The sequence below is a fragment of the Trichosurus vulpecula genome, chromosome 1, assembly GCF_011100635.1.
Source record: "Trichosurus vulpecula isolate mTriVul1 chromosome 1, mTriVul1.pri, whole genome shotgun sequence".
Classification (NCBI taxonomy): Eukaryota; Metazoa; Chordata; class Mammalia; order Diprotodontia; family Phalangeridae; genus Trichosurus; species Trichosurus vulpecula.
In genome coordinates, this window is record NC_050573.1 from 289723638 (window position 1) to 289867816 (window position 144179).

The 144179-nt window shown below is 38.3% G+C and overlaps 2 protein-coding genes across 3 annotated transcripts; one reads left to right on the forward strand and one right to left on the reverse strand.

Moving 5' to 3' along the window:
* The first annotated feature begins 18985 nt into the window (after nucleotides 1–18985).
* On the forward strand, nucleotides 18986–72123 carry TERF1 (telomeric repeat binding factor 1). 2 transcript variants are annotated; one of them, XM_036740796.1, is made up of 10 exons: nucleotides 18986–19309; nucleotides 27145–27240; nucleotides 32148–32269; nucleotides 33759–33845; nucleotides 39570–39719; nucleotides 46898–46974; nucleotides 49254–49307; nucleotides 52540–52637; nucleotides 53402–53538; nucleotides 68873–72123. In XM_036740796.1, the coding sequence occupies exons 1-10, from the start codon at nucleotides 19126–19128 to the stop codon at nucleotides 69047–69049; spliced, it is 1182 nt and encodes a 393-aa protein (XP_036596691.1). In that variant the 5' UTR covers nucleotides 18986–19125; the 3' UTR covers nucleotides 69050–72123. The 2 variants fall into 2 exon arrangements, with proteins under 2 accessions (XP_036596691.1, XP_036596692.1); XM_036740797.1 differs by lacking the exon at nucleotides 49254–49307 and having other exon boundaries at nucleotides 68873–72112.
* A 2966-nt stretch (nucleotides 72124–75089) lies between these two features.
* On the reverse strand, nucleotides 75090–120949 carry SBSPON (somatomedin B and thrombospondin type 1 domain containing). The gene is made up of 5 exons (XM_036737177.1): nucleotides 120724–120949; nucleotides 103229–103423; nucleotides 94063–94153; nucleotides 90950–91126; nucleotides 75090–75534 (listed from the first exon to the last, which is right to left on the reverse strand). The coding sequence occupies exons 1-5, from the start codon at nucleotides 120947–120949 to the stop codon at nucleotides 75417–75419; spliced, it is 807 nt and encodes a 268-aa protein (XP_036593072.1). The 3' UTR covers nucleotides 75090–75416.
* Between the last annotated feature and the right edge of the window lie 23230 nt (nucleotides 120950–144179).

Here is a 144179-nt window from a genome sequence, read left to right on the forward strand (position 1 = left end):
GAAGAGTTACCCTATTTTAAGTAATTCATCAAATCAGGGATCTAGCTAGTACTGAAAGAAACTTCCAAAATCATCAGATCTAATCCCTTCATTTTATAAATGAAGAAATAGCCCCAGGGAGGTTAAATGACTTGACCAAGGTTACACAGGTTTTAAATGTCAGAGGAGGGATTCCAACTTAGGTCCTCTGAAGGGAGGGAGGGAATATGCATTTGTATAGTGCCTACTGTGTGCCAGGCACAATGCTAAGAACTTTTTACAAATATTACCTCACTTGATCTTCATAATAACCCTGGGAGATAGATGCTATTATTATTCCCCATTTTTCAGTTGAGGAAACAGAGGAAAGCAGAGGTCAGGTGACTTGCCAGGGTCACACAATAAATGTCTGAGGCTGAACTGAGGTATAGATCTCTATCTTGTGTTGTTGTTGTGGGGGTTTTTTTGTCCTTCTTCTCGAAGAGGACCACGACATCAGGGAAATGATGACATGACTTTGATTTGAGTGAGGGAAACCTGTGCAAGGTCACCAGCCTCACTTTCTTCTCCAGAGCCATCTGGGTCCAGTGGCCTGATATTCACCAGGATGACTGGAGATGGCCCAGGATGCATTGGGAGACCCTGGCACTTTAAGGCTAAGGTCCTTTCAGGTTCTCACTTTGAGTGAGGTAACACCCATTCAATGAATATGCCTCTTTAAGAAGTTAATCAAGGGATGGCTCCTTTAATCAAAACTCAAAAAAATATCAAACTGGGAGGGGAAGACCCTCAGGGTTCCTGGCCAAAAGAGAAACAATTACTGTTTGATATCTACTTCACCACCAGCTCTCCCAAGTGCTTTCTCTGTCACATGCAGTTTCCATATTGCTAACTTCTGGCTAAACTCCACTGTTTCTATCTACTGAAGTTGTGTAAGAGCTGTAAGCAGTCTCTAAATGTTGGCACCCTTGTTCAAAGCCCCACTTACCCTAACCTAGTTAAAAGATTTGTTCTCCTGCTTTTACCTTCCAAGCACTACTCAGACCTGGACCTCAGGAAGAATGCTTCAAGTAATTGTCCCTACTAGTTCTCAACTCCCTTCGACTCTTCTCAACTTTTGACTTCAAAAATCTCTCCAGGCTCTAACATTCTGTGACCTTGGCACTTAGTTTTAATTGATGCCTTTTGAAGGGCAGGTATGAAAGCTTCAGAGTTAGAAAAAAAGGTAGCTCCTAAGGAAGAAACAGAATGTTTGTTACAGGAAACATCCATGAATGTTGTGTCCAGGAAGGAGGGGATAAAAAACAACACACTTTTTAGACTCTAATGAAATCTGCCATTAAATGGTGACCTCTACTGGGCAGAATAAATATATCATCAAGGATGGGCCCAAAAAGTGCTCTTGATCAATTCAGGGAAATAGAAATCAATTAAACCAATGACATTTTATAAACCCCTGTCCATCCCAACTAAGCTTTTTAATTATAGTTTTCACTTTTAACCAAGTTGTTTTTATATCATATAGCATAACTGAATTTATCCTAGAAAAATAGAATTTAAAATGAGATAAAACTGGCTTCTCATAAGACTTGATGCAAACTAATTCTTTCTCTCTATCTCTCTCTCTGTCTCTGTCTCTCTGTCTGTCTCTCTGTCTCTGTCTCTCTGTTTCTCTGTCTCTCTCTCTCTCTCTTCCCTCCCTCCCCCTAATTTTGTTTTATTTGCAATGTAGACATATATTCAAATTCTTCTGCGCAAGGAAGGGTTTTGTGCCCTGGTGGCATAGACTTTGGGAAATGATACCTCATATGGACAGTATGAATTTCTCCACTGTCTCCTACCCATCCAAGAGGAAGGATCACGAGACTCAGGGGTGATAGGGGGAGGACTATGAGCAAGCAGTTGAGCATTATCAGTCCAGGTTTAGAGAGTGTCAAGTGCACTGGGGAAGTACTGAGTAATAAGTACCGAGTAGGGGAAACAGGTGTTCTAGTAAATGCCATGAATGCAGACTGAAAGTCATAAGGCAGCTAGGTGGCGCAGTGAGTAGAGCACCGGCCCTGAAGTCAGGAGGACCTGAGTTCAAATCCGACCTCAGACACTTGATACACTTACTAGCTGTGTGACCTTTGACAAGTCACTTAACCCCAATTGCCCTGCATTCCCCCCTGCAAAAAAAAAAAACAAAACCTGAAATTAGAAGTCATATTGTGCCTGGATTCCTCCATGTTTGTCACTTCTCCTATTCAAACTTCTGAGAATGGATATGGATCTGGAATGGACTAATGCTTCTAGCTGTTATAGCTCCATGAGATAAGTGAAATGCCCATGAAGATTTAACTCCACTCCCCCTTCCCCCAAAGCTGCAGTCTTCAGGCATTTCCTACATGATGTTTCTGTTTCTTTAAGTGACTTCTAATTCTTGATCTTGTTTCATATAAAACTATAACTGGTTATAACTTCTCTGATTCATAAATTTGGTAAGAAGAAAGGGACTTCATTGGAACAAGTCATCAGATAACTTGGAATATACAGAACTAAACAACTTTGTTCTAAAATAGCTATTGTCTTAACCTGGCTTGGGGTGCTCTGAGCTGTAATCACCAATACCTCTTGTGATTTTGGTCTTTTATTAATAAATCAGATATATTTTTAAATAGCAAAGATAGACAAACCATATCATTTCTGACCACTTACAACAGGATATAGAGTAGTGGTTGGTGGGGTAGGGAGAGGGAACAACCTTTATTAAGTGTCTACTGTGTGGCATTTTTGAATACTTTACAAATATCTTATTTAATAATACTGCTTACTAAGCAAGATTTGATCATCCTGCTTACTCAATCCAGGTGGTATAGAGCAAAGGTACAAAATTTCCAGCCTATGGTGGCAACCAGATTAAATTGTAATTGGTAAATGTTTAACAAAATAAATTAAAATACAATAAAACACAAATAACATTAATCTGAAGTTTTCCAAGTCAATATGAAGCTGCATCCTATTTGACTTTGACACCTCTGGTGAAGAACAGAAAGTACCTCAGTGAAATTTCTGGCTGCTGAGTTATGAGCAGAATAGAGGCATGCACCAAGTGAAGATCATGCCCCCTGAGCCACCAGGTGGGAGGAAAATTATGTGATCTGGAAAAAGTCTGACTTGCTTACATTCCTAAGGTATAAGTGCAGAAGACTGAGTGCTTCTTTCACTTTTCCTTTCCACCTGAACTCCAAACCTTGACAGATAGTGCCATCTACTGGTTATATCAGGAGTGGTTAGTGATTTTTTTTCAAAGTAAGCACTATAATATGTTGGGGTGTTTTTAAATAAAGCTATATGAAATATAATAGTCACAGATGTTCAATCATAGAGCTTAACAACATGTTAGGATTCACAATAGAATTTACTCACCTAACTTTAGTCAATAGCATCTTTAGGGGGGGTTCTTGCAGAGGGGAGGGGACAGGAAAGAGCCTGAAGCCTAGAATAAGGATACTAGACTATATTCCATCCACGAAACAGTCAAAGTGTATTAGTGGGGATGTCCACTCCTTCTATCGGGAGATAGCTCAAAGTCAAAACAAAGGCTTCATCCTATGACCTTATTGTTCCCTGTAAGTCTCCTCCATCACTCTCACCATGATCCCCACATACACCTAATTACACAGAATTACAGGATTTGAAATCAGCTCATCCCAATCTAATCTAACCAAATGAATACTCATCATAGCATGCCTCATTGTTTTCCTCTGAACCTTCTCTTCTCCATACTAAAGATTTTTAGTTCCTTCAACCTATCCTCATGTGACATGGATTCAAGGCTCACCAGCTTAGCAATTGTCCCTCTTAAACTGTAGGATTCAGACTGAATGCAATATTTGGATGAGGCTTGATGAGGGCAGAATATAGTGGAGCTATCCCTTGCTCATTCTTGAAAGCTATACCTCTCCTAATGTAGACCAGTATAGGAGGACATCATCGTCATCATCATCATCATTGCTGTTGTTTGCCTGCTGCAACAAACTGGACTTAGATTGAATTTACGGCCCACTTAAACCACCACATATTTTTCAAACTAACTACAGTCTGACTGTAGTTCCTTCTATCAAATAGTGTGACATGGTAACAATTTTCAAATACCTATTAAAGAATCTTTCCAAACAGTTACATTAAATTTCTTAAAAACATTTTGAAAATCTAAATAAATTTGCCCAGATACTTTTCCTTCCATAATACGAATGTAATTTACTTCTAAAGACTCCTTCACTCTGCATTATATATGCTTTGATATAGCTCCTTCAGGCTACCCCAACTTACTAACAAGAATAACTAAAGTTCAACATGTTCTGGGCATTCAATCCATTCAAAGCCCTGGCTCATGAGCCCCTACCAATGTTTACCTTTACTAGTGAACTGAAGGACACAATTAGCTCAAAATAAAAGCATCCGATGCAATAGCATAGGAAGAAAAATAGAGCAAAACATTTCTCCCATAAATCTGGAAATTATGTTCCCACAAATAGATATCATCAGTGGAACAGTGGTCATACAACTCACCTGTGGAAAAAAGCAGACATGTAAGGAATACACATGGCTAGGACACATTTATAAAGAGAAAATTCATTTCTCCCATGCTAACAGAACCTTGGTGTTCTCACACTGCTCTTGCCAGAACTATTCTTCACCCTACAACCACCAGGCATGTTGTCTTTGCTGATCCAATGATTCTTGCTGGCATCTATCTACAAGTGGCAATTCCACTAGGCCTTTGGTTGTGGGGTTTTTCTCTGCTTCCAGCTTCTAGCCTCATCTAAAAGAGAAGTTTCTGGCTTCATCTGGATTCCTATATGGAGTATTATCTCCTCCTTATGAAAAGAGTGTGCTCTTCCTTGTTGTTTTTCAGTAGTTTTTAAGTCATGTCTAACTCTTTACGATGCCTTTTGAGGTTTTCTTGGCAAAGATACTGAGTGGTTTGCCATTTCCTTGTCCAGCTCACTTTGCAGACAAGGAACTGAGGCAAACAGGGTTAAGTGACTTGCCTAGGGTCACACAGCTAGTAAGTGTTTGAGGCCAGATTTAAACTCGGGAAGATGAGTCTTCCTGACTTCAGGCCCAATATTCTAACCACTGCACCACCTAGTTGTCCTTCCATGGAATTTCACCTTAAAAACCTACAGGCTTTTTTCATTGCTACAGCTCTTCTAGAAAACATCTGTGTTTAAAACACTCAGCTATCATCAGACTCATGAAATTCATTTCTATGGGGGGAAAATTACCTTCCCAGCCACTCAAGGAATGATTTGTTTTTTCCTTTCAAAGTCTTGGCTAGAACAGCCTTTTCATCTCAAAATGACATTGTCAAGCTCTTTCCAACACCGAGCCAAACCATTCCCAAATACCTAGTACTTTCAGGCTTAAGTAAAGAGTATTTCCTAGTCGCTGAACCTTGCCTCTTCAACTGAGACCTTATTCTTGTTTGGGGTGGAAATTCTTTATGTCATCCAGGTTGTTTTCAGGGTCATGCTACCCTTAATCAGCATTTTCCCTAGGGCAACAGTTTTTAACCTTTTTGTGTCATGGACTGCTTTGGCAGTCTGGTGAAGCCTATGTCCCTTCTCAGAATCATGTTTTAATGTAATTGAAGGAAATGCTAAATTTCAATTAGGTTCATGAAAATAAAGGTGTATTTTTCAAAAAAAGATAAATTTTCCCATCCAAGTTCATGTATTCCCTGAAATCTTGTATAGACCCCTTAGAGACCAGTATACCTCAAGTTAAAATATTATCCACTGCCCTAGAAGCAGCTTTCCCAAAAAAAACTGCCAATAGCTCTTGGAATCTAGAGTCACAGTTTCTCAAATGCAAAACCATTCCTGTTCTCCTATGCAGAAGAGTGGGCAAGGGGAATAGGGGAAAGCACAGAAACAAAATATCATCCTGGGACCAAATTCCTAATCTTCTTCTCTTCTAGACACAGTCTTGCCTTTTTTACGTGTATGTAACCAGCAAAAATCTTTTCAAATTTTGCACCTCTTTTACTGGAAAGAGAAATATTTTTAATTAACAAGATTGAGCCTTCCCCATTATTCTAGCTTAAGGTGAATGATAGATTTGGACTATACTTCCTCAACACCTTACAACTCTCAATTTATGATCCTAAGGTGTCATCTTCACTATCTCACACCACCCATATCCAGTCTGTTGCTGAGGCCTAACAATTTCACTTTTTCAACATCTGTCCTCTGATAACTGCCCCCACCTTAGAGCAAGCCCTCATAACCTTATGCTTGGAGCACTGTAATAACTTATTGGTGGGTCTGCCTACTGCGGAAGTCTCTCCTCATTCTAATCCATCCTCCATTAACCACAGAGATTTTCTTAAAACACAGGTCCAATCGTGTCACCCCCCACTTAATAAACTCCAGTGGCTCCCTATCAGCTCCAGAATCAAGTATAAAATTCTCTGTTTGGAATTTGAAGCCCTTCATCACCTACCCCCACAGATACACACCTTTCCAGTAATCTTACACTTTATTCCCCCTCCACGTATTCTTCAATCCAGAGACACTGATCTCCTTTCTGTTCCAGGAACAAGACACTCCATCTCTTGTTCCAGGCATTTTCTCTTGTTATTCCCCATGCTTAGAATGCTCTTCCTCCTTATCTCAGTCTCATGATTTCCTTCAAATCCCAGCTAAAATCCCATCTTATACAGGAAGGCTTTTTCTACCCCTTTTAATTTTAGTGCCTTCCCTCTTTTAAGGATTTCTATTTATTCTATATGTAGTTTGTATGAATTTGTTTTTCTGGTGAACAACTCACCGCCCCCCCCAATTAGATTGTGAATTCCTTGAGGGCATTTTTTTATCCCCAGAGCTTAGCACAATACCTGGCATAGAGTAGACTTTTAATAAATGCTTGTTGGGTGACTTTCTTTTTTTCAATTCAATTTTATTTTATCTTCACTTCTGATTTTTCCCCTTCCCGCAATTCCTTCCCCACTGAGAAAGTAAGGAAAATAAGCAAATAGCAAGCAAAATAAATCCTGCATTAGCCATGTCTATGTTGTCTGCATTGATAGGAGTTTCTTCATCCGAAAGTTTCCTTTGCCACTAAAATCATAGGTCCGATTCCAATCATTATTCCATGTCATATTTACTTAGCTATGAACATGTAGCATCTCCATAGGATAATGTAAGGTCCTGTGATATGCTTTGTCTACAAGAAAAAGCCTCCTGACTCCTGGAGATAGAGTAAGACATGCAACATTTTTATATCTTCAATGTCTAGTACAGTTCCTGAAACACTGTAGGTGCCCAATAAGTGCTTGCTGAGTGACTGATGGTTGTTTATGATATGTTGTAGGGGATGATCTTGTTGAGGCATAAGTTGGAGTAGATGACCTCTGATGATCCTTCTGAATTAATTTTCATTAATTAATGTAATTTTAGATGGATGGGAACGAATGAAAAGAAGAGCTAATCGATCTTTACTACCTATCTCACTTCATACTGTTTAGCATCAAATGGTCATCTAAATGAGTGATTTTAAATCAATATCCATAATAGGAAAGGAAAATGAGAGCCCATGCATAAATCAGGTTATTTAATCAAACTAGATTTATTACAGGACATTCTGTATAGTCAGCTGAAGCCTTAGGAAGGCTGAAATAACGGATGCTGAAAGTCTTTCAGTTTGCATCTTTGGATTGCCTCCACTAGTTTCTTTCAGTGTCAAATCAGCTTCTAGGAATAAATATGGTTCTCTACCCATCTTTTTTATACACAGTGGGTCCCATCTCTGATGTGCATTAAGGATATTACCTTGACCTTTTAGTTTTCGGGGATTCTAAGGCAGTAATTTGTGGAGAAGTAAGGAGCTATCTGCTACTTCTTCTCCCACAACCAGATCTATGATTTAGTTTCTTTGAGTGTTGTGATTGTTTAAAGGAGTAGCCATAGGATTAGAATTCTCATTTCCATTATTTCTGCTCTAAGTCTTTTAACACAGAAAATTGGGGTGTTTATATAGGTCCCTAACTGCAATTCCCCCTCCCAACCTCCTTCCTCTCAGCTTGCAGACGTAAGCTTTGAGGGTACAATCTAGACGCGATAAATCTACCCAGGGACAATGGCAAGGAACAAACAGTATGGTTATTTTTTTACAAGCAGGTGACAGTCATAAACTTCCCACCATCCTTGTTTCATTCTACTATCAATCTCAAGGTAGTAAATCTGTCTTAATAACAATGACAATGACGATTGAACAAACAGTTCGGTTATCGGTGACAGGCAGGAATTAGTTGTTAGTTACCTCATCTTCACATCTGTGGCTATGGCGGATATCCCCAGTATCCTTACACCTTGTCTCCCATCATTCTTATACCTAACTAATCTTGCACATCTATATTGCACCTGGCTTTTCGGCTTCTCATCCATTCTTCCCCAAACGGAGGTTCTCTTATCTTGGGGTCAATGTACAGGGGGTGAGTATCCTGTGTCTTATCCTTATCCTCAGAGAATTTTATGGTTGCTGACTTATTCACCTCAACCCTTCTTTCTTTCAGGCCTCTCGCCATTAGGTAAATACACAGGACCTGTTCTTAACCTCGGGGGCCTACGGTCACTAGCTAAGCTTGTGGAGGGGAAAATATCTAAGTAGAGAAATGGGACTCACTATCCTGCTTATTTCTATTTATCTAATTTGTTCCCTTTTATGAGAGGTCTTCACTCGTCCCACACATGTACATTCAAATGAGTTTGTCCAGATGTGACTCACAGGGAGGCATGAGCAAAAATTTCTAGAGTCTCTCCTGCCCATTTTTCTTCAAGGGAGATTTTGATTCCTCCCAGGAGAAAAACAAGAAGTTAGGGCCAGAGACTAGCCACTCTGCTTTCCTCAGAGAAAGGAACCAGGCTAGATTTATATCAACACAGCCCTTTAAATATTGTTAGTCTGGGGGAATAATTTTTAGGTTCAAGCTGAGCTCCTACTCACTATCCCTTAATGGAGGAGCACCTCAAACTACATATCCTAAGCTTGAAAGGCTATTAGAACAAAAGATGTACCAAGTGACAAACCAATTTACCCAAGCTGATAGCAAACAGCTATCAGAGAAAATCTTCAAATAAGAGTGTGTAATATATGTACAATATGATACAATAATAAATACACAAATAAGAATGTATACCAAAGAATATACAGTGTGAAGGTACTCTCCCATTGGGAGTGAGATATCTCAGTTCAACCAAAAGAGTAAGTCCCAAATATTACTCAAATGCCCCAAATTCTCTAGTGAAGCAAACTGGGGACAGAAACATAATCAAGGTGCTAGCTCTTCCGCATGCCGGCTTCTTCCCTGAGTCTTTCTCTCTCTTCAGTACCTGAAGAATCTAGAATTGTACATCTCTCTTGAAGGCTGAAAGCTAAAAGACCAGAATCTCCCTTCTCCTGTTTCTCATCAACTATACTCCTTGTAGAGGTACAGAATATTGAGTAATCGATCTCTACCAATAAAGAGAATTCCACATAAATGGACTTTGAATTGTGAGTTACAGTGGGATGGGGGAAAAAAACAAAACTTGTGTAGTCCATAGTTCATAATGTCTTATTTCAATTTTTCACTGTCGCACAGAAGTAACCATAGGTTCTCAAAATCTATGATAGGGAATTAAAAGCTAGATGGTTTCACTGGGCAATATAAACTTTGACTTTGGTCCAAGTAACAGTCTTCTTTTTAGGATCAAAGTATTTAAGGAGAAAGAGGATCTTCATCAGTAGGCTAATTACTTGGTGATACATTCTTTAGACACACCTACCCAGGAAACAAGGAAAAATGCAAAACAGCCCTCAGTCCTGAAAGGTCTCTTTCCCCATCTGCAGTAATAAAAGTAGTTACAATAACAAAGAAGAAGCAAAATTCTATGATGAACTCATTACTCTCTCTAAACTAAATCAACATATACTTGCTGATGTGTATCTGGCCACTGGAACCAGATGGCTCTGGAGAAGAAAGCGAGGCTAGTGACTTTGCACAGCTCTCCCTCACTTAAATCCAATTCACTTGCATGTCATGGCATCACCTCATTGATGTCATGATTTTTGTCAAGAACAAAGGACAAACAACAACAACAGAAAACATCAGCACAATGGTGGGAACAGGTATGTATGTTGAGAAATACATTAGAAAATATGGGTCAGGAAAAAGAACTGAGAGGGGGCTAGTTTGGTTGTTTACATATCATGAATAATTTCTTCCAGAAGTAAATTAGTAGGCACTAGACATTGTGATCATGAAATAATGGCACAAAAAAAAGAAGAAATTGATTATGTTTTAACATGTAGGAAATGATGTTATTGATATGAGAATCATTTCTGAATTATTTGTTTCTCAGTCAGAGCACTGACTTGTTGAAGCAAAAGTCAAAATCAGTAGAAAGCTAAAAGAAAACCATAAAAATGAGAAAAAAGATAAGGTATACATTTGAAACAATTCAATCCTGCCCATTTGTTTTTAATAATATTTTTCCCAATTACATATCAAAACAATTTTTAACATTCATTTTTTAAAATTTTGAGTTCTAAATTCTCTTCTTCCCTCTCTCCTTCTTTTCCCCCCTTCCCTGAGATGGTAAACAATTTGATATAGGTTATAAATCTGTAATCATACAAAATATATTACCATATCAGTCATGTTGTGAAAGAAAACACAGACTAAAAAAAAATCACTACAAAAAGTATAAAGAAAGTGAAAAACAATGTGCTTTGACTTGCATTCAGACTCCATCAGTTCTTTCCCTGGAGGTAGATAGCATTTTTCATCATGAGTCCTTTAGAATTGTCTTAGATTATTGTATTGCTGAAAATAGCTAACTCATTCACAGTTGATAATCATACAATAGTGCTGTCACTGTGTACAATATTCTCCTGGTTCTGCTCACTTCATTTTGTATCAGTTCATTTAAGTCTTTCCAGATTTTTCTGAAATCAGCCTGCTCTTCATTTCTTATAGCACAATAGTATTCCATTACAGTAATATACCACAATTTGTTCAGCCATTCCCCAGCTGATGGACATCTCCTCAATGTCCAATTCTTTGCTGCCACAAAAAGAGCAGCTATAATTACTTTTGTACAAATATGTCCTTTTCATTTTTTAAATCTCTTTGGGATACAGACTTAGTAGTGGTATTTCTGGATCAAAAGTTATGCACAGTTTTATAGCCCTTTGCGTATAGTTCCAAATGGCTCTCCAGAATAGTTGGATCAGTTCACAACTCCACCAATGGTACAGTAGTGTTCCAGTTTTCCCACATCCCCTCCAACATTTATCATTTTCCTTTTCTATCATATTAGCCAATCTGATAGGTGTGAGGTAGTACCTCAGAGTTGTTTTAATTTGCATTTCTCTCATCAATAGTGATTTAGAGCATTTTTATATGACTATAAATAGCTTTGATTTCTTCATCTGTCAACTACCTATTCATACCCCTTGTCTATTTATCAATTGGGGAATGATGTGTATGCTTATAAATTTGACCCAGTTCTCTAAATATTTGAGAAATGAGGCCTTTATCAGAGACATTTGCTATAAGTTTCCCCCCAGCTTTCTGCTTTCCTTCTAATCTTGGTTGCGTTGGTTTTGTTTATACAAAAACATTTTAAATTTAATATAATCAAAATTATCCATTTTACATCTTGTAATGCTCTCTAGTTCTTGTTTGGTCATAAATTCTTCCCTTATCCATAGATCTGACAGGCAAACTATTTCATGCTCCCTTAATTTGCTTATGGTATCACCCTTTATATCTCAATCATGTACCCATTTTAACCTTATCTTGTTATATTATGTAAGATGTTGGTCTATACCTAGTTTCTGCCCTACTGTTTTCTAGTTTTCCCAGAAGTTTTTGTCAAATAGTGAGTTCTTGTCCCAAAATCTTAGGTTTTCAGGTTTATGAAACACTAGTTTACTATGGTCATTGAGTATTGTATATAGTATGCCTAATCTATTCCATTGATCCATCAACCTTTTTCTTAGCCAATATCACATTGCTTTGATGATTACTGCTTTGTAATACAGTTTGAGGTGTGGTACTACCTTCCTTCACATTTTTTTGCATTGATATTCTTGAATTTTCTTGATATTCTTGATCTTTTGCTCTTCCAGATGAATTTTGGTATTATTTTTCTACCTCTCTAAAATAATTTTTGGTAATTTGATTGGTACGGCATTGAATAAGTAAATTAATTTAGGTAGAATTGTTGTTTTTATTATATTGGCTCAGCCTATCCATGAGCAATTGATATTTTTCCAATTGTTTAGATCTGACTTTATTTGTGTGAAAAGTGTTTAAGCTTGACCTATTTAAGTAAGTTATTGATAAAAATGGATAATAGATGAAATCAAGGTCATAGACGTGGATTATTATCATTTGCTGCAAAGTTGAACTGATAAAAATTAAGTACTGTTAGAAACGTACTTACATTATCTAGGAATAAACAAGACTCATTGGGAAGCCAGGAACATTTTAATTATAATTTACGTTTATTCCCCCTGAATAAATGGGTACCTCCCCTGAACAGAGTACAGGAGAAAGTACAAAGGACTCAGATGGACGCCAATCCTTTAATAGACCCTCACCTCAAATCTCCTGCCAGCTCCCGCCAGGCTCTTCATTGGCCGGATACAACTCCCTGACTACCTACCTCATGCCCTTCTCAAATGGCTCGTTTAGGCATGCATACAAGCCTCTGACCTTTCACCCGACCAACCTGAGGCCTGCTTTCGGCTAAAGCTGAGGTGGGGGAGGGGGAAAGTTACACCTTCAATTCTGTGGAAACAAAACTCCTCTCCACCCCCACCCCGTTTCTTACAGTACTATAGTAAGGAAGCTCAAAGAGCATGACTACTGAGTGCCTAAGTCAGTAAGGGCTCTCTTTCAGTAAGGATGTCTTTTATCCTCAAGTGGAAATTATCCAAGATTCCTTGAAATATGGAATAATGGAAATAACCTTGTTCTATGATCCTCTCAACATTAATATCTGGTGAGGTGTTAGAACAGGTGGCCACTGTGATGGAAGAGATACAGAGCAAAATCCAAATTGAAAAGATTCACTGTTGATCATGGTTTCTGCCAGATCCTCCTATTTGTAGGTGGCATTGTGCTGGTTGCATCAATCCCCAAAGCCTTGCAGAGCCAAGGGACTATGGAAGACATTACTATCTACACAAAATAAACCAAGTGGATGAAGTATGGAAGTACAGTTTCACCATATCACTACTTGCCCCCAATTCAATAAACTCCAGTGGCTCCCTTTTACCTTCAGGATAAAACATAAAATCTTCTGCCTTCTAAAGTCCTTCATATACTGTACCCTTTCTACCTTTCCAGTCTTCTGACATCCTACTTCCTTCCACATACTCAGCAATCCAGTGACACAGGCCTCCTTCCTGATTTTAGAACGGCCCCTCCATCTCCAACTCCAGTTTTCCCTGGTTATCTTGATGAGGGCACAGTCTCTGGGAACCCCCTTGAATCTGGAATACAGTCTCTGGGAGCCCCCTTGAATCTTCCAACTAGATCTGGCCTTCCCCTAAGGCCACAAGCCTCACATTATCATTAGGCCCAAATATCCCCCTCTATTGTTACTTTAGATATGCATGCCTACAGTTACTTCCCAACCTTTGATATTCCTTCAGGAACTTCCTGCCCTTAATTCTATTCTCTTGGCTCCTGGACTCTGACCTCACCTGGTCCTCCTTAGACTTCCCCTCAAGACCCTCCCTAAACCCCTCCTCTAGTCACCCCAGACCACCCCTCAATCCCTCCTACAATCTTTGTGTATATAATCTCCATCTTGCCTCCATGAAGGTGCTCAGATTCAATCTAATTCAGTAGGTTGGATCTGGCCCGCTTGTGGAAACAGACATCACAAAGGGTGGGATTTCTTAAGACAGCCCATTATGGTGAATCCCTAATAAACTTTGTCTTTTCCCTTGTTTTTGAGAAGGCTTGAGTCGAATTCTTTCGGCAGGACCCGGCGTGTAGGTATTTTGGGGCCGCGGCGGTCACCCCTAGAAACATATGGTTCCCTACAATCATCATTTCTACCAATAACCCCTTCAATCTCACATTGCCTGAAACACTCTCTCTCCTTATCTCTGCCTTCTAGCTGACATCAGGCTTCCCTCAAATCTTTGTTACAAGTCTCATTTGAAAGAAATTTTTCCCTGCCTCCTTATACTTTGTGTCTTCCCTTTCAGACTACTCTCTACTTATCCTGAATATGAGTTTGTACATAATTGTTTACATGTCATCTCTCCTATTATCTCCTTGAGATGATAATAGTAGTAGCAGTAGTAGTAGTGATGGGGTTTAGACTGTGGGAATCCCCTTGGACCCCAAAAGAATTTGGGTGCTATTTGTTTGAGAGGGGAATCATGAGGGCACAGTCTCTGGGAACCCCCTTGAATCTGGAATGCAGTCTCTGGGTATTTTGGGGTCTCGAGCACCCCTAAAAACGTATGGTTCTCTACCACCATCATTTTTCTTTAACCTCTTCAGTAGGAGGAGGGGGAGGAGGAGCAGGAGGAGGAGGAACTATTTTGTTGTTGTTTGGTTGGTTGGTTTTGTTTTTCTTTTTGGCCTTTCTTTGTATCTCTAGCAGTTAGCAAAGTGCCTGCCACATTCTAGGTATTTAATAAATGCTAGGTGACTGATTGACTATGAAAGGACATGGTCAGCAGTTTCACAGTTATGGGTAGCCAAAGATGATATTGTTGCCTTTATAGTTGAAGGGAACAACCAAATCAATGAGTATTTGACGTGTGTAAGGTAATTTAAAAATTAGCATAGATGCCCAAAACCCTGACAGAGTTCTCCTTATTTTAAAATTACTGAGACTTTGCCAGAATCAGTTCAAGATATCTTCCCCAATAAGAAAACAATGGTCACTGGAAGGAGGTTTTAGTATCCATTAGAAATCCACATAAGAAAGCTTGATATGATTTTGAAGAAAGTAAGGGAATAGAATTGTAAAAGAAAAAAAAAAACTAACAACCAAGTAATATGCACAATATTAGAGGGTAGATCTCATTTATCTATATAGCTAAGTATAAATATGTATATGCATGTTTACTCTCTGTTCAATCCACCTTCACCTGATAGGCATTATTTTTGCTATTTCTTAAATTCTTGCAGTCTCCTTACTGTTGTGGGAACCCCCTTGAACCTCACCCTGAATCTTCCCACTTGATCTGGCCTTTCATGCTCAAATAGCCTAGCCTAGCTTAGCCTAGCCTTCCATTGTCTGGTTACCTCTGGATTGCCTTCTGGCTGTTTCCCACCCTAGATCCTGCTCAAAATATCTATATCCTAGCTTTGTTACCCTAGCCTTCTATTGTTTGTCATCTCCTCTTAGCTTTCAGCTATTTCCCACCCTGGAGCCTGACCTCACCCCAGTTCGCTCTAAACCCCTCCTCTGGTCATCCCAGACTACTCAAGACCACCCCTCAATCCCTCCCATAATCTTTCTGTATATAAGTCTCATCTTGCCTACACGAAGGCACTCAGATTCAATCTAGCTCTGCTCAGATGAATCTGGCCCACTGGCATTAGCATCACAAATGCTCAGGCTCCCTAAGTCTACTCAGTATGGTGAATCCTTAATAAACTTTGTTTTTCCTTGGTTGAGAAGGCTTGAGTCGAATTCATTCGGCAGGACCCGGCGTGTCGGTATTTTGGGGTCTCAAGCACCCCTCAACCCCAAACCTCATCATTACCAAGGCCTTATTCTCAGACTTCCTCTATCCCCCTGTATCCCACAGACTCCATTCTTGGCTCCTTCTAACTCTAAGTGAGGTGTTTTTTTTGGGGGGGGGGGGGCGGGGGAGAAGGAGGTTGGGAGAGTGTGTGTGTGTGTGTGTGTGTGTGTGTGTGTGTTTGTCTGTCTTATCTAACAGGGATCCTGGGCTTTCTGCTTTCCTTCTCTTTCTTTTCCATCACTTTCTGCTTTCTTCTCTTTCCAGTACTCCTTTAATCTGTTGTTAGAATAGAAGAATGTAATGTTAAAATTAGAATATAAGTTCTCTGAGGGCAGAGCCAGTCTTGTTTGCTTTTAAGTGTATCCTGAGAGTTTAGTACAATGATTGGGAAAGAGTTAAGTGTTTAATATCTATCTATTTACATTCACAAAGGAAGAGTACTTAATTTTTTTTGAATAACAAATATCATTATATACACCAAAGCTTGCACCTTCAATTTGTTTATATTCACAAAGAAAGCCATTTTATAAATTCTGAATAAATATTATACGCATTAGAGGAAGGTCCTTTAGCTCTCATAAACTACACTTCACGGAATAGACTGTGGGTGTCAGTCACAATTTAACTGGTCTTGACTTTTCCAACTCTGAAATTCTCTGATTCTATGATTCCAGATAGGTAGCATCTACTGTGTTAATGATCTGCAGAGATAGCCAAACCAGATTTTCAGAACGTCCAAAAATCACCCTTTCTTATATATATATATATATATTTTTTTAAAAAGCATCATTTGTTCTTCATCTGCCTTGTATCTTTTTGCCTATTTAAATCCTAACCAGATCAAGTCTTACCTCATCTTTGTGCAAACTCTTCATTGACCATCCCATACCCTTGTACCTATTATCTGATCACTTATTTGGAAACTTTGTATTGCTTTTCATTTGTTATTTATTTAATCTTTTTATGAGTTTTTTTTCTCTCTAACTAGACTGGAAACTTTTATGACAGAAATCATATCTTACATGTACTTCATTCTATCACCCACATCTTTCATAGTCTTCTACATGGTTTCAATGAATACAAAATTTTGGTAGGAATGTAATCTCTCCCTCTAGATATTCATGACACTACTCCCTCCTGGTTCTCCATCTATTTCCTTCTCACTTTCTTTTCCTAGATCATCGAGGTCAAACATACAGGTAATGAGTATCCCCCAAGACCCTCCAAGAGAAGTCCTTCTCTCTGTGTGTTATTTCACTTGGCAACCTTATCTGCTCCCGAGGATTTAATTGCCATCACTCTGCAGATGACTCTCAGATCTGCTGGCCTCTCCCTAACCTCTCACCTATCTTCTCTCCTGACTTCCCGTGTTCAACTAACCTATTGGACATCTCAAAGTGGATTACCTTAACCAAATTAAATTGAACATGTCCAAAACTGAGCTTGTTATCTTTGCACCTAAACTTTCCCCTATTACTAACTTCTCTAATATTTTAGAGGGACCCTTATCCTCCCAGTCACCCAGGCTTGCAAGTTAGATGTCATCCTCATACCTGAACTATTTCAATAGAGTTCTGATGATCTCACCACCTCAAGTATCTTTGCACTGTAGCCCATCTTCAACTCAGCTACCAAAGTGGTCTTCCTAAAATGCAGGTATCAAGTTACACTATTCAACAAATTCTAATGGCTCCCTAGTACCTCCAAAACAAAATATAAAATCCTCTGTCTAGCTTTTAAAATCCTTCATAACCTGGCCCCTTCCTACCTTATCAGTCTTCTTACACCTTACTCCCTTCCACATACTTTGCAATTCAGTGACATCTTCATCTCTCAACTTGGTGGATTTTCACTCACTCTCTCATTCCTGGAATGCTCTTCCTCCTCACCTCTGCCTCCCTGTTTACCTTTGAATTCCACCTCCTTTCTTCCTCCTTTCTCTCTATCCTCCTTTTCCTTCTTCCTTCTTCCCTTCCCTCCTCCCTCCCTTTCCTCTTTTTTCTTTTTTCCTTTCTCCTTTCATTCCATTTTTCCTTCCTCCCTTCTTTCCCTTCCCTCTTCCCTCCCTTTCTCCTTTCCTTTTTTTCTCCCTTCTCTCTTTCCTTCCTTCCTTCCTCTATTCGTAGGTATTATCCTCATACCTGAACTATTTATATAGAATTCTGATGGTCTCCCTGTCTCAAGTATCTTTCCACTGTAGCCCATCACCCAACTATATTAAAGTGGTCTTCCTAAAGTGCCATTCTCATCATGTTACACACTCCCTAGTACCTCCAAAATAAAACATAAAATCCCATGGCTCCATTCCCTCCTTCCTTCCTTCCTCCCTTCCTTCCTTCCTCCTTCACTCCTTTCCTCCTTGCTTCCTTCCTTCCTCTGTTCCCTTCTTTCCTTCCTTCCCACCCTCTCTCCTTTCTTCCTTTTCCCTTTCTTCATTTCTCCCTTTTCTTTTCTCCCTTTTGGGGGGCAGGGGGTTATCAACTCACAGGTCGAGCCTTAAAATGTGTGAACATCCACCTCGTACCAGCTCCTGGACAAAATTTCCCTGGAATCTATTTATCCCAGACTCTTACTAGCTATGTGATTCCAGTCAAGTTAATTTTTGGTACTCAATGACCTATAAAGTCCTTTTCTGCTGGAAATCCAGGATCTTTTATCTAGTGATGCCCTGGAACAAAATTCTGGCCACTTGTAAGAATGTTATTGTTTCTGTAATTGTAGCTACATTGTGGTAACTATTTGAATATAAAACGTTAACAGTGGAATAGTGATGGAGTGTTTTATTTGTACACTTTTAAAAAAATCCTGGAGCTAGGAAAGACAAAGACGAACCAGCAACCTCCCATCCAGCCAGCCCTGAAAGGTGTCTAACTGGTTCAGTCATTAGACTCCAGACCGTGGTTTTTTCTATAACCTGAGGCAAAGAAATAATAATAACAAAGCACTGTAGGCAGCAAGTATTTCTATTTTCAACACACAATTCTCGGGTTTTGTTATTGTTGTTGTTTTATTCTGGCATTATATGATCTTTTCTAGACGGTCCAAAAAACCAAGCTGATGCAGAAAAGAGATCAATTTTTCGTTTACTGCAGACAAGACAGGTCGCATGCGCCTCAGAATGACTGAAGCAACCCTCAGCCAATCAGAAACCGACTCTGATCTGCTTCCGGGTTTTGATTGGTCATGGAAGCTCTCCCTGTGGGCGGAAGATAACCATAGAAGGAGGTGGGCGGTCCTTTCTCCCGTCGACCTGTTCGCTTCCCTCAGCCTCCTTTCAAATTGCTGCGGTGAGGGACCGGGACAGAAGGGTCCCCGGGCTGCTGGAAGTTGGAAGACGAAGCCATGGCGCCCAAGTCGTCACGGTAACGGGCACGTTTTCGGACCATGAAGAGGCAGTTCGTCCCTTTCGAGGAAGAGAAGGAAGACGAGCCCGTATCCTACACCATGGATCCAGCGGCCGACTCACTGGCCTGCGGGTGGATGCTGGATTTCTTCTGCCTTAACCTCTGCCAGGCCTTCTGCGAAGACGACATCGAAGAATTCAAGCGCAACCGCAACATTGCGGAGGGTGAGAGGGAGCAGGCGCCGGGGGTGCGGCAGAGACCGGGAGGTTGCGGTGCTACGGCACCGGGGCTCTGCACAGACTTGCCTTGAGCTGGTCGCTGCGGCAAAGCTCCAGGTTCTGCCGCAGTGAGGGCGTGGCCCGGGGGGCGGGGCGGGGTGGGAGTGACTGGGATGTTGTGGCTTCTCTGAGTTTTTACCCCCTCGTTTTCCACCCTGCCCCAGTTTCCAGGGTGAGTGTGAGAGGGTAGGAGTTTGGTGGGTGGCTTTTTCCTACCTTGGGACTGCTCCCTGCCGTGTCCATAGCCCCTGCTTCCCAGAGTCTCTGTAGAGAAAGACTGCGCTGTTGTCTTTTGTCTTGGTCTAGGGCTTACGATGGTGCCTTTAAGTACCGCTAAGGGCTGAGGATGTTACCAACAGAAAAGACCCTGCTTGTCAAATCTGTGAGCATTTATTAAGCGCTGGCTATGTACCAGTGCACTGTGCTAAATCCTGCGGATATAAAGCCATCAGACAAATCCTTTCTTCTAGTAACCCAGTCTAATGGGGGAGACATTTAATTAAAAATGGACGTATATATGTGCAAGATGAAATTCATATATGTAATATAAATTGGAGGGAATTTAACAAAAGGAAGGCACTAGTATTAAGGAAATGACACCCCCCCCAAAAAAAAACAGCCCATATATAGTAGCTCACATTCTAATGAAGGAGACTAAATGCAAACAAATATGTACAAGCGTATATCTATACATGCAAGATAAGTTGCAGATAACAGAGGAAAGGCATTAAGGTAATGACACCTTACACTACCCCCCCAGATAAAAAGAGTCTTCTGGTGGCTAATGGGGGAGACAACATGCAATTAAATATGTACACGTGTGCAAGATAAACGTATATGTGTAATATAGATTAGAGGGAATTTAACAAAGAGAAGGTATTACCATTGAGATAACACTCCCCGCCAAAAAGAAATCTTCTAGTGATTCAGTCTAATGGAGAAGACGGCATGCCAACAAATAGGTACAAATTGCCTCTATGTGGAAGGCAAATGTGTGTGTGTGTGATATAAATTGGAGAGAATTTAACAAAGGAAAGTTACTAGCATTAAGGGACTGACATCCCTCCCCAAAAAAAGTCTTAGTGTTTAGAGTATGCAAACAAATATATACAAATTTACATACATACACACAGCCCAATATAAATGTGCATATATATGCAAGATAAATTGGCCCTACTTAACCAAAGGAAGGCACTAGCATTAGGGTGATAAGTGTTAGCTGTTATTGGAAATCGTGAAAGACTGAGGGGAATTTTATCTAAGAGCTATAGTAGGTAGGGTGGAGAGGCCAGTAGGAAGATGGAGATAATTCCAGGCATGGGTGTAGCATGTGAAATCTACCAAGTAGAGCAAAGGAGGATCTAGGAGAGCAATAAGGTGTAAGAAAAGTGGAAAGGCACTGAGAGACTTAAGTGACTTGCCCATAATCACCTAGCTAAAGTGAATCAGAAGAGGGACTTGACAGAAGTCTCTCCCCCACTCCAAGGCCACCCCTCTGCCAATATCTTTACATACTTGAAGTTGATTTTTTTTGACCCAAGTGTAAGATTTTGTATGTATTCGTATTAGATTTCATTTTCATGGATTTCAGTCGTCAGAGGCTATGTCAGATTTTTTAAAAATATTTTGATAATTGTGTTTTAGTATATGTGGTTTCCTTTGTAATCTTAATGCATTTTATTTTACATATTTAAGAACATTGTTTTGAGAAGGAATCTATTGTCTCTCCTAGAGGGAGTAAGCCATAAGCCAAATAAAATTAAGAACCTCCGCTCTAGCTTTTCAAAATCTTGGATCTTTTCATTTTTCTTGCAGTGTGCATCTGCAAAATTTTATTAGCAAGCATTTTCTTTATGACTTTATCCAAATCATTGCCAAAAATGTTAGATCCCTGGGGGACTTCTTACCAAATTAACTTTGGCATTTGTTAAGATTGTTGATTTAAAGCTGAGAAGGACCTGAGAGCCCATCTAGACAAACGCTCTCACTTTACACTAGAGGAAATTAAGGGCCACAGAAAGTGAACTTTTGCCCATGGTCATATAAGTATTTAGGGGTATAGAGGTAGGATTTGAACTGAATTCCTCTAAGTATAAATCCATCATGCTTTCCCCTGAACTATTGAGGCTGCTTCATTAATGACTATTTTTTGCCATTCAACCAATTTTGAATCCGTCTTTCCATCAAGAAAATTTAGGTAAATTGTACATTTCTCTGATGTGCCTGTCAAAATACCCTGTCAAAAAAGGAAATTAGGTTGGTGTGTCCTTTATGAAGTCATTTTGGTAATTACTGCTTCCTTTTCAAGATTATCACTAATGATCACATTAATGATCCATTATAGACTTTTCCAGGAATTGAAGTCAAACTAACTGGCTTGTAGTTTGTAGACTCTGAATATATGAATAGCATCTGCCCCTTCTCCACTTTATACATTGAACAAACTTTTATTATTGCTAGTCATTCTGCTAGTCACTAACTATGGCTCAACAATTGTGTCTACCAGTTCTTTTCCCAAAATGTGGTTTATCTGAGCCAGTTGACTTAAATTCATCAAAGACAACTGGGTGCTCACTTATTATCTCTGTACTTTCTTAGCCATTTTTGTTCCTTCATTTCCAGTGCAGAAGTCATTTCTTCTTGGCAGAGAAAACATACAAAATAAAAATTTGAGTAACTGCGTTCTCTCTTACATTCTCATATCCTACTCAAAGTCTACTTTCTTTGAGTCTTCTCTTAATTCCATATAGCTATAAAAAACCTTTTTATTGTCCTTAGCTTTTTGACAGCACTCAGCCCATTCTGAATTTTAAGTACTTTTGACACTCTTTTTATGAAATTGTGTCATATTCTTAAATTATCCTCTGTCATCTGCCGTTGCTTTTGTGTTAATCTCACTCCAAAGGGATCTATCTTACTGTTTTTCTTCAACTATCATGCCATTTTCTCTGATCTTTAATATGTTCTTTTGTTCTTGTGAGGACCTTCAGCACTTTTTATCCTGATGACCTAGTAATTTGGTTATTTTTCACACATATAGTAAACATTGCGTTTCAGTAGTTAAACTAATTCAGTAGAATTAGGTTAAAGTAGATGACTTCTGATAGACTTCAATATAATTACGTTTTAATTTGCTTTTGCAGTTATTTTTTTTATTAGCATAAGAAGCCCTTTCATTGTTGATTTATCTATTCCATTAAACTTTAACTTACTAAAAAAATTACTTATTCAGCTATGGGTGGCAACATGGAATTGAGGGCTGGTTTGGAAGACCAGCCTTCTATGGACAAGTCGCTTAAACTTTCTGGCTTCCAGGCAACCGTTTTCAGACTGTAATTTGTAGAATAATCTTTATTGATAAGGGATCTTCTTCATGAGGAAATTCCTTATATCAAAGAAATCAATGGTCCTAGACCAAAAGAGGAGTTAATTTGTGGCCAACCACATCTTTTTTTTTTCCTTTTCTTTTGCTACATTTAAACCACACTCTTTGCTATTCCACAACTAGATCATTAGTTATTTATGAGCATTTATATTCTGCCTTTTCCATTCTGCACACTGTTGACAAATTACTTTTCCTTAATATCAATTCAGTCCAAGCCTTTATTAGGCTCCTGTATGCAAGGCAGAGAAGCAACATGATGTAATGACTAGAAGCCTGATCTGGGAGTTGAGACCTAGATTAAAATACTGGCCCTAAGGCATACTGGCTGTGACCCTGAGGAAGCCATGTAGTCTTCTCAGTGCCCAGACAAGTCACCAAAGTGCATTCATTGGTAAGGAGGGAATTTGGGGTTTGGATGAAGTCACAAATAAGGACCCCCAAAATTGCAAGGCATAGAAAGACAAAACAAAATACAGTCCTTGTTCTTAAGAATTTTATATTTTACTGGCTTCTTTACATCTCAGAACATGTAATGGTTTTCTTTTGCACAAAGAAAGGTGTATGTACATTTTGTAGGCAATCTTTTTCCATCCTGCCTCTCAAGCTTTTAATGACAACAACAACAACTGACATTTATACAGAGTTTACTTTGTGCCAGGTAATGTGCTAAGTGCTTTAAATTATTACCTCATTTGTGCGAAGTAGGTGGCTTAGTGGATAGAGCTCTGTACCTAGAGTCAAGAAGACCTAAGTTCAAAACTGGCCCTTAGACTTTTCCTTGCTGTGTGGCCTTGGGCAGGTCACTTAACCTCTATCTGCCTCAGTTTCCTTATGTAAAATAGAGATAATAATAGCACTTACCTCCCTGTGTTGCTAAGAGGGTCAAATGAGATACTTAAGCACTTAGCACAGTATCTAGCGCAGAGTAAACAGTACAGTTTTCCCTTCCACCTCGAATCCAGGTTTTGATATGTTGCGGGTCAGCATAAGAAATTAAATAGGATTTTGGAGGAGCTTTGCTGAGGTTGCAGATGACACAGAAAAAGTTTAGAAACTCAGAAATATTTGAAATATATGTACAGTATTGTATAACATCAACATTTTATCTTTTAATACCATGATAGTTCACACTACTTCTGTGGTATGAAGGGAGGACCAAAAAGTTTTACATGGATTTTTCCATTGGTGGGGTACCACACTTCTACTATGCCCCTTGAAGTGGAAAGGATAATTGCATATAAATGTTACTTATTAGTGTTATTATAATTCTCAGAACAACTGTAGGAGGTAAGTGCCATTATTATCCCCATTTTACAGTGGAGGAAACAGAGGCAGTTAGAGATTAAGTGACTTGCCCAAGGTCTTACAGCTACTAAGTGCCTGAGGCTGGATTCAAACTCAAATCTTTCTGACTCTAGGCCTGGTGCTCTATCTACTGCACCATCTAAATCTGCTTATCGATTTTGAACATTCTTTTGAACATTCATCTTTTTCCTGCTTCTGCACCTGTTCTTTTTCTCTATTGTAATAGCCTTCCCTCCCCTTGCCAACATATGTATCCATGTCTCAACTGCATGAAAGACATTTGCCCATCTGAACTCCTGTAGAAACAACTGTATGAACCACTTATTTTGACATTTCAGTATTATGCATCACTGTTTTGTATAGAAATGGTCTCCCTTCCTGGGGCCAAATATCTGGAACATGACAAAACTCTTCCTGACATGTGTCAAATGTAACAATCACTACACACTTTAATGATTGATATGAGAACAAATGATACTACTAAAAGGATCCTAGAAAATATTCCTAAGGTTTGAGGAGCCCTAAGCAAGAAATCAAAGAACTTAGGCACACAAGAAGTTTTCATCACTGTTGCTGATTCAGAGCAGAGATGTTGGAAAAGAAAAGAGAACAGCTGGTTTAGACAAATGGTGATTAAGAACAAGATTTGGATCATCTTGAATGAAGCTTTGAGTGATCATCCAAAAATAGGATAGGCTACTAAGGCCTAGTCAAAAAAAAAATGTCCTTGGAATCTTAAAAATCTAGTTAAGGGATGAAAAGTGATGAGGGAGAATACTGCCTTACATATCTATACCAAACTAGATATTACAAAGAAGAGCTAGCACATCTAATACAGGGGGAAGAGTAGTTGTAGATATGTGATTAACAGGAGACAAAATCCAAGAAAGGAGCCAGCAATAAAACCCATAGCTGCAGTTGATAACAGAAGTGTAACAAAGCTTAGATAATAAAGTGAAATAACTTAATACAAGGAAGTGAATTTGATTTCAGTAGTAGTATACCTAAGACTTGGAGGATGGGAACCATCACTGGAATATGCTCTGAAAGGTTCAAAATATAAAACCTCCTTGTGAGAGAATCCAGAACTAGAGAAGTAGAGAGAGTGTGGGGAACGTGATGAGATGAGCATTCGGGGGTTAGGGGAGATCACTTAAAGGAGAAAAAGAAGAAATACTGTCCAAGGTTATATGAGGACTAATGTGGCTTTTGAGTAGAGAGAATGGGATAAATACAAAATCAGTTTTGGAAGTTAAAACTGGTTAGATAGGTTGGGAGGGTGAAAGATAGTGCCAGGGTTATTACGATCCTATATGACTGGAAAGACATGACCTTAACAAATAGGGCAGTTCCAAAGAAGGTTGGATTTTTTGGAAAAAGGATTGAGCTCTGTTTGGGTGACAATGCCCAAGGTAAATAGGTGATGCAGAACTATATATATATATATGTATATATACAGTTAGAAGTCATAGCATAGGGATGATAGTTAACCCAGAGGGAGCTGATGAGGCCACCAAATGAGAGTATAGAAAGGAAAGGAGGCCCAGAACAGTCTTATGATAAACCCAAATTTAGTGGCTGAACCCTCACATTGGTAAGATAAGAGATCCAAGAGAGAGCAATAGTATAAAAACCTAGAGAGGAGAGGTCAGTATTGTGAAATGCTATATAGAAGGTGGCAAGTCAGCATTTATATTAAGCACCTATCATGTGCCAGGCACTGTGCGAAGTGCCTGGATATAAAGAAAGGCATATTGTAAACAATACAGTATGTATATATACAGGATAAACTAGGGGTAGTCTGATAGTGAAGCCTCTTAAGATGGAGGATTGGGAAAGGCTTCTTGCAGAAGGTGGAATGTTAGCTGAGACTTGAAGCCAAATTTAAGCTAGAAATTGGAGATGAGGTGGGAGAGTGTTCTGGACATAGGGGATAGCCAGTGAAAATGCTCTGAATTGGACAGTCCAGGAATAGCAAGAAGCCAATAAAGATAAGGATTGAGGGAAGAGCCATTGAATTTGGCAGTTAAGTTCATTGGTAACTTTTGAGAGCAGTTTTTGTTTAATGACATGAGAGGTCAGATTGCAAAGGGTTGAGAATTAAGAGGAGAGGGAATGGAGGCAATGGGTATTGACAGCTTTTCCTAAGAGTCTGTAACAGAGGAGAGAGATAGAGTGATAGCTTCCATAGATATATGGTAGGGTCTGGAAGGGATTTTTTAGGGTGGGAGAGGTTTGGGAACCAGTATTTGGGGAGACTGAAGATTAGAGCAGGAATGATTGTGGGGGGAATCTAAAGAAGAATGTGGATCAAGGGCACTTGTAGGGGGTAATGTGGGTTGGCGAGGACTACCTCGTAATCAGACTTCAGTAAAGGAGAGAATGGAAGATGACGTCAACTGGGTCATCTAAGATGCAGAGAAGGGAAGAAGAGGAAATTCATGGGTAATGATCTTTTATTTTTTTCAGCAAATTATGCAACAAAGTTGCATAACTGAGAGTGGAGAGAAGAGTTTGAAGCCTGTGAAGCCTGGGAGGTTTGATGAGATTGAAGGTTTGGAATAGATACAGTAAAGTAGGTTAGAATCAATTAAGGAGGAGTAAAAAGACTTCCTTGCTATAGTGAAGCCCCACTGAGATTAGATAAAACCTTCTTTAGCTCTGGTGGTAGAGAAGGCTGCTGATTGTGATAGTAATTCAAGATTGGAGCTTGGCAAAAGATGAGTGGATATAGAAGAAGGGACCAAGGAATTGGAGAGTAGATAATGAAAAATTGCATACTGGTTTTATACATTCACATAAGACTATTATCAAGATTAGACTACTATTCATCAAAATAGCAGCTATCTGTGAACACAATTATAAACGTGCTTTATGAAATATATATTTGTCAAATTCTAACTGTAACTGGATTATGTTTTATAACCTCGCTCTAATTATATTATCTGTACAAGTGGATAGAAAATACTAATGATTTATGATTTTTTAAAAAATGCTTATATCTGTTTTTTAACATATGTTTTCAACGTAGTTTTTAAAATAGTGACAATGCTGGATCACTTGTTTTAATCTAATTCACTTTTTGTTTCAGCCATTATTCATGGACTATCCAGACTAACAGCACATCATCTAAGAACTATATATGTGTGTCAATTTTTAACAAGAATTGTGGAAGGAAAAACACTGGGTAAGTATTTTATCAGTCCTTTATATACATTCTTATGATGTGTCTTTTGAAAGTTATGTCAGTTGGAATAGCAACCAAATAGAAGTTGTCATCTTTTGAAAAATGACTTTGTCCATGTATACTTGACATCATTCTAGTCATTTCACAAATACCTTGCTTAGCATTTCCAGGGTATATCAAAAAATATAAGACCATAATCTGTGGTGTTTCCTCCTGATTCAAGTCCTATGACTTTCCTCTTCATAGACTGCTAGGAAACATTTATCACTGTAAACTTAATGTCTATTCAATTAATTGATAAAATTCATATTTTCCTAATATGTTCTTAATATTAGTATTTATATTACTATAGTAGTATAATTCTTCATCTTATAATTTCTGATTATTTACTATGAAAATAGAGCTTTTTAAAAAGGATTTAATTCCTTTTCATTACATAGTTCAAAATTTTCACATGTACCACAATACCTTACATAAAGGCAGCAACCATATTTATTAAAGAACATTGAGGAGGATGAAGAAGACATTCGGTGAAGAGTATGACAAGATCTAATTGCTCTAGAATGTGCCGTGTTCATGCATGTGCACACATGCACATACCACACCCTTGATATTTCGTAATTTTACTGACAAAAGGGGCATAGGAGAAAAGTTAGAAAATTACATTGGTAACTATAGTTTAGAATAAAAATGTGACCCAGTAGTGACTTGGAGCTTACTAAGAAACCTCGCATTAGTACATATTGAACATTTTTCTCAGAAAGAGAGCTGGAAGGTAGTAGATTACAAACATTGAAAATTACAAAAAATGAAATTGCCTATTAAAACACATTGTTTACTGGTATCATTTTCTATTGGTTGTCTATGGAATCAAATAATGACTGCTTAGAGTCACTCTCAAACTTTACTCAAGCACAGTATTCTTTGATTTAAGGAATCCTGGGATGCTGAACATTTAATTTGTCAACAAAACATTTTTTTTTTTACTACAGTTTCTGTTGACTTTCCCAAGCCAAGCTAGAAAAGTAGGCATCCAATTTCAGCATCCCTCTAATAAAAGTCTAGAATTTTGCTAGCAATTAAAATCTAGCTGACCTTTCTATACTTTGTAGGCTCTGTTTTGTGCATTTCTGAAAACCAGGTCTTTTACTTTTATTTGATCTTTATTACCTCTTCTAGATACCACTATTCGAAAAGATAACTGACAGTACATAGGTAACCTAATAACATCTGTCAGTTCTTTCAGTATTTGTGGATGAAATTCAACTGGGTTCTTTTCACCCTAATTATTATCTAGCCATTCAACTCCTTTTTGCCTTATTTGTTCTCTCTTTTCCAATGCAAAGGGCATTCTCTTCAGCAACTGAAACAGAAATACAATACAAATTGAACAGCTGTTCCTTCTGTATGTTGTTAGTTATCCATCTGAATAAGCAGTCTTCTTTCTTGGATCCACTTTCTCATAGCATGGCTACAAAACTCTTTATATTATCTTTAGCCTTATTAGCCATTGTGAGTACATTCTGCACTTTAGCATTCCTAGCTTTATTCTCTTACAAGAATTATCCTGTTTACCTGTTCTTTCAAAGTATGTCTATGTTTCTTTGACATATGAATTTGCTAGTGAGTTCCCTGTGTATCTACATCAATTTCTTAGTCAACCCAAATACTCAGATATCATTGATAACATTGGTTTTAGTGTTCCCTCCAGGATTACACAGAAATATTTACTTGTTCCTAGAGATTAAGATCACCACAAGACTGACTTTACAATCTGAAGGACTTCCTTACGTCTTCCTAATATTTTGAGGAGCATCCCAGGCTGTATTTCTGTCATTCTTTATCATCACCATATCTTTTCCTATAATACATTTCCCTTAGAACATTTTTGTTTTATCTTTTACTACTTTTTTAAACATATTTCCACTTTAGTCATGTTGTATGGAAGAATTAGAACCAAAGGGAAAAAACTTGAGAAAGAAGAAACAAAAAAGAGAGAGAAAAAATAGTATGCTTCTATCTTCATTGAGACTACATAGTTCTTTCCCTGGATGTGGTTAGCATTTTCCATCATGAGTCTTGGAATTGTCTTAGATCCTTGTATTGCTGAGAAGAGCTAAGTCTGTCAAAGTTGGTCATCGCACAATATTGCTGTTACTATGTACAATGTTTTCCTGGTTCTGCTCACTTCACTCAGCATCAGTTCATGTAAGTCTTTCCCAGTTTTTCTTAAGTCCTACTAATCATTTTTTATAGAACAGTAGTATTCCATTATATTCATTCACTACAACTTGTTCAGCCATTCCCCAATTGATGGGCATCCCCTCAATTTCCAATTCTTAGCCACCACAAAAGAGCTGGTATTAATATTTTTGTACATGTAGGCCCTTTTCCCATTTTTATGATCTCTTTGGGATACAAGCCAACAAGTGGTATTCCTGGGTCAAAGGGTATGCACAGTTTTATAGCCCTTTGGACATAGTTCCAGATTGCTCTCCAGAATGGCTGGATCAGTTCATAACTCCACCAACAATGCATTAGTGTTCCAATTTTCCCACATCTTCTCCAACATTTATCATTTTCCTCTTTTGTCATATTAGTCAATCTGATAGGTGTGATGTGGTACCTCAGAGTTGTTTTGATTTGCATTTCTCTCATCAGTAGTGATTTAGAGCATTTTTTCACATGACTATAGATGGCTTTAATTTCTTCATCTGAAAACTGCCTGTTCATATCCTTTGACCATTTGTCAATCAGGGAATGACTTGGATTCTTATAAATTTAACTCAATTCTCTATGTATTTTGGAAATGAGGCCCAACTGGCTGTAAAAAATTGTTTCCCAGCTTTTTGCTTCCCTTCTAATCTTGGTTCCATTGCCTTTGTGCAAAAACTTTTTAATTTAACGTAATCAGAATTATCCATTTTGCAGTTCATAATGTTCTCTATCTCTTGTTTGGTCATAAATTCTTCCATCCTCCGTAGATCTGACAGGTAAACTATTCCTTGCTCCCCTAGTTTGCTTATAATTTCACCCTTTATGTCTAAATCATGTAACCATTTTGATCTTGTCTTGGCATAGTGCAGGGCTGTCCAAAATACAGCCCACAGGCCGTTTGTGGCTTGCAGTATGATTTGTGCAACCCGCCTGCCAGCACAGAAATTTACATAAATGCTTTAGTAAATGAAGCCGAGCTACCAAAAAGCTCTCACTAAAATGGCAAATCAAAATATATTGTCTGTTGTTTCAGTAAAAACCTAAGGTTGGACAGCCCTGGTATATCGTATAAGATTTTTGTCTATGCCTAATTGCTGCCATACTATTTTCCAGTTTTCTCAATGGTATTTGCTAAATAATGAGTTCTTGTCCCAGAGGCTTGTAGTCTTTGGGTTATCAAATAGTAGATTACCATAGTCATTGACTACTGTGTCTTGTGCACCTAATTTATTCCACTGACACACCACTCTTTTTCTTAGTCGGTACCAAGTAGTTTTGTTGATTGCTGCTTTATAATACAACTTAAGTTTTGAGGTTGGCAAATAATTGCTCTTCTCTTCTGGATAGCTTCTGGGAGGCTAGCTTCTCTTTCCTCTGTGTGATATTCTTCCATTATTTAACTAGACAAGAGGTAATTTCCCTTCTTTAACTTTAGCTCCAACCCGAAAGCCATAGATCCGAAAGTGGTCTGTGGATAGATTTCAGAAGGTATATGGACTTAACTAGGAAGGAAATTAATCTTTCCTTTTGTCTTTCTCTTTTTCTTTCTTTCAAGACAATTGGAGTTAAGTCACATGGCTAGCACGTATCTGAGGTCATATTTGAACTCAGGTTCTCCTGACTCCAAGGCTAGTGCTCTGTCCACTACGCCACCTAGTTGCCCCTCTTTATTTCAATACTAACATATATATATATCCACAGTATTTATATAGCACTCTAAGATTTGCAAAGCATGTTATCTCATTTGAGTTTCATGTTGATCCTCAGTTCCATTTTTTTTTCTCCAAGGCACAGTTGGTTTCCTGTCCCTGATGACAATGTATGGTTTCCTGGAAGTATCTTCACTTTTTCTTTTAGGAAGATAACAAGCCTACTCTTGAATAACATCTAGCAGTGATTTGGCTGTGGCAGCATTATAAACATCTCATCCTCAAATACAAATCACTATTAGTATTCTACCTGTTCTCCAGAATGATTGTTATTGTTACCCTTGTTTAGGAGCTCTGGTCTTTATTTCCTAGGACACTTAAAACTTATCTTGTCTGCCACACCCTTTCTCATTAACTAAGTTCTTTTGTTTCTACCAATCTGTTTTGCTTACCAATTTAGTAATTTGTTTTACTTACTTATTCTGCATTCCTTTGCCATCTTACCTATTCCTTTTACTCTTCTTTATAGTTGTCTTTAGGTTCTCATTTAATCTTTAATCCTTTTCTTCCTTTGGATTGAACCCTTCTCCTTATATCATTCTCCTTCTAATTATCCTCAAGTTCTTCCAATTCACATTTAGAATTAACTCTGTATTTGGCTCAGATTTTTCTCTCTTCTTCCTCTCCCTTCAGTGAAGCCAGAATTACACAGTGTCAGAGGATATATAACACTACGGTATTTTTGTCAGTACAGCAAAAGATTTTTAAGACCATCCTTGGAAGTTCATTGAAATCAGTTTTAACCTAATAAACTTATTAACTTCTGGTACTGCATGAACTCATTGCTACTTAACCTAGTCTATTTCCAAAAACCTTTCATTAAGTAAAACAGGTTTCCCATTTAAAAATTTGATTTTAAAATGGAAATTGTCAAAACAAATGATTTTACCATATTGCTATATTAAAGCTAGTGACAATAAAATTGTGGTTGTTTTCTTTTTAACTTCCAAAATTACCTGTGTTCTTTTACTTTTTTTTAAGATGCACAGTTTGAAAGTGATGCACGACTTACTCCATTGGAATCAGCCTTGATGATCTGGAATAAAATTAGAAAGGAAAAAGAAACACTTCATGACCAAATCCATCATTTACTTGAAATTCAGGTCTGTATATCGTACCTAGTTCCTTGTGCTTTTTACAGGTATAGTGAAAATAGATGTGTGATTGGAATATTTTTTAAAATTGCCATGAATATAATGGAAATAAGGTAGTTAACACTTTTTGGAATTCATTTAACTTTAACTTTAGAGCTTTCTGCCAAAGGCTAGACAGTTTAAATGACTTACTCTTCCTTAAAATATATATAGTTTATTATTGGGGTCATCAATCCTGCAAAAAGGAGGAAAACCTACTAACAAGTTTGTGGTTGGGTGTAATAAATAGAAAATGTTTCATTGTCTGCAGCAAACCAAAAAAGTTATTATGCAAAGTAACAACAATTTTAGATAGAAAATATTAAAGGCTTTAAGTCCAAGATAAATCATTGTAGATACAAGTGTGAATTATAGCACATATACAAATGCTTCCCATTGCTAAAATATATAACAAAAACTAAAAAGTTTTTTTTCACTGATTTCAAGGAGTAGTGGTAACTGCCATTTGTGAATGAGTAACAGTGAAGTAAGACTTAAACTGGAAAAAGGAAACAAAGCTTCTTAAAAGCTCCCAGAGTGGCAAAGGTTCCTTTGTTTCTTTTTTTAAAATGTTTTTTGTTACTGGAAAGGTTAACCCTGCAAATAATTTTTGTATCATAAAAAATAAGGCAGTGATGGTGAGGTAGTGGCATTCTCATTACATCATTAGAGTCAGTTTTGGCCACAAAACAATGAAATTCAGCTCTATAGCTTACGTGATATTCAGAAGTGGAATTTCTGTTAATATCCTAGTTTGCCTAACAAGAATCTTTTTTTTCATGTGCCACAGTTTTCTCAAATGTTGTTATGATACAAAATGTATAAAAGTAGATTGACTTTAATATGGGGGAACAATCATGGATTTTGTTTTTACTGGTCCTGATAGGCAGAACAAGGGGAATTAAAGATATGTGAAGACAGATTTAAATTCAATTTAAGAAAAAACTTAGTAAAAAGTTTCTTGTTGGGGCAGCTAGGTGGCTCAGTGAGTAGAGCACGGGCCCTAGAGTCAGGAAGACCTGAGTTCAAATTCAGCCTCAGACACTTGACACACTTACTAGCTGCGTGACCTTGGGCAAGTCACTTAACCCCAATTGCCCTGCCTCCCTTTAACCCTCCAAAAAAAATTTCTTGTTACTAAGGGTCTTCAAAGACAAGCTGAATAACCATTTGTAATTAGATATTGTAAATTTAATAGGTTCCAATGACCATTCCAACTATAAAATTCTTCGAGCATGAGTTGAGCTGTGATTAGGCCGTTTGTTAAACAAGAATTTAACCAAAGTAAAATTTCAGGCATTCTCAAGTCAGACATTTTATCATTAAGAAAAAATTGTTTAAATTTTTTATAAAGTATTATGTAAAATATATAATTTTTCAATTGCCATCTTAGGAAAGATCTTACTACTTCCAGAAAATTAAGCAATGTGTTTGCTACTATCTTTAACATTGTTCTTAGGCTGTAGCAGTTTGCATGGAGAAAGCAAGCTATAAAGAAGCAGAAGGAGTCTTTGAAAGGATATTTGGAGACACAGAGGATGATAAGGTAACTATGTAAAATTGTTTACTGTTGAAGCACTACATACAATTGAATTTGAATTACTAGATTTCCCGGTGATCAGTGGATTTTTTTTGCTAGTGCTCTGTTATCTGGATTCTGAACTTTGGGACTGCATTGTGGTATTCAGTTTTTGTTAATTCATTACTTTCTTCTAGAATTGTTAACTTATCTTTGTACATCTGAATCTATTTATTTGGGATTAGATGCTTTGTCTAATATAGAATTTGTGTGTGGTTTTTTTGAATGATGCTGACTTTTCCTTCCTCCTTCTGCTATATTTTTCTCTAGTTTAGTATTTTTGTTTTTCAAATATTTTGTTCTAAGAATTTGAATTCTTTCAGTTTATCCATCATGTATTCAGTTTTCATTGTATTTTCTGTGTTTTTAAAATCTACATTGAAAACTCTGGTTTTGTTTCTCTTTTGTTCAGAGTACTTTGGTTTCTCTTTTTTCTAGTTATCAAACATTTCGTTTCTCACCTTCCCAACCCAAACTGAAAGTAAAACAAAAATGAAATAACAAATGCGTATAGTCAAGGAAAAGAAATTTTTACATTGACCATGTCCGAAAATGTATATTAAATAAATTCTGTATCTTGAGTCCGTCATCTCTCTATCAAAAGGTATGAGTAAGGTGCTTCATCTTCCATTCTCTGGAATCATTGTTGTTCACTACATTGACAGAATTCTTAAGTCTTTCAAAGGTTTTTGTTTTCTTTTATTATAATGTTACTATTGTAGAAATTGTTCTCTTGATTTTCCTTACTTCATTTTGCAACAGTTCATACAAGTGGTCCCAGGTTGCTTTGAAATCATTTTCATTCTTTTATCCTAGTAATGTGAATTAGATTCATGTACCATAATTTGTTCATCCACTCTGCTATTGAAGGGCAGCCCCCAGTTTCCAGTTCTTATTCATTACAAAAAGAATCTTCATTGCTTGGGGAGACCCTGAATGAGAGGTCTAAGTATTTAAATACTCTTATCTTAATTCTTGATGTTTTTACCTTGTTCTGAGTATTTTCTTATAAATTCACTTATAAGTACTCTTCCTGGTGGATAATTTTTTTTAAGAGGGTAAATATTTGCAGATAAAGTCTTTCTGACTTTATGTGAGGAGAGGATTCTGGGAAGATGGCAGAAAATTCCAAGCTCTCAAGATTTTTCCCCACAGAAGACTTAAAATATAGCACCTTAGAGGGAACAGAGTATGGATGGAGACAAAGAAGAATAGGGGCGCACAACTGAGGTCTTCCTGGCACAATTTGAGAAGATCCAAAGAAAAATCCCAGGAAGAAATTTGGTCCCACAAAGAGTAAACACCTCTAGGCTAGGTTCTGAGGCAAGCCCTTTAAACAACAAGCAGCAAGTCCTGGGGTTAGTTGGTTTGAGAGGCTGCCTTGGTCCCAGCCACAGGAACTTTTCACCCTGGCATAGTGAGAGGAGTTGGGCGTTTGAGCCCAGGAAGATTGAGGGAACCTCTGCTGATGAGAAATGCAAGGCCCAGCTGTGCTGCAAAGAGGGGTGGGGGCGAGAAGGAACCACCACAGGCCAGGTGAGCGTAGAAGCAGTGGGACAGAAAGCCGCTGGCTGTGGGCACTTATAGGAAGTTGGAGGTTTGGCTTTGGTTCCATGCTAGAGGGGAGAACTGAAGCTCTGGGGCAAGAGGCACCATTTCCCATACCCCAAGGCTAGAGGTGATTACAAAAATCAAGTTATTACCACAAAAAATGCACAGGCAAAGGAGGAAGAATCCAATCATAGAAATCTATTATGGGAATAGAGATGACCAGGGTTCATCTTCAGAGGAGGATATTAATGTAAAGAAACCCCCAAAGAGTAATGTCAAATGGTCACCTGGCCAAAAAGAATTTATAGAAGAACTTAAAAAAGACTTTAAAAATCAAATGATAGAGATGGAGGAAAAACTAAAAAAAAAAAAAATAAGAATGATCCAAGAAAAACAAGAATGAAAGGAAAGTCAACCAATTAGAAAAGGAGATCCAGAATCTTGAGGAAAATGACAACTTGAAAATTAGAATTGGGCAAAGTGAAGCCAGTGACATTATAAGAGATCAAGAAATAATTAAACAAAACATGAATAATGAAAAAAATAGAAGAGAAAGTGAAACATCTTATAAGAAAAACAACAGATTTGGAGAATAGATCAAGAAGAGAAAATATAAAAATAGTTGGACTAACTGAAAGTTCTGATCAAAAAAAGATTCTTGATACAATAATACAAGAAATGATTAAAGAAAATTGTCCTGAAGCATTAGAACAAGGGGGGAAAGTAGAAATAGAAAAGAGATCCTATGAGGAAAACTCATCGGAAAATCATAGTCAAATTCTGAAACCCCCAGCTCAAGGATAAAATATGAAAAGCATCAAGATTAAAACAATTTAAATATATGAAATTTTTACAAAATTACACAAGACGTAGTAGCAGGCATTAAGGGATCACAGGTCTTAGAACTCAATATATTGAAGAGCAAAAGACCTGGGACTCTGGCTGAAAATATCATGCCCGGAAAAGTTAAGTATTATTTTGAATTTAAAAAAATGGACATTTGATAAACTTTCAGACTTTTAAGACCTTGTAAAAAAAAATCCTCAATTTAATAGAAGATTTGACATACAAGAACCAAGAGAAACATAAGGTATATACCAAAGACTAATTATAAAGGAGTCATGAGGACAGACTGTTTACCTTTTATATATATAATGTAAAATATATGTCTAAGATTCTTATTAATAACTGGTGAGCTCATAAGAAAGATTGGGATAAACCTGATTATGATATGAATTTTAAAAAGTAAAACCATTTAGGAACAGCTAAAAAGGGTAACTTTTATACAAATGAGGTGCAAGAGGAAGAAAGGATACAGAAGAATTAGGGGAGGAGGGCTGGTAGTTCTGGTAACCTACTTTCATCGGGAATGGGTTTAAGAGGGAACAATACATACATGTTTAGAAGAGTATAAAAGTCTTCTAAATTTAGAAGAAATAAAATGGTAGGGGCATAGAGAGGGGAGAGAGGACAAGAGAGGGATCTTTAGAAGGGAGAATGAGGAAATAGGTAAAAGGGGAGTATAGAAGGGTGTTCAGATTAATGGGAATGGGAGGATATGGGAGGGATCCTTGGAGGGGGGAAGGCAAGTAATAGGAGGGCAAGGTAGCAGGTAGAAATAAAGTAGAGGAGGCAGAAGGTATAGGAAATGAGATATGTACAAACATAAAAACTAAGATCAGGAGTAGAGTATGTTTGGGAAAGTATATGTCTGTACGCATGTATATATGTGTAAGTGTATGTATATATATATGTGTATCTATATATCAAGAAACATCTAAACTATATTGTAGCCTTTTGGGAAGCCGGGAGGAGAGGGAAAAAACAAAGTTAAAAAGTGCATAGCAGAGAACAAAAGAAAACATAAGGAAGCAAAGAAAAGACAGACAGTTCTCAACACAAGGTGTGTTATTTATGATACAGCCTTTCTTGAAATGAAAATTTATTGTTACATATTTTGTATCCTCTCTTATGTTCTGCTATACACGACATGCTTTTGTTTCTTTCTTTGTATTTAAGTATCAGTATTTAAGTTTATGATATGTTTTTGTTTCTTTTTTCCATTCTGTATTTCTGGTCTGGTAAAATAAAAAACAAATCGATAAAAATTTTAAAAAGACTTTATGTGAGGTTGTGTACACAGAATGAAGAAATAATTAGAAAAGTCTTTTCTATGAAAAGAAGCACTGTGATAAGAGTGGCAAAAACACTACCTGTAAGTCCTAAGACCTGTGCCCAATTCCTGAGGCTGCCGCTTGTGAAGAAGGCTTATAATTAAATTTTTACTAAGTGCTTTGCAAAGAAAGGCAAAAACAGTTCCCTTCACTGCAAGCACTTTCCATTATGTTGGGGAAGTTGTTCTTTGTCCTTCGTTCTTGAAGAGGATCATGACAAGAAGGTGATGCTATGACTTGAGAGTGAATTTGATTACAGTGAGAGAGGGCTATTCAGAGTCACCAGCCTCACTTTCTCCTCAAGAGCCATGTCAGTTGAGCGGCAAGATACAGATCAGGATGACTAGAGATGGCCCCTATATTGGGGGAAACAGTTTCTGTAAATAGGTACAAGATATATGCAGAGTAAGGGCAGCTAGGTGGCACACTGAATAGAGTACCAGGCCTGGAGTCAGGAGGACCCATCTTGAGGTCAAATCTGGCCTCAGAAACTTACTAGCTGTGCAACCCTGGGCAAGTCATTTAACCCTGTTTGCCTCAGTTTCTTCATCTGTAAAATAAGCTGGAGAAGGAAATGGCAATCCATTCCAGTATGCTTGCCAAGAAAATCCCAAATAGGATCGCAAAGAGCCAGACACAACTGAAAAAACAAAGACACAGCAATACCCAGAGTAAAGTATCAGAGGTTTAAAGCTGGAGGGACCTTGGGAAATCATAGTCCAGCCCTTATTTTTCATATACAGAAACTTAGGCACAGAGAGGTTAAGTGATTTCCCCAGGGTCACACAACTAATAAATGTCTCTGGTGGGATTTAAACTCAGGTTTTCTTTGGGGGGTTGGGGAAGGCCAGGTCCAGTGCCCTTTCCACTACAAATGCAAAGTAGCCATAATGAGAGAATGCTTTCGAAGCTGAAGGGACCCTTGAAAGGCCTTTTTCAAAAGGTGGGATTTGAGCAGTTTTGAAAGGGGAACCAAGAGACAAAGGTGAGGAGGCAGAGCCTTCCACTAGGCATGGGGGACAAGAGAGCAAGCCTGCGTGTCTGGATCATAGAGGTCATGTAGATTAGTCATGCATAAGAAAATTGGAAAGGTTAACAAGGCAAAGTTGGTAAAGAGCCTTGGAAGAAAGGAAGGCAAAAGGAAAGGATTAATTGCCTACAATGTGCTAAACACTTTACATGTATCTCATTTGATCCTCTGAACAACCTTGGGAACTAAGTATTATTATTACCGTCATTTTACACTTGAAGAAACTTGAGGCCCACAAGTGAAGTGACTTGCCCAGGGTCACACAGCTAGTAAATGTCTAAGGCTGGATTTGAACTTAGGTCTTCTTGACTCTAGGCCTCTTATTCCATCCATTGTGCTACCTTGTTGCCTCAGTGCCAAGGGACTTTACATTTGGTCCTTTAGGTAGAACAAGCAAAGACTTCTTCGGCAAAGAAGTATGATTTAAGGTAGCCCCTAAATGGGATGTCTTCTATACACGCAGAAAATATAAGTAAAATGTCAAGGCATATTTTGGGGATACAATAGTATAATGAAATACCATAATGCAATAAGTTTGAGTATATGAGGAACATAAAATATGGGAAAGAATTTTATGAAATAAGCAGAGCAAAAAAAGTAGAACCAGAACAAAGTATATACTAATTTTGACTATATATAGGAAAAAAGAAATGGAGATGAATGGACAAAGAATCATGGTGGAAACTTAGAGAGTAGGAGATAAGTCATGTCATTTTGGGGGGGGTGAATCTTATTTATTTAAATGTAAAAAATTGCAAAGTAACTTTAAATAACTGTACTGGTATTAACGTTTATAATTCTCCTTTGAACCTGTTTTGTCCTGGAAACTTAATAAGGCTGTATAATACTTTTCACATTTGTGGCCAATAATTTTTTTTAACTTGAACTACATATACATATAAGACACTTTCTTCTCTTCTGTTATCTTTTCTTTAGCCTCTAAAAATGAAGTTGTTAATGATAATCAATAAGAAAGATCCGTACCATCCTTTTTTTCAATGCTTCACTTATAAATGCATGATAGACAGAGTCAAGATTTATGCTAACCAAGTGTTAACTGAAAAATCATCAAGCTTCCTAATGAAGGTATGTATGAAGTTTTAATGATATGCTTCAAATCATGTTTTGTTGAATTGTGTCAATAGTTAAATTAGAAGACAAAATTAAAAGCCTAATCTTTGTGAATAAATGAAAACCCAGCTTTTACATTTTGATAAATGAAAATAGCAAAGCCAAAGGTAGATACAAAAGAAAAATCTGGCAAGTGGAGCTGACTGATTTGTTTTATACTCTAGCCAGAATAAATTTCAATGCTATTTAATCTCCTTGCCTTTCAAATGACAATACAGGTATTTTCTATCCATGCCTCACAATATTTTATGTACAAGTATCATGTTAAGACTGTTATGGCTTTCAACAATATTTAAGGCACTTTAAGATGGTCTGCTGTCTTTTTGGTCACCAAAAAACCATGTATAAGGAAATGAATACTAACTTTTACAAAGCTGGAATGCATGTACAGATTCAGCATTTATAATGACATAGCTTAAGTATTGTAGTTTAATTGGTTATAGACCAAGTTGTTGAGCCGTCATTAAGTTGCAAGTTGTCTATTAATACTTAAACGCTATGGCTATATCTATTCTATATCATAGTAAGACTAGCTCCTTAAATTTTATGTTTCATATTTCTGTACTTAACAGGGTCTATGATTTCATCAGTGTGGTTATTCCTTCCATCACTATAGATTATGTCAACTAACAGTCATGGCTCCAAAAGATTTGAGTAGTAACTTATTTTATTACAAGAGATAGCAGAAAAATATGCACACTAGGTCTTCTCTTCATAGAGTACAAATGAGGCCACCAATGCAGACAAAACTTTGGGTATTTAAGGGTTACAGTGAAACTGGGTGCTTTGTATGGGAGGAAAAAGGGATAGCAGTGGGAGGGGGAGAGCAAGAGGGAGCAGGGGGAGCACCAGCCCTTCCTCCCTCCTCCTTGGGAACTGTTAGACCATGAAAACAGGCTGCTCTGCTTATCTGAAAAGGGTCCCAATTGCACAGTTTATCAGTCTGGGTTAGACTGGCTAGAACCAGGTTTATAGCTGACTCACCTTCAAGGGAGCACTAAGAGTTCTGTTAGACTTGAGAGTTGCAAATTACGTCACCTCAGGGGGATGGTGTCATTGGCCCATCCTGAACCTCCTATATAGTTCTGGAAAATAGGGCAACTCAAGAAAATGGGTTAAGGTTGTTTGCTTCAGGGCCACATTCACAATTGTAACCTATCTACGCCTTCTCATACTATGTGGTTCTTGTTCATGTTTGTCATAGATTCCTCCAGAGGATCTACCTAGCTGTAACTTCCTTTTGTCTTTTGGTTTCATTATCATTTGAATATCAATATCACATGTATGTTCTTGAAAGCATCAAAGAGTGTGCCAATTCATTGTTTATGACAAGGATCACACACTTATATTTTAAATCAATCATGCTCAGCAGCTTCTGCTTCTTTCCCCATCATACCTCTATTGTTGCTGTTAAAGAAGAGGAGATAGGAGCCAAGATGGCGGCTGGTAAGCAGGAACTAGTATGAGCTCCGTACCGCGTCCCTCCAAAAACCTATAAAAAATGGCTCTGAACCAATTCTAGAACGGCAGAACCCACAAAACAGCAGAGGGAAGCAGGGCTCCAGCCCAGGACAGCCTGGATGGTCTCTGGGTGAGGTCTATCCCACACGGAGCTGGGAGCTGGGAGCTGGGAGCTGGGAACGGAGTGGAGCAGAGTCCTGTGTGGGCAGCGTGGACCATCTAGACCAGAAGCCGGGCGGAGGGGGCCCTAGCGCCCTGAATCAGCGAGCTGCAGCAGTTACCAGACTCCTTAACCCACAAACACCAAAGACTGCGGAGAAGGTTAGTGGGAAAAGCTGCGGGAGTAGAAAGAGTTCGCGGTTCGGCTTCCAGCCCCGGGGGCATTGGAGGTGGGTCAGCTACAGCTGTTGTTACTTCCGGCTCCAGGCCCACCTGGTGGGAGGAATTAAGTGGCGGATCAGAGCAGGAGTGCATGGCCTGCTGAAGATCTAAGCCCAGTCCGCGTTGGGGGTTGGGTAAGGAGCAGTGCTGGTGTGGCAGAGCTGGCATCTCCCCCCCAAACGTGGAACATAGAACTCTCTAGTCTACAAGCAGTCATACCCCGCTGAAAAACTCAAAGGTCAAGTTAGTTGGCTGGGAATATGGCCAGGCAGCGAAAACGCACCGAGATTCAGTCTCCGACTTTGCATTCTTTCTTTGCTGACAAAGAAGACCAAAACATACAGCCTAAAGAAGACAACAAAGTCATAGAGCCTACAACCAAAGCCTCCAAGAAAAACATGAACTGGTCCCCAGGCCATAGGAAGAAGCTCAAAAAGGATTTGGAAAAGCAAGTTAGAGAAGTAGAGGAAAAATTGGGAAGAGAAATGAGAAGGATGCGAGAAAACCATGAAAAACAAGTCAATGACTTGCTAAAGGAGACCCAAAAAAATACCAAAAAATACACTGAAGAAAACAACACCTTAAAAAACAGACTAACTCAAATGGCAAAAGAGCTCCAAAAAGCCAATGAGGAGAAGAATGCCTTGAAAGGCAGAATTAGCCAAATGGAAAAGGAGGTCCAAAAGACCACTGAAGAAAATACTACTTTAAAAATTAGATTGGAGCAAGTGGAAGCTAGTGATTTTATGAGAAATCAGGATATTATAAAACAGAACCAAAGGAATGAAAAAATGGAAGATAATGTGAAATATCTCATTGGAAAAACCACTGACCTGGAAAATAGATCCAGGAGAGATAATTTAAAAATAATTGGACTACCTGAAAGCCATGATCAAAAAAAGAGCCTAGATATCATCTTTCAAGAAATTATCAAGGAGAACTGCCCTGATATTCTAGAGCCACAGGGCAAAATAGAAATTGAAAGAATCCATCTATCACCTCCTCAAGTAGATCCCAAAAAGAAATCTCCCAGGAATATTGTCGCCAAATTCCAGAGCTCCCAGATCAAGGAGAAAATACTGCGAGCAGCCAGAAAGAAACAATTTGAGCATTGTGGAAACCCAATCAGAATAACCCAAGATCTGGCAGCCTCTACGTTAAGAGATCGAAGGGCTTGGAATACGATATTCCGGAGGTCAACGGAGCTAGGATTAAAACCTAGAATCACCTACCCAGCAAAACTGAGTATCATGTTCCAAGGCAAAATATGGATTTTCAATAAAATAGAGAACTTTCAAGCTTTTTCAGTGAAAAGACCAGAGCTAAATAGAAAATTTGGCTTTCAAACACAAGAATCAAGAGAAGCATGAAAAGGTAATCAAGAAAAAGAACAAGAAAAAGAAATTGCAAGGGACTTACTAAAGGTGAACTGTTTTGTTTACATTCCTACATGGAAAGATGATGTGTATGATTCATGAGACCTCAGTATTAGGGTAGTTGAAGGGAATATGCATACATATATGTTTATGTATATATATGGGTGAATGTGTATGTATGTATATATCTATGTGTATATATATATAGAGAGAGAGAGCAGACACAGGGTGAGTTGAAGATGAAGGGAAGATATCTAAAAGAAATAAAATCAAATTAAGGGATGAGAGAGGAACATACTGAGAGAGGGAGATAAGGAGAGATAGAATGGGATGGATTATCTCCCATAAAGGTGGCAAGAGGAAGCAGTTCTGTGGGAGGAGGGGAGAGGGCAGATGAGGGGGGAAATGAGTGAACATTGCTCTCATCAGATTTGGCCTAAGGAGGGAATACCATACATGCCCAATTGGGAATCTTACCCCATAGGAAAGAAGAGGGAAGAAGATAAAAAAAAATGGGGGGGATGAGGGAGGGGAGGGCAGATGGGGGTGGAGGTAGTCAAAAACAAACACTTTCGAAAGGGGACAGGGTCAAGGGAGAAAATTCAATAAAGGGGGATGGGTTGGGAAGGAGCAAAATATAGTTAGTCTTTCACAACATGAGTATTGTGGAAGGGTTATACATAATGATACACATGTGGCCTATGTTGAATTGCTTGACTTATTGGGGAGAGTGGGTAGGAAGGGAAGAGGGGAGAGAATTTGGAACTCAAAGTTTTAAAAACAGATGTTCAAAAACAAACAAAAATGTTTTTGCATGCAACTAGAAAATAAGATACACAGGCAATTTATCTTGCCCTACAAGAAAGGAAGGGAAAAGGGGATGGGAGGGGAGTGGGGTAACAGAGGGGAGTGCTGACTGGGGAACAGGGCAACCAGAATATATGCCATCTTGGAGTGGGGGGGAGGGTAGAAATGGGGAGAAAATTTGTAATCCAAACTCTTGTGAAAATCAATGCTGAAAACTAAATATGCTAAATAAATTTTTAAAAAAATCCTAAATTAAAAAAAATAAATAAATAAAGAAGAGGAGATAGCAGAGAACTGAGAATTACATTTCATTTTCACAGAATTTGTGTGGAAGAGACCTCAGTGGTCAGGCAGTTCAATCCAAACCTGAAAAAGAACTTTTTAAGGCCCTCCAGTGTCAAAGAACCAATTACCCTGTGATAGCTCTAATTTTTTTTTGAGCTCTGAAGAATGCCGATTGTTTTTTTTTAAATGATAAATTTCCCCGTTACATGTAAAGACAGTTGTTAACATTCATTTTTAAAAACTTTGAGCTCCACATTTTCTCTCTCCTTCACTATCCTCTTCCTGAGATAGTAAGCAATTTGATATAGGTTATACTTGTTCAATCACGCAAAACATTGCCATGTTAGTCATGTTTTGAAAGAAAACATAGACCTAAAGGGGAAAAAAGCATTAAAAAATACAGAAAGTGAAAAATAGTAGGCTTTCATCTGCATTCAGACTCCATTAGTTTGTTCTCTGGAGGTGGATAGCATTTTTCATCAAGAGTCCTTTGGAATTGTCTTGGATCATTGTATTGCTAAGAATGATAGCTCTAGTTTTTAAGAAGCTTTTCCTTACCTGAAGACTATGTTTGCATCTTTGCAACTTCCACTTATTCTGCCTCATTCTGCCTTCTGGAGATATGTTGAACATTTCTGGCCTAGAACTGAACACAATTACTCAGATATGGTCTGACTGGGATAGAATCTACATATAATGTTATTATCACCTCCTTATACTAGGATTGACTCTTCCTCTTTGAATGCAGCTGGTCAAATTGACTTTCTTGATTGCCATATCACACTGTTGATTTGTATTGAGCTTCTACTCAACATAACCCCAAGATTTTTTTTCTGAAAAATTCTATCAATCCATGACTCCTTGGTCTTGTACTTGTGAAATTGACTTTTTGAACCCATTTAACACTTTACATTTATAAATACCTTTTAAATTTTTTAAATTTCATTTTTTAATTATGAGTTTTATATACACACATGCATGTATGTGCACACATACAAGAAACACACACTCATCTTTAGCATTTCTACATATAACAGAAAGGATTATATGTGAAATCATGACTCCCTCTTGTGGACAGCTTGTTTTTTTTTTTTAAGAAAAAATAAGTATGTAATAGGTTGAAAGGATCATAGTATGAGAGCTGAAAAGGACCTCAGAGGCCATCCTATCTGTTCCAAAGCCCATGTGTTACAGATGACGAACTAAAGGCCAAGGAGCTTAAGCTTCTTGTGCAAGGTCTCACAGATATTAAAAGCAATTATCGGAGGCAGAATTTGAAACCAGGTCTTCTAACTCCAGAATCAATGATCTTTCTATTGTAACCTGTTGCCTTATGTTATTTTCAAAGCTTTCCTATTGCACTGTTTTCTTCTGAACTTCTCTGTTCTGAAATACACAGTGGCTAGAGCTCTGAGTCAAGAAGACCTAAGTTCAAATTTGGCCTTAGATATTGGATCCTGGGCAAATCACTTAACCTGTGTCCTTCAACTTTCCTTATCTGTAAAATAAGGATAACAGTACCTCCCAGGGTTGTTGTCAACACAAAATGAGATATTTGTAAAGCATTTTGCAAACCTTAAAGTGCTATATGAATGCTAACTACTATTATTATTATTCTTAAATCAGTTTAGCTACCCTCTCAAAAAAGAAAAATATGGTCCTTGTAACAAGTAAGCCAAACAAAATCCATGTGTCCAAAAAACTATATTCTCATTATGCACCATGAATTTATCACCCCTCTTTCAAGTTCTGGTTATCTGTTGCATTTCTCAGAGTTCTTAAGTCTTTCAAAGTTGTTTATCTTCACATAATTTATTACTATATACGTTGTTAGCTGGATTCTGCTCACTTTAATCTGCATTAATTCAAACTTGTCTTCCTTTCTTTGTGTTAGGCCTGACTTTTCTGAAATTCAGATTTGGAGACTTCAAACATATAGCTTACCCTTAAAATCCATAGCACACCATTCTCATTACTTGAAGACTCCAGTGAAAGAGGGCAATCCGCTACCTCTTTTTTTTTTATTTCATTAAATATTCCCCAATTACATGTAAAAGCAATTTTTAGCACTTTTTTTAAAGTTTTGATTTCTGAATTCTATCTTGCCCTCCTTTCCTTCTCATTTACTCCCTAGAGATGGTAAACAATCTGATAGCGGTTATATCTATGGAATCATGTAAAACATTTCAGGATTAGTAATTTTGTGCAAAAAAATTCAAACAAAAAAAGAAATTGAAAAACAATATGCTTCGGATCAGTTCTTTCTCTGGAGGCAGATTGCATTTTTTATGATGAATATCTTGCAGTCCACTACCTCATGAGATAGACCATTTCACTTTTGGATAGTTCTGATTGTTAGAAAGTTTTTCCTCTTGCATCAAACCTAGATTACGCTCTTTGTAATGTCCATCATTTGCTTCTAGATCTGCTTGCTATGACTGACTAAGTTTCATGGCTATTCTTTTATATAGAGTTCATTACCTTTTAGACAGTCTAATGGTGGTAAACCGCTCTATTTTACAAAGGACCATAGCGAAACCTGACATAGATAGGACTCTGAATCTTCCACTCTAATCAAAGCAGCATAACTTCTTTGAAGTTTCATTTGTTTGTTAAAAATGGTTTTTATTATAAAAAAAAACAAAAAAAAATTGTTTTTATGTGATTGGGGAAAATATTTTAAAATATATGCATTTATCAAAGAAAAAAAGATATTTCATCTGTTAAAACTTAGTGAGTTAAACGTTATGACTTAAAAAATTATCTTAGATTTATTTTTAATGTTTGATTTTTTTAACATATTTCCAATTTATTTTTTTGTAGGCAGCATTAAAAGTAGTGGAAAGCAAAAAAGATGAAGAAATTTTTGTTGAAAGCTCAAGCAGTGAAACAGAAAATAGGTTTGTAAATCCATTATTTGACATACTTAACTTACAGAAATTATATTAAATTAAAAACCAGTGTTGAATTTATTTCAACCCTCCATCCACTCACCTGTTTTTCTTTCCGACCAGCAATATGTATTTGCTGCAGGATGGCTTGCTAGGGCAAGAAATCTAATCTTTGGTGAGAGATTTCACTCTGAAAAGGGAATTGGATCCTATAGTCATCTAAACCCAGGCCAACATAATACTTCCCAAAATTTAGGACACATCAGAAAGCATTCTTTTGTACTCTAAATGTTGATATGTTATCTTCCTTGCTCTTTCAGTCAGTCTTTTCCATCTTCATTTTCTCCTGTCTCCACTGAATCTTTCACTTTTGCCTACATAACTCCTCAGATATCCTCATTAAAAACAAAAGAAACCCTTTTCTTTTATCTTGCTATTCCATCAAGTTCTTATCCTATTTCTTTCCTCTCCTTCTTTGCCATGATCTTAGAAAAAATAAACTATGCATGCTGCCTTTTATTCTTTAATACTTCCTCGTTACTCTTGATATCTGACTTGCTTCACACCATTCTGCTGAAACTTTCCCAAAGGAAATAATGGCTGTGTTATATCTGTTATTATTATTATTATTATTATTACTACTACTCCTTCTCCTTGACTTCTGTAGTGTTGACTTATAGACCATTCCTTCCTTCATGATATAGTGTCTCTCCGTCTTTTGTGGTTACTTGCTATTTTCTTAGCTTCTATTTTTCCTTCTGTTCTTAAATATGTATATGTAAAATTATCTCATTGGCATGATGTTCACTCATCAATCTATAGCCACTAGGTCTTATTGACTTTTTGACTTTGAACACAGTCATTTCCTGACATGCACAGACATATACGAACATAACTTCTCTTTCTTAACAAAAAAAGTTTTTGAGCAAAATTGTCAGTCTTTATCTGATGGGGTGTATAATATTCCATGTCTGTCTGACTCCATCTCTGCTGGGTGTATTCCATGATATGTTCTCTTGGAACCATTATGATGAACCTTTCTGTAATTATGGAAGTGAAACTGATCATTATATTTTCAGAAGAATTCAATATTTTGTAGATCTTTTCATTTCCATTATTGTATTCATTATGTGTATTCCTGGATTTCACAATTCATGTAAATCTTCTTATGTTTTTGTATTTTCTCTGAATTCCTCATCCATTATTTCTTAAAGCATTATGTTATTCCATTAGTATCATGTGCTTTGATTTCTTCAACCATACCCCAATTCATAGATTCCTACTTGTCCTTTTTTTTTTCCCTACCACAAAAATTGCTGCTATAAATGTTAATATATATATGTGTATATCCTTTTTGGCTTTGATCTACTCATAGTCTTTTTTACATGTATTGCTTTTTTAACTATCAAACCATCATGCACTTACGCAATTGATTTTAACTTTGGATTTTTATATCTGTCCCTATTCAATGTTATTTTTGATCATTTTAGCCTATCGCCCTTGTGTGTTGTTGAATATCAGTTCTGTTGTGCTTGTTGGATATTCCTTCCAGCTGTGTTTTCCTCCAAATTTAATAAGCAGTGTTATCTGTGCCTTCATTAAATTCAACTCAACGGCATTTAGGGAGTACTTATTATGTGCTAGGTATTTGACAGACACTATTCCCCAGAAAGATTTCAAGCACAAAACACAGCCCTTACCATTAGTCAATCAGATAATCAAAAAGAGGTGAGTCATGAACTTTATATGAGAGATGAACTTAATTTTAAGGGGGAAAGGAAAAGCCTTACATGAAAGAGGAAGAGCATAAATGAATGAGGAGTAAAATATTAGCCATTAAGACCTGCCTGACTGGGTGACAAGGTGTATATTAAAGAGTAGTTGAAAATAATGTTGGCTAGATACAGTTAGGCCCAATTTTAAATGATTTCAAAACCTGAGAGAACAAAGAATTGGACATAAAAGGGTAGGGACTTGAATTTCAGGGAATATATAAACAAATGGTTGAATGAAAATATAACTGAGTTGTAAAAATTTCTGTCTTTCCCTGTATTTAGTTTATTCTTTTGAGGTGAGATTTGCTCATCAGTAAATCCAACTAATAAGCTATATTATAATCAGGCTTTATCGCAAATATTCTCTGTTAAGTGACACCTACTGGCATACTAAAACAGCATTCAGGAAGTTGAAATTAGTCTTTCATTAGTTAAAATAAAAATCTACTATATAGATTGGATAGTACTTGTGAAAACCTGTTGATTTCTTAATTAATTTTCTTTAAAAATTAGTGAAAAACAGAATGCAAACCTGGAATCTCCTGCGAGTTCAACATCTGTAACCAGGTAAAATAAAATTACATTTTTCTGTTGTTTAATTTTAAAATCATTGCATGAATCAACCAGGTCTTGGTCCTACATTTAAATATGGTAAGTAACCCAGATAGTATGATTTTAAATAATAATAACAACTCTTATTTATTTAGGCTTTAAGCTTCTTAAAACTGCACAATAACTATGAGGTAGGTAGTATAAATATTGTTGTCCTCCGTTTTCAGATGAATATATATAATTATATAATTAGTAAATAGCCTACTCAGTATTTGAACCCAGGCTTACTTATAGCCAATGTCTCGTACTTCGTGTCCACTATATCATATCTCCTGTCAATGAAGAGAGGAAGGACAAAACTAAAACTAAGAGAACTAATATTATTTTTAATAGGTTGTCATGATTTTCAAAAACTCATTGAATTGTGTCATCATACTTGGTTTTAGGAAGTCAGTTGATGAAATTAGTTTGGTCATATTGTCAAATGGAGTCCTGCATTGGGAAGGAAATTGAACTAGATACATTGTTAGGGTCCTTTTCACCCCTTTAGAATTGTAGATTAAGACCTTCCAGAGTAAATCTGTTCAACAATCTATTTTCTATGCTTCCATTCATTTGTTCACATATCTAGGGATAATCTCAACATCAAATAAATTCAAGTTTTTAGCATTTGCTTTGCTTTATAACTTTCTAAAAGACAAAAATTGTCTCCGAAAAAGAGAAATGAAAACTCCCTAGATATATTCAGAAAGAATTGAACAAATGGAGTATAAAATTAGACTGCCAATTCATTTACTTGGAGTTACATAAACATACACAGTGTGAACTGAAGGCTGTCTCAAGGCCTTCATCTGGTTTGAAATGTTCACCATTAGGTTTAACTGATAATGCCCCACTAGCATCACTGTTAGAATGCATTTATAAGCAAGTTTAATACTTATATTAGATGCTCTTAAGTAGAATCTGATTTTCCCATAGAAGCAATGACATAATAATAAATTGTTTCTGATATGATTTTTATAGAAATGATGACAGCCATTATATTTAATAAACTATAAATGGTATACCAAAATAGCATAAAACTTTCTGAAATTATAAATCTGTTAAACATAGTTGCACAGTAACTCGAATGTTACAATAGCTTGCTGGTGATTTCCCCACCTCATCTAACCCATTCCTGACCATCCTCCACTCAGCTGTTAAATTGATCTTCTTACAGTATAAGTCTAATCATGTCCACGTACACCCCACACCCACATTCAGTCACTTCCAGTAGCTCCCTGTTGCCTTCTGTTCCACAGTCTTGTGTAAGCTCTTCATAACCTGATCCCCTTCTACCTTTCCAGTCTTCCTAAAGTTTAATCTCCTTCTCTTCCCCTACTCCCACCAGAGATAATCTTCTAGTCCAATGACACTGGCCTCCTTGCTATTCCTTGCACAATACATTCTGCATCTTCATAGGCTGTCCCCCATACCTGGAATTCTGTCAACTCATCTCTGCCTCATTATATTCTTCAAGTCCCAGCTAAAATCCTATCTTCTATAATAATCCTTTCCTGGTCCTCCTTAATCTTAGTGCCTTTCCCTCTGAGATTATCTCCAATTTATCCCATATATAACTTGTTTGCATGTTGTCCTATATTAGCGTTGTAAGCTCTTTGAGAGCAGGGACTGGCTAATGTCTTTGTTTTCTCTAGTGGTTCAAAGAGTGCCCGGCATGTAGTAGGCACTTAATAAATGCCAATTGAATAGACACATAAGATATATCTAATATACAATTTCACAGTCTTAAGTGCTTATCTTTTTAATAATCCCTGCTTTATTTTTACTGTTACAATTAAGGAGTTGAAGAAGTGAAACAGCTTTATCAGGATTGTTGGAAGAACTTGTTGCAGTAGATTTTTACAAGTATCTCTGAGAAGATTTGGATAGCCTTAGGACCACTTAATATATTTTTCAGGATTAATTCATTAAAGCCTTTCACTGGTTTATTTTTCCTTATTACACATTTTTCCTTATTGCAGTCATAAGCATCACATCAAGTTGTTAGTCTTTCTGTCTCTTTTGTAGCAGTCTTTCAGCTTTCCTGAGCTGAAAAGAATCAACGTATTCTTTGGCATCCTTACCTGGGGCCCTGATACATTTTTTTCTTAAAAATCTGCCTCTGTAATGCATGGAACAGTAGTTATTTACACCTGAGTTTTTCATGCTTCGTTCCTTCACTATAGTGTTGCTTTGTAACATCAAGAAAGAAGCCTTAGAGCCTTTACTTGAATATTAACAAATTCAAAAGATGCTACACTAATTTAGATTGTAAATCTATATAATTCAAAGTCTTTCCATTTTAATCACACATTTTGTCCATTGCATTTTAACAATGGTTTGTAACTATTACTTGTGAAAGTTGTGACTTTTTTGTTATTATCTAAATATGACAAAACTTTTAAATGAATGGTGTCTTTCAAATTAGTCCTCTTAAAAAGCTATGTGTCTGTTCAAATTATTGTGCCACTGCTCAAAACATTTTTGGAATTTTTCTTATCTTAGAAAACAGTTTAACACCCACACCTCAGAATCAGTCACATTACTCTATAGCAGTTTGATACTTTGCTTTGATACGATACTTTTATTTCTTCCCCTATTTCCTCAGTAAATTTTGTACTGCTGCCTATGTTTCAAGACCTTCCTGAGGGGGTTGTATTGGGGTTGGCCCAAGGGAGCCTAGCAGTAAAGGGTGCTGTAGTGGAGTAAGTTCTGGCAGTAGTTCAGAGTGATGCCAGGGTCAAAAGGAAGGCTTATTTGGAGGACATCAGGAAGCAAACTAATAGAAATAAATTTTGAGCACAGAAATTACTTGTCAACAGAAGAAGACTGCCTGAATGTTACTGGGAGTAAGTCTGTATTATAGATTTCTTGAATTAGCTATTAATTTAAATATTTGAATTATCACAAATAAGTTTGTCACACTTACTAGAAAATATAAAAGTCTTAGAAGTCTCAAAGAACCTAGGTAGGAGGGGTTGGTGAGAAGGAACTGGAGGGAGGGGGACATGACAGCAACAGTGTCCCTGGTATTGGATAGATACCAAGGATCAACAGATCCAAGGTAATGCATGCTTTGAGTCAATACCTTGAAGTAGAGGGAGAGTATCAAATAAAAAAGATTTGGTAAAGCCACTAACTCCATAATTTTACCTACATCTTATGAAGGAACCTTCCATAAGATTCAACATTTTATCTTATTTAGGTCACATGAAAGTCTCTTACCTTTGTCACAAAATGTACTTGAGAACTCACAACACCAAGATTTTGATGAAACAAGAATAAAAATAAGGAGTCGAAGAAGTGAGTATTGTTTTCTAATATAATCATAGAATTTTAGAACTAAAAGAGACCTTGGAGATCATCTTATTCCAGCTTGTATATTTTATAGAAAAGGAAAATGTGGCCCAGGTTGGCAGAACCTCAATTTAAAACCCAGGTGTCCTGACACCTAGCACTGTGCTACTAAAGCCCCGTCTGAGTGTTGTTATTATGGTGTGAAAGTGACCTTGGGTTCTTCAAAGCTTTACCAGTAGAGCACAAGTTGTAGTCAGTCTTTCTGAGTGCAGTACTTTGAGTAAAAAAACATAATGATGGACTCATCTGAGGAATGACCTAAGTAAGTTTGAAGAAGCCTAAAATACCAGTAAGTTATAATTTTTTTTTTTGGCCACAGCTAAGATGTAGAGGAATTTGGATTCTCAGTATTGGTGAAGAAAATGTCTACACTGATAGATTTTACTACCCTTTGTTCAAATATTATGTCCGTTTTAAAAATGCAACAGTAGTTTCCTAAATATAATTGATTAACCCCCCAGGATGGGGAGGAGGCTGTTGGCTGGGATAATGTAATTTATGTATTTGTGAAACTTTGAAATTCTCTATCTCTTTTTGAAGCTTACATATTCCTACCTTCTTTAGGCATTCTTAAAATAATTTAATAATTAGGAAAATAATAAGTAAATTTTGTGTTTTTTGTACAATGATGAGAAAAATATAAATCTGGGGATTCATCTTTAATAATTAAATATTCATTTTTTGTTTAATAAGCGTATTTCTTCTTTTAGGTAAAAGGACCTTGCAAAGTCTTAAAAACAGTATCAAAAGCACTAAAAAACATATAATAACCACTAAAGACAGTAACAAAAACAAGGCAAACAATGAAACAAACACTTCTGAAAGACCTAGACGATGGAAAAGGAGGGTAGGTGTTTCTTAATTCAAATTAAATATTTATGGACAATGTAAATATGTAAGATTAAAAAAAATAATGCTTTCAAATATATGCATCTCAATGTATGGACCTCAAAAAACACTGAGTAAAGTACCTTTAAAGCAGTCAAAAATCATTTAAGTGCCTACAACAGGGCTGTCCAACTTTAAGTTATCTTAGGGCCACATTAGAATAAAATAATTATCTGAGGGCTGCACCCAGAATAAAAAATACAGTACACTAATAGAAAGTAGGGGAACGCACGTCATCAGTATGATAGGCGAAGGCGCGAAGCTCGAAAGCAGACACAAAACAACAAAAGGACAACACAACAGTATAAAGGTAGGTGCATACTAACTAGTTTGCATTGTACAGACAGAACGCGTCCCACAGATTGATTAAAAATTTCGTGTGATATGTTCCATCTGTAATACTGCTTAAAAACACCAAAGAAAATCTAACATCAATGAGATTATTTATTAGTGCTGGAATTAAAAAATCTAATACGCATTCCATGCAAATTATTATTTTATTTTTTTTGCTCATGAAAATTAAAACCCACAGGTGAGGCCGCCTAAAATTGTATTGCGGGCCGCATTTTGGACAGCCCTGGCCTTTAACATGAGAGGCCCTATGCTAAGCTTTGGGATGTACAAAGAAAGGCACAAGGCAATCCCTGCTCTCAGGTAGCTCGCGGTCTCATGGGGGAAACAAGATGAAAACATCTAGGTAAAAACTTGATACGTAGAGGAAGGCACTAGCATTAAGGGAGGGGTTAGGCTACAGAAGGTAGAATTTTAACTGGGACTTGAAAGAAGCCAGGGAGGGCAGGAAACAGAGGCCAGCCAGTGAAAATGAATGGAAGTTGGGAGAAACATGTGAGGAACAGCAAGGAGAGGACCACTGAGCATCACTAGATCCAAAGTACTTGGAGGTAAGTAAAGTAGAATATTTGGAAAAAATAGGAGGGGCCCAAGTTGGGAAGCACTTTGAATACTAAGCAGAGGAGTACATATTTGATCCTGGAGGTGATAGGGAGCCACTGGAATTCACAGAATGGGGGAGGTAGGGGTTAGAAGACATGATTTTTGGAAGATTGAGCATGGAATAGAATGGAGAGAGGCCTGAGTCAGACAGAGTAGCAGGTTATTGCAATAATCAGGGTGTGAGTTGAAAAAGGCCAGTACCAGGGTGGTAGCAGGGACAGAAGAGAGAAGAAAGTATATATAAGAGATGGTGGTACAAAGGTTAAATTAAGGCATTGGCAACAGATTGGATAATATGACACCTAGATTTTAAGGCCTGCCCTTGACAGTAATAGGGAAGTCATGAAGAGAGGAAAGCTGGGGTGGGGGGTGAGTTCAGTTTGAGACATGTTGGGTTTAAGAGGTCCCGATAGTCAGTTGAAAGTGCCGTTCTGAAGATTTAGAGAGAGGTTAGGGCTCTGTAAGTAGATCTGAAAAAGCATATGTTGTACTATTTGAAATACTAAAATCAAATTTGAAATAAGTTTAGCATTATTGTAATAGCCTGAGCTTTAGCATTGAATCTGTGTTGAACATCATGAAATTAATCTAGTGGATAAAGGTGGTACACAAGATTTCCATCATCAAGTTAGTGAGATGAATGAAAGGGAATAAGTACTTATATAGCACCTACAATGTGAAATAATATCTCATTTCATTCTTGCAACAATCCTAGGAGGTGACAGGTGCTATCACTATCCCCATTCTATACTTGAGGAAACTTAGGCTGACAGAGGTTAAGGGACTTACCTCCAAGGTCAAACAGTAAGTGTCTGAAAGTGTATTTCACTTCAGGCCTCCTGACTCTTATACTCATCACAGTGTCTGAGATAATTTAGGGTAGCCAGGTGGTGCAGTGGGTAGAGTGCCTGCAGGACTCATCTTCCTGAATTCAAATCTAGCCTCAGATACTTACTAGCTGTGTGACCCTGGGCAAGTCACTTAACCTTCTTTGCCTCAGTTTTCCTCATCCTCATAAAATGAGCTGGAGATGGAAATGGCAATTCACTCCAGTATCTTTTCCAAGAACACCCCAAAGGGGGTCACGAAAAGTCAGACACAACTAAACAACAACCACTACTGACTTCAGGTCCAGTACTCTTTCCACTGTGCCACCAGCTGCTTCAAATAATTGCTATCATTTTATGTTACACTTTTTAGTTTGCACAGTGCTTTACAAACTTGAGAATTTTATCCTCACAATAACCTTGGGAAGGTAGGTACTATTATTATCTCCATTTTGCAGATGGGAAACTGAGGCAGACAAAGGGTAAGTTACTTGCTGAGGGTCACATAGCTATTAAGCTGAGACTGAGGCTGAATTTGAATTCAGGGCTCCTTGACTCCAAGTGCAGCACTCAACCCACTGTACCACTTAGCCTCCTAGTTTGTTGTGTTTGGTGATTCCAAAGGGTGTGAGAAGGAACAAGCTTTCATTTGTGATTTATCCAGATTTCATATGATGAAGCAAATGTTTTCAAAGTCCTACTTCTGGAAACTTAGACCTTTAAAATTAAATCTTCACATACCTTCACACAGAGAAAGAAACCAGTTTGGCTTAATAAATCCCTAAGTTAGCACCAATAATATCAGTCAATTAAACATTTATTAAGCAACTACTATGTGCCAGCCACTGTGCTAAGTGCTGGGGATATAAAGAAAGGCAAAAGATGGCTCCTGCCCTTAAAGAACTCACAATCTAATGGGAGAAGACAACACATAAAAAAAACAGAGGGTGGAGGCAATAACAATCCATCTGTACCTTATCTTGTGCGATTATTATTGTTATCTATAATAACCCTCCACAGATCTGCAAAATGTACTGCTAGCCTTCCTTTAAGGATCTCTTCATATTTTATAGAATAATACCATTATAATAATCTGAATGCCCGTCTTAACCTTTGTTACTCACTACTTGAACAGTTTGCCTCATCCATCTTCTGATCATAAATGTCTTTGATATAATGCCTTTTAAGCTACTTTGAGAACACAAGATAGAACACGTTAATGTACTTTAGCCTGTTTATACCTACCATGTAACTTTTTGGGTCACCAGCCTTTTTTTATTCTGTGATCAGTCTATTCCATGATTCACAACCATATAGCATCACTTTTTTAAAAAGTGGACTTTTGGAGGAAAGAAGCAAGTTGAGTTCTTGAAAATGTTGAAATATTTCCCAAATGTTCAACCTGCTGCCTCACTCCTATTCAGTTGTGAGCACAAAACATTGTCTATCTGTGACAACTATCCAAGATGTGGAATATTAGTAGCCTAACTTAACAATCTCAGCAGTAATCCATAATAATATCTAATCCAATAATAATCTATAAACATTTGTTAAGCACCTGCTGTGTGCAAGGCACTGTGCTGAATCCTCAGGGCACAAATTGGAAAAAGGCACTCCCTACTGTCAAGGAGCTTACAGCCTCGGGGGGAAGACAACACACAAAAGGAAACTAAAAAGCAGGAGACAGGGGAGGGGGAGGTATTTGTCATCAGTGCCTAGTTGGAGAAGTCCCAAAATAGTTCAGCCATGTGGGAAATGAGGAAATGCTTATTAAGCTGCATGCCATAATTTGAGAGAGAAGCATTCTTCAGCCATTCAGTCTTTTGCTTATTACTATACAAATTACAAGTAGCTATGGATCTCTTTGAAGAGGTTCTGTAATTTTCTAATGCTTGGTTAGCAAAATATTTTGAACAAAAAGAAACGTCTGGAGAATTTTACCATATCCATTCCATTTGAACTTTCTACCATCTCTCTTCCCTGATAGTGGCAAACCCCATTGGTGAACATGTGTTTACCTCGTTTACATTTTTTTTTTTGCTGTTGATCAAAATATTGTTGAACAAATTGCATTTTAAGGCCTCAGTTTTGTTCTGCTGAACCATTTTTGGAGGAGTAATAAGCCAAGAAAAAAAAAAAACACAGCAGGGTCTTACATGACTGCTAAAATGTAGTCAACCAGAAAATCATTTAGGAAGGCCTGCCTAACTCTTTATTTTCATAATGGACACCCTCTTTGCATAGACCATAAGGGTTTTATAAGATTAAATAGGTATTTGGGTGAGTAAGATGTCTTAAGTCATCTTTTGGGAAGGTGGTGACTTATTAATATCATATATCAAAAGAGGGAATCCTAACCTATTTAATATCTTGAAAGTTATTGCTTTCCCATTTTTCCTTCAGTTATGGCATTCTTTTGTTGGGGGTATTGTTGAGGAAGCCTGGATTTATTTAAATACTCTTCTTTAGTCATAACTCTGTCTGTTAGTTCTGGAGGACAAGCTTGTTGACCATATGTAGTTCACATCCCATTTTCCCTAGGAAAATAGGACTTCATATTCAGGAGGACAGTATTACTCATAATTTTCCAACCTCCCTTTCCTTAATGTTTTGACTGATGAGATTTATACTCTAAAAGGAAATTCCCTTTAGCTGCCTTTATTTTATTTACTGACCAAAACATCTTTTATTCTCTTAGCCCCATCTTTTTGTCAGTAGTTTTATATCAATTAAATATCTCAAGTTACAGTTTTAGTCTTTCATCCATTTTTGATTGTGCATAGTCAACAACTTGCCATTTTTTAGGTTGAAGTTGTTATGGATGCACAGAGTATTGTCTTTTCATTTTAGTCTTCTAATTTGATATCAATATTGAACTTTTCTGTAATTAATTGATCTCACTGTACACATAGAATTTATTAAGAAATAACTAATCATTTTTTTTCATTCTGCTAAGACTTTGGCAGTTATGTTTTTGTATGCCATTCAGCATTTTCCATGTCCAGAATCTTCTGACTTTGAAAAATCACTTAGATCATTTTTATTGACCTTTTAATAGAAAGCTGGATATTTGCCAAGAATAATGTTATCATACTTCTACCAAAACTAGTGATTAGCTTCCTCTTTGCTGAAAATGTTTGGTCTCAATGCATCCTGTCTTATGCTTTTTAGTGCTACATAGAAATCCAAACTATAGAGGCCAAGGTTTTGATTATTGGCTGTTGTCTGAGAAGTTGCTTTTTCTTTTTTTTTTTTTTTTTTTTTTTTGCTTTATTCCTATCCAGCTTTATTTTTTTTTAAATGCAATTTATTTATTTAAAATATTTGGTTTTCAGCATTGATTTTCACAACATTTAGAATTACAAATTTTCTCCCCATTTCTACCCTCCCCCCCACTCCAAGATGGCTTATATTCTGGTTGCCCTGTTCCCCAGTCAGCCCTCCCCTCTATCACCCCCCTCCCCTCTCATCCCCTTTTCCCTTCCTTTCTTGTAGGGCAAGATAAATTTCTACGCCCCATTGCCTGTGTATCTTATTTTTTAGTTGCATACAAAAACTTTTTTTGTTTTTGAACATCTGATTTTAAAACTTTGAGTTCCAAATTCTCTTCCCTCTTCCCTTCCCACCCACCCTCCCTAAGAAGTTGAGCAATTCAACCTAGGCCACACATGTATTATTATGTATAACCCTTCCACAATACTCATGTTGTGAAAGGCTAACTGCATTTTGCTCCTTCCCAACCCATCCCGCTTTATTGAATTTTCTCCCTTGACCCTGTCCCCTTTCCAAAGTGTTTGTTTTGATTACCTCCACCCCCATCTGCCCTCCTCCATCATCCCCCCGCCTTTTATTTTATTTTATTTTATTTTATCTTCCTCCCTCTTCTTTCCTGTGGGGTAAGATACCCAACTGAGTATGTATGGTATTCCCCCTCAGGCCAAATCTGATGAGAGCAAGGTTCACTCATTCCCCCCTCACCTGTCCTCTCCCCTCCTCCCATAGAACTGCTTCCTCTTGCCACCTTTATGCGAGATAATCCACCCCATTCTATCTCTCCCTATCTCCCTCTCTCAGTATGTTACTCTCTCATCCCTTAATTTCATTTTATTTCTTTTAGCTATCTTCCCTTCATCTTCAACTCACCCTGTGTCTGCTCTCTCTCTTTTACATATATATATACATAAACATATATATATATACATACATACATATACACATAGATATACATACATACACATTCACTTATATATATACATAAACATATATATATACACATACATATATATATATGCATATTCCCTTCAACTACCCTAATACTGAGGTCTCATGAATCATACTCATCATCTTTCCATGTAGGAATGTAAACAAAACAGTTCAACTTTAGTAAGTCCCTTGCAATTTCTGTTTCTTGATTACCTTTTCATGCTTCCCTTGATTCTTGTGTTTGAAAGTCAAATTTTCTATTCAGTTCTGGTCTTTTCACTGAGAAAGCTTGAAAGTCCTCTATTTTATTGAAAATCCATATTTTGCCTTGGAACATGATACTCAGTTTTGCTGGGTAGGTGATTCTAGGTTTTAATCCTAGCTCCATTGACCTCCAGAATATCGTATTCCAAGCCCTTCGATCTCTTAATGTAGAAGCTGCCAGATCTTGGGTTATTCTGATTGGGTTTCCACAATACTCAAATTGTTTCTTTCTGGCTGCTTGCAGTATTTTCTCCTTGATCTGGGAGCTCTGGAATTTGGCAACAATATTCCTAGGAGATTTCTTTTTGGGATCTATTTGAGGAGGAGATCGATGGATTCTTTCAATTTCTATTTTGCCCTGTGACTGTAGAATATCAGGGCAGTTCTCCTTGATAATTTCCTGAAAGATGGTATCTAGGCTCTTTTTTTGATCATGGCTTTCAGGTAGTCCAATAATTTTTAAATTATCTCTCCTGGATCTATTTTCCAGGTCAGTGGTTTTTCCAAGGAGATATTTCACATTGTCTTCCATTTTTTCATTCCTCTGGTTCTGTTTTATAATATCCTGATTTCTCATAAAGTCACTAGCTTCCACTTGCTCCAATCTAATTTTTAAAGTAGTATTTTCTTCAGTGGTCTTTTGGACCTCCTTTTGCCATTTGGCTAATTCTGCCTTTCAAGGCATTCTTCTCCTCATTGGCTTTTTGGAGCTCTTTTGCCATTTGAGTTAGTCTGTTTTTTAAGGTGTTGTTTTCTTCAGTGTATTTTTCAGTATTTTTTTGGGTCTCCTTTAGCAAGTCATTGACTTGTTTTTCATGGTTTTCTCGCATCCTTCTTATTTCTCTTCCCAATTTTTCCTCTACTTCTCTAACTTGCTTTTCCAAATCCTTTTTGAGTTCTTCTATGGCCTGGGGCCAGTTCATGTTTTTCTTGGAGGCTTTGGTTGTAGGCTCTATGACTTTGTTGTCTTCTTTAGGCTGTATGTTTTGGTCTTCTTTGTCACCAAAGAAAGAATCCAAAGTCTGAGACTGAATCTGGGCGCGTTTTCGCTGCCTGGCCATATTCCCAACCAACTAACTTGACCCTTGAGTTTTTCAGTGGGGTATGACTGCTTGTAGACTAACGAGTTCTATGTTCTACGTTTGGGGGGGAGGTGCCAGCTCTGTCAGAGCCGCACTCCTCCTTCCCCAAGGACCCCCAGTCCAGACTGAGCTTAGATCTTCAGCAGGCTGTTGCACTCCTGCTCTGATCCGCCACTTAATTCCTCCCACCGGGTGGGCATGGAGCCGGAAGTAACAACAGCTGTAGCAGCCCCAGGGGCTGGAAGCCGAACCGCGAACTCCTTCCACTCCCGCAGCTTTTCCCACTAACCTTCTCCGCAGTCTTTGGTGTTTGTGGGTCGAGGGGTCTGGTAACTGCCGCAGCTCACATATTCAGGGCGCTAGGGCCGCCTCCGCTCCGCTTCTGGTCTGGATCGTCCACGCCGCTCAGGCTGGGCTCTGCTCCACTCCGTTCCCAGCTCCCAGCTCCCAGCTCCGTGTGGAATAGACCTCACCCAGAGACCATCCAGGCTGTCCTGGGCTGGAGCCCTGCTTCCCTCTGCTGTTCTGTGGGTTCTGCCGTTCTAGAATTGGTTCAGAGCCATTTTTATAGGTTTTTGGAGGGACTTGGGTACGGAGCTCACTCTAGTCCGTGCTTACCAGCCGCCATCTTGGCTCCGCCCCCGAAGTTGCTTTTTCTTAAGTCATATTGTCCTGCTTTCAGTCCTTCTCCAGAATCTTTGAGTTTTGTCTTCCCAGATTGTATAGTGAACTATGATTTTATTTCTCCTGGTGCCAGGGCCTTGACAGTATGTTTTAGAGAGCTTAAGAGAGCAATAATGTTTGACCTGTGACCTGCCTCAGTACTTTGGCTTTGTGAGTCAATCTGTCCCCCTTCTTCCCAACAGATCTATTAAGGCAGAGCTTTTCTAGGTACAGTTCCTATATAGAGTTTTGATACATTGATGGAAAGCTCTTAAGTAGTCATGGTTTATGGATGTGACAGTTCTTCAGATCTTCAAGGTGAGATCATCTGCTTGTCTGTGAAATGTTTCTTTATCACCTTCACTAATTCATTTACCTGAGAAAATTCTCTGACTTATTCTTCTGTTACTACATTCTGATTTCATTATTAGCAAGAATGGTAAATATAATTGTAATTTAGTTCCTTTCAGTGTATCAACTTGTTGAGTATTAGCAGTTAAATTAATGTCTTTAACCAATTTGAATATCGTGTTATTCTTAGCACCAGCTTCCTCCCTTCCATGATCCTCACTGATTAAGCCTGATACCCTGCATTGAGAAGCAATTTGTTTTCTCCCCCATGGTTCAACATGTCTAAAGAATTCATCACCCCATGAACATCCTTCTGCCGGGAACCTTCCTGTAGTCGGTCATGATAACTGTTAGTAGACTATTCTCTTGCCAGGCTTGTGCTCAAAACTTTTTTTGCCTTGTAGAAGTCAGGACTTGCTGTCTCCAAATAATCACAGCTCTGGGGTAGGTTATTATAAATTAATTTTTAGAAGATGTCTATGCATAATTACAGCATCTCTAGTAATTATCAGCATATAATTTTCTGATGCTGAAAGTAATGTTATGAATAAAATACAAAAATTTCTGATTCATTTTGATATTAGAAATCTGTAATAGTCTCTTACTGTCAAAATATTTAGATACTGAAAAAATTATGCAAAGCCTGGCCTATTGTAATATAATATTTCTCACTATTCTAGTAATATTTAGTTATATAATGCTTTTTTAAATTTCTGTTACATTTTTTTATATTGATTTATTTTTTTAGTTTTCAATATTTATTTCCACAAGATTTTGAGTTACAAATTTTCTCCCCATCTCTCCCCTCCCCCCCACACCAAGATGGCATGCATTCTGATCATCCCTTTCCCCAGTCTGCCTTCTCTTCTGTCAACCCCCTCCCATCCCTTTCCCCTTCCCCCTTATTTTCTTGTAGGGCAAGATATATTTCTATACCCCATTGCCTGTATATCTTATTTCCAATTGCGTGTAAAAACAGTTTTTAACATTTGTTTTTAAAACTTTGAGTTCCAGTTCTCTCCCTTCTTCCCTCCCCACCCACCCTCATTGAAAAGACAAGCAATTCAATATAGGTTATATATGTGTCATTATGCAAAACACTTCCATAATGGTCATGTTGTGAAAGACTAACTATATTTTCCTCCACCCTATCTCGCTCCCCCATTTATTCTATTTTCTCCTTTGACCGTGTTCCTTTTCAAAAGTGTTTGCTTCTGACTACCCCCTCCCTCAATCTGTCCTCTTTTCTTATCACCTCCCCCCAATACCTTTCCCCCGATTTTTCTGTAGGGTAAGATACCCAGTTGAGTGTGTATGTTCTTCCCTCCTTAAGCCTAATCCTATGAGAGTGAGAGTCACTCATTCCCTTTCACCTCCCCTCTCTTCCATTCCATTATAACAGCTTTTTCTTGCCTCTTTTATGTGAGATAATTTACCCCATTCTGTCTCTCCCTTTCTCCTCCCAATATATTCCTCACCCCTTAATTTTATTTTTTAGATATCATCTCTTCATATTCAGCTCACCCTGTGCCCTCTGTGTGTGTGTGGTTGTGTGTGTGTGTGTGTGTGTGTGTGTGTGTGTGCACGCGCGCATGCGCGTGTGTATTCCCTTCAACTACCCTAATACTGAGAAAGGTCTCGTGAGTTACAAATATCATCTTTTTGTGTAGGAATGTAAACAGTTCAACTTTTAATAAGTCCTTTGTGATTTCTCTTTCCTGTTTACCTTTTCATGATTCTTTTGATTCTTGTATTTGAAAGTCAGATTTTCTATAGCTCTGGTCTTTTTATCAAGAGTGCTTGAAAGTCCTCTGTTTTATTGAATGTCTATTTTTTTCCCTGAAGTATTATACTTAGTTTTGCTTGGTTTTAATCCTAGCTCTTTTGACCTCCAGAATATTATATTTCAAGCCTTTTAATCTCTTAATGTAGAAGCTGCTAAATCTTGTGTTGTCCTGATTGTGTTTCCACAGTACTTGGATTGTTTTTTTATGGCTGCTTTGCAATATTTTCTCCTTGACCTGGGAACTCTGGAATTTGGCTACAATATTCCTAGGAGTTTTCCTTTTGGGTTATTTTTCAAGAGGCAATCAGTGGATTCTTTCCATTTCTATTTTACCCTCTGGTTCTAGAATATCGGGGCAATTTTCATTGATAATTTCTGGAAAGATGATGTCTAGGCTCTTTTTTTGATCATGGCTTTCAGGTAGTCCAATAATTTTTAAATGATCTCTCCTGGATCTATTTTCCAGGTCAGTTGTTTTTCCAATGAGAATATTTCACAATGTCTTCTATTTTTTCATTCTTTTGGTTCTGTTTTATCATTTCTTGATTTCTCATAAAGTCATTAGCTTCCATTTGCTCCATTCTAATTTTTAAGGAATTATTTTCTTCAGTGAGCTTCTGGACCTCTTTTGCCATTTGGGTTAATCTATTTTTTAAGTTGTTATTTTCTTCAGTATTTTGGGGGTCTCCTTTAGCAGGCTGTTGACTAGTTTTTCATGATTTTCTTGCATCACTCTCGTTTCTTTTCCCAATTTTTCCTCTTACTTGATTTTCAAATTTCTTATTGAGCTCTTCCATGGCCTGCGGCCAATTCATATTTTTCTTGCAGGCTTTTGATGAGGATCTTTGACTTCATTGTCTTCTTCTGGTTGTATGTTTTGATCTTCTTTGTCACCAAAGTAAGATTCTATAGTCTGAGTTTTTTTTTTTCACTGTCTGTTCACTTTCCCAGCCAATTACTTGACTTTTGAGCTCTTTGTCAAGGTATGACTCTGCTTCCAGAGTGGAGAGTGCTCTGTCCCAAGCCTCAGGGGTTTTGCGCAGCTGTTTTCAGAGCTACTTCTAGGCACCTGCAAATTTTCAGTTCTTCTGAGGTGGTATGATCCAAGGAGAGGTGTTTACTCCTCTCCTGGCTTGTGCTCTGGTCTGCGGGCGATGCCAAGCACTCCTTTCCACCCTGGAACTGCAACAAGGATTCCCCCTTCTCAGCTATCACACACTCTGCTATACCAGTGCTCCTCCTCACCCCAGGACTGTGACCCAGATCCAAGCGGGGCAAAGCAAGAGAATCTCTCCTCAGCGCTAGCAAAGAGATCCCTGCACTCCCATTCTGATAAGCTGCTTGATCCCCCCACCTTCTGTGGACCTGGAGCTCCAGAAGCAGTTGCTGCCACCTCCACCACCCCGGGGCTGGGGCCAGACCACACTTTTCTCTCACCCAGATCCAACAGAGTTTTCCCACTGACCTGCTAAGTTGTCTTTGGTGTTTGTGGGTTGAGAAGTCTGGAAATCACCACAGCTGCCAATGAGTCAGTGCCCTGAGTCCTGGTCTGTTCTGGCCTGGTGTGTGCCAGCAGCAAAGTGTAATAAACCCTTCCCTTTGACCTTCCAGGCTGTCTTGGGCTGGAGACTTGTTTCACTCTGTCCATTTTGTGGGTTCTGTAGCTCTGAAATTTGATTAGAGTAATTTTTTTCACAAGTATTTGGAGGGATTTGGGGGAGAGCTCAAACAAGTCTCTGCTTTTACTCCACCATCTTGGCTCCACCCTGTTACACTCTTAATAGTCGTTATGCAAGTCTGGGCAAGTCACTGCCATTAAAGTTAAACTGGTTTTTGGGAACAAGGGTTTCTAATTTGTTTAGAATGTGGAAACATTTTTTTATCTTCAAAATTGAATTGAAAAATATTCTTTTAATACTGTAATAGAAATCTAAAAACAAATGAGAATATTTGAAAAGATTACTCATAGTCCCCAATTTACTAGTGAGTTTTATTCCAAAACTGTTTGAAGCCAGATATTTGGGACACACATTTGCTTTCTAGAAATATGTTAAGAATTGGAAATCAAAGGGATGCCCATCAATTGGGGAATGGATAAACAAGCTGTGGTATATGATTGTAATGGAATATCATTCAATAAGAACAAAAAGGATGATTTCAGAAAAACCTGGAAAGACTTACATGAACTGATGCATGGGGATAGGGTTAGGGTTAGACATTTTCTTTCTCATTTTATTTGAGTCTTCTTGTACAAAATGACTAATAAGGAAATGTTTTACATATCTGCATATGTATAACCTATTTCAGTTTGCTTACTATCAGAGAGGGAGGAAGGAAGGGATAGAATTTGGAACTCAAAACTTTAAATAGAAATGCTAGAAAAAAATTGGGGAAAATATGAAATGGAATAACTACGTAAGTTACAGAACAAAACAAAAAAGAAATACAGCCTGCACATCTATTTATCCATGTACTACTCATGTTTTACTGAGTTCAGCTTTGCTATCAAAAACATCTTTTTTTGCTGCACCTCTGATAGTGTGGGGAAAGGGCTTTCAGAGGTGATGGAATCTATGGATAGCTTTCACAGAGTCCATGAATTTAAATGGGAAAAAATTACATTTTCAATATAATTGATTCCCTTTGTAATTGGCTTCACCAGACTATCAAAAGAGGTCCATTACACACAAAGAAAGTTTCAGAATCAATACTCTAAAGCAACATTTTAAATGTTCAAGCAAAAAAATTATGAAAAATAATTGGAGAAACTAGGCCTTCTTATTATAAAGAGAAGACTTAAGAGGAGGAATCTGGTAGTTGTCTTCATATACCTTTTAGAATCTCATGTGGTAGCGGTATTAAAATAATCCCAAAGGTCAGAAATAATTACTCAAAATGATACCCTTCCAGTAGTTTTCGGTGTAACAGGAATGTATTAGTTGACAGTCTGTAGAATTCATCAAATTCATCATCTACTTATTAAATATTGTTTTTTCTTATGAATTTTGCTTTAATTGACTTTCAGAGTAAAATTTTGCGTGTTATTGCTATATTTCCCAAAAACAGGTCTTATTTTCTTCAGAAAATCTGTGGTTTCATCTCATAATGAAGTTCATGCCTTCTCATCGTATATGGCATTTATTTATGTTCCCATATAGCCACCACTGTGGGCCTACTTGTCATGCCACTGATAATTTTCTTCATTCTCTTGACATTGCATGGAATACCCAGGCTATCTCTCAGTTACCCTTGCATTTGTCAAATGATAAGTCCATTTTTTTGGTTTATATTTCTTTCTGATGACATCTTTTGAATACTGCTATTCTTGCATACTTCTTGATTGCTAAGTGTAGCCTGTGACTCACCACCATACAACATCAACAAATTACTCGTTTTAAAAATGGGCTCGTGTTTAGTTGAGATACTTTATCCAGTCTGCGCTCCTCTCTTTTGTTTAGTTGTGGGGTTCTGCTTGTTGTTCAAGATATAATCTAACAGACAAGTTCTCTGGGTAGTTCGTTCATTCATCTACTGTAGTTTGAACAACAGAAATTCTTCTCCACTTATTTTTTCCAATGTAGCTAGATGGCCATAATTCATGAGTGATTATTGATCTCTTTATGAGGTTTTGTTGTATTACAGGGATTGGTGCAACCTGCACATCATCCACAAATAGGAGCTTCTGGAGGACATAGCCACCTCTAGGGGATATTTCTTTGATTTTGATGTTATAATGGGATGCTGCAATTTTTCCAGGATGGTGGCAAACACCTTCTTAGGCATAGGTCTCCTTGTTTTATGCCTTCCTTCATCTCAGAGGGTCATCAGCCAGGCAGTTGGGTCTGTTACATCTTTCAAGGAATCATCTGAGTGACACAATTTGAGGCACTATTTTGCTCTATTGAATCAAATGCTTTCTTATAGCCAGCAAAAATAAGTATTAGGATATTGTCTTCTTTACACTTTCCATTCTTTTCTCTTTATAAAAGTCTGCTATACAACATCATTTACAAAAACAGGCTTGCTCCCTTTTCATGCCTTCTTGATGAATGCCATCGATTTATGTAGATTTTTCTAATAAAAATTTTGAGATAGGAAAATGGGTAAATGATTCAGTAATTATTAATATTCTCATAAATACCTTTAAAATGTCAGATTTCTTTTTTTATGCCTGTGGAATCTTCCCCTCTTTCAGAAGCTATAAGAATTCCTCTCTCCTTACTCATTGGCTTCATCTAAAACAGTAAAGGGCTTTAAAGTAAGTACTCTTATCTGTTGCTTACTGGTTCATTTGATTAGAGCATTGTTCTAATAAGGTAATGTTTTAGTCTCTGTGTTAGCCTGTTAGCTTTTTCCCAGCCTGTAATCACAGGCTGTATTATATAACACTGACCACCTGTTTTTTGCAAATATGTGTAGTGCTCCCAGGTCAAAATGTATGTGAATGGATTGTCATAAATCTAGACTTAATAAGTAAGAAAGCAAGTCAAAGAATATTCCGTAATTCCTCCTCCTATCAAAGAAATAGCCTCCTAGCTGAAATATGTATATTGGTCACCTTAGGGATGAATATTTTAGGAACTGATCATAAGGTAATTCTATCCATCTGTGGAAAATAGTTTATCCTTTTAAAAAATGCAGTATACCAATATTTGATAAATTGCTTTAGGTAATATTTTAAATGTTTTCTATTGATATAGATTCTAGTTTTTCTTTGCTATGAGAATTTTAGCACATATGTAGGTGGCAGAAGGGAGTGAGAGAAGGAGGAACTACTTGACTAACAGTAGTGGAGAATGTGCCACTACTGGAAATAAGTATTGAATATTGAAATGAGTTTAATCCTTAGTTTTGGTGGGCATAAAGCCATAGTTTTTTGGGTTTTGTTTTTTAAAAATTTTAAATACAGATCTCTGAATCTTTAATATGCTACTGCCATGATGGTTGCTGATTATAATAGTCACAATTCTTCCAGCAGTACTCTATGCTGGAGGAATTATAGTTTTTATAAATCTAATCAATAAATTTTATTTTAAATCACCAAAATAGTTGAAATTGGACAGTTATTATACAATATAGAATCTAGAAATATATATAGTAAAGGATGAAGAACAATAGTATAAACTTACTTTCTCTTATTTTTATTCTTATTTTTGTCTAAAGGCATGGAGTTGGGATGAAGACAAGAAACTGAAATCAGGGGTGAAAAAATATGGAGAGGGACATTGGCAAAAAATTCTCTCAACTTACACCTTTTGCAGTCGAACAAATGTTATGTTAAAGGACAGGTGGCGGACTTTGAAGAAGTTAGAATTAGTTTCTTCAGACAGTGAGCCTTGAATGTGTTTGTAAAAGGTGGGTTAAATGAGGGAAAGCCATCTAGATCAATTGATTTGTTTAAAACATTAGTTGCTGATGTTGTATTTTGAAATTTTTAAATGTTTTGATGTGATAGTATATTTTTCTGTGGAACAAAGTCATTTGACAGGCTTCTTAGTACTATGTCTTAGAACCATGCCACATACTTATTATCATTCTGCTCAGTTTAATATAGAATAGTCTGAAGAAAAAAAAACTACCAAACAAAATGTGAATGCTTTGAGTCATTGAACAATAATGTTCTGCTAAGATACAGTTGCTTGACTTTATGGCATCATCGTGTCACTTTCAAAGCCTCTGATAAAATCATAAATAAACAGTGTTACTTCTATGCATTGTATGTTTCATATAAGGAGGAAGGTTGAAGATAATTACATACCTAAAATAACATAATATTGGCTAATAAGTTTTCTTATATGACAGATTGTTTTGACTTTGTTCTGATAGAATTTTAAGTTAAATGTTAAGTTTTATTTTTGTAGCATCATATATATGAAAACATACATCACAAATATCAAGTTCTGTGATTTTTATTTAACATAATACAAGCAAAATGTAGTTTTGATATCACTTAGGTGAAAATTGATAAGAATAACTCTTGGAATCGTCACTGTTTGTTTTGTTCACCTCAGGCATTTTGTTCTTCATGTCATGTCTTGGTCAAGGAACATACAGAATTACTTAATTGTATTCGTGAGTGCATCTAGTTAGTTGGACTAGCTAGAATGTTTCTCTTTGTTAAATTATTAAACCAGGAAAAAATAACATGTCAAATTTATTTATGATAACTCCAGACTTGCCTTGCAAGTATTAGAGATTGGAGTTTATAGGCTGAATATAAGAAAATGTTAGAATAGTTGTGTCTGTGTGTTTTCCATTTTCTATTTAAAAATTCAGTCGACCCTTTTGCTGTTTTAATTGTGTATTACTAAATAAAAAACTCAAATTCTCGTATTGTCGCCAAGTATTTGAATATGCACAAATTCAGATAACTGCCAGGACTCTGTTGACTGATTGATAACTGACTCATGTCTTCACCCCCTTTACTTCAGTCACCTTAGATTATGTACAGCACAAGAGCTCTTAATCTTTTTGTATCTTGGGCCCCTTGGGCAGTTTGAAGCCTATTGGCTTGTCAGAATAATGTTTTTCTGCGCATAAAACAACAAGCATTTATTAAGTGCTTGTTATATGCCCAGCACTATGCTAAGCATATTTGCTAATAATAAATTCAAATGAAAAGACTATCAAGAAGTTTACATTTTAATGGTGGAAGACAATACAAAAAAGGAAGTTGAAAATGGAACACACCCAAGTTAGGACATTTTGTCAGAAGTATAGTCAGTGGTTTTTGGAGAAAGATGATTTAAGTTTGTGGCATGTGAAGTTTAAAGTACTGATAGTACTTCTTCATACAAATAACATGCATGGGTATGTAAACACAAAAGAGTTTGGGAAGTAGTTTGAGACTAGATAGGTAGATTTGTAATCATTTCCTTAGAGGTAACAATTACAGCTATAGGAATGAATGAGCTTGATAAGGAAGTAGAGGTGCTCTGTCTGAGGATAGAGCCACGTATCTCCCCAGAAGGGAGTCTCCATATGGATGCCATCTTAAAAATCAAAAGGTACAAAATAATCTGAACTTCTCCCACAAAACCTGCCCCGCCTCATCCACTATTTCTAAGATGATGTCACCACCATATATCCCTCATGCTAAGCTTGCCACCTCAGTGTTACCTGGCTCTTTCATCTCTCTCCCCATATAGCCTCTCGCACCCCACTTCAATCAATGGCCAAATCCTGTTTATTCTACCTCAAAAATAACTTTCATATTGCTTTTATCACTGCCAACATTATGATGATAATTCCATTTCTTCCATTCTCTCTCATGTCCAATCCATCCTTACAGTAGTACCAATAACATTAACAGTAATAATAGCTAACACAAATAGTGCTTCAAAGTCTGTAAAGCACTTTACTTTTGCCATTTGATCCTCACAACAATCCTGTGAGGTAGATATCCTGATAAACCATTTATAGATAGGGAAACTAAGGCTGTGAGGTTCGGTGACTTACCCAGCTAGTGTTTTTGAGGTTGGATTTAAACTCAGGTCTTCCTGACTTTTAAGACCAGCATGCTACCACTGTGCTGCCTGCCTGCCTGCCTCTACCAATGCACAGTTAACAACACAAGTCAGACTATGTTGCTTCCTGCTCAAACCCTTCAGTTGCCCCATTTTCACTATAACAAAATACATTCTACAACCTAGTGTTAAAGAACTCTACAGTCTCCATCATCTTATGTTTTCACCCTTATGGATTCTCTTCTAGATAAACTCAACTAGTAATTGTTCTGTAATAACTTAACTCCATGTTTTTATATATGCCATCCCCCAGCTATTAATAGCCTTCCTTCAACATATCAGCCTGTTGGAAATCATATCTTCCTTCAAGATATAGCTCAGATGCAACGTTTTAAAAGAAACCTTCCCTCATTTCAGCTCCCCTCCAGAAAATAAGTGCTCTCCATTTTCTTGAAACACTTTAAGTCTACCTTGCATCATGTTCATTTGTGTATATGTCCCATCTCCCCCACTCCTCAAATTGTCCTTAATCTCACTAAAGGCTGGGACTGATTTTTTTTTCTCTCCTTTGATTTCCTAGCAATTTTGAACTGTATCCAATAAGCTAATAAACTGCATACACCTGAACCCAGCAATGCCAATACTAGGTCTACCCAAAGAGACCAAAGAAAGAGTGAAAAGGACCCACCCATGTGTACAGAAATATTTATAGCAGCTCTTTTTGTGGTGGTAAAAATTGGAAATTGAGGGGATGCTTATTATTTGGGAAATGACTAAATGGTATATATTAATGTAATGGAATACTATGTTGCTGTAAGAATGATGAAGGGGGTGGTTTCAGAAAAACCCAAGAGGATTTGTATGAAATGATGCAAAATGAAATGAACAAAACCAGAAGAACAATTTATATAATAAAGATATTGTCATCTCATCTCTGAAAGACTTAGGAATTCTGATTTGTTTGTTGTTCATTCTTTATTTTCTAAGAGGACCAGTGACATGAGGAAGGTGATGTCTTGACTTGCAAGTGAATTGAATTTAAGTGAGACAGAGCTGTGCAAAGTCATCAGCCTCATTCTCTCCTCCAGAGTCTTCGGAATCCAGTGGCAAGATGTAGGTCAAGATGATTGCAATGATCAGATGGACTTCTGATCGACACAATGACCAATCCCAGTTTCAAAAAACTCATAATGAAATATGCTACCCACCTCCAGACAGAGAAGTGATGAAGGCAGATTGAAGCATATTTTCTTTTTCTTGCTTTTTTTTGGACATGAATAATGTGGGAATTTGTTTTCAATAACTACATATTTTTATAGGCTTTTTTTTTGCTTGTCAATAGGTGGGAGTGGGAAGAAAGGAAATTTGGAACTGCAAATAAAATTGAATTTTTAAAGTAGAAGATGACATAGGATTTGCTAACCCATAGGGCAGGGAAGTAGTACCATTTTATTATGCTCTTACACACACAAATTCTATAGTTGATGAAGGATCATTTCAGTTATTTCAGGATGCTAGGGGGATGATGTACAGTTAAAAAAAAATTAACTTGGTCAGCTAGGTGGCCCAGTGTGACTAAAGCACAGGACCTGGAGTCAGGAAAACCTGAGTTCAAATATGACATCAGTCACTTACTAGCTGTGTGACCCTTGGCAAGTCATTTAACCTGTTACTCTCATCTGTAAAATGGGGATACATTGGAGAAGAAAATCACTCCGGTATCTTTGTTAAGAAAATGCCGGATAGGGTCACAAAAAGTTGGACATGACTGAAAACAACTAAACAACAACACAGAACATCATTTTTGAGGTATCCACTCAGAATAATGTAATTTTCTTTATTTCTGTTTATACTGGCGGCTGTATGGCACAGTATAGAGAGCACTGGGCCTGGAGTCAGGAAAACCTAACCCAAGACCGGAGTTCAAATCCAGCCTCGAGCGCCTAGATGTACGATCCTGGGCAGGTCAATTAACCTCTGTCCTTTTCAGTTTCCTCAACTGTAAAATAGCACCCACCTCACAGAGTTGATGTTGTGATCAAATGAAATGATTTGTAAGCATTTCCCATAGTACCTAGTGCATAGAGTGTTCTTAATAAGTGCTTATTCCTTTCCCTTTATATTGCCATTTTAAGCATGATTGCAACTTCTACTTTTTTTAACTCACTCAGTGCATAGTAAATTTTGTTCTAGCCTCATTTTTAGTCAGCATATGTTTTTGGGGTGTGTTTCTTAGGAGCAATAGATTGTAAGGTTTTGCCTTTGCTCCATTCTGTGACCTACTTTCATTTTATTGCATTAATCCATTTGTGTTTCAAATTATGTGATAGGTTTATTATTTTCCTCCATTTGTTTCTAGTGTTTTTTTTTCAAATTAAGACTTTTTTCTTGTCTCCATGATTATTTTTGCTTAACCTAGGCAGCTCTCTCTTCATATTCATCATACTGGACATTTCTTACAACATCATATTCCATCATACTCATGTACCACAATGTGTTTAGCCATTCCCTAACACATGGGCGTTTCCTTCACCTTTTCTAAAGGATGTCTTTGCTTTGTTCTCTTTCCTTTCTATCCTTCAAGGTAGGTACTGTTGTGATTCCTATTTTACAGTTTCTTCAGCTGAGGCAAACTGGTTTAAGTGACTTGCTAGAGACACATAGCTAGTAAGTGTCTGAGGCTGGATTTGAACTTAGGTTTTAACTCCAGGTCTAGTACTCTGGACTATGCCACTTAGCTGTAGTCATAAGGCTCCCTTGTCCCTCAAATTCTAATTTTCATGTAATATTCTTTCTAGTAATATTTATTTTGCACCTAAACAAATTGGATTTTAGAGAAAATTGCTTGGGACAAAATCATAGAATAAGAGTTAACCTTTTTTTTGGTCATAGACTTATGGTTGTTTGGTGAAGTCTATAGACCCTTTTTCAGAATTACATTTCTAAATGCATAAAATAAAAAATGCATTAAAAATGGATTGCAAAGGAAACTAATTATACTGAAATGCAGTTATTAAAATAACAAGTGCAGAGACCAAAGGATAAGAATCCCCATCAGGGCAAGTCACTCGCAGAGTACAGAACTTTAATATCTTGCCACCTTACTCTGTGGCCTTATGTCATTTAACCTCTTCATACTCAATTTTCCAGGCAGTATTTATTTCCTTGTATACATACTGTAGATCCTCCTTGAAGGAGTTTTTCTCTTTTAGCCCCAGCCACCCAACACATGGCCTGGCAAACAGTAGGTGCCTAATACATTTTTAACGGACCTGAGTAAAAGAGAGAGACAGTAATATTTTACCAACTTTGTTTTGAAGTAATAGTAATAGTGAATGGGCTGTAAGCCCTCTGCAGCCTCAACTCTTTCTTCCTTCTTATCCCAAAGAAAACCATGCACAAGAAACAAAAGTAGTATTTTTATTTCAGCTTTTAAACAGGATCTTGTCAATTTCTTAAAGCAATCACACCACTAAGCAAGGTCCCATGGTTTAAAACTCCCTCTGGGTGTTCTGAGATATTTTTTGAGGCACTTAATTGTTACAGTTGAAACGTTTCTTGGATGCTAATGGAAGTGAAATTCTGTAACCGACGTAATTACTCCATTCCTAAGATTCCTTCATGAATCAGTATAAAAAGTAAATTCTATTGATCCTCAAATTAACATTGGATTGTTCTTGTCTATCAAAAGCATTAGTATCCATTTACTTCCTCCAGTAAAAAAAAAAAACTTTAGCAGAGCAGTAAATGTTGTTATAAAGCGCTTATGAAAGATTAAATAATTTAACCTGCCTGAAAAGTTTTTGAGAATAAGGACCAATACAAAGTAGGAAATGTTCCTAACTATTTAGGAAGCTCAAAGGAAATTTCTGACATGGAAAAAAAATCTTAACAAGACTTGAAGTGTAAATATCCTTGTTGGATATGGGACAGTAGCTTCAATGCAATATAAATGTACATCATGTATGTCCTATAGACTTCCCACTGAGGAAATCCCATGGAAGTGACCTGGTATAGACAGACCTCAGCTCCACCAAACCATAGCAGTCATGTGGGGTAGTCACCTACTTTGAAACTGAATTCTATGCCACAATTCCCTTCGTTATTCCTTTATTTTCTTCAAAGCATGACAATTAAATGTTTAGCACACATAGTAGATAATTTTTTAAGATTTGTGAAATGTGTTAATGTTCCTTATGATATTAAAAATATTCACAATTTTTAAAAAAACTGCTTAAGCTCTAAATAAAAATAAAACTGTGCACAGCTGGACAGGAGCAATGGTCCACTCGCCGAACTTTTTTCCATGTCCCTTGACATCGAGGATTACCAATAGCTTGCCAATGAAGAGTCTGATTTCTGAAACAATATTTTTTAAAATGTGTCACTAAACCAGATAAAATTTGATGTTAATGAATACACATTACTTACAAAGTTGATTATTTTGTCAATTGAGAGCTTGCGGGCTGACTTTTTAAACATTCACATAGACTTTACACCTTGTGGTATAGCTAAGGAAAAACATTTGTTCCATGACCAACCTCTCCATACCTCCTAGCACATTCTTTGACTACTTCATGCTACCAAATCTGGCATTTGGGTACAGGAAATACAAACCAACATTAGTAGAAGCCTAAATAAAATATTAGCTTATTTAAAGTTGATTTTGTTGGGCTTGTTTGTTTTTTCTTGGGGAGTGAGAGTGTCAAGACAAAGCTGAGGAGGGAGAAACTGATGGACCAGTGAGTGTGCCGTGCATGGCAACATTCAACCTGGGACATCCCAGGGCTTTGGGCCCCAGGCTTCCTGGCATTCAGTTTTAAGCCATCACAAATGACCCTGAAGAACCACCACTATAAATTGCAAAGACCTACAAGGGCCTAACTCGGTAGGAACTCCAGTGACCTAGGTTAAGTTCAAGCATAGCAGAGAGCAAAGTCTATTCCTAGCACACTCTCCAGTTCAGTAACTAAAGCTGGAGATATGAATGAACTGAAGAAAATATAGATCGCTACAAAGAATTATAATAAATGCCAAAATACCTAAAGATAGCCAAAATTCCCAACCTAGAAGGAGAGAGTGACTTGCTGACAACTAAAAGCAGAGACGCAGGAAAAAGATGTCTATAATGACTGCATGAATACCCAGAAGAAATAAAGCAGGACATAAACATGAAATAAAATCTTGAAGAATAGAAAACTTACCCAAGTAGTGGACTTCCTGAAAATTAGAACTGAACAAACAAAATCAATGACTCCATGAGACAGTAAGAAATATTACAAATTAAAAGACTGAAAAAATAGAAAATATATCTGATATAAGAACAACTCAGCTATAAATCTCATCAGATGATTTCAGAATCAATGGAATTCCTAAAAACTGATTTTTTAAAATGAGTCTGGATATTGTATTTTAAGAAATCATAAATGACAAAATTATCTAGCTCTATTATATAAACTAGAAGACAAAGTGAAAACAGACTATACCTATCAGCCAGAATCTTTCCACATCAAAAAAAAAAAAAGAGGCAAAAACAAAGGAGTTTGAGTTCAGAAAATCACAGGATCACAAAAGTAGTAGAGCCTACTATACATAGTAGGAAATATTGAAATAAAACATTGCCAAAGAGATAGAATGAAGATGGTGGAATAACAAGCAGTACAATGAACTACCACCACCACCACCACCACCACACCCCCCCCAAAAAAACTCCAAAGGGTTGTGAAAATGCACCAGACCAAATTCTGATGGAGAAATCCAAGTCATTTTTCCAGTCCAGGTCTTCATAGAGGTGGGGAACCTGTGGCCTCAAGGCCACATACAGCCCTCTAGGTCCTCAAGTGCGTCCCTTTGACTGAATCTAAACTTCTTAGAACAATTTTTATTAAAGGCATTTGTTCTGAAAAGTTTGGATTCAGTCAAAGGGCTGCACTTGAGGACCTAGAGGGCCACACGTGGCATCAAGGCCACAGTTCCCCACCCTGGTAGGAAAACAAGAGAGTCTGCAGACATTGGGGGAGGTATCTGTCCAGAAGATGTATGTGAGAAGAATTCCAGTACTTGGAGAGGCTGTGCACCAGAGCAATAAGAGGTCCCAGGCCCCCACTGGGAATCTCAACAGGAACAGGTGCCAAATAGCAGCTTTGTTGCTCACTATGAAGTGCCTGGTCACAGATCCGAAGTGGACTGAGGCAATTTTGCTCCTAAAAGCAAGAAGCAAGCAGCAATGGTACAGCTCAGATCCAAGGAGCAGAGCAGAGTCTTAGTTCCAGTCTAAAGCCTCCAAAAGAATAGTATTCCTAGACCAAAGGGAAACTTTCAGTACTGTTATTCTGAACCAGCAGAGCTTCCCAGATGGTTAAGTCAAACGGCAGTCTAGTGTTACTCAGAATTAAACTCAAGTCAGGAACTTGCAGAACTTGAATGGGAGATTTGTTGGTTAGTTATTGCCCTTGGTTCTCAAAGAAGACCAAACTAACATCACTAAGTTAAAGTCAAGGAAGAGTGTGTCCCACCGATCAGAACAATATGAGCTTGGAAGGCTCCACCAAAGGGTAGACACAAAGAGTCAACATGAACATTTGGAGGAGAGATGTCTCTAAATTTGCTCATCTCATATTTCTTTTAAGCTACTGGAATTCCGTCTTCCTCAGAGCACAGCATCTTTGATGCAGGAACCCCATGTTGGGTGGTCCTTTGTCAGTGTTTCCCATGTCATGCAATTGACTCCAAAGTTCTTCAGAGAGACCTTCAGAATATCCTTGTAGCACTTCTTCTGACCACCATGTGAGTGCTTGCCTTGTGTGAGTTCTCTGTAAAACAGCCTTTTAGGTAAACATGTTTGGTATACAAATAACGTGGCCAGCCCATCAGAGTTGCGCTCTCCGCAATACAGTTTGAATGCATGGCAGTTTAGCTCGAGAAAGGACCTCAGTGTCTGGTACCTCATCTTGCCAGAATCTTTCTAAAACAATTCAAATGGAAACAATTCAGTTTCCTGGCATGGTATTGGAATGCTGTCCAGGTTTCACAGGCATACAACAATGAGGTCAGCACAACAGCTCTGTAGACCTTCAGTATGGTAGGCAGTCTAATACCTCTTCTCTCCACTTTCTTTCAGAGCACTGAATGCAAAATCATCTGCAAACAAAAATCATGCACCAACTCTCCCTCCACTTTAGTCTTGGCTTGTAGCCTTGCCAAGTTAAATAATTTACCATCAGTGCGGTAGTTGACTTTGATGCCATTTTCATCCTTGTTGAAGGCATCTGACAACATTGCTGAAAACATCATGCTAAAAAGCATGGAAGCAAGTGCACAGCCCTGCTTCACTCCATTGCTGATTGGGAAAGTGTGAGAACATTGTCCATTACCCAGAACCTGGGCAAGCATGCCATCATGAAACTGATATACAATACTGATGAACTTCAAGCACCCAAATTTTGCCATAATTTTCCACAATCCCTCATGACTGACAATATCAAAGGCCTTGGTCAGATTGATGAACATTGTGCACAGACCTCTGTTCTGTCCCTGGCATTTCTTCTGGAATTGTGGGGCAGCAAACACTGTATCAACCATTCCTCAGCCATTTCTGAAGCCACATTGGCTTTTAGATGACCATCTTCCAGGTGAAGGACCAACCTATTAAGGACGACTCTGGCAAGAATCTTGTCAGCAATGACTAAGAGAGAGACCCTGCCCTGTGATTGTCACAGGAAAACCTATTTCCTTTGCCTTTATAGAGATGGAAAATGGAGACATCCCTGAATCTCCTCTTGCCATATAACTGGGAAAATTTTAGTCAGCTTTCTTATGAGCAGTGGACTCCCTGCCTTGTAAATCTCAGCTGGTATAGAATTAGCAGCAGGTGCTTTGCCACACAAGAGGAGGTGAATGGCATTCAAAGCCTCTTCTTCTGTTGGAAATTTGGCTAAAGAGGGATGAACTTCAACTTAAGGTATGCAGTCTGTGGCTTCAGCATTGATGATAGCCTTCATGGCACTGCCTTTCACAGGCCACTCCAGAAAAACATGCATCCAGCTCTAACTTGGGTAAGCTGGCCTTCATTTATCAGCCTTGTTTTACTCAGAAGTTCTATTTGGATATGATACCTGCTGAGTTCTCTCACAATGAGAGCTGTTCATCATTGAGGTCTACTGGACTTTGTGTTGTCCATAAGCATGCATGCATTCCATGTACCAATGGTGTGTGGAATTATCTTTGCAAAATTTTTGTATTTGTGTGTGTGTGTGTTTTGACCACAGGTTGAGATCCCCGCCTGCCACACCAAGCCAACCAGGGTTGGGTGAGCTTTGCTGTCTCTTCCAGAGTCATCAAAGTCCAATGGCAAGACAAAAGTCAAGACAACTGGTAATGGCCCAGGATGCAGTGGATGACGTTGGTGTCTTCAGTGTCTAACTGTGCTCCACAGCACCTGCTTCAGCAGTCTTTATAGCCACTGGAACAAACTGTTCTCTACCCATTCCACCAGGGGTAAGTCTTCACATGTTTAATGTAGGCACCTCCTCCTTCAATTCACTAACATGTTTGAGGCCTGTCAGTTACCCTCAACCTGGTTTAGCCCATTTGCCAAAATGGTTTACCAGAGTGTAGCAGCTGCACATGCTACAGCTTCTTGGAGCCACATATGAGAGTTGGGTTTATCATATGGACACCACAGGTGGAAACCAGCCTTGAAAAAATCTTGGCAACCCTCACACCAGAAGTACTAGTATTCCCTGAACACACCCTACACCCAGATGGGAGATATTGGGAGTGAGGCTGGAGGGTCATCAATCAGATTTTTCCATTGATCAGACTACTTTGGGAGCACTGAAAACTTGCAGGTCCCCAACCAGTCCTTGAGAGATCCTGAAATTATATAATACTCAAAACCCCAAGAAAGAAGTAACAAAACCAGTCCACACCTTCCCTCCAGAAGTGCACAGAGCCCAACCCTAACATCAAGCGTGAAGTCAGAAAGCAGGCTAAAAGAATGAGCAAAAAGAAAAAGAATCCCACCATGAAAAGCTATTATGGTGTCAGGGATGCTCAAGACACAAACCCAGAAAAAGAATTACTCCGAAATATCTACAAGTAAAGCCTCAGAGAAAAAAACTCAGCTTGGGCACAGCTAGAATTGACGGAAAAGATGAAGCAAAAGGGTGGGGTTTTTTTAAGTGCTAGTGTCTTTGTGAGTGAAATTATAGCACTAGAGTAAGGAATGGAAAATGAGTTATGAAAGAAAAAATTGGAAAGGGAATTAACAATTTGGCACAAAGAGATACAAAACCTCTCCCAAGAAACAAACACCCTGAAAACTGGAATGGACCGGTAGAAATCAATGACTCTCTGAGACAACAAGAAATATTAAAACAAAATCAAAAGACTGAAAAACTAGAAGAAAATGTAGAGTATCTCACAGCAAAAACAACTGACCTGGAAAACAAATTCAGAAAAAAATTTAAGAATCATTGGACTTCCTGACTGCCCTGCCCAAAGTAAGAAGTCTAGACATTATATTGGGAAAAATCTTAAAGAAAGTTAACCAGATCCCTTAGAATCAACGGACAAAGTAGAAATAGCAAGAATTCACTGGTTGGTTCATTCTTGAAGAGTGCCAAAATGATATCACTAAGTTAGAGTCAAGTTACAGTGTGTCTAACTGTGGCTGATCAGACCAATATGAGCTCAGAAGGCTCTAGCACAGGTCAAGCACAAATAGTCCATGTGAACATTTGCAGTGGATTCTCTAAATTTGCTCATGTCACATTTCTCCTACTGTAACTCTGCTTTGCTCTTAAAGCTCAGCATCTTCTTTGATGCAGGCACATCATGCTGGGCAGTCCTTCACCAATGTCTCCCATGTCATGCAAAAGATTCCAGAGTTCTTCAGAGAGACTTTGAAAGCATCTTTGTATTTCTTCTTCTGACCTCCATGTGAGTGTCTACCTTGTGTGAGTTCTCTGTAAACTAGTCTTTTAGGCAAACATACATTTGGCATTTGAACAATGTGGCCAACCCATCAGAGTTGTGCTCTCTGAAGTGGATTTTTAATGCTTAGCAGTTTAGGACATGATTCTAGAGAGATGGGCTGAACACTTCCATAGTGTTCTCAACAGACCATCATCAATCAATGTTGAAGCCATTGACTGTATACCTCAAGTTGAAGTCAATTCCTCACTAGCTGAAGTTCCAACTGAAGAAGAGGTTTTGAATGCCATTTACCTCCTTTCCTGTGGTAAAATGCCTTCTGCTGATTCTATTCCAGCTGAGATTTACAGGGCAGGGGGTCCACTGCTCATGCAAAAGCTGACTAAAATTTTCCCAATTATATGGGAAGAGGAGATTATCCCCCAGGAGATCAGGGATGCCTCCATTGTCTATCTCTAGAAAGGCAAAGGAAATAGGTTTTCCTGTGACAGTCACAGAGCAGGGTCTCTCTCTCTTAGTCATTGCTGGCAGGATTCTTTCCAGAGTCCTCCTTAATAGGCTGATCCTTCACCTGGAAGATGGTCATCTAACTGAGAGCCAGTGTGGCTTCAGAAAGGGCTGAGGAATGGCTGACATGGTGTTTGCTGCTCCACAACTTCAGGAGAAATGCCAGGAGCAGAACAAAGGTCTATACATAACATTCGTCAGTTTGACCAATCCACTCATCATCTCTTGAAAGAAGTGCTATAATTAAAATTCTCAGAAACAGCATAACCAAAATCCACAGCTTCTAGGTGAAATAAAAATTACTACAGGCAGTGAAAAAGAAATAATCCTTTCTGGTACCACGGAGTCATATTCAGAGAGAATCATATACATTTGGCAGCCACCACTATAAAGAAGCAGAGAGCTTGGGATACACTATTCCAGAAGGCAAAGCTATAGGTTTATAGCCAAGAATAATTTACCCAGCAACACTGAGTGTAAACCTAGAGGAGGAAAAAAAATATGTTTAATGAAATAAATCACTTCCAAACACTCCTGATGAAAAGAACAGAACTACATACAAATTTTGAACTTCAAACATGGATGAACAATCATAAGGGACTCAAAAAGGATAAACTGCTTATATTTAAATATAAGGAGATGATATGTGTCTTCTGTGAACTCTATCAACATCAGGTCATAGAGGAAATATAATTAGACAAGGCCTGAGAATAGTTCCGTTATGTCTTGATGGTCTTAAGACAATGGAAACAGAGGGGAAGAGCAATACATGGAGGGGAAGAGAAAGGAAGGTTATGGAAAATTATCTCACCAATCAGGGTGTGCAAGTAGACATACAAACAAGGAGGAGAAAGTGCAGCTGACACTTGAACTTAACTCTCATCTGAACTGATGAACAGAGGGAGTAAGAATAGAGACACACACAGTTGGATAGAGAAATACAGTTCACTCAACAGGAAAATAGAAGAGGAGAATTAGGGACAAGGAAGGAGGAGAAGGAGGAATTACAGGAAGAGTATTTTAAGGGAGGGATTAGTCATAATCAAAATAAATTCTAAAGATGAACAAAAAATACCTCTTTTTGAAGTGGCAAAGAATGGGAATTCAGGAGCGTGGCCATAAATTGAGGAATGACTGAAAAGATTGTGGTATACAAATATGGCAAATGTGATGGAATACTACTGCAACCTACAAAATGATGAAGGGAATGGTTGTTACCATGAGGTTTTGGGTTTTTTATTAGGGGATGGGGTGGTCAGAGGGGAAAATGGCATAGCAATGATGATTCCCCCTCTGAAAAGAAGAGATAAGTCATTGAAACATTTTTAAAATTAAAACAGGAGAGCAGAAGTAGAAATGTCCTCTTTTTATGTTTGTTATATTCAGAATAAAATTTTTTTAAAAAATTTTAAAGAACAGATCATGGTAGATCAATCTTACCAGTGACAGAATAAGTACACAGGTGATATATAGGCTTGTCAAATGTATAGATATGCAAAACTGAGAAGGATAGCTAATACAATGGATGACAGAATCAGAATTCAAAAATACCTAGCCAGAATAGTACATTAGACCAAATCTAACAATAAAGTTCAGTAGCCCACCCCACATATCCAAATATTTGGGTTGAAAAAAGTCTTATGTCTGGGCTTTTAAATATTTAACTTCCTAAGTAGTCATAGCAGTAGTAGTAAAATGATGATGATGATGATGATGAGCATCATGGTATAGTGAATAAAGTTGGCCTCAATGCCAAGACCAGGGTTCAAGTCTTTTTCTCTTGACCCATAGCAACACTGTGACCTTGAGCAAATCACTTAACCATTCTAAATTCTCCACTTCCTGCAACTACGCATATTCAAACAGTTTCCAAATCTTGTCAATTCTACCTCTACAACATCTTCCCCCTCCTTCACCTTTTCTTAACTGATCTGGCCACCCACTAGTTCTGGTCTTTAACATCTTTTGTCTGTACTATTGCAATAGCCTCCTAGTCTGAAGTCTCTCCACACTCTGGATCCATTCTCCATATAACCAGTGAAATAACTTTCCTAAAATTTAAATTTCACTGTACCACTCCAGCACCTTCCTATTGCCTCTAAGGATTGAATATTTCTTCCTCTGCTTGGCATTTTCAACTCTTCATAACCTGGCTCCACTGAGCCATCTCACCCATGACTCCCATTCCAGGGAACACATTCTACAATCCAGCCATACTCATCTGCTTGGTGTTCCTTCCATCTCCTGACTCCTTGCTTTAACTTTGGTTGTCATTCATGTCTGGAATTCCCCCTCCCCTCTCCTCTACCTCCTGGGATGCCTGGTTTCTTCCAAGACTGGTAGGCTCAAGCTCCACCTTCTGTATGAGGCCTTTCCTGGTCATCCCACACTCCTTCAACCTCCCCTACAAGTGCCTTGCCATACAAGGTTGCCTTTTGTATCTGCTCAGATAGTTATCTTGTATCTGAGTTTGCATATACCAGCATAAGTACATGTTGACTTAAATTACAATGTAAGCTTTTTGAAGGCAGAGGTCATTTTCCTTTTCTCTTTTTATTCCCACTTTGTAGAATAATTCTTGTCTGATAGACACTTAAGAAATACCTGATTGATTGGTCAAGTTACCTGACAAAGTGGGAGAGGATATCTTATTACCTTGAAAAAAAAAGTGACCAACAGAACATCAGTAACTATACATTATACTCAATTGCTCAGTCTTCCTCATTCCACATATCTAATCAGTTGCCAGGTTTTATCACTCCTATCACCACCTTTCTCCCATATCATCTGGCCACCACCTTCATTCAGGCTCTTCTAATTTTTTTTTCCTAGACAACTACAATAGTTTCCTTATTGGTCTCCCAGTCCCATGTTTCTTCCCACTTCAATCCTTCACACAGTTGACAAAGTGATTATCTAAAGGAGATGTCTAGCTTTGTCACTTCTTTACTCAGTAAACCTTCACTTAATTTTTTTTTCAAATAAAGATCCACCTCCTCTTTTTCTCACTCCTCTCTCCCATCAAGAAAGCAAGAAAAACAAAATCCCCTGTCACAAACATGTAGAGTCAAGCAAAACAATTTCCCTCCTTGGTCTTGTCTGAACAACAACAAATAGGCATATATGTATCTCAATCTGCACTCTGAGTTTATTACTTCTCTATCAGGAAGTGAGTAGTCTGTTTCATCATGAGTCCTCTGAAATCATAGTTAGTCACTGTGGTCACTTTTCCTAAAATTTTCAAAGATAATTTTCTTTACGATGTTTTTTTTAATATAGAAGGACAAGAATTTAAGAAGCACCAAATTACATTGATTGCCACATTGCATTTTTTTAATATCCATAAGCAAAGAAAATAGAATAAGGTGAAAGTTTTTATTTCAAGGTAAAATAAAATAAAATTACAATAAATTTAATTTAAATACACAAATACAATAAAAAATTGTCAGTTGACATACTCGATACTTTTAGTATTAACTTCATAAATTGTTCACCTGGTTCTGCTCCCTTTACTCAGTATCAGTTCATATAAGTCTTCCCAGATTTCTCTGAAACTACCCCTTCATCATTTCTGATAACACAATAGTATTTCATCACATTCATAAACCTCAACTTGTTCAGCCATTCCCTAACTTCTAGGCACCCCTTGCAGTTTCCAATTCTGCTATAACTATATTTGTACATATAGGTCTATCTTCTTATTGCCTTTAAGATCCAATGTAAATTCCTCTGGCTTTTAAAGGCCTTCACAACCTGGCCTCAGTTCACCTTTCCAATTTGTTACATGTTTTTCTCTACCTATACCCTGTTGTCCAGTCAAACTAGCTTTTATTTTGTTCCTCACATATGATACACTATGTCCAAATTCCATGCCTTTGCCTTGGCTGTCTCTCATGCCTGGAATACACTCCCTCCTCACCTCTGCCTCTTTGAATCCCTTTGTTTCCTTCAAAACTCACCTCCAACATTGCCATCTACACAGATCTTTCTTGATCTTCAGTGATGCAACTAGGTGGCATAGTGCTTACTTGGAGTGAAAAAACCCAAATTTGTGTCACGACTCAGATTGTGACCCTAGGAGTAACAACTCTTCTCAGCTGCAGTTTCCTCATCTATGAAATGCACCTGCCTTACCAGATCGTTGTGAAGACTTTAAAATGTAAAGTGCTATATAAATGTTTATTATTATTATCATTATCCCCCATACTGTAATGTTAAGTAAGGCATAAAACAGGGAAGCAAAGTCCTAGACACCGACATGGTGGATGCCTAGGGCATAGTCCAAAATTGAAGAATTTTCTATACATGGCAAAGCCCTCCAGATATTCCTGGTTACAAGTTACATTGAGATTTCCCTGCAGAGAAGCGCTGAAGAGTTTCATAAATGAGATCCATAATCATTCAAGGGTTCAGCACATTCATTCACATAGATAGGAAAAGCCAAATGAATGAAGAATGCATATTGCTTGTGCTATTATAGGCAGTTGGAGGAACAAGACATAGAAGTTGTTCATCAGAACATGTATTTTGTTGAAACATTGTAAATAAACAATGAGTTGTCCCAGAATTGAAGAGGAAAGGAGAAAATGTGTTGAATTGCCTTTGGAAAGTTCCCTGAAACAAAGGTTCTTAACAACAACATTCTTGAGTAAGAGGCAGTGTGGTACAATAGATAGCCCATGGTTAGATGTCAAGTCTTATTTCTGACATACTAGCTCTGTGACTCTGGGCAAGTCATTTAACTTCTCAGGGCTCCGGCCACATCCTCTAGGCATATACATTTCAGATGAGTTGCTAATCTGCACTGGTGGTGAGAATTTCCATACTTTGAATTCCTCATGGTGAAGAAATAATAGATCAGGACCTCTGCCTCATCTTCTCCCCCACATCCCTGCAAAAGATTCTTCCTGTGAGTTGTACAGCTGTTATTAATGAAACTGTTGTTTTAGTCATTTTTCAGTCATGTCTGACTCTTCATGACACCTTTTGGCATTTTCTTGGCAGAGATACTGGAGTGGTTTGCCATTTTCTTCTCCAGCTCATGTTCCAGATGAAGAACTGAGGCAAACAGGGTTAAGTGACTTGCCCAGGGTCACATAGCTAGTAAGTGTCTGAGGCTGGAATTGACCTCAGGTCTCCTGACTTTTCAGGGCCAGCACTGTGCCAAACTGCCTCAAATTGCCTACAGAGCAAATACTTCTCAATCTGTAATGCAAAGTTTTCAATTATTCCCTTAGCTTAATTAGAACATATGAGATGGTCTATAAAGGCAAAGGGATTTGTTATTTCTCACAGGGTTCAATTACAGAGGGTCTGAGCTAAATGATATCTTGGGTTCCCTTATAGCATTACAATTTCATAAGAAAACAGTGTGAGTAATGAAAAGACCAACAAAACCAGATTATTAAAAATATAAATTTTTACAAGTCACTAGCTCCTCAGTTCCTTAGCCAGAAGCTAGAATATTTTATGAATAAAAGTCAAATTAAAATTTATTTAAAACTCATTTAAACCCCAAATGCAAATGAGATATTCTGAAAAATATTAAATCTAAATATAATATCTATTTGAAATAGATTCTCTATTTATCTTTGTCTATTTCATGGCTTGCTTTAATATTTTTAATTTATATGGCATACTTATATTGAGGCCTCTAGGTCTAAATGCCTAGTAAAACCTAATTCAACTTATTGAATAAAACAACAATGTAGAAATAATGATTGACTAAAAAGGACTTTGGAGGGGTTCACACCATGCTATAAAAAATGCTTTTTAATCCATTTTTAAAAACCAGTTCTACCTGAGACTCCTAAAACCAGCCCTGAAGTGAATTGGCTTTGTCCATTTGAGGCCCGAGCACTGATTCTGGTCTCTAAGCTTCTGATACAATTATCAGATGTAGCACTGGTTAAGAGTAGAAAGTACTGGACTAAATTGCCAGGCTGATAAAATGTGAGACAGGTTCAGGTTTTTTGAACCAGTGAACTACTGCTTTAAACTTGTGTGGTAAGCTCAGTGATCATATCAAAGTTGGATTGCCTCATAGAGAAATATCCCACTGTTGGTCCCTCTGTGGATCTCCCAGCTGCCCTAATGGACTCATTCATCTTCGGATACTCTAGTCTATAAACTACCTGGACACAAGATGAGTGCCATAATCCCATCCCAGTCTGGACCTGAAAAAGAAGATGTTTCCAGTGTTAGAGGCTCAAAGTAAGGTCCCTACAGTGGCTATTTTCAAACTATCTTTTCTTCTCAAAGCACCCACACCTACCTGTTTCCTCCTTCTAAGCAGAGGAACTTAACATTTTGCAGGAAAAACTGGGTCTCTCCATTATAAGTTCTTTATCTCTCTCTTCCCCAATACTACAAATCAAATTAATTCACTAGCCACATCCTGCTTTGCTTCAGTCTCAAAGGATGAGCCCTTCTTGCAAATGGAAATCTCTTTACCTATGCCCTTCATAATCATCCCCTCCAATTTCCTCCAGAAGCTTGCCCCTTTGATGATCATCTATCCCTAATTTTCAACTTTTTATCCAGTGGCTTCTTTTTTGCTTCCTTCAAACACATCCAGCTGGTTCCATCCTTTAAAAACCTTAAATAGATTCAACCATACCTTCAGGCTATTGTCCTATACTTTTCTCTTCCACAGCCAAATCCTTAGAGTCATCTACATTTGTTTCCTTCATTTCTTCACTTCCAATTCACTTCTCATTTCCATTCTATCTGGCTTCCAACCCTATCACTTTGCCAAGTACTACTCTCTTCAAGGTCACCACCAGAGGTGTGTTTATTGATAGATGCAATGATCTATTTTTTCCTAGACTTTATCCCTGGTTTTTTGTGACATGGCTCATGCTCTCTCTCTCTCTCTCTCTCTCTCTCTCTCTCTCTCTCTCTCTTTCTCTCTCTCTTTCAGTCTTAGTCTGTTTGTCTCTGCCATTCTCCCTGTCTCTCATCTCCCTCCCCTTGGTGATCTTATCAGTTCCTAAGAATTCAACTATATCACTTTGTAGAAGACTGAAAAATCTATATATCAATCAACATTTATTTATTAAATTTATTAAATGCTTACAATCATGCCAGGAGGTGTAAGCTATTGGGATACAAAGAAAGGGGGAAAAAACCAGTCCAAGCTATCGTTATATGGGAACAAATAGGTATTAAAATGGAGACAAATTATTACATTGTAATGGGAACAATAGGTAAATGAAAGGTACGTTCAAACTAAAAGAAAAGTAATCAAAAGGAAGGTTAGAAGGAAAAGCTTTAGCAGTTGCAGTGACCAGGAAAGGCCTCCAGCTAAAGGTAGCTTCGTAACTGAGTCTAGGAGGAAGTGAGAGATTCTAAAAGTCATAATAAAGGAGGGAAAACCAAGGAGATAGCTTGTGACAAGGTAGGGAGAACAGAGAAGTCCCCATTTTTTCTCTTGATCTTGAGTCCCACATCCCCAGCTGCAAGCTTGACATTTCCGTTTGCAAGTCACATATACGTCTCAAATTCAGGATGCCCAAAACAAAATTCATTCCCCCTAAAGCCAGCCTTCCTCATAACATACAATTCTGTCAGAGCATCACCATTCTTCTAGGAATCACCCTGGACTCTTCATTCTCTCTCATTTCCCATATCCAATTAGTTCCCAAATCTTGTTGGTCTCACCACCTCAACATCTGTCACATCTGACCTTTTTCTACTGACATAAACTCACTCTAAAACCATCAGGCATTTATTAAGTACTATGTGCCAGGCAACTAGGTGGTACAGTGAGTAGAGTGCCTGGAGTCAGGCAGATTCATCTTCCTGAGTTCAAGTCTGGCCTTAGACACTTTTCAGCTGTGTGACTCTGGCCAAATCACTTAACCCTGTTTGCCTCAGTTTCCTCATCTGTAAAATTAGCTGGAGAAGGAAATGTCAAACCACTCTAGTATTTTCGCCAAGAAAACCCTAAATGGGGTCACGAAGAGTTGGATGTGACTGAAAAATGACTGAATAATGTGCCAAGCATTCTGCTAAGTACAAAGAATACAAAGAAAGACAGAAACATAGTCCCTACCCCTTAAGGAGGTACTGGTGGAAACAATATAGACATGCAGCATTCATGGAAGATAATCTCTGTGTAAGGCACTGAGTAGAGGATAGGGAGCAGAAGGGAAAGGACTCTTGCAGAAAATGAGATTTGAATCTTGAAGGAAGCTAGGAGGTGGAGGCAAGAAGGGAGAACATCTAGTCATGGGGGTCAGTGAAATGGCACAGAATTGGGAAATAAAATCATGCCTGAAGGACAGCAAAGAGACCAGTGTAACTGGATTGTAGAGTATTTGGAGAATAGGGGAGAGAATTTGGAACTCAAAGTTTTAAAAAGAGATGTTCAAAAAAAAAAGATACTTCGTATCTATCAGATTTGCAAAACTAACAACAAAGGAAAATGACAAATGCTAGAGGGGCTTTGGGGAAACTGAGACATTAATGAATTTTGTTGGTGGAGCTAAGAGTGGATCCAGGCATTCTGGAAAGCAACTGTGCATATGCTTTTACCCAGAGATATCACTACTACATCTGTACCCAAAATGGATCAAAGAAAAAGGAAAAGGACCCACATATACAAAAATATTTATAATAGCACTTTTTGTAGTGGCAAAGAACTAGAAACTAAGGAGGTTCTCAGAAACTGGGGAATGGCTGAACAAATTATGGTTAGTGAATGTGATATAATACTACTGTGCTCTAAGAAATAATGAAGGGGACAGTTTCAGAGAAACCTGAGAAGACTTACATGAATTGATACAGAATGAAGTGAACAAAACTAGAACAGTGTATATAACAACATTGTAAAGGTAAACGATTTTGAAAGACGTAAAACCTCTGATCAATGAAATGACCAACCACAATCCCAGAGGACTCATATCATGAAACACTCTCCCCACCTCCTAACAGATGATGAATTCAAGGTACTTGAATTCAAGTATTCAAGTATATTCAAGGTTTATTTTTTGCACATGGCCATTGCAAGAATTTGTTTTGCTTTACTGTGCATATTTTACATGGGTTTTGCTTTTTTCCCATTTTTCAAGAGGGTGAGGTAGTGTGAGGGAGAGGATTTTTATTCATTGAAAATAAAATAAAAACTTTAAAAGCAGAGAAAGCAGAATCTCTGCCTTTACGAAATATATAGGACCTGGCACATATTGTGTGTACTCACTGAGAAAGAAGGTGAAGCTCTCCACCTCAAAAAAGTTTTATCATTATGAATAAGGCTGTGGGTGAGGCAAGAAAGTATCCTATCCTGTAACAGAGTACTTGCTTGTGCAAACTAATCTACCTCTCTTACCCATCAGAATCCAGGCCATCTCCAGAACAACGTAGATTCACAGTATTCATGGCTGGAGGTTGACAATCTACACACACAGTATAACCTTCGCGAAGGTACTGCATCCAGCGGGTCAGGGGACGATTTTCCATAGCACAATAATGAGTCAAGGATTCTGTCTTGAACTCCATACAATACCTACAGGGAAAAAAGTTAAAGACAATTTCATAAGCTGTAGTATAGGTATAATCAATAGGGAACCTTAGGGATAGTGTTCTCCAAAAGCAGTCTGGCATAATGGAAAGAATACCTAACTTGGCATCAGAAGCCATGGCTTGGCACCCAGCTTTGCACGTAACTATTCCACTCCATGGAAGCATCCCAATAATTAGAATTTTTTTATTGTCAGACTGAAAAACAACCAGAAACCCAGCCCAAAAACCTTCTGGACTCAAGCTTTCTCATTCTCGACTTCCTCGTCCAAAGATAAAGAGAGAGGGGCGGGGGAGGGATACCACCCCCAGCTCCCATAACTATCTAACCCACAGGGATGTTATGAGAAAGGTACTTTGTTTAATGTAAAATTGTTGTTTGCCCAATGACATCATGGAGTGATGTCTTGACTTGCTTGTGAATTGGATTTAAGTGAAGCAGAGTTGCACAAAGTCATCAGCTTCATTCTATCTTCCAGAGTCATCAAAGTCCAGTGGCAGGACAAAACTCAGGACAACTGGTGATGGCCTGGGATGCAGCGTATGTCTTCAGTGTTTGACCAAGCTCTAAGTGCTCCACAATGCCTGCTTTAGTGGCCTTCTTGACCGTTGGAACAAATTGTTCTCATCCAAACATTTTGATGAGGGAAGTCTTCACGTGCTTGGGGTAAACATCCCCCTAACTCACCAACAGATTTGAAATCTCAGCCTGGTTTAGCCCATCTGCCATGACAGTTTTACTGGGGTGTGGCTGCTACACATGCCACAACTTCTTGGAAACACAGGCGAGAGTTGAGTAAAGGTGGACACCAAAGGTGGATGAGTGGTGTATGGGATGTTCAGGGAGCTCTAGTGAGAGTGCTTGCCAAGCCCTTTTCAGGGCTGCTCATCCAAGTGCAAACTATAAGTACTGTCACAACATTTTTTTATCTTGGAACATGTAGTGAAAAAAGCAGTTCTTTGGTGATCTCTCCATTTTTGGATTAGTGGCTTATTTGTTGACTTATCTTTATCATCTTTTCTCTTCCTAATCCATGAATCAGTCACTCCTACAAAGCAAAACATCTGATATCTTGTTTCGTGGACACAGTTATTAAATCATGTGTAAGAAGGAATTTTAGCTTCTCTTGTTTACATTTTTATTTAATTGTATTTTTTCAATTGTTGAGCATTTCTTTGTTATCCCTGTTATCCTTTATCCCTTTCCCCCCAAAACAAGAAAAACAAAACCCTTCTAATACATTAGCAGAGTCAATGTTGCCTACTTTTCAAAGAATTTTACAAAGTTAGACAAATTAAGGTTGAGAAAGGCAGCATGCCTTCAAGACATTTTGTGTTTTAATAGACTAACAGATCTCAAACTTTTTCCTCAAAGAGCTTTTGTTGATGTGGCTTATGATCTATCATTATTTATTATATTAGAAATTAAAACATCTTAGTATTATGAAGATAATTTCAAACTTGTGGACACCCTGAAAAGGTCTCAGGGATCTCTGTGATCCCTGGATCACACTTGGAGAATTTCTGTATTAGACCCATGGAAAATAGGTTAATTCCAACAGTCATGAGTGGATAGAATGGAAGAGATTCTAACAATCTATGAATAGTTCTCAAAGGAGAACTTCCAGGTGTAGGTGAGGATTTTCAGAGTTATTAAAAACAAAGAGAAATCTAACAACATAAGTCATGTTGATTTGAGATTTAAATATCATTTTATTTATAGCTCTAATATAAAAACAAAGAAGAAACATCCAAAGGCAATTGCAGATAATATCACTTTGACGCTATTACTTCCTTGCTGAGCTACAAAGAAAGACTTCTGAAAATAAAGAACTGTGATAGATGACTAAGGAAGGTTGGAGAATAATGTTTGAAGTATCTATCCTGTTCTCAAAAGTCTTATCTACAGGCAGATTAATAAACTACATGATCTATTGGAAGGAACTTTTTCCCAGCTCAATTATCTTTCACATGCTGAGATATCCTTGTGGTAGAAAAGAAAGGATGTTGGAGTTAGAATGAGGAGATTCACATTCAGATCATGCCTCTGGCACATTAACTTTGTGAATATGGACAAGTCACATAATCTCTGTTAGCCTCAGGTTCCTCATCTGTAAAATGAAGTAACAGTACTTTTACTACTTGCCTCAAGGGTTGTTGTGGGAAAAGTAGGGAGCATTTATACAAATCTGAGGTTTTTACAAGTACTGTATATGCCATTTTGAAGTGCACCTAGCAGATGGTATGCTGTTGTCTGTAGAACCTACCTAGACTCTATAAATATTGATAATCATTCAAGTTTGTATTGTGCTTTAAGGTTCACAAAGTGCGCTATTCATAGCCATCCTGTCAGGCAGGCAGAGAAAATATTATTTCCCAAATTCTACAGATGAAGAAACTGAGGATGTGAGAATTTAAGTGATTTGCCCCCAGTCATATAGCTAGTAAGTATGAAGCTGAGAATTCCCAGTACCAATTCCAGCTCTCTTTCCATTATACCAAAGTGCATTAATTCACAAAGTGGTATGATCATTACTACCCATACCACCTTGAGGAAGTCACCTCTCTGGGTCTCATTTTCTTCCTCCATAAAATGAAAGGATCAGATTGGATGATCCAAGGTCCTCCAGTTCTAGGTATGTGATCTTGCAGTTACGTTTTTATAGAGAATCTTTCTGCAAAGAGCTTAGAATTCAAACCTAATTTAATCTTTATGGCATTCATAAAACTAGAAAGAAGACATATATTCCCTGTTCTGTGGTAGTAGCGGAGTTTAAATTCAGAAAGAATAAATGCACTATTCAAGTCGATAAAATAGCAAATTCAATTATTTAAATTGGATTATGCCTATGTACACAACAGGCTTGACTTTTTCATTACTGGCCTGACTATTCGACCTTCAAATTTTAAATCAAAAATTACCCAGCATCCCCTGTGTCTGCAGACCACTGTGGAGATACCACCTGTCTTTTTCTCTCCTTGTTGTATGCAGAGGTAGTGATAAAAGCAGGAACTGCAAAGGAAAGGATTGTATTAAAACATACAGTTTAAAAAATAAAGTGTAAAAAAGTAGCGTTTCCAGCCTTTTGGCTTTATGACATGTATCTTGAAAAGTTCTAAGTTTCCCATGACCTATCAAGCTAGTCATGAGACAGCAAATAGAAATATCCCCTTAACTATATTTTAGAGAAGTCTGCACACATACTTTATGGGAAGGAAGGAAATGGGGCTCACATCCATGACTTCAGGATGCCTATGTATGGCCTATGTCTGTAGTCCATGCTACTGGAGAGCCTGAGTTTAGTGGATTGCTTGAGTTCAGGAGTTCCAAGCTGCAGTAGAGGTAATGCAGACTTGGTGTCAGAACTAAGTCTAGCAGCAATGTGGCAAACCCCTGGATGGAGTAGTAGTGGGGAGAGAGAAAGTAAGACACCTAAGTAAGTAGGGGCAAACTAGCCCAGGTCAGAAAAATGGAGGTTAAATCTTTCAAGATGATTAGCATTAGTTTGGGGTTCAAAAGTGGCCTCTGTACTTCCAGTCTGACAGACGTAGGGAAATCTAGCCTCAAAAATAAAATATACTAAAAAGGGAAAAGAAGAGAAGAGGAAAAACACAATGGCAAGTACAAAAAGAACTAAATGAGATATATTTAAAAAGAGGTAGGTCAAGTTAATGAACACTTATGAAGCACTTATTATGTACCAGACACTGTACTAAGCTCTGGGTATAGAAAAAAAATGCCTTCAAAGTCCATGCCTTCAAAGAGTTCACAATCTAATGAGAGAGAGGACATGCAAACTACTATGTACAAAAAAGATATACACAGGAAAGAATGGAGATAATCTCAGGGCAAAGGCATCAGAATTAAGGGAGACCAAGAGAGGCTTCTTGCAGAAGGCAAAATATTAGCTAAATCTTGAAGGCAACAAGGAGCCATTGAAAACTATTGAACGGGTCAGGGTGAAGAGTGTAGAGGGGTGACATGGTCAAATGTGCTCTAGAAAGATCGGTTTGGCAGCTGATTGTACGATGGACTGGAATGAGGAAAGACTTGGGGCAAGGAAACCAACCTTGTAGTAGTCTATTGTAATAGCCCAGGTATTTGCAATGAGGCCCTGCTCCAAGCTTACAACAGTGTCAGAGGAAAGAAAAGGGCATAAAGGAAAGATGTTACAAAGATAGAATCAACAAGATTTGGTAAATGTTTAGATATAGGGGGTGAGAGAATGAGGAGTCAGGATGACACCTAGGTTGAGAGCCTTTCTTCTCTCTCCTTTTTAACTTTTTTTTCTTTTCTTTTGTATCTATACTGTCTCCTCTATACTTTCCTACAAGTGATCTCATTTCTTCCCATCTTCTCCAGCAGATTGCCCCCTCCTTCATTTATTCTCTCTCTCTCTCTCTCTCTCTCTCTTTCTCTCTCTCTCTCTCTCTCTCTCTCTCTCACACACACACACACACACATACACACACACACTCTCTCTCACACACACACACACATATTAGGTATACATATATATATACACACACATACATATGTCTATATGTGTGTATATATACACATATATGCCACAGCTCCAGTTATCTAAAGCTGCTCTAGTACTGGGACTCTTTCCTCTTTCATTTCAGACTTGGTCTCTAATGATGAGCACACCTAAAGTATTTTGTGTTCCTAATTACTTCCCCATTTCTAGTTACTTGAGTGATCATGTTTTCATTCGCTTAAGCAAGGAAAAAAATCATCTGCTATTAAATACAGCATCATAATAAAAATGGCCCGTGAACTTTTCAATCCCTATACCTTGGATTTATTTTTATTTTTTAATGGTACAATATGTTCATACAAAAGTTTAAACAAATTGCTCTTAATTCAAAGCTTAGACACAAGTGAAGCTCTTCACTTAGATTAGATTCAGCCCAAGACATGGTGACTGTCCACAGGAAGGGGGCAGGCTATCCAAATTCAAGCGCTATCTACCCACCCTGCTATAATGACTAAGGGAATAAAAGGAAAGAAAATCCTCCCCTAGAGAAGGATCTGAGGTGACAAAATGCACACCTAATAACTTATCATGGCATAATGGAAAGAAAACTAGATATAAAACCCAGTCATTTGTGTAACTTGGGAAAGACATTTCACCTCTATAGATATCAGTTTCTGCCTCTATAAAATGAGGGGGTTAGGCTAAATTATCCCTAAGATTTTTTTCAGCTCTGAAGCCTCCATTCCTTTAACTGACCATCATTATTTATCACCTACATGTAACTGTAGAAGACGGAAACTGGGTAGCTATGATCTTGCCAGCAGAGTCCCCTGAAAGTATGATTGTGCCCTTTCCCCTAAGTCCATGGCCAATATAACCAGATTAAAATCACTATGATTTCTCCAAAGTAGTTTAGTCAATGTCTCAGTCTCTGTGATTCTGTGGAAAGACCAGGCTTCCTGGGCGTAGACAGTTCTACACTGATTACAATTATTATAGCTTTATCTTTTTTTACTTAAAAAATAAGCTTGTGATTTTATTTTAGAAATCCTTTTCTCCTTCAGTATTACTCCATATTTCTCTGCACTAGTGACCATTAGCATTCACAGATAATATATTTAATCATTTGTTGAACAATTTCTTCTTTGAGGGACCTGCAACAATCCATTACTACATGTATGATTTTGTAAAAACCTACACTTGTAAAAATAATATATGGTATATATTTCACTTAAAAATTATGGTGAAATTAATTGATTTTGAAAAGTATTTAATGCCCTTTGAGCTAATGGAGAGATCTTAGGTGTTCACAAAAGCTGATTATGTATCACTGGTCTATAAAAATAATGTGGAAACAGAAAATAAATGGGAATATAAGAGTAATATCTACCTGGTAGCTTGAAGTTTATAAAGCACAATATACAACAGGGGAAAAGATCCACGAACATTAAATGATTCAAAGGAATAAGAAGCATGTATATTAATATGGATTTTATGCCTCATGTTTATGATAGAAATCTACTCATATTCATAAAGTAGAAAATGGTCATTTGAACCAACCCTCAATTAAAACTTCAAATAAAGGCTTTAAGGTCCAACTTCAGTGATAATAGCTCTCTAACCAGACCCTTATCTTTTTTTCTGATAAAGGTTTTATTTCATGTCCCTTTGAAATTGTAAATAAGTCCTCATAAGGATCAATCAGTAGAAAACTGATGACTTTACAAATAAAGAGTAATCATGGTACATCATAGATTTAGAGCTGGAAGGAACCTTAGCAGCCATTCTGTGCACCCCCACCCCCACCCCCACTCCCTTATTCTCAGATGAGGAAACTTTAAGTTGGAAATGTTAAAAGACTTTTCCAAAGGCAAAAAGGTTGTGAGTTGCCCTACAAGAATTTAAATGCAGGCTCTCCTACCTTAAATCCAGCACTCTTCCCACTAGACTGGGCCATCCAACCTTAGGTTTTTATTGAAACAACAGACAATATATTTTGATTTGCCATTTTAGTGAGAGCTCTGCAGTAGCTCAGCTTGGTTTAAACTAAAGCATTTATGTAAATTTCTATGCTTGTAGGCAGGCCGCATAAATCTCATGGCAGGCTGCATTTTGGACAGCCTTGCACTAGACTCATCTTTAAAAATAACTTTGGTGGAGACATCCATCCAATTTTCATTTGCACTTGCCCCAACTGCTCTAATCTTAACCAGACCTTTATTTAACCTGTAGCTCTCAGTTACTAGAATCCACCATTACTGTTTCAGTACAAATGATGGAGGTTAACAGAGATGTCTTTAACAGACATGAACTTAATGTGTTTTAGAATGTGACAAGCAGAAAGGAGGTCTGCAGGAAGAAGAAAAGTGAGAAAGAAGTTGTGTGTGGTACAGGATCAGGGTAGGATTTCTTTTCTGTTTGATTTGCATTTATCCAAGGCTATGAATGGCAGGCTTATAGTGACAATATGAGGCAGGTGAAAAGGGGAGGAGGAAGGAGTTCTTCAAGAAGATAGGATGGGCCCTTCTTTGGGTACAACCTCAGGTAATTGGCAAGCTAGAAGAGCTAAAGAAATGAATAATAAATAGGAAGTCAAAAAATCTGGGTTCTAGTGCTGGTTCTGCCATCAACTGACTTCATAAAATCAAACAAATCCTTCCATCTTTGGTGGATTCAATTACCTCATCTGCAACGTGAGATGGTTAGTTAGGTGGTTTCTAAGGTCCCATCCAACTCTAAAGCCTCTGAAGTTTCATGACATAGTAGGGGGTGGGGGGAAATAGATATGCAATCAAAAGATCTGGGTTCAAATTCTCTCTCCTCATTTATTAGCTATGTGACCTTAAGCTTAAACCCTCGACATGTGACTTCTCAGAACTTCATTTTTATCATAAAAAGGGGTTGGATTACATAATGACAGAAACCCTTTCCAGGCCACTAGTCTATAAGGCCTTTCCACCAGATTCAAGAGTCTTCTCCAAAATTATCTTCCACCTACTCTGTATGTATCTTAAATGTACCTAATTATCTACATCTTGTCCCCCTCACAAGAAGAAGAGTTCCTTCCAAGCAGGGACTATTTTTGCCTTTCTTTGCTTAGCACACTGCCTGGCACATAATAAACACTTAATACATCCTTTTTGATTGGATTATCAATCTATCCAACCAATAAAGCTAGGTCCTAATTTAGTGGGAATAATTAATCCCCCAAAGTGGTAAACTATTGCAATTTCCACAGCATATTTCCACTGGGCTGGGATCAACAACCATATTTTATATAATTATAACTTCAAATAGTGTGAACTTCAAAGTGATCCCTTTGGTGGATTCATTTTTCCTACTAAGCAGGATTGAGCTATTTCATTACAGAGCTTCTCCTTAGGTCCAGTGATTGTTACTGTGGTTCTGCCCCCATCGGAAGTGTTTGAGTATTTCCAATATCTTAAGGAGTATCATTAAAGTCTTTAAAATTATCAAAGCGAAATTAAAACTTAAATGTGTGTACTTGTTGATGTGTCTAACAGCACTCTGAATATTAGAGGAAGGTCAAGAAATCAAAGAATCCTAAAGGTTCATGATTCTAAAAGGGGTAGGAACTAATCATTTAAACCTACTTCCACCTATTCTGTGCATATTTTGTATCTATTTAGGTATTTTCTCACCCATTAGGATATAAACTCCTTGAGGGCAAGAACTGTTTCTTTGACTTTCTTTTTATCCCCAGCAATTAGCACAATGCCTTAGACACAGTAAGCACTTACTAAATTATTGTTAACTGACTGATCTTGGGGCCAACAAAATTTCAGAAGCTGGTTACCAAGTTGAAGTCCTTAGCTCCTCCTGGTGAAGAATGAAAGGGCACTGACATACTGGTAGCTCTTGTTTACAAATTTCCAGGACAAATTCCCTTGTGTTCTCAATGAATTCAGTGCACGGATCACAATCTTTCTTTCCTCCCCAACTCCTTACTTCTTACTAGGAGACTTCAATATACATATACTTCCTTAAACACTCTAACCTCCCAGTTCTTCAATTTCTTCATTTCCCGTGACCTACTCCTCTACCCCAGCCTAGCCATAAATGAAAATGTTCGCAACTTTCTCTTGCCATCATCCACAAATTCGCCACTTCCAGTTTCATGAGCTCTGAAATTCTCTGCTCACAATCTATTGGTTTTCCACATCTCTCTCCCTTCAAATACTAAAGCTTGTTCTTCATGTACACCATGGCCTCCAAACCTTCAACCCCATCCCCACTTTTCTCCCAGGCCATCATCCTGGCACTAGCCAAACTCTCCTCCTTTCCCCGTCATCACCTCTTAGTGAACAACTTCAACTTTACATTGTCCTCTTGAGTCCCTGGTCTCTTCATCCTATTACTTCTTGTGTCCTGCCAAGCCTCAGTCTTGGATCATTCCTGCCATCTGCTGCCTTTGCTCCTATGTATGGGCTTCTGAATGAAGGTGGAGAAAAATAAAGCAACCATTCTTAAGAAGTCCACTACAAACTTATGTTAAATAAGCTCAAATGGACCCTTAATGCTGCTAGGCAATCCTTCTTCATCTTTTGAATTAACGTACTATCCCACTCACCACAACAGCTCTTCCAAATCTTTATATCCCTCTGAAACCTTCCATGGATCACCTTCCTCCTTCTTCTGAGCTGAGAACATTGGCTCCTATTTTACTGAAGAAAAAATGTGAGGCCTTTCCTTGAGAGCCCCCTTTTCCTACTCACTCTGTAATGTTGCTTGTTTGTGAGCAGCTTGCAAGCAGGGATTGTTTTTTGCCTCCTTTTGAATCACCAATGCTTAGCACAGTATCTGGCACATAGTAGATGCTTAATGCTTACACACTGACTGATGTAAGACCTCTGCTGCCTTGAGGCACTCTACCCACTAGGCAGTAAGGGATTGTGAAGGTAAAGGAATACAAGAAGCATTTGGCCTTGTCCCCTCCCCACAGGAGAGATCTCTATAGATGAGACCAGTTACGGATTAATTTGGATGAACTAAGACCTCTTTTAAAATACAAACACCTCCTTAGAGAGTTAACCTTATCCTTAGCATAAAGGACTTCAACCAGATAACCAAATCCCATTTCTTCTATCTTTGGGAAAGAAATAGGGGAAGGGCATTTTAGAGAAAGGCAGACTAGGCAGGGTACCATAGTATGGCCCTTTGGAGAGCCAGAAGACAATGAATGAAACAGGAATCTGTGGACCAGAAACAAGGAATTCTAAGAGGTAAGAGCAAAGTGTAGGGACAAAAAAGCAGGGGGTGGGGGTTGGGGGGGGAAGTTGGGACAAATTTCATCCACCTAGCCAGCCGATGTACTTTTTTTCCACTGAAAATTTTTTTCTGTTGCCTTTGGCATGCATTTCACAGCATTCCCCGAAATAGTTGTACCTGACCTAGATGTGTGAGTATCAAATGTGTTCTTAATGGTGAAGGACTAAAAAAGGTCACTTGATTTAAAGTCTGAAGGGTTGGTTCATTTCCCAGCAAGACCACTTACTAGATGCACTACTTTGGGCAATCAATAAATAAACATTTATTAAGTGCCTATTACATTCCACAAATTATCTTAAGTGCAGGAGATACAAAAAGAGGCAAAAACAATTCCTGCCCTCAAGGAACTCAGGATCTAATGGGGCAGAAAGCGTGCAAGCAAATATGAACAAAGCAAGCTATATGTGGGATAAACAGGAAATAATAAACAGAGAGAAGACATTGGAATTAAGAGGGTTAGGGAAGGCTTCCTATAGAAGGTGGAAGTTTAGCTGGGACTTGAAGGAAGCCAGAGAGGTCAGCAGTCAGAGTGGAGGAGGAAAAGCATTCTAGGTGTGGGTCACAGCTAGAATGAATGCCCAGAACCAAGAGATGGAGTGTCTTACTAGTGGAACTGCTAGGAGGACAATGTTACTGGATCAAAGAGTATGTAGTAGGGAATAAGGTATAATAAGACTAGAGAGCTAAGAGGGTGCTAGGTTATGAAGGGCTTTGAATGCCAAATAGAATATTTTGTATTTGCTCCCACAGGCAATAGGGAGCTTCTGGAATTTGTTGAGTAGGAAGTGACATGACTGGACCTAAATTTTAGGCAAATCACTTTAGTGGCTGAATGGAGGATGGATTTGAGTGAGGAAACTTGAGGCAGGCAGACCCACCAGCAGGCTATTGCAATAATGCAGGCATGAGATGAGGAAGGACTGCTCTAGAATGAAGGCAGTCAGAGAAAAGAAGGGGACATATTGGAGAGATGTTGTAAAGTTGAAAATGACAGGTCTTGGCAACAGCTTGGATTGGGGTGGGGGGGGGGGGAAGGTAAGAGATGGTGAACAGTCCAGGATGACATCCAGGTTGGAGCCTAAGGGACTAGGAGGAGGATGTTGCCTTCTACAGTATTGGGGTGGGGTGGAGTGAGGTTAAGGGGAAAGATAATGAATTTCATTTTGAACACTTTACTTCTCTGGGTATCAGTTTCCTCCACTATAAAATGAGGGGATTAGATTTGATCACCTCTAAATGTACTCCCAGCACTAAATCTAGGATTTCTATGCTCTTCCTGTGGCCAGTGGTAAAGAGAGACATAACAGTGACAGTTTGTTGTGTCACAGGACAGTGTTGTGGGATCTTATCAAAGGATTTTACAAACAAAAACTTCAATTGTCCAGTCCATTCTAGCAGCCAAAGGCTGGGTGGGACTAGCTTTTTTTTTTAAATTGAGAGACGAAAAATATGTTTTAAGGGAAAAAACTGATAGGTCCTAAAAGTCCATTTATCCCTGCCCCTTTTTAAAAGAGATACTATGCGCAAAAACCCATTAGTTGTGAACCTTCAATTTTGAATAACCTCCTTTTTTTGAGCAATTGTGTTTCTGGGTGTTAAGAATATAGACTACTTAATTATAAACTTGGTATTGCTACCCTTATAATTAAAATGGAGATTTGTTACTTAGGGTATTTTTATACCATTTAAGGGAAAATTTCCCTTATGTATGTATGTTCAAAATGGAGAAAATGCTCCTATGAAATTGTATCACAGTGCCTGAAACATATTAGGCATTTATAAGTGTTTATTATGTGCTATATGTTAGCTATTATTTTTATTCCAAAGTGAGATGCAGAGTCAGCCGTTTCCTCATATGAAAAATTACCATATTTTGAGCTAAGTACTTTGTTATCAGCATTAGTCCTAAACACTATAGCTTAGGATAACAGCACAAGCCATTTGGGGGCATCATTGTATCACTGTACTTAGTATGATATATTTTCTATGTTACTGTGCATAAATGGGTCAGAGGGCTTGAAGAAACATGTCCGATAGACTATGTGAGAAAAGTTGGTGGGAAGGAAGGCATTTGTGATTGGTCAATCATTCCTTCAGCATAGGGGTTGTATCATGGACCAGTCTGGTGAAGCCTATGAACCTCTTCTCAGAATCACATTTTTAGAATGCATCCCATTTCCTCTTTTCCCCTCTTCCCACTTCCCAACCTTGGCCCAAGAGAGCTTTTTTCTCTAATAGCAATAAATAATCATTTTTATATGAAATAGTAAAGAGTACTATTACAGGAAGATAACAACAATGACGAACAGGAGTACCATATGAATGCCCACAATCCTGTCCATGGGAAGTTGTGTATTCCAGACAGCCAGCTTTCTCTTCAAGGTGTGGGCAAGGTTCCCCACCATTCTGAGGTTCCTGCTGCACATAACGTCTCCGCACACGTATTGCAGGTTTACACTGGTCTGTACAACTGCTCCAAGGACTCCATTCTCCCACAATGCATGGGCGAGCTAAAAAGTAAAATGACAACACATTTATGGCGGTGAACTTCTCCAGTGGATCATGTTGGCACCCCACTGTCTTTTCTAATGTAGGATTTAAAGTTCAACACTATCTAAATTTGTTTTTGGCTGATATCCAGTTGAATAGGTAGAATATAAGTCCTCAGATTATTTCCATTTATCTTGCCCTTACAACTTTTGCAGGAACTATGATTGTCTTACAACACATACCAGACATCAGAATTATCACAGTGCACCAAATGGCTTGGTAAACCCACTCTATCCATTCATGATAGATGGTGAACCTGCAGGGACCCTTCTCTCAAAACCCCAAAGTGGATTTAAGGGTCCATTAAAAAAATAAATGCTGTGCTAGAAAAGGTCTAATCTTGATCTGTATGAAGCAAAGCCAAGAAGACTTAGCCTAGAGTAGGCCCATCCCAGAAGATTCAGTACCTATCACTGAGAACTAAGAGACAGGGAATGCTAGAGCTGAAAGAACCTTAGAGATCATTTAGTATAACCCCCTCAGTTTACAGATGAATAAACTGAGAGCTGGTGAGGTTTAAGTATCACAAATCATTGGCATAGCCAGAACATGAACCCAGGCCTTCCTAGTTCAGAGCTTTCTCCATATGTCATAAGATATTAAGAGAACCTCAGACTATAACCTTGACTTCTAGAAATGCCTCAGGAGTCAATCTGCCCAAGATAAAACAAGACCTTTCAAGGCAGCTTGAGAAAGGAGACAAATTTCTATGGGTGGCACAAGTTTCCTAGAACTGACCTGAACACTGTGAAGGCAAGAGTAATGTCCCCAGTGGGCAGAATGAGGCTAGCTACTCCCAGTTTCCCATGGATTGATTCTATTTCCCCATTCACTTGATAGAACATATGAGGTCAAATACCATGTTCCTCTAAAAAGACTGAGATATCTGTTTACCAAATTTGCTATTGAGTCATGTTTAGGTTGTCTCAAGAAGCCAGAGACCAGGATTTCAAGTTTAAATATCATTGGGTTTTTTTTCAAAATGCATTATGACAATTTAATGGCCAAGAAAAGATTTTGAAGAGATCCTGTTGGTTTTTGGATTTATGTCCCTCAGGATTTAGAATGAGATAAAGGATCATAATAGTGACAATGACAGTGATGACAACACCACTAATGATCACTAGCATTTATGTGGTGCTTTAAGGTTTGCAAAGCAAAGATTGCTGCTATGTTTTGTGAATGCCATGTCGTTACTGAGCCTGCAGAGTTCATTCTTGTTTCATGCAAACTGCACTCTAGCCATGCCTCTCCTGTCTTGTACTTAGGAAGCTAGCACTTTCACCTATGTGAATCACTATCTGGGGAGTGAGTGGCTATATGACTGGATATCTTTTATACATCATATACATCACATCTTTCATACATTCCCAGGAAAAACTGCAGAGCTCTCTGTTGACTTTGTCAGTTTGGCAAAGAGCTGCTTCAGTATCTCTCATCATGGAGTCACCAAGTATCACTATTTGTCTCTTCCCTTGGCAAATGACCTCTCTCACCTTCTGTTTTTTCAAAGAACACTTATTTTCCTGATAACCTGGAAAGTGAACAAATGTTCTTAAGCCCCTTTCTCTTCTCTTCTGGGAGGAAGGCCAACCTGAGCATAGATAACAAGTACTTGCCCTGGCAGAAAGAAAAGCAACACCTACTTCAAAGAGCTCCCTAGAAAATTCTTCCTTTTCACCATATTTTCCCAGAATCAAGATCTCCACTTCTTCCACTTTCTTGTAGCAACTACTTGGGGGTTCCTCAACATGAAAACTGTCAATCCCTTTACCTTAGTAGCACCCTGAGGGGCACATTCAACTTCATCCTCTCTCCCCTTATTCTCCAGCTTAAACCCTTCAGTTTCAAAACTCTCCAGATCTTCAGCACACTTTCTCTTTTCCCTCAGGTCTTTTTCTCAACCTACCCTTCTTATTACATAGCTACATGGGATAAGCCTCTAGCTAAGATGAAAATGAAAATCGCTTTTAGAGTATATTTAAGATCCTAAACTTCTTTGAAAATTTTGGTTCACCTTTAAATTTTTGTTTAGTTCATCTGGCTTGTTCCAAAACCATTTAAAGTCCCTGGATGAAAAGACAATCTAAACTGCAAGTTCAAGTTACTGTTTTCTATCATTGTTACTGTTGCTTCAGGTTTGAACTTGGCAGAATGAGGCTTCCTGTTTTGTTTAAAATCCATGACTTTAAAAGACCCATCAAAGAGATTCAGAAAGTTTCTTGGACCTTGAAATACAATATTTAGGAGATTTAACTGAGATACAAATTGAATATATTCATTTGAAAATAGTTACAAATAAAAAGGTAATCCCCGAAACATCAAGTTGAAAGATTTGTACACAATGTTTGTTCCCTTCCTGCGTATAATAAAACACAATAATCTATTCTTGATTTATTTTCGTGTTTTTGATTATTTTGACTGCAATTTCTTTTAGTTAAATAAGGACTAGTTTTTTGGGGGGAGGGCTGGCTGGAGGGGAAGAACAGAGCTCCTAGCTGGATTGAATGCTAAGTAAGAATCATACATAATTACAGCAGCATGACAACAATCTCATTTTAAATCTAACGCATTACTGTTCAGTACCCTTTCCCTCTGATGCTTATCCCATTCAATTTAACTCATATCTCTGTAAATCCCTCCCAAATTCAGCATTCTTGGTATCCATTTCTTTTTCACTAGTTACTAATGAAACCTGACAGGACATTTTGTCTGTTCCATGATATTCTGAATTGTCATCACTACAAGTTAACTGCAATCTCCCAGTTTCTGAAAACTCAGTTAAAATTTGATCCTTTGGGGCTATCCTAGGAATTTGGGGTACTTTGCTGGCAGCCAGGGATTACAGATTCAACAGATACCAGAAAGCAAGGTCACCAGTTTCTATCAAAATTCATTTCAGTCAATATTTGCTAAGTATGCAAGGCATTTTGTCCAGCAATAAGAATACAAAGGGCAAATGAGACATGGCCTTGGCTCACAAAGAACTTACAATTTTCCAGAGGAATAAGAAGGGTACACACACACACACACACACACACACACACACACACACCAGGACATAAAACAGAATGTGCTAAATACCAGGTAGTGATCCAGAGTTCTATGACAAGCCTGAAATAAGAGCAATCACTTCCAGTTGAAGGAAGCAGGAAAGATTCTAGGGAGGAAGCAGTACCCCTGTTGGGCCTTGAGGGAAACTGAGGAAGAAATAAAAGAAGAAATGAAGTTGCTGTTCACCATGGCTTTGACTTCAGAAAATAAGAAGAGAACTTAGGACCCCTTAAAAGTATGAAGAATTTTGGTGACAAGTGAACTTTAATCAATCAGCATTTAAAAAAATAAACAGTAAGGACTGGGGGGAGTAAAGTGTACTGGATTGATTTAGGGTTGAAAGCTGCCTCTTGAGGAAGTCATCTAGTTCAATGCCTCACTTTATAAATGAGAAAACTAAGACCTAAAGAGGTTAAGTGACTTACCCAAGGGCATACTGATAGTAAGTAGCAGAGCTAGTATCTGAACTCAGGTCCTTTGACCCTAAATCCAAGGCTCTTTCCAATATACCAGGGAGAATATAGGAAGGGAAGTACCAAAGGGTAGGAGAATTAGGAAGATAGAAGTAATGCTCTATCAGCAGATAATAAATAATCTACTTAAGACAAAAACATTCAAAAAGGAAAAACATTTATTATACTCCTACTAAATGCAAATATTGCTAGGAACTAAACTAAATAAATCCCTGCCCCCGTTGTTTTCAATCTCTAAATCAGTTCTATCCGCATCAGGGAAAAACCCACAAATCAAGGCATCCCGAGTGCATAGCCTTCTGATATTTTGAATGACTCATAAACAATGATGCTCCTTCAGACTATGCAGATCTCACTTTCTCACGTGCCATACTTTCTCATTCTGTGCTGTTTTTGTCTGTGTATCCCTAGAGAGCCTCCCAGCAGGACCTCCCTGTGCATAGCATGCCTTCCTTTCGTAGCAGCACAGACAGGAGGAAACTAAAACTACCCCATCTGAAGGAAGAGGCCTTGGCTCTGAATCCTGATTCTGCCACTTTGTACTACTTGGCTGACCTTGGGCTAAGCCACTTAGTCTTGCTGGATCTCAGTTTCTTCATCTGTAAAACAAAGGGGATGAACTCAATTAGAGGTATCAAACTTGCTGACAGCAAAGAGACTAGAACCAGATTGAAAAAAATTGAGAAATGTTGAATAAAATAAGTAAAAATATAAAACAATATAATGTTAAGTTGTGGTTTCCTAAGTCAAAAGACAGAATCTCAGGGTTTCTTAGACTTTGATACTCCTAACTATATCATCTGTAAGATCCATTCTAGGTCTGGAACCCTCTTCTTTTAGTAATTCAGGGCTACCAACTTATTATAAAAGTTATCCACCTACAGTCTCTCATTCTCAATATATAACCAGCCCACCTTCTTTTGCACCATTTTTTGAACCAAAGGCATTGTTAGGAAGTACGGACTATTTATACTCACCATGTATCCTCCCATTCCCCATTGTTCTGCTGGTCAGTCATTTTTCAATCATATCCAACTCTTCATGACCCCATTTGGGGTTTTCTTGACAAAGATGTTGAAGTGGTTTGCCACTTCCTTCCTCACCTCATTTTACAGATGAGGAACTGAGGCAAACAGGGTTAAATGACTTGCCCAGGGTCACACAGCTAGTAAGTGTCTGAGGCCAGATTTGAACTCAGCAAGATGAGTCTTCCTGACTCCAGGCCAGGCATTCAATCCACTCTGCCACCTAGCTGCCCTATTCCCCTTTGGGTTATTTGTAAACTTAGGGATGTGCTGGAGCCATCTTGAACCAGGCCTCAAAAAGTCAGTTGCTAAATTTTCAGAGTGAGCATTTCTACCTCAGAAATCAGCAAATGTCACAGATGAAGACATGATTTATTGTTTTATTGATTGCCTGGACTAACAAAGTGATGACAAAGATGGTAATAACTCAGATTGGACTTAAAAGTCTGTCATGCGTTTTTGGTGAAGAGATTATTAAACATTTACCCGCATACCTTGTTTTTAATTTACATTGTTCTAAATAGTTTAAAGTCACTGAAAGCACTGTGCAGTTCCCCAAATGGAATGGAGGTGATTTCTCCTTCCTCCATTACCTCCTCAAGAGCAATTGTCAATAAATTAGTCAGGCATGATTTCCCTTTGAAGAAGGATGAGGCAGAATGAGGTAAGTGTAAGAGTACAGGTCAGAATCACATCTAGGTCAGTCCAGGTTTGACACTTAGTCAACATACAACCATGGACAAATCACTAAGCTTCTCCGTGCCTTGACCACAAATGTGGATAACACATGTGTTGCCTGAGTCCAGATGTGCACTGGAGGCAGCTCAAATGCCTCTAGAGAGCTGATTGTTGAATTTTTAGTATGAACATTTATACCTCGGAAATCACAAATGCTATAAATAAGGGCTTGATTTATTGTTGGTTTTCTAGACTTGGGACGACTAGGTGGCACAGTGTACAGAGTGCTGGAGTCAGGAGGACCTCAATTCAAATCCTGCCTCTGACACTTACTAGCTGTGTGACCCTAGGCAAGTCAATTAGCCCCAATTTGCCTCAGTTTCCTCATCTGTAAAATGGGGATAATAGGAACACTCACCTCCCAGGGTTGTTGTGAGCATCAAATGAGATAAAAACTGTGAAGCACTTAGTGTAGTACCTCACACATGGTAAATGCTAGATAAATGTTAGCTATTATTATTTCTTGAAGTGATAGGGAAAATGTTAATAATGTAGATTAAAAGTGTGTCTTGTGGTACATTTCCCTTCCCCCGCCTCCCCAGAGCCAGCTGTTAAATATTTCTCAGTATACTCCTCCTCACAGGCTTGTTGTGGGGAAAATAGTTTGTAAAACAAAGCACTCGAGAAATGTGAGCTATTATTACTTCATTCTTCTGCCTCTCCCGACTATAATCAGGAGCAAATGAACAATTTTCTGCCTTCTCCTCAGGTGGTACTTTGCTGGACCTGAAATGGGAGAATCCACGCCATTGTGTTCTGCATTCAGAGATGCATGGTCGCTCAGGCCACAACACAATTCCCCACTGACTTCCTTAGCTTTGGTTCCACTGTCTAAATAAGGTGGGCTATAATTAATAACGATGAGTTAGCACCAAGACTTATTGTGCAGAATGACTAAGAAAAATTACAAGTTGACATTATGAATTATTGTATTAATGCTGTATTCATTTAAAAGCCCACACATGAAGGTGCCAGTTGGGTTCAGAGCAAGTCTCCCTCCCAGCCCATGGTGCTAAAGGCTGACTGATGGTATTCTCACAAACTGCAAACTCAGGTCAAAAAATATTTGTGGGACATTTTTTTAAGATAGAATTTTCAGAAATAAAGGCAAGTTGTTTCATAGCAGAGGTTAATTTTTTTAAATGCCCTAAAGTTGCAAATGATAACAAATATCTTAACTCACACAAGCGCAAGTGCGTGTGTGCATGAGCGCGCTCGCACGCACATAGACACACACACACACACACACACACACACACACACACACACACCATCCATCTACTAGAAGGCAGAAACACTGTTTGAGGAAGCATCCAGGAGGAAAAGAAAAAAAAAACAAAAAGAATAAAAAACCCAAGGAGCTTACTGGCTCTGGTGCTAGAAGACTTGAATTATCATCTTGATTCTGCCATTTACTAGCTACATGACCTTGAGTAAAACACTTCACTCTCTAAGGCTCCATTTCCCCATCAGTCAAATGAGGACTTTGGATTACATGACCCTCGGGGTCCTGTCTAGCTAGAAACCCTTATTCCCTCCCCCAAATCAGACTCTGATCCTGTTCCTTTTCAATAGTCAGCTAGCTTTATAGACTAAAATAACTGTTCCTTTGGCTAAATCATAGGAAGGAAAGGAAGAAAACAAGCATTTATTAAGCACCTACTAAGTGACAAGCACAGTTTACCAACACTTTACAAGTCTTATCTCATTTGGTCCTCATGACCCTGGGAAGTAGGTGTTGTTATTATCCTATTTTACAGTTGAGCAAACTAAGGCAGACAGGGGATAGATACAGCTAGTAAGTCAGATCTCTCTGACTGCAGGCCACCTAACTGAATAGTACAGCAACATTTGAGTCCTCACTATGCTCTGAAAGCAAGTAATGTAGATCCAGACTCACGAATCCCCCAGTCTCAGAGTTGGAAACCTTCAGAGGCCATTTACTCCTAGATAAGAACTCCCCCTACTAAGCACTCCACAAATGGTCATCCATCCTTTTCTTAAAGGCATCTACTTTGTGAGACAGACCATTCCACATTTGGATAGCTCACCTTGTTAGGAAGTTTTCCCTTCCATTAAGCCTTGTAAATTCTATCTGCACAATTTCTCTTTTGTCTTCCCCCTTCTCTCCATTCACATGGCCATCACCCTTGTTTAGGTGCCCATAATCTTTCATTAATTAGGAAGCGATAGCTTCCTAATTGCACTCAGTCTCTCTAACCCCACCCCTTCCAATATGCCTTCCACAACCATACTGATACTTCTTTAAAGCACAAGTCTGACTGCAATATTCTTCTGCTCAAGAAGCTTTGGTGACTCCCTATTGCCTCTGAGAAAAATATAAAATCTTTTTTTTTTTAGCATTTAAAACTTTTCACACTCTGGCTCCAAATTATCTTTCCAGACATATTTCCATTATTCCTCCTCCCCACCCTACCACTCCCCCCATTCCATGTACTCTACATACCAGTTCAACGTGCTTACTTACAGTTCTCCACACAAGATAATTCATTTCCCATCTTCATGTCTTTGCACACAGTCTGCCTGTTCCTCATACCTGGGATGCCCTCTCTCCTCACCTCTGCCTCTTGGAAACCCTAGCTTCATTCAAGGCTCAGCTCTAGTTTCCACCTACTTGAGACCTTTCCAAATTTTCACAGTTGCTACCTTGACCAAAATCCCACTGCCCCCCCCCCAAATTACCTTATGTTTATTTTACATATATACTTGTCTTTGGTAATATTTCCTCCCCCCAGAAGACTATAAGCTCTTTGAGGGCAGGGATTGTTGTTGTTGTTGTTGTTCAATAGCATACAGCTCTTCATGACCCCATTTGGGATTTTCTTGGCAAAGATACTAGAGTGGTTTTTCATTTCCTTCTCCAGCTCATTTTTATGGATGAGGAAATTGAGGCAAACAGGGTTAAGTGGCTTGTGCAGCATCACACAGCTAGTAAGTGTCTGAGGCCAGATTTGAACTCAGCAAGATGAGTCTTCCTGACTCCGGGCCTGGCACTCTATCTAGCTGCCCTGAGGGCAGGGATTGCTTTAATTTTTTTTTTCTTTGCATCCTCTAAGCCTTGTGTGTAATACCTGGTACACAGCAGGTATTTAGTAAATGCTAAATGAATTAAAGATTAAATCTGATTCTCCTGCAACTGCCACCTCTTACTCCTAGCTCCACCCTGGAAGTTGAACAAACCTAATCCCTCTTCCACATGACATTCCCACATGAAGCCAGTGCTCCTCATTTCCCTCTAACTTTCATCCAATCATTATAGCATATGATTTCAGGGACTTTATCAATCCATTCACCTCTCTTTCTTTCTAGCCTCTCAATGTCCTCCCTAAACTATACGTCCCAGAACTGAATATTACTCCAGATGAGGTCTGACCAGGATAGAGTACAGTGGCATTTTTACCTCCATTATTCTAGATACTATGCCTTTCTTAATGCAACTAAAGATGGAATTCATTTGGGGCCGTCCCACTGTTGATTCATATTGTGATTTCCATCCACTAAAAACACCAGGTCTTTTTCAGACAAACTGCTTTCTAACCCTCCCTCTCCCATACTGAACTTGTAAAATTCATTTGTAAAAACCCAGGTAGAAGACTATATTCTATATCTCTCTTGTGCTTAGATTGTCATATATCTTACTCCTATTGAAGTCTTTGGAGATCCTCTCTCATCTAACTCATGAGTTAGCTATTGCTCCTAATTTTGTGTCTTATGCAAATTCTGTAAATATACCTCCTATTCTACCTTCTTCCAAGTCATTAAATACTGTGCAAGACCAAGTAGAAATACCTGAGTTATTCTACTATATGCATCTGTCTAAGCTGACATTAGGAATTAATGACTGGGTTCAGCTATCCAACCATATCCAAATTCATCTAACTAACATCTAGTAGCCTGTATTTCTCTATTTTAACCATGAGGATAATAGGAGACATTTTTAAATCTCTTGGTAAAATCTTTATATACCATAGCTACATCAATGATCTTATCACAACAACTACCTTGACCATGAAGAAAATTGTTAGCTGCCATCACCTGTTCTTGCTGAAGTGATGCTATTTCTTTATGATCTCAAACTCCTTTTCCTAGATAGCAATTCACCACATGCTAGAATTTTGTAAGAAATCAAAAGGAAAGCCCACTGGTCTAAATCTCAAAGGCTTCACTCTTTTCTCCTTTCCAAAAGCTGGGACAACTGTTACCATTCCCCAGTCCTGCATCCTTTTCCCTATTATTCATAATTGTTTAAATATCTATAGCTCAGTGATCATACCCACTAGTTCTTTCAGTACCATGGGATGTACTTCTCTGGTGACAAACTATCAAGGGCAGTTAGGTGTTTTTACTATCTCCCTACTTATCTTGAGTTTCAACTCTTTATTAGCCATTTTTTTTTGTTCTGTCCTTTCCAGACCAAAAATTATTCTCCTTGGCAGGAAAAAAAAATGCAAAATGGGCAGAAACAGCCCAACCTTCTTTCCATTGTCCATTGTTCATTGTCAAATCTACCCCCAATTAGCATTCTCTCCTAGTATTTTTTAATCCTCTCTTGTCCCCAATGTAGCAATAAATAAATCTGCCTCTTTTTTTGTCCTTAACTCTTCTAGGGAATTTCTTGGGGTAGCTAGGTGGTACAGTGAATAGAGCCTTAAGCCTGGAATCAGGAAGACCTAAATTCAAATCCAACCTCAGACACTTACTAGCTGTGTGACCCACCCTGTTTGCCTCAGTTTCTCATCTGTAAAATGATCTAGAGAAGGAAATAGCAAAGCACTCCGGTATCTTCGCCAAAAAAAAACTCCAAATAGGTCACAGTTGAACACAACCCAACAACAATTCCTCATCTTTAGTGTCCCTGACATTTTGCCACACTTTTGTATTCATCTTCCATTCCCTACCTTTTTTCTGTCTTCTCTATATGCCTTTTATAATTCTAAATTGTTCAACACTGATGTTTTTAAACTAGTTTCCCATTTCCTCTGCATCAGAATTGTTCTTTGTGTCTTCCACATTTCATTCTTGAAACCTCCAACCCATCCCTCTCGGGCTTACTACTCCTACACAATTTTAATCCATGGGATCTATCTTTTCTCTGAAAGCTTTAATGACTGATCTCCAAACATTTAGGGTGGATATCAAATTATGTTCAGATTTCCTTTCCCTCTGTTTTACAAATTTTACAATGGAATAACTACTTCCCCCCTCAAGGTACTGTCATTTCAACTTCAGCAAGCAGTTCTTCCTCATTGATGAGAATCAAGGCAGAACAGCTATTTCTTTTTCTGCCTCTTTTGATGGATAAAATTATCATTAAGGTGAGCCAAGAAATCATTAGTTCTGCTTTTGGCAGAGAGAGACCTGCAGATGTACAGATAATTGAAGTCCCCTATCGTTATTACTATATCATCCCTCTTTTCCAGGCTTGTGTTCCATTTCCCAAACTCCTCATCTATTTCCTTTCTCCCCAGGTGTGCCGTAGTATACTGCACAATATTGCTTACGTATATTATCTAAAGCTATAATGAGAAATATAAATTAATGAAGCTAAATCAATTCTCTGCCGTAACCATCTTCCTGATGACCACTGTCAGAAAAGTCACAGCAGGACTTTATCTGTGAGTACAGAGAATATGCTGATTAGAAATCTTCCTGAATATCTGTTTTCTCAGAAAGAGTACAGACAATAGGGGAAGTGATAGTACAACTAAGTGAAAGCTGAAGTATACTTTTAAAAATCCAAGCTGTGTATAGTAGATTTGCAGTTTCATCTGCAATCCTCTTCAAGTTCTTTTTTTTCTTTTTGGAAATGTTCATATATGTCCATAACTGTCAAGTTCAAGAAAAGTTATTTTAAAGTCTTAAAGTCTACTTTCTTTTTTTCCTCTCTCCAAGTCAACAGAGCTTTCTGAAACTCTTGAAAATCTTAAGAGAGAATGTTTAGGGATTCTGGATATGCTTAAGACAAAAATCCTAGAAAATACATATCCCTTTTCTGGCTCTGGTTTACTCTTATCCACCACTAACAAGAATTTTCCCCTGCATACAGTTGCTCAAAATTTTTTCACTAAGAATTTGAGTTTATTTAAGTATTTCCAGATGGCAGGGTCATCTCCTCTATTACTTATCTCAAAGCTCTACACTGAAGTTGGGAATTGTGGGTTTGCTCTTTGTTCTAACTTTTCCACCTTCACAGACTTAAAATGAAGATTGTATATTAACCATATGCAGACCGTGGGAGTTCTGTAACAAGAGTCTTGTAAAGATTTGCTCTCTAGGAAGCCAAAAACAGCTTCCTTAACTAAATGCTCTCCCTCTTCATGTCTACGTCTTGGAATGCCTACCTCCTATCACGACCTAGCTCAAGTCCCACCTCCCACATAAGACTTTTCTGGTCCCACCAGTTATCTGTGTTCCTCCCCAAAATGTTTTTTAATTTACACTGCACATATTTTGTGTTAAAATATTTGTGTGGATGTTATTTTCCCCAAGTAGAATGTTTTGGTTTTGTCTTCGTATCCTTAGCATCAAACGCAGTCCTACACAAACATTAATGTTAGGTGAACTGAATTGAACCCTAAAGCCTCTTCCTCTAGAGTTTTTTTATATCTTCTCTCTTCAGCCTAAACATGACCTCCTCCACAGGGTAACCTGAAATCACTCACCTGTCCCTCTCAGCTTCAGTTGTCAATAAAATCCTCTTTCCTTTAATTCAACCATGGTAGAATCTGATGGGTTAAACTGAAGATTATGCCTTTAACATACCATAGTTTGATACTTTTCCACATTACTTTTTCTTCAGTTTGTTTCCCTAATTCCTTAGTAAACCTTTTAACCCTGACTTTGTCTTTGTTGGATTAAGGAAAGGAAAATTGGCTAACACCCAATCCCAAAGAAGGCAGATTTCCTTAATGGTCAGGTTTAAGTTGGTGGCAGAAGGAAGTAGAGAAGGAAGTAATGTTCATGGAAGGGGGCTGGGGGGGGGGAGGGAGGTTGAAGTTCTGCAGTGGGAGTTGTACTCAATCTCCTACAGGCATTTATTTATTCCCACAGATCTTCTAGCTGTACAAAAGGAGTTGAATCCCTAGACAGAGAAAAAATGGAGAACTGGTGCCAGATAATAGTACAAAAAAAGGAGCATGCTGTAGTGGTAGAGAGCTGGACCCAGAATCAAGACAACCTGGGTCCACATCCTTCTCACATAGTGGCTATAGAGGTAATCACTTAACTTAAGTTAAGCCGAGCTGCTCTCATAGGGGAGGTTTCCCCACAGGTAGTTACCTAAACCAATGAAATCACAAATTTAATGCAAAACAACAATAAAACTCAGGAAGAATCCTTCACTAAAAAGATGTCTTAAGAATAAGTTATTTTCCCTGAGTTATGAAAGTAACTAAAGAAAAAATACATAATTTTGAGTGTTGATCTTAAAATGAATTAATTACCCATAGAACCATGACCCTTGAAAAAACTGATCTTTTGAATTTGTACAGTAAAAATCCCAAACCACAATCATGAAATTTTTGAGGTCAGTTTGTCTTCTTTGTCACTTAACATTCTTCAGCTGAGTGGTTTTCTTAGATCTTGAATCTGCTGGACAACTTAGGGAGACTGCTCACTATCCTACTATACCTTCAAGAAGGAAATAAATAAAATAGCTGAATAGGTAGAAATAGCTGAATATGGGTCAAGCTCCATCAGTACCATTCAATTCAATAAACAATTTATTATTATTAAAACAATTCAATACATGCAAGTCACTGTGGTAGTCACTATATTAAAAAAAAAACCCAAACCCAAAGAGTCTCTAAGTCCACAATGAAATTAAATTCTACTTGGGAAGGGACAGGGAGGAGGCAGGAGATAACATGTATATCAATAAATACAGGACAATTTAAAGTCATTAGAGCACTAAAACAATTTGTTGGTTCAGGAAAGCCCTTATATGGGAGGTGGCACTTGGACTGAACTGTGGAGGTCAGGGTGCTGGATTTGGGAGTCAGAAGCCACAGATTGAAATTCTTCCTCAAATACTTAATAGCTGTGAGATGCTGGGCAAGTCAATTAATCTCTACTTGCCTCAGTTCTTCATCTGTTAAATGAGGGGGTTAGACAAACTGGTCTCTAAACTTGCTTCCAATTCTAAATTTATGATCTTATGAGCCATGAAAGTAGCTAAGAATTCTAAGAGGTGGGGGCAGCTGGGTGGCTCAGTGAGTAGAGCAACAGCCCTGGAGTCAGGAGGACCTGAGTTCAAATGAGGCCTCAGACACTTGATACACTTACTGGCTGTGTGACCTTGGGCAAGTCACTTAACACCAATTGCCCTGCCTTCCCCCTTCCAAAAAAAAAAGAATTCTAAGAGGTAAGGGTGAGAAAAGAGTTCTAGGTATCGGGGTCAGTCTGTGCCTAGGTACAGAAATCAGAGAGAGAATACTGAACTCAGTAAACAGGTCACTGACTACTCTGGAAAACAGAGTATGTGAAAGGGAAATAATATGAAATGTGTCTGGAAAGGTAAGTGGGAACTTGATGGGGGAAGGGACAGTTTTAAATGTCAAGATGAGGAGATTTAATTTTATCCTAGAGGCAAAAGAGAACCATCGAAGCTTCTTGAGCAAGGGAATGGCATGGTCTGAACTTCACCTTAAGACAGTGTGGTAGATAGATTAAAGTTAGAAGGGCCTAAAAGCAGGAGGAATCAATTTGTAGTTCATTGCAACAATCCCAATGCAAAGTGACTGAATTAGGACAGTAGGCATGTGAGTAGAGAGAAGGAAACAGACCCAGGAGATGGTATGGAGGCAGAATTGATGAGACTTGACAATTGATTGGACATGGAAAGGGAAGGAAAGGGATGAGTCAAGGATAATTCCAAGGTTTGGAGTATGAATGACTGGAACAATGGTGATGTACATGGGGAAATTTGGAAGATGAGTCAAGTGTAGGAATTGTTGATTGGAGTATCATATCACAACAATGGTTCCTTCTACTCCTATTGACACTGAAGACAATAGTTAATTTCCAAAATAGTAAACTGAAAAGAATTTCATTTCTTCCCTTGCCAGTTATAACTTCACTCTTGTGCCTGACTTACTGTTGAGAAGATCACTCATCAGAGGCAGCTAGATTGTATGGTGGAGAGAGCCCTGGGTCTGGAGTCAGGAAGATCTGAGCTCAAATCTGGCCTCAGATACTTCTAGCTCTGTGACGCTGGGGAAGTCACTTAACCTCTGTCTGGTTCAGTCTTAACTGCAAAATAGTGATCATGATACAAGATTATTGTGAGGATCAAATAAAATAATATTTGTAAAGCACTTATCACAGGACCCAGCATGTAGTAGGTGTTTAATAAGTGCTTATTCCCATCCTCATCTCCCTTTGTCCTCACCTCCTTCCTATTTGTCCAAAATGAGAACTATGGCAGTGAGAATAACAGATTATACCTCAGAAAGGGTGAGGGGGCTGCCCTTGCCCATGAGGAAGAAAGCAGCATTACTTAGGAGCAGGAAATATTCTGGAGACTCCAATGCAGGGATAGCAACATCTTGGATAAAATAAGGAGTGGCTCAAGAATATGATTACACAATCACCATTCCTCAGGATTTACCTAGGATTTATTTCATCTCTCCTGGATCACTGAACCATATCACCCTAACTTATCTTTCCAGTTTTATCTCATACTTCCCCTGTTCATATGCAGGCAGCATGATGTAGTGAATGGAGTACTTGGATTGGAGTCTGAAGATCTGAGTTCAATGCCAATGACTGACACCTGGTGACCCTGGGTAAGTCACTCAGACAACTCCCCAAAACCTACCTGCTAAGATGGGTTACGGTCATTTCCCATACCAAGAGTTACCCCAAGCTACATAAATTGGATATTTCAGTATTCTGCATTTTAACTAAAGTGAATTATTCTCCATCCCCATTTTTATTCTGAGCTCTCTCTCACATCTTTATTTTAATTCTAGGTGGGCCAGTAGATAGAGGTTTGGGCTTGGAATCAGAAATACCTGAGTCCAAATATGGCCTCAGGAACTTCCTAGCTGTCTGACCTTAGACAAGTCACTTTACCTGTTTGCCTCAATTTCCTAAACTGTAAAATGGGGGTAATTATAGCACCTACCTCCCAGGGTTGCTGTGAGAATATATATATATATATATTTGTCAAATGCTTATCACAGTGCCTGGCACTCATAATTATTTATTATTATAATTATTATTTTCTTTTCAATTTGATCTTAAACATCAACAAGCATAAATATTTCAACATACAAATAGAAGCAGGAAACAGGACTGTATGTGAAACTTTGAGCTTCCTTTACAGTTTTTAAAAGTGTATACGTTAAGTTTAACAAAGTAGTAACAAAATTGCCCTGCTTGTGTGAGTGAGTCCCTCTCTGAGCTTCCTTCCTTTCTCTTCCTACTCTCCCTTCTTTGGGCCATTCTGCATTTCTGGAATGTGTCACTCCTTTGTGTGTTGAAATCTTTCTTTTCCTTTAAGACTCAATTCAAAGTACCTCCTCCAGGAAGCCTTTCAGGCATCAAATTTCTCAGAACACTTTGACTAGATTTCTGCTTTGCATTTACCTCACTCTTGTGTCTGGTACTGGTGTATGTCTCTCTTTATTAGGCCACAAAGTCTTTGAGAGCAGAGCCTACATCCTACCATTGTAACCATAGAACCTAGTTAAAACGGTACGTTGCACATAATAGGCATGTTCAGTGAATTACTGAATGAAATGATGTAGATGTTGAGCCTGGTTCTTGGGGCAGGGAGAGGAGTAGCACAGGGAGCATCACTTTGTAATGGGGAGAAACTGCCTCATCTCCTCCAAACAGCCCACATTTGTGAGTTGCATTGTAAGATGTGTACTAGGCCTGTGCAACCCAGAAAAGTGGTGTGGCTCTTAGCAAGTTAATGATTTATAGAGCTATAGGGTTAGAGCTGGAAGGAACCTCAGAGGTCTAGTTCAACCTCTCATTTTCAGAGGAAGATCCAGGGTCACACAGAGAGCAAGTGTTATCAATCATATTAAGATTTAGTTTTGTGGGGATAGGATGGAAAGCTATTTTAAATGTACCACTCAAGGTAAAACTAACTGACTATTGTTATAAATTACAAGTTACATTTACATAGCTCCTGAGAGACAGATCATGAAAATATCCTGCCCACCTTTTCTTTAGATGAGGAAACTGAGGCTCAAAAAATTAATTTGCCCAAGATACAATGTCAGAGGAAGAGCCATTTCGGTCTGGATGCCTGCCTGCGTTTCCTGACTCCTAGTCTAGCATCTTTTCCCCTCACCGTGCTGACTCCAGTATGGTCTAAGCAGTAGCTGACCCCTAAGCTGCCTTTCAGATCTAAATCTATACTGATTGAAAAGAGAACTTCCCACCCTCCATATTTCCCAGGCAGGGACCTACTGGAAACAGTTGGAGAAAGAAATTCTTTAGGAAAATGATGCAACGCCTAAAAAAACAAGCCCTGGCATTATGATCTATACCGGCAGATGCATTCTTATGTAGGCAGGATATTTATTTAATCCTCACCTCCTCCCCAACCCCCCCCCCCCCGCCTCCCCCGCCCAAGTCCTCCAAACCATGACCCCAGAAGGTTCTACAGGACCAATGCCCCACCGGGTGGTCACTAACTTCTCCCCAAGTGGTTGAGTGGAACTTCTCCAAGTTGGTGGTAAGCACTGCCCCGGCTCTCTTCTGAGCCTGAGTCACATCCGAGAATTCTTTGGGCCTCTTAGGGCAGAAGGGCCCCAGCGCTGGCAGCTCTGCACAGCTCAGGGCAGAACTTCAGGATGGCCAGCCCTGTAAGGGTCAGGTGGAGGCACGCCGTGCCCACCCTGGGGAAGGTGGGGGCACTACGGCTCCCGGGGCGCGGGCTGCCCTCTTCAGCCGCATCACGCCCCTGTCCCGAGCTCGCCACCTCCCTACCTGGGCACGCCCTGGAGTAGTCGAAGCAGCAGTCCCCAGTAAGCCGACACGCTTGGTCACAATAGCACGTCCCATAGACCCTGTCCAGCCTCCAGCCCCGGCCGAAGCAGGTGGGGTCGCGCCCAGGGCAGCACCGCCCCACTTCTGAGCAGCCCGCTTGGGCCCCGGCCCAAAGGCGCGCCAGTCCCCACAGTGCCATCCAAAGGGCACCCGGGAGGGTCCGCATCGTGAAGGTTTCTCCCCGCCCGAAGGCAGCAGCGATGGTAACAGGGGCAAAAGAGGCGGCGACGATGACTTAACTTGGTCCCCAGGGAGAGTGAGCCGACTCCTCTGAGAAGAGGGTGGAGGAGGCGGCCCCCAAACCGCCAGAGAGGCAAGGCGCCCCCCCCCACCCCGCCAGCCCCCGCCCTTCTCGGACGCAGCCCCTCCCCATCTGCCGCTGCCCTCGGCGTTCCAGCGACCGCACCGCCCGAGCTTCCCACGTTTGGAGGGCTGAGCGGGGTTCTTCCTACCCCGGGGGACCCTGCCAGAGCACTAGTCCGGTTAGAAAAGAGGGGTGACAACTTCGTCCCTTTCCCTAATTCCGGCCCCTCTCGGGGCAGCTGGCCCTTTATCTCTTTTCCTAACTCTACTCCCGTTGCAGGGAAGGATCCAGAAAGCCGCTCTCTGCTGTGCTCTTTCCACCCTTCTCTACTCCCTACTTGGGCTGCCCCTCAGGACAGGGAGCGCACTAACCCGAAGATGAGAAAACCCCGCTCCGAGGGGCAGCGGGTGGAGAAGGAGCAGGTGGAACGGCACCCTGGTGGGCCCTCGCTCAGTGAGTTCTAATGGGCTGGGGGGTGGGGGAGCGAGCGGGGTGGAGTGACGATGCACAGGCAGTAGTAGTCTCTGCGCCTTTGGCAGGGATCTCTATTCAAAGCCGTTAAAACCAGCTCTGAAAGCCCAGGACTAATGGGCCCGGGGGCGGGGGGTTGGGAGGAGGTGTCAGGAATTACCACTACCAGTTATAAAACTGGGGGTTCCCTCCCTCCTCCATTCACGAATTCCCTATTACTAGGAGCTAAGTTTGCGAATCCCCAGGAGCACACGCTCTGCCCGGAGAGCCACTTTGAGAAGTGTTGGAAGCAAGGTCGAGGTGTGTGAGTGACGGGTGGAATGGGGTGTGGAACTTCTTCAAACCACAGAGCAAAATGTGTTTGCTTGCGTGGAGAAACCAGAATGAATGACTGTGATTGATTGAATGGAAGAATAAAAGGGAAATACTAGTCCCTCCTTATGACTAAAGTCGATTTCCAAGATTTCCCACATCTCAAGAAGCTTGTAAAAATAGCTGACGCTTGAATAGAAAGGATTTGGTGCTTTTTAGATCAACTTTCTCTCCCACAACAATCCAAATACACATGCATGGAAGACATTTCCCAGCCCCTTCTCATGCTCAAAAAAGGTACTAGATTTGAAATTGTGCGAGATTCCATTCATTTAACTTCCTTTAATCAGCTGACCATATGGGTTCTTATGTGAAACTGAACCCACAAAGTTTCAGGCTGCAGAGATGCTACCCAAATGAAGCCTTTTTGCAATAGCGCTTTCTTCGCTTTTAAAGGAAAGCATCGATGAAATGTACCAAAATAAAGTGTAATGGTGAATGTCCCATGTTGTCAAATGAAAGTGACTCCCCCGACCATTCCAATCCAATCCAGCAATCATTTATTAAGCACTTACCATGTGTCAAGCACTGTGCTGGTGCTGAAAATACAAAGATGAAATGAAAAATAGTATCTGCCTCCGAGGAACTTATAGTCTCTACTGGGTGTGGGGAGAGGCACATATAAAGAGATGGAAGTATACGTGATGACATGAAGGAGAATTGTCTCCTAACAATTGAGGAAGATAATGAAGTTGGCTAAAGTGGGTGTCATATCAGCTGAGCCTTGAGGGATGCTATTGGATGAAGGTGAGGAGAGTGCATCATGGGGACACTCTTCTATTGATAAATTGTATTGTACCCTAGGAATATAGCATTTAGATTTGTCAGATCTAAAATTAGGAAACATTAGGAAATGTAAGATATTCATACTTTATAGATATAAGAGTATAGATAGAATGATAAGGCTTTTACAAAGCCTCCTTCAAAGCACATTTTCATTTATTTAAAGCAGAACAGTCCCAGAAAATTCCAGACCCTGATGGTAGATAAACTCTAGTTTGTGAAGTTTAGATTCAGTCAAAGGGCTGTACTTGAGGATCTAGAAGGCACACGTGGGCTCAAGGCACCAGGTTCCCCATCCCTGGTGTAGAGGATATGGTATCCATCTCAGAGTCAGGAAGATGGTTCAAATCCTGCCTCTGGGAATTACTAGTAGAGTGGGAGATCCAACCTCGGAGACTTATGAGAAAAGGTCATATACTCTTGGAAAGTCATAGAACATCTCTGTGCCTCAGTTAACTCATCTGTTGTAAAAATTGAGTGGGGATTAGGAGGGAAGCTCATTTTACTTGATGGTCTCTAAGCTCCCTTCTATCCCTGAATCCTGTGATATAGGGGAATTTATTTCTTTGGGTGACTGAACAATGAGGTTTTCAGGATAAATTACTTATCTGACTCCTACCCTGACTCTGTCCTTGGCCCCCTGGATAATTTTTCCTTGTCCACTCCTGTAGTCATCTTCTCCAATTAATGATTTCTTCTCCTGGAACTTACATTTGAGGAAGTATTTACTTTAGCCATGCTCACTTCTTTTTTTTTGCCAAGGAAAAAGACAAAGTTTATTAAGGATTCGCCATAATGGGTTGTCTTAAGAAATCTCACCTTTTGTGACACGTGTTTTCACAAGCGGGCCAGATTCAATCTGAGTTAGATTGAATTTGAGCACCTTCATGGAGGCAAGATGGATCTTATATACAGAAAGACTGTGGGAGAGGTGGAGGGGTGGTCTTGAGTAGTCTGGAATGACAAAAGGAGGGGTTAGAGTGGACTGGGATGACTGGGGTGACTGGGCTGCATGCTCACTTCTAATCCAGCTTGCCCCATCCCCTTTTCTGCTTCCTTTTACATAGTGTCTCCTCGAATTAGAATGTAAGCTCCTTGAGATGAGGGACTACCTTTTTGTTTGTATTAGTATTTCCAGGGATAGCACGATCCCTGGAATATAGTAAGCACTTACTAAATGCTTTATTTCTATCTAATCTAATACCTTTATATTTTTCCTTTAAGTAAATTTGTCTCATGATCTGCATGACTCAAATGAAGACTTCCAAAAAAGTAATCATTATTTAGTTCTCATTCCCCCCTCATTTTCATAATGCACTCCCAGTTGAGAACCTTAATGATAACACAATACAGTGTTTTATCCATGAGCCACTTCTTATCTGAGAGACTTTGTAATGACATACCCAATGCAGTTTTTCCTCCACACCTTCCAAGAGGTGACTAGCACTGCAGAACACCTTTAGGTAACTAAACTTCTCTAACTCTGCAGGAATCTGGAAAAACTCCAGAGGAAAATAAGACACTGCTGAATTTATTTCATGAATCATCTTCAACGTAGGTATGGAAAACTACGTCAAAGAAATGATAATGTCAAGTGGAAAAAGATGAGCTAAGGGTTTCAGTAGATTTACTTTAATAGATTGAAATATACATACCGTTTCACCACCAACTAAACTAAGAGAGAAAGATGCACAGAGAGAGACAGAGAAAGAAAATGCTCTGGCCAAATTTCCTATACTTAGCCCCAGGAAGTGTGCTATCTGAGATCTAGATGGTCTTGTCCAATTTAGACCCAGAAACAAATGAAAGGAAAACCACTGTTTTCCATTACATCTGAAAATGTGGATGTTCTCAAACTTTTTAAATTTTTAGCCAGCAGTAAGAGAGTGGCATTTTTTTTTTTTACTTTTTAAGAGTGCTATTTTTAAGAGACAAAATAAAAGAGAGCTTGTCTGGTAAGAAACAGTGGAGCTCATGTTAAACTCATGTTAAAGCTTGCACTCTATTGCAAACATCAAGATAAGCCACTCCTAGTAGCCACTAGCAAAGAAGCAGTTTCTACAGGAACAGGCAAAGTCAGCAGGACAATTGACATTTCAAACCATAGAGTTCACATCCTTGCTGGAAACAGTATGCTGTTTTAGTATAACAATTAGATACTTTGTATTCTATGTTTTGAAGCAAATTGAAGACAAGAAGATTGAAGAAGAGAGACTAATTTCAATGACTGAGTGGGTAAGGGAGTGTGACCTGCTCTTTGAAAGAAACTCCTTGTAAAGGTTTGTTCCTTGGAAGCAGTAAGAAATGAGCAAGAGGAGGAGAGAGGAGGTACTAATGAGAAGGTGAATCCAAATCCCATCATCTTGATCTAATAAATCCTTGCATTTGAATACTACTTTATAGTTTTCCAAGTAAGTTTTCTTAATTATCCCATTTGATAGTTCACAGTTGAAGGAAGCTATAGAGGCAATGTGGAGCTGAGGAATGAGCTCTGACCTAGGAGTTAAAAGAACTGAATTGTATTATTGACTTTGATACTTGTTCACTATATGACCTTGGGTAAGTCATTTTCCCTGTCTGGGCCTCAGTTTCCTTATCTGTAAAATCATTAGACTAGATCAGAGAAGTCAAATTCATCAGGTCTCTTGCTGAAAAATTCCCAGTGCTGCCAAAGCAGATTAAAATGTAATTGAAAAAATATTTAACAAAATAAATAAAAATACAATAAAACATAGATAATGTTAATTCGTGGTGTTCTCAGTCACTATGCAGCAGAAGAGATACATTTCTATTTGAGTTTGATACCACTGGACTAGATGATCACTAAGACCTCCTTTCAGCTCTAATGCTATATGTTAATGCTTGTATCACAATGAAAACATGGAGATAAGCAGCAAGAAGGTATATGCAGATGTATAGGGTAATGGGGCTGAGCTTATACATTGACCCAATTCTGGTGGGTCACAAGGTCTGGCACCTTGCTAAAGGACATATGCAACCAACAGCAATTTATTGATCCTTATGCCCCCATAATTTGGGACTGAGTTGAAGAAGATTGGGGTCAGCCAAGAAGAGCTACCCACTCTGTGGGCTACAAGGATCAAAGAGGGATGACTCTAGAGCTCCTTTAAGGTAGCCTCTTTATTGGAACATATCCAGGCAGAGCATTCTCTTGAAATTCCAGTAAGGAAGTAAGGGGTTCCCTTTTCCTTGCCTTCTGGTATGGAAGCAATGGCTGCTATACGTGTGGCAGTGAGAACATGTTCTTTCCTATACAAGCCTCAAACTGGATCTCAAGGCTCCCCTTCTATTTTGTATTCCTTCCACTGTGCATAAGTGACCAAACAGAGGTCTTGAGAGATGGAGGTTTCTAATCCTGGCAGCTACTTTGTGAATTTGAGCAGTTGAGATTTCCTTGAGTTGATGCTGGTTGCAGAGCATGAGGTGATAACCACTTTAAAGACTAAGAAAGTCAAAGCCATTCCTTGGCTTGTCAGGAGATTTCAGACTTGTGAATCTCCAAAAAAGACATCAGAAATGAAAGTGCAAGGTCCGTTCAGCAGTTCCTACAAAGTTGTCTTTACCTCTCAAAAGAGCATAATAGGAGAGATGGGTTACTGTTACATATTTTATTACTTAATGTGTGCTTTGTTTTCAGCATTTCACCTGTGATAGAGGCATAATAGCTGTCTATGCCTGACTACTGCTTTGTATAATGAGTACAATTCCAGAAGGTCTCCCCTAGACTCTAGACGTGAGCTAAGTCTGCTTAGTAATATTTCCCTGAAACTCTGGAGGGGAGGCAATAAGCTACAGAGCATGAGAAAAGCCTGGCTCTGTCTTTGGAGTCATGAGACTGAACCTGGTATTCTTAGTGGGGTACAAACAACTAGATGAATGATAAAGGGCCTCTTGAAGCAGGTGGCATCTGATCTGAACCCTGAAAGGGAACTATGGATTCTAAGAGGGAGAGATGAAGAAGGGAAGTGTTCCATTTTGCAGATAAACACACACACACACACAAACACACAGGAGTTAAGAGACATGCCACTAGTTAATGACACAGCTAGGACTAAACCCTAAATTTCTTAATCCACTCCTTTCTACCACAGCACTTGGCCTTATTGTAAGACAAATGAAATTCAATAGAATATAAGCTTCTTGAGAACATAGATTGTTTAATTTTGACTTTGTATTCCCAGTGCTTGACAGGGTACCTGACATATAGTGGGTACCTTTAAGTATATATAATTTTATGCTAAACTTACACATTAAATAAAATGAACATTTACATATACATAGAAGTTCACAAGTAGGACTGTACATGAAATTATGACTATTTTGTATATCTTACTTTTAACTAATAATATATTCATATTCAAATATAAAATATATATTTTATAATATAAATATATATAAAAATTCAACATGTAACTTTCAGAAATGTCCTGCTTGTTTGTGATTCCTTCTGGACTTCTGTTCCCTGCTGTGCATTAAAAATGCTCTAAAGACCATTTTTCTTTTCTTTTTCCCTTTTTTGGGGGAAGGGGTGCTACCCTATCCCTAGCCCCCTCTTCTCAAATTGAAAGGAAAAAAGGGAAAACCCCTTGAAATAAGTATATATAGTGAAGCAAAACAAATTAGTACATGTCTCTGTACTGAAAATCATAGTAGGTTCTTTACTAAATGTTTGTTGAATTAAATTGTAGTGTGGCCCTTAATACTGCTTACAGCTATTACGTTTTTGAAACTCTTTCCTAGAAGAGGCAGTATTCTATCTGCTCACAAGCTATGAGCTTATGGCTCCCTAGTGAGCTTGGGCCCAGCACATGTTTGTCTTCTCTTCTGTGCTACAATGCTTTATTCTATTCCTAGCCTTATTCCTATGCTACAGTGCCTCTCAAAAGGCAGCTGGTACCTTGGGAACAGAAGAATGGGTGTCTACTACCAGAGCAGCTATAGAAGCAAGGTTGGTAGCAACAGATTGGATATTTCATACCTGCAAAAAAAAGAGTGAGGTAGTATATGGTGAATAGATTTTTTAAAAGTATATTTATATACATTAATGGAATATACATCCTTGATAAGTGAAATAAAATTAAACTGATTTTGGGGGGTGTGGGAGGAATATATCCTATAACATTCGAAGTCAACATTAATAGAAACAAATATTCCCCTCTGTGAAAGTGCCAGACACAATGCAGAACTAAGCTGAATCATGCATCACATTCATTTGGGTAATTCTTATAGCCTTACATGAGATTGATGACATTCAGAAGTGGGCTGACATTGATTCCTTCAACAACCCCTTAGAAAAGAATAGGTTTTCCATCCAGCAGACTACTATGAAAATCCCCTTGGAAGTTGTCCATCCTTGGTAATCTGGTAATTAGATAAAGATTACTGAAAATTTTGTGATTGTATACAGACCACTCTGAGGGATGTAACATGCATTCTGTGACTCAAGGGATTCTTCAGCTACCACCTTGCCCAAAATGGTAGAGCATCACCATAAAACTGAGAAATGATGATTTTCAGTTTCAGTTTCATTTGTAGTATCAGTTAATGATTTAATGAATATAGCATTCTGTTTGTACTCTGAAGCTGATTTCTAAAGCTGTAACTTATAAAAACCAATTTTTATTTAAAAAAATTAAAATTTTTCATAAAATATTTTGCCCATGAGGGAAGAAGTACAAAAAGAGAACTGTTTGGACAGAATCAGAAAGCTAAGGCTGTAGTCTATACTTGAAAGTTTTTTGACCTTGAACGAATTATTTGTGTGCTGTGGGTTTCAATGTCCTTATCCATAAAATGAGGGGATTAGATGATTGTGGGGATAATTTCATGAAAAAGATGGTATGTGAAGGGTTTAGTCTTGGTGAGAAGGACTACCTCTTCATCAGAGCCTGGAGTAAAGGGGAAGAGAATGAGTGGTGCTGTCAAGAAATTGTGAGTTGAAGAGCAGAGAAAGAGCTTATAGCAAATTGCCCCTATTTTCTCAATAAAGTATGAAGTGAGGTCCTTAGCTTTGGAGAAACCTCCAGAATTTCAATATAATAAACCTAATGATTGTCATCCAGCATCAGCCTTCAGTGGGGATGGAAGGGGGAAAACTACCATAACCAGTAGACCATTTGGAATTTAGTCTAGAGCAAAGGAGCAGCATATAGAAGAGGCGGTGGGAAGAACTGGAATTTCAGAATTTCAAAAGCAGTAGCAGTGGCTTATTCAAGGTTTTTAGGATCTTCATACAATCATGGGATTTTATAGATGGAAGGCACTTCAGTGATCACCTAGTCCCTATACCTGAAATGGACTCTCCGCTTTAGCATTTCCATTGAACCTGTGCTTGAAGACCTCCAATGTGGAAGAACCTATCACTTCTCTGGCAGCCAAACGAGTTTGAATAAATAATTGTCATCAAGTTTATCAATGTCTGGTGTTCCAATTCCCCTCCCGGCTTCTGCACCCTGCCCCTTTGTTTAAGGATAAAAGTGGAAGGAGAGGGGCAGTAAACAGATGCACTCAAAAAAGCCTTTTTGGTAGATGAATAGGACCAAGCAGCACCAGAAACTATTCTAGTTTTGCAATTTTGTCCCTGGGACCTAAGGAAGAGAGAGTGAACATGTGATTTCATTGGTCTGTGGAATTTCTGAATGAGGAGTCTCTACTAATACAAGTTAGCACCTTCTCTGCAACTTAGTCTTCAAGAGTTGATTGGTGTTACTAATGATAAACATCTTGCCCAGGGTTACGAAGCCAGTATACACCATAGGCAGGATTTGAGCTCGTGTCTTCTTGGCTCTTGAAGCCATCTCTAAAGGCAGTGTCTTTTTATTGCCTTTTCTCTATTTCACCTATAAATCTGGAAAATGCAGAAGAAAAATAAGGGGTAGTATAAAGGTTCCTCAGACAAACGTTACAGTGGTTCTTTTTCTGACTTTCACTCTAACCAGCCCAGGCTGCATACAATTAATTCTGAAGTGAATCCTCTTTCAGTAGTGAGCCATTTACTGTCTCTTAAAATGTAATCTCATGTAAAAATGTAAATTTTTGGTTTGGTGTTTGCCAAGTTTAGTTCCTTCTGAGTCTTCTTGAAGGAAATAGTCATGAGATACAGAGATGAGGTCTTCTGGATGGTCCACAGTCCTTTGAACACACTCATTTTTTGATCCTGAACATGTTTTCCAGTTTTCTCCATCCTCCTCTGTGTCCATTTTCATATTAAAATTACTGAGTAACAAGGACTTAATTTGAAAGATCTTATTAAATTCTTCATATAATTTCTCTACTTTATCCTCAGCAATGAATGTTGGCAGAAAAACTGCAATTGTCTTCATGGTGGTCTGCTTGCTTATACTCAATGTGAGCACCTCAATGTGAAATAACCAACATAAAGTGTGTAATGGAGTATCTCCCCCATTGGCTGTAGTTAGAGTATGCCCCATGCAGCGTGCCCGGATCTTGGCCCCTTCTGATAATACACGTTCTGGTTCACACATGCTGCCCACATGTGCTGGCTCAGTGCTGAAATCCTTGGCACTTTAGGATGACCTGGCAAACTCTGAATTGTCCCTTGTTCTTCAGCGAGGGCAGCAAAGGGAGGTGGCTACTTAAATACAGATTGGCCACTAATTGAGGAAGAGCTCTCCATTTAGTAGAACATGAAAGAGAGGCCTCATCTTCTAGAACTCACTCTTCCCATTGACTGAGCCAATAGAGGAAGCAAAGGTTCCCTTGATTACATCCATTACACTAAGTTTGCCATGAAATTCTATTTCTTGATGCTTTTGGGTACTTGAAACCCACTTTGCCAACTCCACTGTTTACCTCTCAAGTTTTTATTCTATTTACCTTCTTCTGATTTCATTTCTAGGAAAAATGTCAATTTGGATGTGGTTCACTTCCTGCTGTAGAGTGGGGCCTTGAATTAAAGTTTTGTTGATCATTGGCTAAGGAAAGACAGGAAGACTAACAATTAAATCGATTTTCATCGATGATATAAGAACTGTGTACTATTAGCAACTTCTGCCACTATCACCGCTGTTACTGCAGAAGAGCAAGGGCACTACACCCCCTTCGTGTTGTGTGTCACCTTGACCAAAAACATTGACCACCCAATAGTCAAATTTCTGGCAACGAACCTTTGTGTGTTTTGCTGGCTCTCAGCTTATCATCAGGCCTACATATACATATATACAAAGTCTGTCTTTCCAGCTTGGCAGAATCTGTTGCTGCCTGCAAGAATCCATGCCACCATGAGCCATCAGAGCAAGACTTGGCTGGAGGATGTTTTCCAGCTTTCAAATTCTTTTGGTCTACTTAGGAGGCAGTAAATTACAGCAACACACAAGATGGATATGGCTTTACATTTATTCCCTTTAATCTTTATAGTTATTTGCAAGTAACATTATAATGTGACAGAGACAGCTTTACCTGCCCAGGATTTGTAGAGGCTGAAGATTTCCTCAGAGGGAGAGGGATTAGGGTGAAGTTTAGAGATAAAGATAAAAGTTGAAATCTAAACACACAGTTCACCTTACATGGATGCATAAAGAGTCATACCAGAACACTGAATAAATCTTGGTCACAAAATGGAATTCAGCTAACAAGGTACAGTAACTAAATATATGTCTAACTTCCTCATAAAAAAATCTACAATGGGTAAAGTTATGGATAGTGCCAAGACTGGTCTTTCAGTGATGATAAAAATCTGGCCCCGCTGATCCTGACTGCAGTGGAATGAGATGCAGTATTTTTTAATGACATCTGGATGACATTTTTTAAAGTTATGTAATTTGCTTTTTTTAGGTCAAAATGATGCTCTCTGATCCACAATATAGATCTTTATAGCACACTGTGCTTTGGGCTCTCTTCCTACGTGTGGAATTCCCATTGTGACCCAGGAAATTTCTCTGGGGGAGCATACAAAGCCCTGTGAAGAACTACATTGCAGTCATGGAGGAGGAAATGGGCCTCCAAGGGGCAGGAATGTTCACATTCTATTTGGTTCTAAGAAAGAAGTGGGAAGTGCATCTGTGGCTTTGCATAGGAGTTATGGGTGGGTGTGAATGCAGTTCTGTAGCAAGGCTCCATGGCTATGTGTCTGAGATGACTTTGGCCTCAATGCTGGAAATGCACAAGGAAGCAAACACCCTCTCTTACACTCACCCTACCCCATACTTCCACATGCACACCCTCACGTGTGGGGCAGGACCTCTATTTGCTTTTATTATACCAACTTTGTGATCAACCACAGATGAAATTCTAATCAAAGCAGGTACCTTTTCTTTTTGTTCATATCAAGTTAATTCTGAGATACAGGCCACAGTTAAGCCATTAAAGAAAAGGAACCAGATGCCAGATGTCAGTTTTTCCATTCACAGAATTCCTTAAATTCTTACATGTTTCTAATCCTGATTTTCTATGAAATTTATTACTGTGTTGTAGCCAGCTCCTAAGTGTGTCTATTTGATTTCTTATCTGGATTTTAATTTTAATTTATGTTGAAATTTTAATATTTTAAGCTCATCTTCTCTAAGATAATCCTCTCAGTTTCAAAACGGGTGCTGATTTTTATTGATGGAGGGAATTTCTCCACCTGGAAATTCTCTATACCAGTGAGATCACAGGATCTGGTTTAAAAAAATGGTTCAGCCTATTTCTGATGGCATTTCCTTGTTTTCATCAGATTTAAAATGACAGGCTCATTCTTATCCTTAAAAACTATGAAGTTTATGCATGGTAGGACAATGAAAACTACATAGACACAGCCCTGAGCCCCATGGGAGCTTGTAATCTGAGATAAACAACTTATCCAGTGCCTAGCAAAATGATTGACTTAAGCAGTGCTGAAAACTTAAATTCTAGGCCCTCAAGCCAAATCTTTCAATTATATATTCTCCTAACATAACAAATTCAGAAATTCCCTTGTTGTACCTCCTTTCATGGGCCCCCAAGCACCGCAAACTCTATGTGCCTCTAAGAACTTACACACTTAGCAAGTTATGACAGCAAAAGAACTGATCTGGGCCAATGGGCCTTCTTGCTCTTTATCACACGTAACATTTCATTTCCTGACTCTGTGTCTTGTGTGGAAGAATTTGAGGATGAGAGAGTAATTTCCAGTCAACCCCAGGTTGCTAAAACCTATGAGCAGAGTCCTACATGTTCTGGGAGTTTATTGTCATATTCTTTCTCTGTCTCTTTCTCTCTGTCTCTCCTCTCTTCTCTCTGTCTCTGTCTCTGTGTCTCTCTCTGTCTCTCTGTCTCTATCTCTCTCTCCTCTCTCTCTTTCCCTCTTCCTCTCCCTCTCCTTCCCCCCTTTCTTTTTCCCATTCCATCTCTCTCTCTCTCCTTCTCAGGTTACTTTTTTTTCTAATAAAATCATGTGTCCTTGAAATTTTGAAGCATGTTATAACCATTTTTTGGTCTATTTTGGGAGGAAGTAGTTTTATCAGTGCAGAGAACTCCATTTAGCAATTCAAATCAGAAACTGCTCTTCAGTTTACAGTTTTAAAAGTTTTCTTAGGATACTGAGAAATTAAGCAACTTGTTCAAAGTCATAGTCAAGATGTATCAGAGGTAGGACTTGAATTCAGGCCTTCTTGACACTGTCCACATCTTCTATCTACTATGTTTCATTATTTAACAACATTAACTATTACAGGCTGATGTCCCATACAAATAACCTTTACAAGTGTTTGAAGATCCATGAAAAGAGATAATGCCTCTGTGTGTATGGTGAAGATACTTATGGGAATAGGGAAGTAGATAGTGGTTCTTTTCATAGGGTCCACTAAGTGGGGGGGGGGGGGGGGCAATGCCCTATACCTATTTGGTAAAGGGAAAGAGAAGGTAAGAAGACCCCAAATAGGGGGAGAGATAGTTTGGGGATTTCTGAGTCTAGGTATTAAGGCCTCATCTAATCAAACCAGAAGTACTCTTTAATAGGGGTGGAATTTCAGAAGCATTTTAAATGAGGAGAGAGTGACAACTTACTCAGCAAGAACTTTCTGGGCATAGGATGCAATATAAAAGGAGGGGGAAATGGTTGGCATGGAATGATCAGATGAAAGGAGATTCGAGGGATCTTCCATCTAACCCCAGGCCTCAGTCTACTCAGCTGTTGATTAGTTTGACTTGGTTGGTGACTTGGGTATGAAAAAAGTGATGAATGCTGTCTTTGACCTCAGGTGACATGTGCTCGCCCCTTTAGGAATGAATGACTGTCTCATCTTGCTCCAAAAATTGCAATTTAAGCCTCATCAACTTAAGATATAGTTAGTGCAATCATCCAACCAATAAACTGCTGACACACTATTTCATCTGTCAAATGGACATCCATTATAAGCTTCACTGTAGCCAGTCATCCATTCAGGGTTTTAATATTCTCCTAGCAGCTAATTTCACATCATTTCCACTTAAATGGATTTTACTCATTAAGCTGGGGTTATATTATTTTAATATACACTTTGTACTCACAAGACAAAAAGCTTACCTGCTTTTATAACAAAGTTTACTAAATTATTCTTTTGGGGGGAAAAGCAACATGAATATGTTTTTACAAATCCCCATATAACAGTAGTTGTGCTCTTAGTTGTGTCCATTAATTAAGAGAATACATAGAGTACAAAGAGCTATTGTAAAGGCATTGACAATTTTAAATGAAATTATATTTTATTTAACACACCAATTACAGATGCTTAATATTAATACAGACATGTGTGATGTATTCTTTATTCAATTTACAGAAACCTATTCCTTTTTCTCCCTGGACATCAAATATATTGATTTTTCATATTTAAATGTTTCTCTTTGTTTCAGGGTTGGGGTTTTTTATCTTTTGTTTTAATTTTTGTTTTGTTTATTGAATTGTATATGTATTCCTGGACCTTTTGCAAAATCTCTGCAGTCTCTGGATGGGCCCACAGAATAGAATTTGGGAACCATTATGTTTGGACAATAGACAGCAATTTCATAATCATCAAAATTCGGATCCTCCTTCTTATCATTATCGTGTATATTGATTGAGTAATCTCAGAGTCTATGTCACTCTATCCAAGCCCCAAGGAATTAGGCAAAATTGTGCAAGGCAGTAATCTGTGTTTAGGATTCCTTAATCCCTTTTAATGTACTTCATGTTCTTTAGGCCCCATTACTCCAGAATAGGAATCACAAATAGAGTTACCCACAAAAGTGCCACATACACAGGACTTTGTTCTCTCTTTTTCCCTCACCTTCAAACTTGTCTGTCTGCCACCCTATTTCCAGGATTCTGTCTCCTGCTAAGGAATGGATACACTAGTTCAAACTAAGCTGGTAATAGCTGATTACAATTTAATGTTTTATCCAGCGACAGATAACACCTGCATTTTGTCATTTGCATCCTCTAATACTGTTGCCCTAAAAATGACTAATTTGGACATTTAGGACACCAAAGGCAGAAGAAGGGGAGGAGAAGGAGAAACAGACAGCAAGAGCCTTTGTCAGAATCATTCCAGCTCTTTCCAAAACGTTGAGTACATCTTCCCCTAAGTCACTTTAAATTTAGGTAAGATATTTCTATAATTTCTTTCATGAAATGGAAAAAAGGTGGTAATAGGTAGAACCTACCTCCATTCATACCTGGGCTCCTATAAAAGTTACCAAATACTCTGGATCAGCAGCATGCACTCAGAACCATTGTTCACAAGCCCCTGCTGGTGTGTTTAGTTTTACCAGCCAGATATATTAGGTAAAAGAAAAAGAAATTTGGTCAAACAGCATAGCAAATAAAGTATAAGAAAAGATTTTTCCATGTATTCATAGGATATCTTCTTCCATAGGTTATTATGCTACCAATGTGAAAGGGTAAATACAAAAGGGAATATGAATGAAGGGTTACATGGCAAGAGTCCCCATGGCACATCTATATATATGGCCAAAGCAACTCATACTTCCCACATTGCAGATCTGCCAGTGTCCTTCAGTGAAATCATAGGACTGCTTTACTCTCTAGTGGGTGTCTTCCTTTTCTTTCCTTTGTATTATTTCTGTTGGATGCCTCCAGTAGTAGCAAGATTGCCAAGTTTTTCTTTGCTGACATTTTCTGGGCTTCAGCTATCTTCTTCAGAGACATCAGCTACTCTCTTACTATGTAGTGGCAGACAGTAGCTAGAAAGCCTTCCTCTAGAAGAGAACTTCAGCTGTGTTTTGGGCATAGCTAAAGGCCACCACTTCCAGTCAGGGAGGCAACAAAAGCTAGCAGAGTACCGCAGGCTAATATTAAATTTATTTTTTTGTGTGTAGTCTTTCTCCTAGTAAAATTCAAGATCCTTGCTTCCAGATCAATAACTGACTTGAAGTTAAAAAAATTCCCTTTATCTTCTGTTAAATCCTTGCTTGTGAGCCTGCAACCCTAATTGTATGTCAATTGGTAAGGACTCACCTCATTCTCTTTTTCATTTGGCTTTATTTTTCAATTAACTAACATTTATTTTCTCTCTCACCCCTCAAATTTAAAAGAAAGCCAAAACCCTTGTAGCAAATTGCATAGTCAAGAAAAACAAATTCCCACTTTGTCCATGTGTAAAAAATGTATGTATCATCCCATATCTTGAATCCATCACTGTCAGGAGATAGATAGCATGGATCATCGATAGTCCTCTGGAATCGTGGTCAGTCATTACGTTAAAAAGAGATCTTAAGTCTTTCAAAGTTGTTTGTCTTAACAATCTTATTGTTATAGTATAAATCATTCTGGTTCTGCTCACTTCACTCTACACCAATTCATACGATATTTCCAAGGCTTCTGTGGACAGATCTCTTTTGTCATTTCTTATAATAAAATAATATTCTATTACATTTATATAACATAATTTGTTCAGTCATGCCCTGATTGATGGACACCTCCTGAGTTTTCAGTTCAGTTCTTTGCTAAAAGGAGATGCTATAAATATTTTTGCACATCATTTGTCTTTTTCTTCTTTTTAAAAATTTCTTTTAGGTATAGGCCTAGTAGTGGTAATTCTGGGTCAAAAGATATGCACAGTCTAGTAACTTTTGAGGCACAGTTCCCAACTGCTTTCCAAAATGACTAGACCAGTTCACAGTTCCACCAACATTGTATAATGTATTGGTTTTCCTGCAGCCCCTCCAATATCTGTCATTTCCTTCTTTCAACTTTGACAATCTGATAGGAGATAAAGCCTTGGAGTATGCCTTGGTATCTTCCTTTGAGAATGCTTGTTTATATCTTATACTCATTTGTCAAAAGGGAAATGAATCTTATTCTTACAAATTTGAATCAATTCCTTATGTATTTGAAGTAAGACCTTTCTCAGGGAAACTTGCTGCCAGATTTTCCCCCAGTTACTTGTTTTTCTTTCTAGCTGCAGTGTTTTGTTTGTGCACATTTAAAAAAAATATGTAATCAAGATCATTCATTTTATCTTCTGACTCTCCTCACTCTTAATAACCTCCTACTTTGACATACAAATTAAATTTAAGGACATAAGTGACAAAAAAGCAAGCAGGGACATCAGACCTGATCCATACCTGTATCTATCAGCCCTCATCCACATTTCTACCTTTATTATGCATGTCTACAAGCAATAAAATGACTGTGCTGTATTTAATTAACACAATCTTTACTCGTCTTCTTTCTTGCAAAGTATAAATCAAACTGCATTTGATAGGTACAAAACTTTATAAGAAAACTTGGAAGTAACTCAGTAATCAAGGAAGGGATAATATGGATTCAAGCTAGGCATGATTGTACTGGGGTTACATTACTTGGACCTTTGTTTACCTTTGGGAATATTTTTCTTGGCCATGATCTCCTTTGGTGTGGCCCTTTAAAGAAAAATCAAGGTTATTGCTTAGACAACAGTTATTTCTGTCTCTTCACTATTGTTGTTTGCCTAAATTAGACATATTGTCACACTACAGTGTTGTAGAAATTGTATTTGAGTTACTGTAGGTAGATAACTGCAATGCACAAGGGGAATTGAGGAGAAAAGCATTTTCAATGAGGAGAAATTTGGTCTCCCAACAGAGGATTTACTCAACAGAAAAAAAACCAAACCACTTTGTTCCTGTTTCAAGCTTAAATTATAGCCACAGCAATATTGAAGACTCGATGAAAGGATCATTCAGGTCAACTTCAAAGTAGAGTTGAGATGTATTATCTGTCATAGGAGAGCATTCCACACCTCCACCTCCACACTAGTAAACCCCACCCAAGGCCCTAACTTGCACAAACACACACAGTTCATTTTTGTTTGTTCTCAAAAGGGATTTAACTGATGGCATCAAGATGGGGAGACTTCAAACATTCTGCATTTCTGAACTTTACTTTCCCCCCACACTCACTTCCTTCATACTTCCTTATGAAAATCTATTTACTCTTCAGCAATCCACCTATTTTAAAAACAAAGATAGTCAGAATTAGAAGTCTTTGAGACCAGAGGTTTTGTACATACAAGTAAAATGGCCAAGTTGAGTATTCACAAGGGGCGTGATTCACTGAATCATTGCTAGTTTTGGAATTTTCTTCCCAAGGTCCCATTTGTTTCATTTTGTTTGGAAAATATAATCCTTCCCTGTGAGCTAACCTCATTCTAAAGTGAATACTGAGGACATAAATATTTACTTTTAGAACAAATATATCAGGTCAGGAAATAGTAGTACGATCTTTTAGAAATCCAATTTTTAAAAAGATTATTATGTTGTTCCCAGAAAAATCTTCATAATTTAAAAAAAAAAATTTCCCCTTCAGGAAACTGACACTAGGATGCTGGTGAACTTAAAATGACTCCAAACAGGTAGAATTAAGGCAATAATGTAATTATCCCCTAGAAATTAGGTTAAACTCTGGAGCCCAAAGCTAAAAAAAGATGTCCTTTACCCTTTGTTAACTTCCAGCAAGAAAGTAAGCACTCCTTCTCCTGAGTCCAGTGCTATGACCACTTGCCCATAGGACACCTAACCTTAATGAGCAGACCAACTAGGAACTACTCACCCTAGAACACTTATGGCTTCAAGTGGAGTGATTATTCACTCTACCACTATCCTTACATGATTAATCAGTCCTTCACTGTTTCTTACCTGTGAATTCTTCTTATCCTTGGCTGTTGCCCCTTTCTGACTATCTGATTATATATATCCTTTAATGTTTGTGTTAGCTGAATAAAAAAGGTAAACACATATGGCAGGTAAGTTCTGATTGTTATTTCTAGCTGCAAAGCAGAAGCAAACATACTTAGAGCAGTAAGTTACATTAGACAGAGTTTGGATTTTCTCATATGTGTACATATATTCTTTATTATCAATTTTTCTGAGTTATATCATCCTTTTGCTTTTTGATTTCTAATATTGTCTTTTGAAAACACCTGTTTCCCTCCCTCTCTCCCCTCTGTTTCTGGGACCGTGAGAACCAAGTTTCTTGCTGAGTTCTCATCTTCTCATCAAAGTTTGGCAATGATTGGGTAATAAGACTTTGATACTTCAGTGTGCCCATATTCTCTTTGAAGTGGGTAGTCCCTGCCAAGTGCAGAGAGCAGTTTGTCCACCCTTTATCATCCTTTTTCATGCTTATTTATCTTTTCCTATGTCCCCTAAAGAAAATCTATCTAGTGCACTGGAGCTCTCTTTTTGTTTTTTGAGTGTTTCATGGATACAAGTCCATCATGATGTGACCATCAGCTCCTTTTTCAGTCATACATATCCTGATTATATCTTTTGTGTCACTTCTTACCTGTCTGTTATCATTACTAATATTCTGAAGCCTAATTATATATCCCATGTATTTCTGTCTACAATTTAGATTCTTCTGAAACTGAGGTATTCCATGATCTGTAGCCAAGTAGCTTCTCCAGAAGAATATGCTAACAACTTCTAGGTAGTATTTGGTTTAATATTAGGAAAAATTACCACCAATTGGATCTATCCAAAAGTAGAATGAGATTTCTTTGAGGGAAAGTGGGCTGCCTATAATGGAGACTCTAAAATAGAGGCTGGATAACCACTTGTCCAGAGAATTGTGGAGAAGATTTCATGGAAAGATTTTCTACTTTGGTACAAGTTGGATGAGATAACCTTGGTGGTCCCTTCCACCTCAAATCTGTGACTCAGATTCTATGATGAATTAGCTCAAAGAGCTTACCATTCACATGCATGTCATAATTTGGATAATGTGCATCACTCATTCTCATGTCTTTTCTTCTGTGGATTGCTAACCAAATCTTTCGAGTAACTGGAGATCTCATTGAGGAGGTCCTGAAGGGTTGTGGGGTTGGTACGATCTATTGCCTGAAAACAGGAGCAATCTGGAAACATGCTCCCTTCCCCCAGATTTATAGAGAATCACTCTTATTTGAACTATGACACTGAAAAATGATTTTGACAAGCATATGTTCGTCTTACACCTTGTTTGACGTCTTATTGAACAAAAGTTATTCAGGGATGATATATACACATACATATATGTACGTATGTATACTATAATCTTGTATGACTTTAATATATGTGTAGTATTCTATAGAGTTAAATGCTTTTTAATAAAACAACAAATAGTTGACACAGGATCTGATTGTCTCTATATGTCTCAGGGACTATGAAGATGCCATCTACTATGAAAAAATAGTCTACAAAAAATGCTTGATAGCACAATGGATAGAGTGCTAGGCCTGGAATCAGGAAGATCAAAGTTCAAATCTGGCCTCAAACACTTATTAGCTGTGTGAGATCCTGGACAAGTCACTTAACCTCTGTTTGCTTAAGTTTCCTCAGCTATAAAGTGGGAATAACAGTAGTACTTACCTCCCAGGGTTGTTGCGAGGATCAAGTGAAATAATATCTGTAAAGCACTTAACACAGTACCTGGCATATAGTAGGCGCTTAATAAATGCTTGTTTCCTTGCTTTCATTAAGCATACAGTTAATGCATTCATTTTATTTTCAAAGTGTCTAAAGATTAGAAAGGATGCATGTTGATCTCTTCTTGATCATCTATTGTCCTGGTAATATTTTTCTACAATCTTTAGATTCCTTTAGAATTTTCCCCTATTTGAAATCTCTTTAAAATAGAGTGCTTTTAAAATTGTGTCACTTCCAGCATGGATTTCTATATGATCTTGACTGAGTCCAGTCACTCTTCTGGATGCCATCTTCTTCAGTGCCAATGTCACTTCATACAGCACTGTGGCTACTGAGATGATGGAATACAAATTTGGTGGGTCTACTGTCATCAGTGATGAGAAAAGATTGTTGTAGAAATGCTGGCATTTCTGCTCCTGTTTTGTGTTTATTTGCTGCCCTTCTCCCAGTTTCAATGATAACTGCTCTTAGGACGATCTGCTTAGCTGTCTCATACAAAGCTTTCTGTAAACTCACTTTGTCTTCTGCTGCTTTTTGATATCTTGTGATTCCATACTACTTGGTATCTTCTATCATTTTCTTCTCTAAAAGTTTACAAAAGAGTTTCCAGCTTAGTCTGGTGTTTGCTTTGACTCTCATGTCTCTGTTTGGTAAAAAGATCACGTATTTGCCAATCATGATGGTTTCCAGGGTCTTTGGGCCTCTTTGTTGGGTTTAATATTTACTTCAGCTAAATTTCTCCAAGAAATGGTGATAATACTATGCTGCACTATTATGATTCATTTTCTTTGTGTTAAGCACTGGGAATGCACATATAAAGAGTAATTATAACCATCTACTGGGGGCATACAACATGAACAGCTATACAATAATGTAAGCTAGAAAGTGATAGAGGAAATCAAGTGATAAAAACTCATATACACCCATACATAAAATATACATATGCATATATACACCTATATGTTTAAGTATGTATGTGATATATAGACCTATATAAAGATACTTCTACAGCTATATCTATAAATACTTCTCTAGATCTATATATGGATATCTACCATATATCTATATATAATCATACACATATTTTTATATATACATATAAATACATCCGTTTTGTCACTTGTTTTTCTCTATCACTTTCTAACTTTTATTATCACATATCTATGTACATTTCATATGCCTCCTAATAATGCATGGTCACATCCTTGAGGTCAGGAACTGTATTATTGCTTATATTTGCATTCCAAACACTTGTAACACATAGCAAATGTCTAATAAGCTTATAGTGCAGCATAACGTTTCTTTATATACACACACATTTGCATATAGATCTATATTTCTTACATGTTTGTATAAACATAATCACATATGTGTTAGATAGATATACACACACATATATTTATATACAGTACACACACACATACACACACACACACAGATATTTTAAGGCTTTCAAAGTATTTTCCTCATAGAAACCCTGAGAAGTAGGTATTGCCATACCGTTGTTTTTTCCATTTTATAGATAAAGAGACTGAGATCGAGAGGTTAAATGACTTGCCCAACATGGCACAGTAAATGTCAGAGTCAGTTTGAACTCAGGTCTCGACTAACTCCAAATCTAGTAGTCTTTCCACCATTCTACCTGCCTCTTGGGCAATCCAAAGTATTTTAGAAAAATTTGAGGAGGAAAAGAATATTTTTGTCTAAGGATGGTTGGATCAGGGAAGACATTAGAGTGGAAGTCTTTTAGTTTTTCTCTAAGCTAAGTTTTGAAGGAAGAAAAATCTTATGTGTAGAAGAAGATGGAGTGTATCATAGGCACAAGGGCTGGATTGCTCAAGTGCAAAGAAGGTAGATTAAAGTCATGAGATGGTACATCGACGTTAAAAACTGCTACTTCAGTTTGACTATGAGAGTCAGAATTAATGTCTTTACTTTGATCTATTTCCACTTTTCAGAGATAATAGTTTATCTCAGTTAAACTTCTGTAAGGAATGGTGATGTTCAGACTCAATATCTTTTAACAGTTTTCCATTTTTTTAGAGTCAATGGGTTGCTTAAATGTGCCAGGATAGAGTTACAGTACTTGCATATAGTATCTTCTCATCATTTTCCTTCAAATATTGTGTTAATTTTGACTTTTGCTCTAAGTAGGTGATGATCTCACTACAAACAAGAAGCAAAGAAGGAAGGAAAAGGAAGGAAGGAAGGTAGGAAGGAAGGAAGGGAGGGAGAGAAGGAGGGAGTGAGGGACGGAAGGAGGGAGGGAGGAAAAAGGGAGGGAGGGAGGGAGGGAGGGAGGGAGGGAAAGAAATAAGTATTTAAATAATACCTACTCTGTGTCAGGAACTGTGGTAAGTGCTTTACAAATATGATCTTGTTTGATTATCACAACAACTCTGGGAGGTGGGCACTGTTATCATTCTATTTTACAGTTGAGGAACTTAATCAAACAAGAGTTTAATGACTTGCCCAGGGTCACACAGCTAATAGGTATCTGAGGTTGAAATTGAATTCAAAGTCTTCCTGACTTCAGGCCTAGCACTCTATCCACTGTACCACCTACCATCCAGGTAAAATAGATAAATAATTCTGAAATGACTCCCCCAGTGGGTGATTCCCTGCCTGTTGAGAGTCAGGGGTTTTTTTTCTTGTCATATTTATTGTTCAGCATTGTGACTATAGTAATCTACTATTTGATAAACCCAAAGACTCCAGCTTCTGGGGTAAGAACTCACTATTTGACAGAATTTGACTATTTGGCAGAAATTAGGCATAGACCAATATCTCACACTCTATATCAAGATAAGGTCAAAATTGGTAACATGATTTAGACATAAAGTATGATACCATAAACAAATTAGGAGAGCAAGGAATAGTTTACCTGTCAGATCTACGGAGAAGGAAAGAATTTATGACCAAATGAGATACAGAACACTATGAAATGCAAAATGGATAGTTTGGATTACATTAAATTAAGGTTTTGCATGAACAAAACCAATGCACCTAAGATTAGAAGGAAAGCAGAAAGGCAGGAAAACAATTTTTACAGCCAGCATTGCTAATAAATGCCTCATTTCTCAAATATATAGAAAACCGAATCAAATGTATAAGAATATAAGTCATTCCCCAATTGATAAATGGTCAAAGGATATGAACAGGAAGTTTTCAGATGAAGAAATTAAAGCTATTTATAGTCATATAAAAATACTCTAAATCACATGGGATTTTGACCCACAGTTTAAGAAGAGCTGAGGTAGCAAGTGGAAAAAATTTAAGAAGCCCTGCTCTAAATCACTATTGATTAGAGAAATGCAAATTAAAATAGCTCTGAGGTACCACCTCATACCTATCAGATTGGCTAATATAACAGAAAAGGAAAATGATAAATGTTGGAGAAGATGTGGGAAGATTGGAACATTAATGTACTGTTGCCAGAGTTGTAAACTGATCCAACCATTCTGGAGAGCAATTTGGAACTATGACCAAAGGGTTATAAAACTATGCATACCAGGGCAGCTAGGTGGCACAGTGAGTAGAGCACAGGCCCTGGTGTCAGGAGGACCTGAGTTCAAATCCACCCTCAGACACTTGACACACTTAC

Excerpts from the sequence above, each read along its gene's own strand:
- TERF1 (XM_036740796.1), top strand. The coding sequence starts at position 19,126 with ATGAAGAGGCAGTTCGTCCCTTTCGAGGAAGAGAAGGAAGACGAGCCC. Across the intron at positions 27,241-32,147 it reads TGTGGAAGGAAAAACACTGG|ATGCACAGTTTGAAAGTGAT; the intron begins GTAAGTATTTTA and ends CTTTTTTTTAAG. Across the intron at positions 49,308-52,539 it reads AGTTCAACATCTGTAACCAG|GTCACATGAAAGTCTCTTAC; the intron begins GTAAAATAAAAT and ends TATCTTATTTAG.
- SBSPON (XM_036737177.1), bottom strand. The coding sequence starts at position 120,949 with ATGCGGACCCTCCCGGGTGCCCTTTGGATGGCACTGTGGGGACTGGCG. Across the intron at positions 94,154-103,228 it reads GGATTGTGGGCATTCATATG|TTCCTGCTTTTATCACTACC; the intron begins GTACTCCTGTTC and ends TTTCCTTTGCAG. Across the intron at positions 91,127-94,062 it reads GCAGACACAGGGGATGCTGG|GTATTGTATGGAGTTCAAGA; the intron begins GTAATTTTTGAT and ends TTTTCCCTGTAG.